General features: G+C 46.4%; 2 protein-coding genes across 3 annotated transcripts in view; both read left to right on the plus strand.

Annotated features, from left to right (window-relative positions):
• The first annotated feature begins 21,632 nt into the window (after window positions 1-21,632).
• On the plus strand, window positions 21,633-120,948 carry LOC123723899 (erythroid membrane-associated protein). Of its 2 annotated transcripts, XM_045711976.1 has the most exons (21): window positions 21,633-21,883; window positions 34,849-35,199; window positions 45,083-45,364; window positions 45,550-45,663; window positions 47,375-47,425; window positions 47,727-47,963; window positions 53,025-53,051; window positions 58,978-59,235; window positions 86,315-86,344; window positions 87,669-87,926; window positions 91,066-91,086; window positions 95,792-95,812; window positions 104,564-104,584; window positions 104,822-104,842; window positions 109,338-109,358; window positions 109,614-109,634; window positions 114,594-114,614; window positions 114,882-114,902; window positions 119,168-119,188; window positions 119,358-119,432; window positions 120,619-120,948. In XM_045711976.1, exons 1-21 carry the CDS (start codon window positions 21,811-21,813, stop codon window positions 120,801-120,803), a joined length of 2,130 nt encoding a protein of 709 aa, XP_045567932.1. In that variant the 5' UTR covers window positions 21,633-21,810; the 3' UTR covers window positions 120,804-120,948. The 2 variants fall into 2 exon arrangements, with proteins under 2 accessions (XP_045567932.1, XP_045567933.1); XM_045711977.1 differs by lacking the exons at window positions 58,978-59,235; window positions 86,315-86,344.
• An 11,883-nt stretch (window positions 120,949-132,831) lies between these two features.
• Window positions 132,832-138,589, plus strand: part of LOC123724023 (low affinity immunoglobulin gamma Fc region receptor II) — a 36,285-nt gene continuing 30,527 nt past the window's right edge. Inside the window, exon 1 of the mRNA XM_045711978.1 lies at window positions 132,832-132,984. Coding sequence (XP_045567934.1) covers window positions 132,960-132,984 — 25 coding nt within the window. The 5' untranslated portion in view covers window positions 132,832-132,959. The remainder of the gene's footprint in view (window positions 132,985-138,589) is intronic.

The following is a 138,589-nucleotide window of genomic DNA, read 5'->3' on the forward strand; positions in this document are numbered from 1 at the left end:
AAGCTAGTGAGGGAGATAAGTGTTTCCAGTTTCAGAGATTTTTGTAGTTCATTCCAGTCATTGGCAGCAGAGAACTGGAAGGAGAGATGGCCAAATGAGGAATTGGCTTTGTGGGTGACCAGAGAGATATAGCTGCTGGAGCACGTGCTATGAGTGGGTGCTGCTATGGTGACCAGTGAGCGGAGATAAGGGGGGGCTTTACCTAGCAGGGTCTTGTAGATGACCTGGAGCCAGTGGGTTTGGCGACGAGTATGAAGCGAGGGCCAGCCAATGAGAGCGTACAGGTCGCAGTGGTGGGTAGTATATAGGGCTTTGGTGACAAAACGGATGGCACTGTGATAGACTGCATCCAGTTTGTTGAGTAGGGTATTGGGGGCTATTTTGTAAATTACATCGCCGAAGTCGAGGATCGGTAGGATGGTCAGTTTTACGAGGGTATGTTTGGCAGCATGAGTGAAGGATGCTTTGTTGCAAAATAGGAAGCCAATTCTAGATTTAACTTTGGATTGGAGATGTTTGATGTGAGTCTGGAAGGAGAGTTTACAGTCTAACCAGACACCTAGGTAGTTGTAGTTGTCCACATATTTTAAGGAGAGGCATGCTTAGCCGAGTGATCAAAGGGTCCAGTGAGAATTAGATAGCTAGCCAAGCCATAGGTAGCAAGATGTTAGAAGATGGAGGGAGGTCTGTTTTTAGACACCTCGTGCGTTTCCGTCTGTAGATTAGTGTGGTTCTGTGTGGTAGGGGGGACCAGTCCAATTGGCAAAATAGTTATAGTTATAGTGGCCCAAGAAAAGTGTATATAACTGATGAATACAGTAATATAACTGATGATGCCACTGGGTGAAAATAGAACAGTAGTGATGAATACAGTAATATAACTGATGAATACAGTAATATAACTGATGAATACAGTAATATAACTGATGAATACAGTAATATAACTGATGAATACAGTAATATAACTGATGAATACAACATGGACACTGCTGGAGGCATCTGGGTCACAGAAAACCATCAGGCCTGCCAAACCACAAGCCACGGAAACACACAATATGGACATATTTTTTGAAATTTTAGTCATCATAGCAGACACTCTTATCCAGAGATACAGTCAGTACATTCATCTTCAGTGGGACAACCACATATCACAGCCATAGTCAGTACATTTTCCTCAGTAATGTAGCTATCAGCAAAGTCAGTGCTTTTAGGATAGTTTGGCCAAAATACCAGCAACAGTGTGTGAAAACCTTGTGAAGACTTACAGAAAACGTTTGACCTGTGTCATTGCCAACAAAGGGTATATAACAAAGTATTGAGATAAACTTTTGTTATTCACCAAATACTTATTTTCCACCATAATTTGCAAATAAATAAATAAAAAATCCTACAATGTGATTTTCTGGATTTTTTTCTCTCATTTTGTCTGTCATAGTTGACGTGTACCTATGATGAAAATTACAGGCCTCTCTCATCTTTTTAAGTGGGAGAACTTGCACAATTGGTGGCTGACTAAATACTTTTTTGCCCCACTGTACATGGACAGACAGGGGGACCTGATCCCAGATCAGCACTCTGAGATGTTTGACAAATACAGGCACTGTACTAACATATCAAACACAATGTAATTACAATTTACTATGAGAGGAGAAAGATGGAGTCAAAAATATGACAGAGAAGAGGAGGCAAATAGGAGGAGGAGGAGGAGAGGAGGAGAGAAATGTTACTATTATAGAACAGGTGATGAATATAGATAAATGTACTCACCTCCACCTTGTCCGAGGCTACAGTATACCAGTGTACTCAACAGCACTGAAACACACAGAGAGAAGTATCACTATGGTACATGATGTAAACACTGAAACACACAGAGAGAACTATCACTATGGTACATGATGTAAACACTGATACACACAGAGAGAACTATCACTATGGTACATGATGTAAACACTGAAACACACAGAGAGAACTATCACTATGGTACATGATGTAAACACTGATACACACAGAGAGAACTATCACTATGGTACATGATGTAAACACTGAAACACACAGAGAGAACTATCACTATGGTACATGATGTAAACACTGATACACACAGAGAGAACTATCACTATGGTACATGATGTAAACACTGAAACACACAGAGAGAACTATCACTATGGTACATGATGTAAACACTGAAACACACAGAGAGAACTATCACTATGGTACATGATGTAAACACTGAAACACACAGAGAGAACTAACACTATGGTACATGATGTAAACACTGAAACACACAGAGAGAACTATCACTATGGTACATGATGTAAACACTGAAACACACAGAGAGAACTATCAATATGGTACATGATGTAAACAGTGAAACACACAGAGAGAACTATCACTATGGTACATGATGTAAACACTGAAACACACAGAGAGAACTATCACTATGGTACATGATGTAAACACTGAAACACACAGAGAGAACTATCACTATGGTACATGATGTAAACACTGAAACACACAGATAACTATCACTATGGTACATGATGTAAACACTGAAACACACAGGAAACTATCACTATGGTACATGATGTTGTAAACACTGAAACACACAGAGAACTATCGCTATGGTACATGATGTTGTAAACACTGAAACACACAGAGAACTATCACTATGGTACATGATGTTGTAAACACTGAAACACACAGAGAACTATCACTATGGTACATGATGTAAACACTGAAACACACAGAGAACTATCACTATGGTACATGATGTAAACACTGAAACACACACAGAGAACTATCACTATGGTACATGATGTAAACACTGAAACACACAGAGAACTATCACTATGGTACATGATGTTGTAAACACTGAAACACACAGAGAACTATCAATATGGTAAATGTAAATGTAATGTACATGATGTTGTAAACACTGAAACACACAGAGAACTATCACTATGGTACATGATGTTGTAAACACTGAAACACACAGAGAACTATCACTATGGTACATGAGCAGAACCACAGATATTATTTGAAGACGTATTTGTGCGTCAATCTAGTTAACATCATACAAAAGTCCCCATGTCAGTTTATCTGTTTTATTGCATTATCTGCATCTCAATACATCACAACTGCCGATGTCGGCCTTCTGCATCTGCAGTGGGAAGTGCGTACAACTGTCAAGGGATTCGTCTGAAGTCAGTACAGCTGATGTGTCAACTTCTGAATCATTTGGGCTACAAGCTAATATGACCCCGCTATGGAAAGAGGAGACTCTCAGCTACAAACTAATATGACCCCACTATGGAAAGGGGATACCAAACAATAAGGGATTTGCTGAACCTATATTATACTGGAAAATAAAGTTATAAAATATTTTGTCTTAGTTGAAAATAAGTTATCCTCCAGTAGACTTTGATTAAATTTCCAATATCCCCGTCCACGTGGAAAATCAATAAGAGTTATGTGAAAGCCAATTAGATGATGATCCGATCGCATTCTGTCTCCTATTAAAACTTTTTTAACCTTTGATGCAAGAGTGAAAGAGACAAGAAAGTAGTCAAGACGACTAGCTTGATTAAGTCTCCTCCATGTACATCTTACTAGGTCGAGGTTTTTTAGTCTCCAAATATCCACTATTTCTAATGTGCCCATAATATTTGTGATTTCCTTAAGGGCACGGTGATAGTTTGTAGAGTGATTACCTTTACGGTCCATTGAGGTACTTAACGGGCGGCAGGTAGCCTAGTGGTTAGAACGTTGGACTAGTAACTGAAATGTTGCAAGATCGAATCCCTGAGCTGACAAGGTAAAAATCTGTTGTTCTGCCCCTGAACAAGGCAGTTAACCCACTGTTCCTAGGCCGTCATTGAAAATAAGAATTTGTTCTTAACTGACTTGCCAAGTTAAATAAAGGTTACATTTAAAACATGTAATACTCTTGGTACTAATAAAACACTGTGTTACAGTAAAGGTAAACAGTCTCCTAGTAGATTAGCTCATTAGATCATTTGTTGCCTGTAAGTTCAATAAATTGCTATAAATGTTTTCGAAGAAGTATGGATCATCCTGATTTAGACCATATAGATTAATGAGTCAAATCTTTTTTTTCATCCACTTTCATACTCAAAAGAATCCACCTTCCTTGCGAATCATTCCTGACTATTTGCACATTCAGATAAAAAATGTTTAGATACTATTCTCAGTCTAAATTGACCATAATTAGTGCTTGTAAAGTTACTGCCATCTATAGAGATATTAAAAATATATAGATATTTAACCATATAGATATTAAACTATACATATATAAAAAATATATAGATATTAAACTATATAGATATTAAACTATATAGATATTAAACCATATAGATATTAAACTATATAGATATTAAACTATATACATAGATATTAAACCATATAGATATTAAACCATATAGATATTAAACTATATAGATATTAAACTATATAGATATTAAACTATATAGATATTAAACTATACAGATATTAAAGCATATAGATATTAAACCATATAGATATTAAACTATATAGATATTAAACCATATAGATATTAAACCATATAGATATTAAACTATATAGATATTAAACTATACAGATATTAAAGCATATAGATATTAAACCATATAGATATTAAACTATATAGATATTAAACTATATAGATATTAAACTATATAGATATTAAACTATACAGATATTAAAGCATATAGATATTAAACCATATAGATATTAAACTATATAGATATTAAACTATATAGATATTAAACTATACAGATATTAAAGCATATAGATATTAAACTATACAGATTTTAAAGCAAATAGATAACATTAAACTCACAGAGTAGAACACAGTGGCGTTCCATCTCAACGTGTCGATTACTAACTCTCTGAACTCTTGTGGCTTGTAGGCTGTCCAACCCCCCTACCCCACCTCTCCTCTCCACCCATCTGTACTTCCTCTCTGCTGAGAAGGACTGAGAGGTGTGAAATATGTGTATGAAAGAAGGAAGGGGCCTAGCGAGAAGAGAGACACAGAGAGAGAAGAGCGATAGAGAAAAAAAAGAAAAAAGAAGAAAAAAAAGAGAAAGATAGTAGTAGAGATAGAGGGAGAGAGACGGAAAGAGAGTGAGAGGGAGGGAGAGAGAGAGAAAAAAAACAGCACAGAAGAATACCAGAAAGGTAACCAAAATATCCAAACACTCTTAGATAACTGTCTGGATACCACATTCACTCACAGTAAAGAAGGCATCAATCTAGCAGTAAAAAACATCAACTATATATTCAGGCAAACGGCAAAAGAAGCACACGTGAAATTGAGAAAAACAAAACAAAAAAGATCACAGATGAAACTGGTTTGATGCAAAATTATAAGGATAAAACTTAGAACACTATCCAACCAAAAGAGACACAAATAATGTGAATTACACCTTCATTTCTGTGAGACTTTAACCTGTCTGGGCTAGGGGGCTGTATTTTCACTTTTGGATGAAAAGCGTGCCCAGAGTAAACGGCCTAATACTTCAAACCCAGAGTCAAATATTTGCAAATAATTAGTAGATTTGGATAGAAAACACAATAAAGTTTACAAAACTGTTTGAATGATGTCTGTGAGTATAACAGAACTCATATGGCAGGCAAAAACCTGAGAGAAATCCAACCAGGAAATGAAAATCTGGTTCCTGTAGTTTTCTCAAGTCCTTGCCTTTCTGACACACAGTGAGTTAGGACTCAAATAGCACTTCCTAAGGCTTCCACTAGATGTCAACAGTCTTAGAAAGTTGTTGAACCTTTTGCGGTAAACACAGACCGAAGGAGAACACTGGTAAGCAGGTTACCAGAAAATCCCTTGAGTTCATAGGGCGCGTTCACGTTAGATGGGACCTGTGTTCCAAAACTTTTTCAAGACAATGCATGGGTCCGGTTGGAATATTACTGAAGTGTCACGTTCTAAAGGCCCTAAAGATTTATGCTATACAATGTTTGTCATGTTTGAACAAACGTAAATAGAACTTTTTTTCAAACTTTTCGTCGTGAAGGTTTCTGCGCGCCCTACATTTTGAGTAGCCTACTGAACGCGCAAACAACATGGAGTAATTTGGACATAAATGATGAACTTTATCGATCAAAACAACATTTATTGTGGACCTGGGATTCCTGGAAGTGCCTTCTGATGAAAATTATTAAAGGTAAGTGAATATTTATAATGCTATTTATGCGTTTAGATGACTCCAAGATGGCCGGTGTCTATAATTGCCTGCTGTTTTTCTGAGCACAGTACTCAGATTATTGCAAAGTGTGCTCTCCCAGTAAAGTTATTTTGAAATCTGTCAACGTGATTGCATTCAGGAGATGTTAATCTATAATTCTTTGAATAACAGTTTAATATTTTATCAAGGTTTATGAATAGTATTTTTAATTTGTTGTGCTGGTTCACCGGCATTTTTAGAGGCAAAATATTCTCTCAACATCACGCGCCACTGTAAAATGCTGTTTTTGGATATAAATATAAACTTGATAGAACAAAAAATGCATGTATTGTCTAACATAATGTCCTAGGAGTGTCATCTGATGAAGATTGTCAAAGGTTAGTGCATAATTTTAGCTGGTTTTCTGCTTTTGGTGACGCCTGTTCTTGCATTGAAAATGGCTGTGTGTAATGTTTTGTCTATGTACTGTCCTAACATAATCTAACTTTATGCTTTCGCCGTAAAGCCTTTTTGAAATCAGACAATGTGGTTGGATTAAGGAGATGTTTATCTATAAAATGGTGTAAAATAGAAGTATGTTTGAGAAATTTGAATTTTGACATTTTGTTGTTTTCAAATTTGGCGCTCTGATGTTTCACTGGCTGTTGATAGTGTGTACCGCAGTTGGGACGCTAGCGTCCCACGTAGCCCATAGAAGTTAAAACTCTATAAACGTACACTCAGAACCAAAAAAGCACAGTACAACAGCAAGCAGCTGATACTAATTGAGGAGTCCATAAACACAGACAAATTCTGGCAAAATTGGAAAAAACTAAAAAAATCTATACAAGAGGAATTAGCGATACAAAATGGTGACATATGGACAACCCATTTTAAAACACTCTATAACACCGTTCAAATTTACACAAACGCAGAATAATGCCAAATTCATGAGAAATTGAATGGATTAGAAAAAGCTATAAAGTACCATCAAAATCCATTGGACTCCCCAATTACTGACCAGTAGCTCTATAAAAAACTTCAGGCTCTCAAATTGAATGCATGCAGACCTGATGGCATCCTAAATGAGATGCTCTAACTCACTAGTGCAAAATTTCAATTGGCTACATTAAAACTGTTTAATTTGATCCTGAGTGTAGGTTATTTCCCTGACATCTGGAATCAAGGACTCATAACCCCAATCTTTAAGAACTGCGACAAATTTGACCCTAACAATTACAGAGGCATTTGTGTGAACAGTAACCTGAGGAAGGTTTTCTGTAGTATTAGAAATGTAAGAGTTCTAAACTTCCAAATTGGATTTATACCAAAACATCGCACAACTGATCATATTTACACCCTACACACCCTGATAGATAAACATGTCCACCAAAATAATACCAAAATATACGCTTGCTTTATCGACTTCCAAAAAGCATTTGATTCTATTTGGCATACAGGACTGTTCTACAAAGTTATTGGGGGTGAAACATATGACATAATTAAATCAATGTGTATGTCACGTCCTGGCCAGTAAAAGGGGTTATTTGTCATTGTAGTTGGTCAGAGCGTGGCATGGGGTTTTTGTTTTGTGTAGTTGGGTATTGTGGGTTTAGGTTCTAGTTTCCGTATTTCTATGTTCATCTAGCTTTTCTAGTTCTATGTGAGTTTTGTCAATGACCTCCAATTAGAGGCAGTTCGTTGTTGTTGTCTCTAATTGGAGGCCATATTTAGTTGTGTTTGTTTTCACTGGGTTTTGTGGGTGGTTGTTTCTAGTATAGTCTATGCACCTTACTGGACTGTTTTCGTCATTTGTTTTGTATTGATCAAGTGTTTTCTGAAATAAACAAGAGGATGAGCACTTTAACCGCTAAGTTTTGGTCCCCCTTCAACGACGCTTGTTACAGAACCACCCACCAAAGAAGGACCAAGCAGCAGAGGAAAGAGCAGCAAGAGAGCTATTTGGAGTCCTGGACATGGGAGGAGATCCTGGATGGTAAAGGACCATGGAGGCAGGCTGGGGAGTACCAGCGCCCGAAGGAGGAGCTGGAGGAAGCTAAGAGAGAACGACGGAGGTATGAGGCATTATATCCTCCATTTCAGGAGGTGAGGAGGCAGCCCCAAAAACATTTTGGGGGGGCATACGGGGAGTTGGGCTGAGTCAGGGGGAGCACTGACCTAACTTCCCGGGCGTACAGGAGAGAGCCGTGGAGCAAAGAGGAGCCAGTCAAGGAATCAAGCGAGGAGCTTGACGTGAGATTCCGGAGAGAGGTACTGGCAGAAAGGGCACGAAGGAGCACCTGTGCTTACTATGGGGAGCAACGGATCAAGCAAGCACCATGTTATGCGGAGATACGCACAGTATCGCCAGTGCGCAGCTACAGCCTGGTGTGCTTGGTAAAAGCTCCTCACAGGTGTCATGCTAGAGCCAGCATCGAGCCAGGACCGGTGATGCAAGTTGTAAGCATCAGACCGCCGGTGAGGGTTCATGGCCCAGTGTATCCTGTTCCTGCTCCTCGTACTCTTCCTCCAGTGCGTCAGCCCAGTCCAGTACGTCCTGTTCTTGCTCTCCGCACTAGCCTTGAGGTGCGTGTCACTAGTCTGGCGCCACCAAAGCCAGTCCCACGCATCAGGCCTCCAGTGCGCCTGCCCAGCCCAGTACATCCTGTTCCTGCTCCTCGCATTAGCCCTGTGGTGCGGGTTACTAGTCTGGCGCCTCCTAAGCCAGCCCCACGCATCAGGCATCCAGTGCGCCTGCCCAGTCCAGAGCCTCCGGCGACAGTTCCCCGTCCAGAGCTTCCGGCAACAGTTCCCCGTCCAGAGCTTCCGGCGACAGTTCCCCGTCCAGAACCTACTGAGACGGCCTACAGCCCGGAGCCTACAGAGACGGCCTACAGTCCGAGCCTACAGAGACGGCCTACAGTCCGGAGCCTATTGAGACGGCCTACAGTCCGGAGCCTACAGAGACGGCCTACAGTCCGGAGCTTACAGAGACTGCCTACAGCCCTGAGCCTTCAGCGACGCTCCTTTGCCCTGAGCCTTCAGCGACGCTCCTCAGCCCTGAGCCTTCAGCGACGCTCCTCAGCCAGGAGCCTCCAGCGACGCTCCCCAGCCCGGAGCCTCCAGCGAAGCTCCTCAGTCAGGAGCCTCCAGCAATGTCCCTCAGCCAGGGGCCTCCAGCGACGCCTCTCAGCCCAGGGCCTCCAGCGACGCCTCTCAGCCGGGGCCTCCAGCGATGCTCCCCAGTCAGGAGCCTCTAGAGACGCTCCCCAGCCCGGAGCCTCCAGCAACGCCCCTCAGCCCGGAGCCTCCAGCAATGTCCCTCAGCCAGGGGCCTCCAGCGACGCCTCTCAGCCCAGGGCCTCCAGCGACGCCTCTCAGCCGGGGCCTCCAGCGATGCTCCCCAGTCAGGAGCCTCCAGAGACGCTCCCCAGCCCGGAGCCTCCAGCAACGCCCCTCGGTGTTTGTTTTGTGTGGTTGGGTATTGTGGGTTTAGGTTCTAGTTTTCTTATTTGTATGTTTATCTAGCTTTTCTAGTTCTATGTGAGTTTTGTCAATGACCTCCAATTAGAGGCAGTTCGTTGTTGTTGTCTCTAATTGGAGGCCATATTTAGTTGTGTTTGTTTTCACTGGGTTTTGTGGGTGGTTGTTTCTAGTATAGTCTGTGCACCTTACTGGACTGTTTTTGTCGTTTGTTTTGTATTGATCAAGTGTTTTCTTTAATAAACAAGAGGATGAGCACTTTACCCACTGCGTTTTGGTCCCTGGCAGTAAACCCCAGAAAGACTAAAATAATGATTTTCCAGAGAAGATCCAGATCTCAGGGAATTAGACCAAAGTTCTCAACTGGTACAAAATATATAGAGTAATCCACACACTACAATTACTGAGGTTTAAAAATAAGCTCAACTGGACACCTTAATGAAGCAGTGAATGAACTGAGAGAGAAAGCACGCAGGGCATTCTACGCCATTAAAAAGCAAATTCAAATTGAAATACCTATTAAAATGTGGCTAAAACGAAATTGAATATGTCATTGAACCAATCGCACTTTATGGCAGCGAGGTGTGGGGTCCACTTTATGGCAGCGAGGTGTGGGGTCCACTTTATGGCAGCATGGTGTGGGGTCCACTTTATGTCAGCGAGGTGTGGGGTCCACTTTATGGCAGCGAGGTGTGGGGTCCACTTTATGGCAGCATGGTGTGGGGTCCACTTTATGGCAGCGTGGTGTGGGGTCCACTTTATGGCAGCGTGGTGTGGGGTCCACTTTATGGCAGCATGGTGCGGGGTCCACTTTATGGCAGCGAGGTGTGGGGTCCACTTTATGGCAGCATGGTGTGGGGTCCACTTTATGGCAGCGAGGTGTGGGGTCCACTTTATGGCAGGCGTGGTGTGGGGTCCACTTTATGGCAGCAAGGTGTGGGGTCCACTTTATGGCAGTGTGGTGTGGGGTCCACTTTATGGCAGCGTGGTGTGGGGTCCACTTTATGGCAGCGTGGTGTGGGGTCCACTTTATGGCAGCGTGGTGTGGGGTCCACTTCATGCCAGCGAGGTGTGGGGTCCACTTGCAAAACAAGATTTCATCAAATGGGACAAACACCCCATTGAAACCCTGCATGCAGAGTTCTGTAAGATTCTCCTTCATGTCCAAAGGAAAACTACAAACAATGCAACCTCAACACCACAATGGGACAGACAACACAGGGCCCACCAACGCAACAGACCCCCTAACAGCCCCCCTGTCAGCTCCCCTGATAAGCCAGAGATTGTGCTCCTCATTGACTCAAATACATTCAAGGGAATAAACTTTTTCCAAAACACAAGGTGTCTAAACTCTGGTGCCCAAACACTAGGCCCCTGGAGCTGTTGTCAGAGGACAGACGAGGGTCCCCCAGCCACATCATAATTTCACATGGGTACAAATGACCTGAGGGCCCAGCAGGAAAGGGTGTCCACAGAACTCAAGGGAGTGATTGAAAAGCTTCTTCCACTTTCCCCAACGCACATGTGGTTATCTCCACCCTGCTACCAAGAAAATACTTTCACCCTGCCACCATACAGCAGGTGAATGCAAGCTTTTCCCTGGACTGTGCTTCAAAACCTAATGTCTACCTGGTCCACCACTCCACCCTGGACTTGAACAGCCTTTACGACCAGGTCCACCTCTACAAGTCAGCAATCCCAACTTTTGCCAGGGCCCTGAAGGACGTCACCCTCAACCGTAGACCCAGCACCTCACACAGGAGCAACAGAGCAACGGACACCCAAGCCAGACCAGCGAGACACCCTCCCAGACCAGCCAGACCCCCTCCTGAAGGACCTGCACTGAGAGAACCCATGCCAAGAGGACCTACAACCAAATCAAAGCATCACCAGCCACACCTGCATGTCAATCTCTGAAAGTGGAGGAGAGATTGACTTCATCACTACTTTTATTTATAAGAGGTATTGACATGTTGAATGCACCGAGCTGTCTGTCTAAACTACTGGCACACAGCTCAGACACCCATGCATACCCCACAAGACATGCCACCAGAGGTCTCTTCACAGTCCCCAAGTCCAGAACAGACTATGGGAGGTGCACAGTACTACATAGAGCCATGACTATATGGAACTCTATTCCACATCAGGTAACTGATGCAGCAGGAGAATCAGATTTTAAAAACAGATAAAAAAACACCTTATGGAACAGCGGGGACTGTGAAGGGACACAAACACACACAGGCACAGACACACCTACACATGGATGCCGTATTTAAATGTGTGATAGAAGAGTAGTGGCCTGAGGAAACACACTAAATGTATTTGGTAAAGTGTTATGAAATGTCATGTAATATTTGAAACTGTTTACAACTGCCTTAATGTTGCTGGACACCATGAAGAGTAGCTGCTGCCTTGGCAGGAACTAATGGGGATCCATAATAAACCCCAGGAAGAGTAGCTGCTGCCTTGGCAGGAACTAACGGGGATCCATAATAAACCCCGGGAAGAGTAGCTGCTGCCTTGGCAGGAACTAATGGGGATCCATAATAAACCCCAGGAAGAGTACGCTGCCTTGGCAGGAACTAATGGGGATCCATAATAAACCCCAGGAAGAGTAGCCGCTGTCTTGGCAGGAACTAATGGGGATCCATAATAAACCCCAGGAAGAGTCGCTGCTGCCTTGGCAGGAACTAATGGGGATCCATAACAAACCCCAGGAAGAGTAGCTGCTGCCTTGGCAGGAACTAATGGGGATCCATAATAAACCCCTAGCAAGAGTAGCTGCTGCCTTGGCAGGAACTAATGGGGATCCATAACAAACCCCAGGAAGAGTAGCTGCTGCCTTGGCAGGAACTAATGGGGATCCATAATAAACCCCAGGAAGAGTAGCTGCTGCCTTGGTAGGAACTAATGGGGATCCATAATAAACCCCAGGAAGAGTAGCTGCTGCCTTGGCAGGAACTAATGGGGATCCATAATAAACCCCAGGAAGAGTAGCTGCTGCCTTGGCAGGAACTAATGGGGATCCATGTGAAACAACACAAACATTGGCACAGACACATGTATACACACGCACACGCACAATAACATACGCACGATACATACACATGGATTTAGTGCTGTAGTGGTGGAGTAGGGGCCCGAGGGCACACAGTGTGTTGTGAATGTATTGTAATGTTTTTAAAATTATATTAACTGCCTTAATTTTGCTGGACCCCACGAAGAGAATATGGCAGCAGCTAATGGCAAATACAAATACAAACATGACAGCAGAACATAAGCCCAGGCCCAACCTCCCCCATCCTGCGATCTGCGATCAGATGCTCAACATGTCACACCCTGATCTGTTTCACCTGTCTTTGTGATTGTCTCCACCCCCTCCAGGTGTCGCCCATCTTCCCCATTATCTCCTGGGTATGTATTCATGTGTTACCTCTTTGTCTGTTGCCAGTTTGTCTTGTCAAGATTTTTCCTTCATCTCTGTTTTTTCTAGTCCTCCAGGTTCTGACCTCGAGCCACCCTGTACCTCCTGGACTCTGAAGCAAACAGCTGGAGGCAAGGCTTTCTCCTATAGAGCTCCATTTTTATGGAATGGTCTGCCTACCCATGTGAGAGACGCAGACTCGGTCTCAACCTTTAAGTCTTTATTGAAGACTCATCTCTTCAGTGGGTCCTATGATTGAATGTAGTCTGGCCCAGGAGTGTGAAGGTGAACGGAAAGGCACTGGAGCAATCCCTCTCTCCACTGGGATTCTCTGCCTCTAACCCTATTACAGGGGCCGAGTCACTGGCTTACTGGTGTTCTTCCATGCCGTCCCTGGGAGGGGTGCGTCACTTGAGTGGGTTGAGTCACTGACGTGGTCTTCCTGTCTGGGTTGGCGCCCCTCCTCGTATTGTGCCATGGCGGAGATCTTCGTGGGCTATACTCGGCCTTGTCTCAGGATGGTAAGTTGGTGGTTGAAGTTATCCCTCTAGTGGTGTGGGGGCTGTGCTTTGGCAAAGTGGGTGGGGTTATATCCTGCCTGTTTGGCCCTGTCCTGGGGTATCGTCGGATGGGGCCAGAGTGTCTCTTGACCCCTCCTGTCTCAGCCTCCAGTGTTTATGCTGCAGTAGTTTATGTGTCGGGGGGCTAGGGTCAGTCTGTTATATCTGGAGTATTTCTCCAGTGTCCTGTGTGAATTTAAGAATACTCTCTCTAATTCTCTCTTTCTCTCGTTCTTTCTCTCTCTTGGGGGACCTGAGCCCTAGGACCATGCCTCAGGACTACCTGGCATGATGACTCCAGTCCACCTGGCCGTGCTGCTGCTCCAGTTTCAACTGTTCTGCCTGCGGCTATGGGACCCTGACCTGTTCACCGGACATGCTACCTGTCCCAGACCTGCTCTTTTCAACTCTCTAGAGGCAGCAGGAGCGGTAGAGATACTCTCAATGATCGGCTATGAAAAGCCAACTGACATTTAGTCCTGAGGTGCTGACCTGTTGCACCCTCTACAACCACTGTGATTATTATTATTTGACCATGCTGGTCATTTATGAACATTTGAACATCTTGGCCATGTTCTGTTATAATCTCCACCCAGCACAGCCAGTAGAGGACTGGCCACCCCTCATAGCCTGGTTCCTCTCTAGGTTTCTTCCTAGGTTTTGGCATTTCTAGGGAGTTTTTCCTAGCCACCCCTCATAGCCTGGTTCCTCTCTAGGTTTCTTCCTAGGTTTTGGCCTTTCTAGGGAGTTTTTCCTAGCCACCCCTCATAGCCTGGTTCCTCTCTAGGTTTCTTCCTAGGTTTTGGCATTTCTAGGGAGTTTTTCCTAGCCACCCCTCATAGCCTGGTTCCTCTCTAGGTTTCTTCCTAGGTTCTGGCCTTTCTAGGGAGTTTTTCCTAGCCACCCCTCATAGCCTGGTTCCTCTCTAGGTTTCTTCCTAGGTTCTGGCCTTTCTAGGGAGTTTTTCCTAGCCACCGTGCTTCTACACCTGCATTGCTTGCTGTTTGGGGTTTTAGGCTGGGTTTCTGTACAGCACTTTGAGATATCAGCTGATGTAAGAAGGGCAATATAAATACATTTGATTTGATTTGAATACTGATTTTGGACATGTGAGTGTCGCACTTGCTTCTTTCGGTCTCAAACATATCTTTCATGGTTTGCAGATAGAGGTCTTGAGTACGGAGCAAGTGATTCAGTGATGAGATTTCCTCCACTTGCTTAGAAATCAATATTTCCATCTTCATCACCTGAGTGCTCTCATCATTCATTTGGTCAGCGATTTCAATTAGTTCTGCTGATCTGTCATCCAACTTAGTCATTGTGTTCATTAACCTGTTATGGCTAGGGGGCAGTATTTTCACGGCTGGATAAAAAACGTACCCGATTTAATCTGGTTACTACTCCTGCCCAGTAACTAGAATATGCATATAATTATTGGCTTTGGATAGAAAACACCCTAATGTTTCTAAAACTGTTTGAATGGTGTTTGTGAGTATAACAGAACTCATATGGCAGGCAAAAACCTGAGAAGATTTCATGCAGGAAGTGGCCTGTCTGACAAGGTGTCGTTCTTCTTGTCTCTGTTTATTGAAGAGTGAGGATCTTAGCTGTCCCGTGACACTTCCTACGGCTGCCATAGGGTCTCAGAAGGCGGCAAAAAGCTGAATCGTGGCTTTGCAGGCTCTGGCTGAAAAAAAAAGTAGCGCGTTTGGGTAGTGGCTGGTTACAGTACTCGTGAGACGCAGGCTCGTGCCCGCGTCGACCGAAAGCTTTGTTTTCTTTCCTCTGTTTAGCTAAATGGACATTCCCGGTCGCAATATTATCGCTTTTTTACGAGAAAAATGGCATAAAAATTGATTTTAAACAGCGGTTGACATGCTTCGAAGTACGGTAATGGAATATTTCGATTTTTGTCATGAATTGCGCCATGCGCGCGACCCTGATTTACCATTTCGGATAGTGTCTGGGACGCACGAACAAAACGCCGCTATTCGGATATAACGATGGATTATTTTGGACCAAACCAACATTTGTTATTGAAGTAGCAGTCCTGGGAGTGCATTCTGACGAAGACAACAAAAGGTAATCAAACTTTTGTAATAGTAAATCTGATATTGGTGAGTGCTAAACTTGCCGGGTGTCTAAATAGCTAGCCCGTGATGGCTGGGCTATGTACTTAGAATATTGCAAGAATATCATCAAAAAGGACATATCGAGTGCATAGAGGAGTTCTGTATCTATAATTCTTAAAATAATTGTTCTGTTTTTTGTGAACGTTTATCGTGAGTAATTTAGTAAATTGTTAGCAAATTCCTCTGAAGTTTGCGGGGGGGTATGCTAGTTCTGAACGTCACATGCTAATGTAAAAAAGCTGTTTTTTGATATAAATATGAACTTGATTGAACAAAACATGCATGTATTGTATAACATAATGTCCTAGGTGTGTCATCTGATGATCATCAAAGGTTAGTGCTGCATTTAGCTGTCTTCTGGGTTTTTGTGACATTATATGCTAGTTTGAAAAATGGGTGTCTGATTATTTCTGGCTTGATACTCTGCTGACATAATCTAATGTTTTGCTTTCGCTGTAAAGCCTTTTTGAAATCGGACAGTGTGGTTAGATAAAGGAGAGTCTTGTCTTTAAAATGCTGTGAAATAGTCATATGTTTGAAAAATTGAAGTTTTTGTATTTTTGAGGAATTCGTAATTCGCGCCACGCCTATCATTGGATATCATTGGATATTGGAGCAGGTGTTCGCTAGCGGAACGTCTAGATGTAAGAGGTTAACTGATCGTCTTTGGTCTGCAGCATTTGGAGTTAAACATTGTTGAGTAACTTTGAGAAACCTTCAACAAAACTGCTTGCATGTTATCAAATTGCCTGTTTATAGACTCGACAGATTTATCTAGTTTGGATTACATCGTATTTAGTTTTGGCAAGTAGAAAATGATTTTGTTGAAGAGTTTGTGCTTGTTCATCGTCATAAGTATTTGCAATTACTTTTAATTGTTCAGATTTCAAACGCAGAATGTTTTCAATTCCTGCTTTTGTCAATAGTTGCTCAGTTCTCTCCACCTGTCCCTTCATTTCAGCCATTTCATGTTTCAGCAATGGTTAGTTATCGCTGCTGAGGTCAGAAATCAATCCTTTTATGGGTGGTGACCACCTCCGCTGATAGCTTGCGCATTATTACAAAACATTTAAAGGAAACATTTTCTTAATTTTTTCAAAGTTTGATTTTGGAAAATGTTGGAAGCTGCAAAGACAATTTTAATCTATTTATAGATGTTAATGAACTATCAGTAATGTGGGAGTTGGACGTGAATGAATTTGCAAAAGCAAATTGATTAATCAATGATAATGATTAATCATACCTGGATAGGCTATGGGATTCCCAAAGCCACATAGGATTCCCGCTGGGTGTTGGAAAAATCCAACCAGGAAATGAAAATCTGGTTCCTGTAGTTTTCTCAAGTCCTTGCCTTTCTGACACACAGTGAGTTAGGACTCAATTAGCACTTCCTAAGGCTTCCACTAGATGTCAACAGTCTTAGAAAGTAGTTTTAGCACTTTGCAGGAAACACAGACCGAAGGAGAACGCTGATATCCAGGTGGCCTGAATATCACATCAGTTCAGGGGGCGCGTTCATTTGGGAACTCCCTTTGTGTTCCAAACCATTTTTCAAGGCAATGCAAACGTCCGGTTCGAATATTACTGAAACTTCACGTTGTCAAGGCTCTAAAGATTGATGCTATACAACGTTTGACATGTTTGAATGAACATAAATAGATTTTTTCCTTGACTTTCGTCGTCACCGTTTCCCTTGCCCGCCGTACATTTTGAGTAGCCTAGTGAGCGCGCAAACAACATGGAGTTATTTGGACATAAATGATTAACTTTATCGAACAAACCAACATTTGTTGTGGACCTGGGATTCCTGGAAGTGTCTCTGATGAAGATTATTAAAGGTAAGTGAATATGTATAATGCTATTTATGCGTTTAGATGACTCCAAGATGGCCGGTGTCTATAATTGCCTGCTGTTTTTTTCTGAGCACAGTACTCAGATTATTGCAAAGTGTGCTCTCTCAGTAAAGTTATTTTGAAATCTGTCAACGCGATTGCATTCAGATGTTAATCTATAATTCTTTGAATAACAGTTTGATAAAATATTAATGTTTATAATGAGTAATTATAAATTTAGAAATGTTGTAATTTGTTGTGCTGATTCACCGGCATTTTTGGAGGCAAAATATTTTCTGAACATCACGCGCTAATGTAAAATGCTGTTTTTGGATATAAATATGAACTTGATAGAACAAAAAAAGCATGTATTGTCTAACATGATGTCATAGGAGTGTCATCTGATGAAGATTGTCAAAGGTTAGTGCATCATTTTAGCTGGTTTTGTGCTTTTGGACGGCTACCGTTGCTTTGAAAATGCTTTGAAAATGGCTGTGTTGTTCTTTGGCTGGGTACTCTCCTAACATAATCTAATATTTTGCTTTCGCTGTAAGGCCTTTTTGAAATCGGACAACGTGGTTGGATTCCGGAGATGTTTATCTATAAAATGGTATAAAATAGTTGTATGTTTGAGAAATTTGAATTATGACATTTTGTTGTTTTCAAATTTGGCGCTCTGATATTTCACTGGCTGTTGAACCGCGGGTGGGACGGTGACGTCCCACGTAGCCCATATTAGTTTTAAAGTGTTAACTGTATCTCTGATTGAACCATGTTATAAAGTGTTGATAACTGTATCTCTGATTGAACCATGTTATAAAGTGTTGATCACTGTAGCTCTGATTGAACCATGTTGTAAAGTGTTGATCACTGTAGCTCTGATTGAACCATGTTGTAAAGTGTTGATAACTGTATCTCTGATTGAACCATGTTGTAAAGTGTTGATAACTGTAGCTCTGATTGAACCATGTTGTAAAGTGTTGATAACTGTAGCTCTGATTGAACCATGTTATAAAGTGTTGATCACTGTAGCTCTGATTGAACCATGTTGTAAAGTGTTGATAACTGTAGCTCTGATTGAACCATGTTGTAAAGTGTTGATAACTGTAGCTCTGATTGAACCATGTTGTAAAGTGTTGATAACTGTAGCTCTGATTGAACATGTTGTAAAGTGTTGATAACTGTAGCTCTGATTGAACCATGTTTAAAGTGTTGATAACTGTAGCTCTGATTGAACCATGTTATAAAGTGTTGATCACTGTAGCTCTGATTGAACCATGTTGTAAAGTGTTGATAACTGTAGCTCTGATTGAACCATGTTGTAAAGTGTTGATAACTGTAGCTCTGATTGAACCATGTTGTAAAGTGTTGATAACTGTAGCTCTGATTGAACATGTTGTAAAGTGTTGATAACTGTAGCTCTGATTGAACCATGTTTAAAGTGTTGATAACTGTCTGTTTAGGGGAAACCAGGGTACCCAGGAAGACCCACCAATACCAATTAGGTGAGTTTCTGCCTTACAACACAACATCTGCAGGGGAACAATATGGTATTCTGAACACAGTGTGTACTATATTATGGTACCTCTTAGTAGAAGTAGAAGTAGGATGGATTAGAGTCAACTACCAAAATACATCACTGATATGAATACATGCATTTAGGAGTAAATATCCCTGGTATTGATAAGGACTAAATAGGCCAGGTATTGATAATTAGTAAATATCTCTGGTATTGATAAGGACGAAATATCCCTGGTATTGATAATTAGTCAATATTGGAGAGCTGGACATAAGCAGGAGCCTCATTGGAAGTAATTTGATAGGATTCTAAGTAGCACAGGATTGACTAGTAAATCATCTGATATGATTTCCATTTCTAAGTGGTTCTGTATTGGATAAGTAAATACATGGCCACACTGATGAACTACTTCTGTGTTGAACAGGTGATCATGTTGAAGAAGAGTGAGGCTGAGATCACCTGATCACCATAACAACCATCAGAATGGAACTCATGGAATTCTAATATAGAACTGTGAGTCACAATGCTGTATGTTGTTACATTGTAGCTCCACCTGCTGGAACAATAGTGGCATTTGATCAAATGTGATCTATTAACTGATACATGTATTATTCTGATTGGAATGTGTTTTAATATAATGTGTGTTGTATTATTCATTCAGCAGCTGTCCTTTAACATCAGTCATATACTGGTCATATACTGTATAGCATTATGGTTGATACATTGTAAATGCCTTAACTTTTCATGTCTATACAGATCAACTGATAGGTGTTGTGGTTCAGGCATTATTGTTACAGGTTCAGTATAATGTTATACCATTACATGTTACAGAGTTAGACAACATACAGGAGAGGAGAATTCAATTATTACAATTATTTACTTTATTTTCCCATTTTGGTCTCTAGAATAGTGCAGCATAATTTTATTTTATTTAAACATGAAACTAATATAGGCCTTTTGTTGTATTGTGGTTGTTTTGTGCAAAACCATTAAAAATCATCTACATTGACAAGAAAAAGTATGTGAATGCTCAGTGAGGTTAAGAAGAATCCTAGAGTGTCAGCTAAAGACTTACAGAAATCTCTGGAACATGCTAACATCTCTGTTGACGAGTCTACAATATGTAAAACACTAAACAAGAATGGTGTTCATGGGAGGGCACCACGGAAAAAGCCTACGCTGATGAGACACCACATTTCTGCATGTCTGAAGTTCACAAAAGAGCATCTGGCTGTTCCAAAGTGCCACTAGCAAAATATTCTGTGGACAGATTAAACAAAACTTTAGTTGTTTGGAAGGAACACACAACACTATGTGTAAAGAAAAAAGGCACAGCACACCAACATCAAAACCTCATCCCAACTGTAAAGTATGGTGGAGGGAGCATCATGGTTTGGGGCTGCTTTGCTGCCTCAGGACCTGGACAGCTTGCTATCATCAACGGAAAAATGTATTCCCAAGTTAATCAAGACATTTTGCAGGAGAATGTAAGGCTATCTGTCCACCAATTGAAGCTCAACAGAAGTTGGATGATGCAACAGGACAACGACCCAAAACACAGAAGTAAATCAATAACAGAATGGCTTCAACAGAAGAAAATACACCTTCTCGAGTGGCCCAGTCAGAGTCCTGACCTCAACCCGATTGAGATGCAGTGGCAGGACCTCAAGAGAGCTGTTCACACCAGACATCCCAAGAACATTGCAAAACTGAAACAGTCTGATCCGTAACAACAGAAAATGTTTGGTTCAGGTTATTGCTGCCAAAGGAGGATCAACCAGTTATTACATCCAAGGGTTCACATACTTTTTCTTGCCATTGTAGGTAGGATATTGCTTTTGTCTTTGTAGCATATAGAATTAAATAAATTATTTTCCTCATTCATGTAGCCTGTTTTATAATCTGTTCTGAATGACATCACAACCACTGTTTTTAATTTAATTCACTTCCCTTTACGTATCTTCTAAATACTCCATTCCAGGTTTCCCCTACAGCCCCCAGGGCCTTGAGTATCTTCTAAATACTCCATTCCAGGTTCCCCTACAGCCCCCAGGGCCTTGAGTATATCTCTAATATTGAATTAATATTGCAGTATCATGCAGCAACATGGTGATAACTCTACCTTCCTCTCTGATTAAATTAGTGTAATTTCTGCCATACTGCTCACACCTGTCTAGCTAGTCAACAACTGACAGTGAAAAGCACATATATTTTATATGATCAATGTTCTTGGGTCATTTCACGTCGCAAGTTGTTACTAGTTGAAATATTTACTACGGCTTACTTGTTATCACATTCTTTTCACGATTCACAATTGTGCGCGTATTTTAGGACATTTTGACATGAAGTTAATGTCCATATCAGAACACTAGATGAAGCTAGATATCGCGAGATGGTATGAAGTTAATGTTCATATCAGAGCACTAGATGGAGCTAGATATCGCGAGATGATATGCAACTAGAAGTACTGTAAGTGAAAGTGAAAGTAAAGTGTGAAACTCCACCGCCCTTTATTTCTGGAACAGACGTCGTGTTACATTCTGTTCGTTGACAAATTAGCCTTTCGACTGTTTTGGTTTATTTTTCTAAACTCCTAATAGTTTTATTCACCAGTTACAAACAGCTTTACCTTGGAGTCAGACTTGTTTTGTAGTGAAATGAAGACCTTTCCGACCTCGGCGGTCTGGTGTTTAGGGATTCTGTTCATCAGTGTTTCATTGATAACGACAGGTAGGACACAACATTATTCCTTCATTATTTATCCTGTAGGCTATTTTATTATCTGAACATAATATTAACAAGAAAGAAACGGGGCGAATTCAAGTGCAGGAAATGTAGATGTATTGTCGTCGCTCTGTTGTCTGATCAGTAGTTTGGGATGTGGTGGTGACATAGGGTGGTGTCCGTGGAAAACACTTATTTTAACGATACTTAGATATGGCAGTGACTTTTTCGTAGCAGGTTATGAGAATTTCCCAAAGTAGGTTAGGATAATTCATTTAAGTTTAGGAAAAGGTTTAGTGAAAATGCTCTCCTAACTTGTTACGAAAATCGTAGCTGTATCGACGTGGCGCATGAAGTAGGAAGTGGCGAACATTGTTAAACTACAGGAAGTGTCGCCATGTTTATGACTAAAAAGAGGAGACGTTTCACAATCTGAGTTGAAGAGATCAGTGGCGACCCGTCATTCAGGGCAGGTGGGGCTCTAGCTAAAAAATATATTAATTTTTTTGTTGTTGCCTGTTTTGCATGTTATTTTGGTATTAATACGTGTCACATATCAGTTGCCTCCCGGCCCTATTTATTTTATTATTATTATGAAAACAACAAATACAAAAAACTGAAATATACAAGAGTACATACAGTGGGGGAAAAAGTATTTGATCCCCTGCTGATTTTGTATGTTTGCCCACTGACAAAGAAAGGATCAGTCTATAATTTAAATGGTAGGTTTATTAGAACAGTGAGAGACAGAATAACAATGAAAATATCCAGAAAAAGGCATGTCAAAAATGTGATAAATTGATTTGCATTTTAATGAGGGAAATAAGTATTTGACCCCCTCTCAATCAGAAAGATTTCTGGCTCCCAGGTGTCTTTTATACAGGTAACGAGCTGAGATTAGGAGCACACTCTTATAGGAAGTGCTCCTAACTGCAGCTTGTTACCTGTAAAAAAGACACCTGTCCACAGAAGCAATCAATCAATCAGATTCCAAACTCTCCAAAAAGTGAAAGTGTTGTGGTCAGATGAGACCAAAATGGAGCTCTTTGACATCAACTCAACTTACCGTGTTTGGAGGAGGAAGAATGCTGCCTATGACCACAAGAACACCATCCCCACCGTCAAACATGGAGGTGGAAACATTATGCTTTGGGGGTGTTTTTCTGCTAAGGGGACAGGACAACTTAACCGCATCAAAGGGACGATGGACGGGGCCATGTACTGTCAAATCTTGGGTGAGAACCTCCTTCCTTCAGCCAGGGCATTGAAAATGGGTCGTGGATGGGTATTCCAGCATGACAATGACCCAAACACACGGCCAAGGCAACAAAGGAGTGGCTCAAGAAGAAGCACATTAAGGTCCTTGAGTGGCCTAGCCAGTCTCCAGACCTTAATCCCCTAGAAAATATGTGGAGGGAGCTGAAGGTTCGAGTTGCCAAACGTCAGCCTCAAAACCTTAATGACTTGGAGAAGATCTGCAAAGAGGAGTGGGACAAAATCCCTCCTGAGATGTGTGCAAACCTGGTGGCCAACTACAAGAAAAGTCTGACCTCTGTGATTGCCAACAAGGGTTTTGCCACCAAGTACTAAGTCATGTTTTGGAGGGGTCAAATACTTATTTCCCTTATTAAAATGCAAATCGTTTTATAACATTTTTGACATGCGTTTTTCTTGATTTTTTTGTTGTTGTTGTTATTCTGTCTCTCACTGTTCAAATAAACCTACCATTAAAATTATAGACTCATAATTTCTTTGTCAGTGGGCAAACATACAAAATCAGCAGGGGATCAAATTATTTTTTCCCTCACTGTAAACAGACAGGGGTATTACATTGCAAACTGATATGTGACACGTATTAATGCCAAAATAACATGCAAAACAGGCACACACAAAAACAACGTCTATACAGTTGAAGTCGGAAGTTAACATACACTTAGGTTGGAGTTAAAACTTGTTTTTCAACCACTCCACACATTTCTTGTTAACAAACTATAGTTTTGGCAAGTCCGTTAGGACATCTACTTTGTGCATGGCACAAGTAATTTTTCCAACAGTTGTTTACAGACAAATTATTTCACATATAATTCACTGTATCACAATTTCAGTCGGTCAGAAGTTTACATACCGTCATTTCCGGACTATTGAGCGCACCTGAATATAAGCCGCACCCACTGAATAAAAAAATATATATATATTTTGAACATAAATAAGCCACACATGTCTATAAGCCGCAGGTGCCTACCGGTACATTGAAACGAATGAACTTTACACAGGCTTTAACGAAACACGGCTTGTAACAAAAATAAATAGGCTTTAACGAAACACGGCTTGTAACAAAAAATTAAAAATTAGCAGTAAACAATAGCCTACCAAGAAAGTCATTGGTCACTATCTTCCTCCTCCTGTGCACTGAAACCACTGAAGTCATCTCCTTCGGTGTCGGAGTTGAATAACCTTGCTTCATCCGATATTGGATCGTTTTCATTGTCGCTCCCGTTACATTTACATTTACATTTAAGTCATTTAGCAGACGCTCTTATCCAGAGCGACTTACAAATTGGTGCATTCACCTTATAATATCCAGTGGAACAACCACTTTACAAAAGTGCATCTAAATCTTTTAAGGGGGGGGGTTAGAAGGATTACTTTATCCTATCCCAGGTATTCCTTGAAGAGGTGGGGTTTCAGGTGTCTCCGGAAGGTGGTGATTGACTCCGCTGTCCTGGCGTCGTGAGGGAGCTTGTTCCACCATTGGGGTGCCAGAGCAGCGAACAGTTTTGACTGGGCTGAGCGGGAACTGTGCTTCCTCAGAGGTAGGGAGGCGAGCAGGCCAGAGGTGGATGAACGGAGTGCCCTTGTTTGGGTGTAGGGCCTGATCAGAGCCTGAAGGTACGGGGGTGCCGTTCCCCTCACAGCTCCGTAGGCAAGCACCATGGTCTTGTAGCGGATGCGAGCTTCGACTGGAAGCCAGTGGAGAGAGCGGAGGAGCGGGGTGACGTGAGAGAACTTGGGAAGGTTGAACACCAGACGGGCTGCGGCATTCTGGATGAGTTGTAGGGGTTTAATGGCACAGGCAGGGAGCCCAGCCAACAGCGAGTTGCAATAATCCAGACTCGTCACTTTCATCCGGAGGCAAATCCCCCGCTGAGCCCTCTTCAACACGCAGCAGTCAAGCCTTTCGAAACCCGTTGATGATAGTGGATTTTTTGACAATGCTCCACTGAAAAAAAAATTGAAAGCGGGAAAAATCCATATATTAGCCGCGTCATTGTTTAAGCTGCGAGGTTCAAAGCGTGGGAAAAAAGTTGCGGCTTATAGTCCGGAAATTACGGTACACTAAGTTGACTGTGCCTGTAAACAGCTTGGAAAATTCCAGAAAATGATGTCATGGCTTCTGATAGGTTAATTGACATAATTTGAGTCAATTGGATGTATTTCAAGGCCTACCTTCAAACGCAGTGCCTCTTTGCTTGACATCATGAGAAAATCTAAGAAATAAACCAAGAACTCAGAAAAAAAATTGTAGACCTCCACAAGTCTGGTTCATCCTTGGGAACAATTTCCAAACGCCTGAAGGTACCACGTTCATCTGTACAAACAATTGTACTCAAGTATAAACACCATGGGACCACGCAGCCGTCATACCGCTCAGGAAGGAGACGCGTTCTGTCTCCTAGAGATGAACGTACTTCGGTGCAAAAAGTGCAAATCAATCCCTGAACAACAGCAAAGGACCTTGTGAAGATTCTGGAGTAAATGGGTACAAAAATATCTATATCCAAAGTAAAACGAGTCCTATATCGACATAACCTGAAAGGCTGCTCAGCAAGGAAGAAGCCACTGCTCCAAAATGCCATTGAAAAAGCCAGACTATGGTTTGCAACAGTACATGGGGACAAAGATCAAACTTTTTTGGAGAAATGTCCTCTGGTCTGATGAAACAAAAATAGCACTGTTTGGCCATAATGACCATCGTTATGTTTGGAGGAAAAAGGGGGAGACTTGCAAGCCGAAGAACACCATCCCAACCGTGAAGCACGGGGGAGGCAGCATCATGTTGTGGGTGTGCTTTGCTGCAGGAGGGACTGGTGCACTTCACAAAATAGATGGCATCATGAGGAAGGGAAATTATGTGGATATATTGAAGCAACATCTCAAGGCATCAGTCAGGAAGTTAAAGCTTGGTCGCAAATGGGTCTTCCAAATGGACAATGACCCCAAGCATACTTCCAAAGTTGTGGCAAAATGGCTTAAGGACAACAAAGTCAAGGTATTGGAGTGGCCATCACAAAGCCCTGACCTCAATCCCATAGAAAATATGTGGGCAGAACTGAAAAAGCGTGTGCGAGTAAGGAGGCCTACAAACCTGACTCAGTTACACCAGCTCTGTCAGGAGGAATGGGCCAAAATTCACCCAACTTATTATGGGAAGCTTGTGGAAGGCTACCCGAAACGTTTGACCCAAGTTAAACCATTTAAAGGCAATGCTACCAAATACTAATTGGGTGTATATTAGAGGTCGACTGATTAATCGGAATGGCCGATTAATTAGGGCCGATTTCAAGTTTTCATATCAATCAGAAATCGATATTTTTGGACGCTGATTGAAAAAAATAAATATATTTATATTATATTTCTGTATAATTTAACTAGGCAAGTAAGTTAAGAACACATTCTTATTTTCAGTGACGGCCTAGGAACGATGGGTTAACTGCCTTGTTCAGGGGCAGAACGACAGATTTTTACCTTGTCAGCTCAGGGATTCAATCTTGCAACCTTACGGTTAACTAGTCCAAAGCTCTAACCACCTGCTTTACATTGCACTCCACGAGGAGCCTGCCTGTTATGCGAATGCAGTAAGAAGCCAAGGTAAGTTGCTAGCTAGCATTAAAAATATCTTATAAAAAACAATCAATCAATCATAATCACTAGTTAACTACACATGGTTGATGATATTACTAGTTTATCTAGCCTGTCCTGCGTTGCATATAATCGCTTAGGTACACGTTGCTCCAACCATAAACATCAATACCTTTCTTAAAATCAATACACAAGTATATATTTTTAAACCTGCATTTTTAGTTAATATTGCCTGCTAACATGAATTTATTTTAACTAGGGAAAATGTGTCACTTCTCTTACAACAGAGTCAGGGTATATGCAGCAGTTTGGGCCGCCTGGCTCGTTGCGAACTGTGTGAAGACTATTTCTTCCTAACAAAGACAGCCAACTTCGCCAAACGGGGGATGATTTAACAAAAGCGCATTTGCGAAAAAAGCACAATCGTTGCACGACTGTACCTAACCATAAACATCAATGCCTTTCTTAAAATCAATACACAGAAGTATATATTTATAAACCTGCATATTTAGTTAAAATAAATCCAGGTTAGCAGACAATATTAACCAGGTGAAATTGTGTCACTTCTCTTGCGTTCATTGCATGCAGAGTCAGGGTATATGCAACAGTTTGGGTCGCCTGGCTTGTTGCGAACTAATTTGACAGAATTTTACGTAATTATGACATAACATTGAAGGTTGTGCAATGTAACAGGAATATTTAGACTTAGGGATGCCACCCGTTAGATAAAATACGGAACTGTTCCGTATTTCACTGAAAGAATAAACGTTTTGTTTTCAAGATGATAGTTTCCAGATTCGACCATATTAATGACCTAAGGCTCGTATTTCTATGTGTTTATTATATTATAATTAAGTCTATGATTTGATATTTGATAGAGCAGTCTGACTGAGCGGTGGTAGGCACCAGCAGGCTCGTAAGCATTCCTTCAAACAGCACTTTCGTGCATTTTGCCAGCAGCTCTTCGCAATGCTTTAAGCATTGCGCTGTTTATGACATCAAGCCTATCAACTCCTGAGATTAGGCTGGTGTAATCGATGTGAAATGGCTAGCTAGTTAGCGGGGTGCGCGCTAATAGCGTTTCAAACGTCACTCGCTCTGAGACTTGGAGTAGATGTTCCCCTTGCTCTGTATGGGTAACGCTGCTTCGAGGGTGGCTGTTGTCGATGTGTTCCTGGTTCGAGCCCAGGTAGGAGCGAGGAGAGGGACGGAAGCAATACTGTTGCACTAGCAATACTAAAGTGCCTATAAGAACATCCAATAGTCAAAGGTATATGAAATACAAATTGTATAGAGAAATAGTCCTATAATTCCTTTAATAACTACAACCTAAAACTTCTTACCTGGGAATATTGAAGACTCATGTTAAAAGGAACCACCAGCTTTCATATGTTCTCATGTTCTGAGCAAGGAACTTAAACGTTAGCTTTTTTACATGGCACATATTGCACTTTTACTTTCTTCTCCAACACTTTGTTTTTGCATTATTTAAACCAAATTGAACATGTTTCATTATTTATTTGAGGCTAAATTAATTTATTGATGTATTATATAAAGTTAAAATAAGTGTTCATTCAGTATTGTTGTAATTGTCATTATTACAAAAAAAAAGAGGCTTTTTTTGTCCTCCAATAATCGGTATCGGCGCCGAAAAATCATAATCGGTCGACCTACTACAGAGGGTAGTGTGTACGGCAGTACATCACTGGGTCTAAGCTTCCTGCCAACCAGGACCTCTACACCAGGCGGTGTCAGAGGAAGGCCCTAAAAATTGTCAAAGACCCCAGCCACCCCAGTCATAGACTGTTCTCTCTACTACAGCATGGCAAGCGGTACCGGAGTACCAAGTCTAGGACAAAAAGGCTTCTCAACAGTTTTTACCCCCAAGCCATAAGACTCCTGAACAGGTAATCAAATGGCTACCCGGACTATCTGCATTGTGTGTCCCCACCCCCAACCCCTCTTTTAAGCTTCTGCTCTTCTCTGTTTATCATATATGCATAGGGACTTTAACTATATCTACATGTACATACTACCTCAATCAGCCTGACTAACCGGTGCCTGTATATAGCCTCTCTACTGTATGTAGCCTCTCTACTGTATATAGCCTCTCTACTGTATATAGCCTCTCTACTGTATATAGCCTCTCTACTGTATATAGCCTCTCTACTGTATATAGCCTCTCTACTGTATATAGCCTCTCTACTGTATGTAGCCTCTCTACTGTATATAGCCTCTCTACTGTATATAGCCTCTCTACTGTATATAGCCTCTCTACTGTATATAGCCTCTCTACTGTATATAGCCTCTACTGTATATAGCCTCTACTGTATATAGCCTCTCTACTGTATATAGCCTCTCTACTGTATATAGCCTCTCTACTGTTATTTTTCACTGTCTTTTAACTGTTGTTTTATTTCTTTACCTACCTATTGTTCACCTAATACCTTTTTTGCACTGTTGTTTAGAGCCTGTAAGTAAGTATTTCACTGTAAGGTCTAAACCTGTTAAAAATAAAATAAACTTTGGTTTGATTTGGTGCTGAAATGAAAGCTCTGCTGTTGGGACAGCTTTATGTTTGTAACAGTTAGTGAGCACCGTTTGTGACCGTTATAGTGCAATTCATGCATTGTTTAGTGTTGTGTAGTGGCTTTGTTGGCATGAATCAACAAAAAAAATGGGGAGTTTTAAATGCTGAAATCGCCACTGGAAGATTGAAGAGATACAAAGAATTCCGATTGTCAAATGTCTTCTCTTTTTAGTCATAAATATGGCTGAAGCCAAGTATGTGTAGACTCACCAGGGCGAACAAGGGTTATGTTACAGTGCCCATTAGAGGACTCATCTTTATATCTGTGCCATAATATTTTCTGGTCAACATACAGAGTGCTGGTGGAAGCCCTAAATGACGCTGCACATGTTAAAACAGCCTATTGGCCACTAGAGGCCTCTGTCATTCTCTATGGTAATGCCTTGTGCCCCCTGTGACTGCTGTGAAGCAGGCAAGAAGAACTTCCGGGTCACATATTTCTGGATTTCTTCAGAATAAGACTCCCATCCTCTATACTTTGTAAAGTAATTATTAGGGTGAAAATGTGCGCAATTATCTATTTGTTTTGTACTAGTTATCATACAAAGAATGATTACAAGTATTTTTGCTAGATATTATGTGATTTTTTTTTATTTGATTATTTCTAAATGGTCAACAGTGTGTTTTGTGTCCTATCATCTATTGCACCATACACAGTTTAATTTTAACCTATAGCAACATCATCCTGAACACTCCATCTACTGAACACTCCATCTACTGAACACAGTGTTTCTTTCCATTGTTCAACCAGTTAGCTTCTCACCTAATCACCTGCTAGTATCTAGCTAGTCCGCCTGGGTTCATTTAACCAAGTTGGAGGCTCACGTTAGCTAACTAGCTAGCTACCACAGCTAGGTTTGACTATTTCTTCTCTCATCTCTCTCTTGCTGTGTTACGCAAGTTAGCAAACTGCCATTTGGACAGATAATTTGGAAAAGGTGTTTTAAGTAACAAACATGACTAATTATCAATTTGATGGTAATTCAGGTTAAATAGGTCCTGTCATACATACATCTGTCAATTACTTTTTTTAAATTTAGATAACTAACTTTGCAAGCTAGCTAAATTAGCTAACATTACCTACCTCAAATCAACCTCTTTCCCTGTCCTCTTGCTTGCTAACGTTAGCTAATGAGCTATTTTATTGTGTTGTGGTAGCTAGCTAGCTATGTTAGCTAGATAACGTTAGCCTTGCTAGCTTACTGGAGCTTATTGTTAACATTGATGTTTTCAAATCAAAATCAAATCAAATGTATTTATATAACCCTTTGTACATCAGCTGATATCTCAAAGTGCTGTACAAAGTGTTTTACATGTGTCATGGAATATAGTGAGCTAAATGTACGTTTTTTTGTCGACGTCTGGCAAGCCAACGTTAACGTTGTTAGCTAGCTGCTATATGTAGTTATGTCAGTGCTTGTAGAAAGGTAGATAATGTTAAGTCTGACTTTTGACTGTTGTAGGACATTTTCAATCAGCTAACTTTAGCTAACTAGCTAGCTACCACAGCTAGGTTTGACTTTTTCTAGCTAGTATCTAGTCCGCCTGGGTTAATTTAACCAAGTTGGAGGCTCACGTTAGCTATGCAAGAGATAGCTACTGTGGTACCTGTTGGTCTACCCATTGTTTTTTTCGCTCTGTGTGTGTGTGTGTGTGTGTGTGTGTGTGTGTGTGTGTGTGTGTGTGTGTGTGTGTGTGTGTGTGTGTGTGTGTGTGTGTGTGTGACTGCTTTTCAAAGCCCCTTCCCTTTCACAGACAAGACAGAGCACTTTCATGATGTGAACCGGTTCTGGAAGTGTGTGTGCAAAGACAAAGGACACAAGTCATACAGTGTGTGAGAAAGTTGGTGACAGTATTGTTGATCTTGATACTTAAAAAAAAAAAAATTCTCTTTAGAGATTCATGGGCAGATTTGTGAAAGAAAAGCTTTTAAGAGTGGAATCTGGAGACTATTCCAGAAGTTTGAAAGTTTATCATTGTGAGGAGGATCCGCTCTCCAACAATAGGCCTGTTTCTGTTTTTCAGATGAGGAAGCTAGATGGCCCCACCTCGCTGTTTCCAAAAACATGTGCTCGTACTTGACTTTTTTTGTTTGCACACATCTATTTTATACATGCGGGAGTAAAATGGTCGCACTGTAGAGCCCTGCATCACAAATATCTGTTAGCTGTAAATGCTCAGTAAATGCATGGTAGATAAGGATGGGGTTTATTTTGGATAACTGTAAAGATCTCTTCACACTTCCAAATGCATTCAACTATCTCAACATGGCTTCCAGTTACTTTCTTATCCTGTCAATATGGCTGTTGTATCATGTAGTTTGACTATATGCAACAGTGACTGATTACTTTTTTATATTCTTTAAGCCACTGTGTCATATACCATCAGAACCTGTTGGACCAACACCAGACTGTTGTTAAAGCACTGTGTCATATACCATCAGAGAAGTGGAGGACGGCCACAAAAAATGAATTGTTGTTCTTGTTCGATTGTGTTCATTTTGTAATTCTATAACCCAGTTAATAAAGACGTGTATACATTGTATTTCTTTACTGATACAAAGTAAATGTTCAACAGTGATTGCGAATTGGACTCTAGGATTACTTACAATATGCAATTTCATCTTTGTAGATATTCTGCATAACAGAATCAAATATAATAACTATTATAAGTATAACATTACTGTTACCTCAAAAAACACCAACTCTTTTCTTATGAGATTATAGGATGGTTAGCTGAATTATCATGCGGTAAAAACTCAACAGTGAGAATACACTTTTTAAAATACAGGAAGGTTATATAGTTTACCACCATCTGATCTAGTCAGAATACAGGAAGGTTATATAGTTTACCACCATCTGATCTAGTCAGAATACAGGAAGGTTATATAGTTTACCACCATCTGATCTAGTCAGAATACAGGAAGGTTATATAGTTTACCACCATCTGATCTAGTCAGAATACAGGAAGGTTATATAGTTTACCACCATCTGATCTAGTCAGAATACAGGAAGGTTATATAGTTTACCACCATCTGATCTAGTCAGAATACAGGAAGGTTATATAGTTTACCACCATCTGATCTAGTCAGAATACAGGAAGGTTATATAGTTTACCACCATCTGATCTAGTCAGAATACAGGAAGGTTATATAGTTTACCACCATCTGATCTAGTCAGAATACAGGAAGGTTATATAGTTTACCACCATCTGATCTAGTCAGAATACAGGAAGGCTATATAGTTTACCACCATCTGATCTAGTTAGTAATTCAAGAAGATCTACATAAACATGTGGCCAAATGTTTTTAATCAGGCTACACTGTCCCATTAATGTCCCACAAAATCATCCTGTTGTCCCGCATTTGGTTATTTTAAATGTGGTCACCCTAGGCATGTCTATACACTTTCCCACTGCTGCGAGCGATAAACGGGATACACCAAAGCAGCGCAATTGAATTCACGGTTGAATTCACCCATGCAAGAGCATCAGGCTGTTATGTCATAAAGTAGATGTGTCACAGGTGTCGTAGAGAATGGACCAAGGCGCAGCGGGTTGCGTGCTCAACATATTATTTTATTAATAACGTGAACACGGAAAAACAAGAAAATAGAGAAACACGACAGGAAACAGTTTTGCAGGCTATAACTACAAGCAATGCAAAAACAACTACCCCCAATCAGACAGGTGAAAACAAGCTCCCTAAGTATGACTCTCAATCAGGAACAACGATGTACAGCTGTTCCTGATTGAGAGCCACACAGGCCAACAAAGAAATACACAACATAGAAAAAACCTAGAACACCAACACAAGAACATATACCAAAAACCCCGGAACACATAAATACAATACCCCTCAACATACACATAACCCCCAAACCATATAAAACAAATACCCTCTGCCACGTCCTGACCAAACTACAATAACAAATAGACCCCTTTACTGGTCAGGACGTGACAAGATGACTCAACTTTTGACTCATTAATACTTCTATTGTCTGCTAGTAGTAAATTATACCTTTGTGAAGCCTTTATTTTATAACATCATGACTGGGATGAGGGGGGTGTGTGTCTGGGATGAGGGGGTGTGTGTCTGGGATGAGGGGGTATGTGTCTGGGATGAGGGGGGTGTGTGTCTGGGATGGGGGGTGTGTCTGGGATGAGGGGGGGTGTCTGGGATGGGGGGTGTGTCTGGGATGCGGGGGGTGTCTGGGATGGGGGGTGTCTGGGATGAGGGGGGGTGTGTCTGGGATGAGGGGGGTGTGTCTGGGATGGGGGGGTGTGTCCGGGATGGGGGGTGTCTGGGATGGGGGGTGTCTGGGATGAGGGGGGGTGTCTGGGATGGGGGGTGTCTGGGATGAGGGGGTGTGTCTGGGATGAGGGGGTGTGTCTGGGATGGGGGGTGTGTCTGGGATGAGGGGGGGTGTCTGGGATGAGGGGGGGTGTCTGGGATGGGGGGGGTGTGTTTGTCAATGCATTGATGTTTGACGTGCAGTACCTGCTGTGAATTATAGTGCAGTGCATTGCGGGTTGTATGGAAGCGGGACAAAATGAATTGACAATCCAAATCATTGTGCTGGCCGATCATAAATGTATCACGGGCCGGGTTCGGCTGGCGGGCCTTGTGTTTGGCTTGTGATCTACACTGATTGAAGTGGATTTAACGAGTGACATCAATAAGGGATCATAGCTTTCACCTGGATTCACCTGGTCAGTCTGTCATGGAAAGAGAAGCTGTTCATAAAGCTTTGTTAATAACTCAGTGTATACTTGCTAATGGCAGCCTGCAGTACCCCGGTTGGCCTTCAACTTCAGGTACTTAATGAGAGGGGGCAGCACTGAGCTAGCCTGCAACGTCACTTCCTGGAGTAGCTCAAACTGCCTGCATGTTATGTCTAATGGCAGCCTGCAGTACCCCGGTTGGCCTTCAACTGGAGTTACTTAATGAGAGGGGGCAGCACTGAGCTAGCCTGCATGTTATGTCTAATGGCAGCCTGCAGTACCCCGGTTGGCCTTCAACTGGAGTTACTTAATGAGAGGGGGCAGCACTGAGCTAGCCTGCATGTTATGTCTAATGGCAGCCTGCAGTACCCCGGTTGGCCTTTAACTTGAGCTACTTAATGAGGGGGGGCAGCACTGAGCTAGCCTGCATGATATGTCTAATGGCAGCCTGCAGTACCCCGGTTGGCCTTTAACTTGAGTTACTTAATGAGAGGGGGCAGCACTGAGCTAGCCTGCATGTTATGTCTAATGGCAGCCTGCAGTACCCCGGTTGGCCTTCAACTTGAGTTACTTAATGAGAGGGGGCAGCACTGAGCTAGCCTGTAACGTCACTTACTTGAGTAGCTAAAACTGTCTCCATAAATCTCCCACATGAGATGCCATCTTAACCATCTTCATTTGGCTTCAATTCACTGTTGAGTCTTCACATATGAATGAATGGGGTCATGTGGACCAGAATCCATGGAACAACAGGAAGTTACCAGGCATCTTTAACTGGGTGTCATCTGTTTTTCTCCAGGGTCGTCTGAGGTTGTTGGACCGGCTGACCCAGTCGTTGCCTTAGCTGGTGATGACATCATTCTACCATGTTCCCTGAAACCCAGTGTCAGTGCTGAGGACATGGTAGTGAAGTGGACAGGATTGTACCTGAAAACGAAAAACGTCCATCTTTACCGTGAAGGTCGAGACTCCAATGTGGACCAGTCTCCATCCTACAGGGGAAGGACATCAATGTTTAATGAAGAACTGAAGAACGGCAACGTCTCCTTAAAGCTGACCAGAGTTACTCTCTCTGATGCTGGAAGCTACAGGTGCTTCATTCCAACACTGACCAGCCAGGTGAAGGAAACCACCGTTCAACTCTTTGTTGGTGAGTCATGAATACTGGATATGTGATCAGAGGTTGTATTGGTAAATCTGGCTAAATGATTGGCTGCTAAAATATCAACATGTCTTCATCCCTCATCATTCCTTCCTCTGTTATAGATCATGTATTCAGCTGCTCAGCACACAGCCTTTACAACACACTCCTCACACATCAAAACCTGTCACACTGCTGTGTCCCAATATTCCTTCTACCTACTGTTGACTCATAGTATTTTATTTAAAAAAATATTTAACCTTTATTTAAATAGGAGTCACATTGAGATGAAATGCTATGTTACATTTACATTACATTTTAGTCATTTAGCAGACGCTCTTATCCAGAGCGACTTACAGTAGTGAATGCATACATTTCATACCATACATTTTTTTTCTTCTCTGTACTGGCCCCCCCGTGGGAATCGAACCCACAACCCTGGCGTTGCAAACACCATGCTGGCATTGCAAACACCATGCTCTACCAACTGAGCCACAGGGAAACCGATGTTACAAGAGAGCCCTGTATACATTACAATAAAAACAGAATATTAAAACATACACGTGTATAAAACAATCAAATTCAGCACAATAAAAATAAAATAAATATTTGTTTTATAAAAGCAATCACATTCAGTTACATAGAGGTCCTCAATCAATCATTTAAACTTCCTGAGTGTCACCAGCACATCTAACTGCAGTGAACTCTGCAGATTGTTCCACAAATTAGGGGAAAGAAATAAAAATAAAAAAATAAAATATATATATATATATATATATATATATATATATATATATATATATATAGGCCATCTTGATAGATATACACAAAAACACAGATTTTCCCAAATCTGTGGAGACTGGAGGCATCTAGTGTTATACATTCCAGTGAATGTATAAACATATACATTATATTATTTATTATATCTTAATTAATGATGTACAGATAGAGGGAGTTTCTGTCAGATTGTAAATAAATACAATAGAAACTTTCTTCTTACAGACAGAGAGGTCCATCACACATTTTATACAGACTACAATGATGAGTCTTAAAATTGTGATAAAACGTATTGCGGAATGGTAGACTGTGTTTTAAAACAGAAGCATGTAAACAATATTACCAAAATCCAATACAGGGAGAAGTGTTGTTTGAACAACTCCTATATTTAATACTAAGGCATGATTTTATTTTGTTATACAAAATTATCTTGGATCTTAGCTTCTTAGTCAGATTGTCTATATACGTTACGAAGGATAACTTGTCATCAATCCAGACATCCAGGTGAGAAAATATTGAGAAATAAGCTCAATTTGGGCTCCATTTATAGCGCAGATATGCAGGTCCTCAGAGTCAACACTCTGACCTAGAAAACAGCATGAGCTTGGTTTTACTTGTATTTAAGACTAATTTAAGATCTGTATGGGATTTCTGAATTGAATCAAAGTCATGCTGAAGTTCACGAATGGCCTGCTGCACTGAGGATACAAAATTGTGTCATCTGCGTAGAGATGAATGTTACAAGTATTAACAGTGTTTCCTATGTTATTAATATACAAAGTGAACAATAATGGACCCAAAATCGAACCCTGAGGAACACCTTTTTGAATCTCAAGAAATTCTGATTTAACCCCATCTATCAAGATGGCCTGAGTTCGGTCACTAAGATAATTCTGAAACCATAAACAGGCTGTATACCCCAGGCCTATTCTTGATAATTTCTTCAGCAAAACAGAATGATCAACAGTGTCGAACGTCTTCGACAGGTCAATAAACAAGGGAGCACAGCTCTTTCTAGCATCCAAGGCATTGACAAGATCATTAACAACTAGCGTGGTTGCTGTGATAGTACTATGCCCAGGCCTAACCCTGATTGGTTTATGGAGTGGCAGCATTTATGCGGATTTCCATGCTTCCTCATAACAATGTTAAATTAAAAATGTGGGCTACTGATTAAGCAATAAGGGGTGCTGCACAGTTAAGCAAACCAGGCTCCAAATGATCAGCCCCTGGGGAATCATCATGTCTAATGTTAACAAAGCAGCAGTGAATTTCTGAAAAGGAACTCCTGAACAGCATTTTCAGTATCTACATCCAAACTACTTTTTTCAAGAGCTGGCTTTGAAATAGTACATTCAAATACACTGCTCAAAAAAATAAAGGGAACACTTAAACAACACAATGCAACTCCAAGTCAATCACACTTCTGTGAAATCAAACTGTCCACTTAGGAAGCAACACTGATTGACAATACATTTCACATGCTGTTGTGCAAATGGAATAGACAACAGGTGGAAATTATAGGCAATAAGCAAGACACCCCCAATAAAGGAGTGGTTCTGCAGGTGGTGACCACAGACCACTTCTCAGTTCTTATGCTTCCTGGCTGATGTTTTGGTCACTTTTGAATGCTGGCGGTGCTTTCACTCTAGTGGTAGCATGAGACGGAGTCTACAACCCACACAAGTGGCTCAGGTAGTGCAGCTCATCCAGGATGGCACATCAATGCGAGCTGTGGCAAGAAGGTTTGCTGTGTCTGTCAGCGTAGTGTCCAAAGCATGGAGGCGCTACCAGGAGACAGGCCAGTACGTCAGGAGACGTGGAGGAGGTGGTAGGAGGGCAACAACCCAGCAGCAGGACCGCTACCTCCGCCTTTGTGCAAGGAGGAGCAGGAGGAGCACTGCCAGAGCCCTGCAAAATGACCTCCAGCAGGCCACAAATGTGCATGTGTCAGCTCAAACGGTCAGAAACAGACTCCATGAGGGTGGTATGAGGGCCCGACGTCCACAGGTGGGGGTTGTGCTTACAGCCCAACACCGTGCAGGACGTTTGGCATTTGCCAGAAAACACCAAGATTGGCAAATTCGCCACTGGCGCCCTGTGCTCTTCACAGATGAAAGCAGGTTCACACTGAGCACGTGACAGACGTGACAGAGTCTGGAGACGCCGTGGAGAACATTCTGCTGCCTGCAATATCCTCCAGCATGACCGGTTTGGCGGTGGGTCAGTCATGGTGTGGGGTGGCATTTCTTTGGGGGGCCGCACAGCCCTCCATGTGCTCGCCAGAGGTAGCCTGACTGCCATTAGGTACCTAGATGAGATCCTCAGACCCCCTGTGAGACCATATGCTGGTGCGGTTGGCCCTGGGTTCCTCCTAATGCAAGACAATGCTAGACCTCATGAGGCTGGAGTGTGTCAGCAGTTCCTGCAAGAGGAAGGCATTGATGCTATGGACTGGCCCGCCCGTTCCCCAGACCTGAATCCAATTGAGCACATCTGGGACATCATGTCTCGCTCCATCCACCAACGCCACGTTGCACCACAGACTGTCCAGGAGTTGGTGGATGCTTTAGTCCAGGTGGATGCTTTAGTCCAGGTCTGGCAGATGGTCAGGAGACCATCCGCCACCTCATCAGGAGCATGCCCAGGCGTTGTAGGGAGGTCATACAGGCACGTGGAGGCCACACACACTACTGAGCCTCATTTTGACTTGTTTTAAGGACATTACATCAAAGTTGGATCAGACGGTAGTGTGGTTTTCAACTTTAACCTCTCTGGGCTAGGCGGGACGAATTCGTCCCACCTACGCAACAGCCAGTTGAATCCCGTGCCGCGATTTTCAAATACCTTAGAAATGCTATTACTTCAATTTCTCAAACATATGACTATTTTACAGCATTTTAAAGACAAGACTCTCATTAATCTAACCACACTGTCCAATTTCAAAAAGGCTTTACAACGAAAGCAAAACATTAGATTATGTCAGCAGAGTACCCAGCCAGAAATAATCAGACACCCATTTTTCAAGCTAGCATATAATGTCACATAAACCCAGAAGACAGCTAAATGCAGCACTAACCTTTGATGATCTTCATCAGATGACAATCCTAGGACATTATGTTATACAATACATGCATGTTTTGTTCAATCAAGTTCATATTTATATCAAAAACCAGCTTTTTACATTAGCATGTGACGTTCAGAACTAGCATACCCCCCGCAAACTTCCGGTGAATTTACTAACAATTTACTAAATTACTCACGATAAACGTTCACAAAAAACATAACAATTATTTTAAGAATTATAGATACAGAACTCCTTTGTGCAATCGAGGTGTCCGATTTTAAAATAGCTTTTCGGTGAAAGCACATTTTGCAATATTCTCAGTAGATAGCCCAGCCATCACGGCTAGCCATTTAGACACCGACCAAGTTTAGCCCTGACCAAAGTCAGATTTACTATTACAAAAGTTTGATTACCTTTGTTGTCTTCGTCAGAATGCACTCCCAGGACTGCTACTTCAATAACAAATGTTGGTTTGGTCCAAAATAATCCATCGTTATATCCAAATAGCGGCGTTTTGTTCGTATGCTCCAGACACTATCCGAAATGGTAAATCAGAGTTACGAGCATGGCGCAATTTGTGACAAAAAAATTCTAAATATTCCATTACCGTACTTCGAAGTATGTCAACCGCTGTTTAAAATCCATTTTTATGCCATTTTTCTCGTAAAAAAGCGATAATATTCCGACCGGGAATCTCCGTTTAGGTAAACAGAGGAAAGAAAACAAAGCTTTCGGTCGACGCGGGCACGAGCCTGAGTCTCACAGTACTGTAACCAGCCACTACCCAAACGCGCTACTTTTTTTCAGCCAGAGCCTGCAAAGCCACGATTCAGCTTTTTGCCGCCTTCTGAGAGCCTATGGCAGCCGTAGGAAGTGTCACGTAACAGCAGAGATCCTTTGTAATGGTAGATGGCACGAACTGTGCCCACTCCCCTGGCCGGTCCCGGCAATACGACCGCAGGAACCTGCCCACATCCTGGTTAATGCGCTCTACCTGCCCATTACTCTCGGGGTGGAACCCCGAGGTCAGGCTGACCGAGACCCCCAGCCTCTCAATAAACGGGGAGGGGCTGTAATTTCCCTCGAGGTAGGTGCCTAGGAGCCTTACACTGAGCGCACACCGAACAGGAAGAGACATAACGCCGAACATCCTCAGCCAAGGTGGGCCACCAGTACCTTCCCTTCAGGCCCCGCACTGTCCGTTCCACCCCAGGATGACCCGAGGAGGGTAAAGTGTGGGACCATCGGATCAGGCGATCGCGAACACCAAGCGGAACGTATTTCAGGCCCACGGGACACTGCGGTGGAGTGGGTTCTGACCGACCCGCCCTCTCGATGTCCGCATCAGTGAGGTAATGGGAGCTGCCACCTGGCCAAAACCCCGGATAAACCTCCGATAATAATTAGCGAACCCCAAGAACCGCTGCACCTCCTTCACAGTGGTTGGGGTTGGCCAATTACGCACAGCCATCACGCGGTCACACTCCACCTCCACCCCCGAGGTGGAAATGCGATAGCCTAGAAATGAGACGGCTCGTTTGAAGAACTCAGTTTCTCAGCCTTGACGTATAGGTTACGCTCCAGCAGCCGCCCAAGCACTTTACGCACCGGGGACACATGCTCGGCGCATGTGGCGGAGCAGATCAGGATGTCATCGATGTACACCACCACACCCTGCCCGAGCATGTCCCGAAGGACCTTGTCCACAAAGGATTGGAAGACAGCGGGAGCGTTCTTTAACCCATACGGCATGACGAGGTACTCATAATGGCCCGATGTGGTACTAAATGCGGTTTTCCACTCGTCTCCATCTCGGATACGCACCAAGTTATACGCACTCCTGAGATCCAATTTCGTGAATAAGCGCACCCTGTGAAATGACTCCACTGCCGTAGCAATGAGAGGTAGCGGGTAACTGAACCCACTGGGATAGAATTTAGACCTCTATAGTCAATGCACGGGCGCAGACCTCCCTCCTTCTTCTTCACAAAAAAGAAGCTCGAGGAGACGGGGGACTTAGAGGGCTGAATGTATCCCTGTCTCAAGGACTCAGTGACGTATGTATCCATAGCCACTGTCTCCTCCTGAGACAGAGGATACACGTGACTCCTAGGAAGAACCGCATCGGCCTGGAGGTTTATCGCACAATCCCCTCGTCGATGGGGGGGGTAATAGAGTCGCCTTCGTCTTACTGAAAGCGATAGCCAAATCGGCATACTCTGAGGGAATGTGCACGGTGGAGACTTGGTCTGGACTCTCCACCGTAGTCGCACCGATGGAAACTCCTATGCACCTACCTGAGCACTCCCTCGACCACCCCGTAAGAGCCCTCTGCCTCCACGAAATCAGAGGGTTGTGTTGTGGCTAGCCAGGGGATTCCCAGTACCACTGGAAACGCTGGGGAGTCAATGATGAACAGGCTGATACGCTCCTCATGACCCCCCCACGTCGCCATAACCAGTGGCACGGTGACCTCCCCTACTTGGCCGGACCCTAGCGGTCGACTATCTAGGGCGTGCACGGGGAAGGGGTGGTCCAGCTGAACCCGGGGAATCCCTAACCTCTTAGCTAACCCACGGTCCATAAAACTCCCAGCTGCACCTGAATCGACTAGTGCCTTATACTGGAAGTGAGGGGGAAAATTAGGAAAACAAACGGAGGTGTACAAGTGGTCGACAGGGGGCTCTGGGTGTGGCTGGTGCTGACTCACCTGGGGGGTCGAAGTAGTGCTCTGCCTGCTCTGCCTGCCCTCCGAACTCCTGGAGGGACCTTTCCAGCACCGGTCCAGAGTGTGTCCTCTGCGCACACATCGGGTGCAGGAGAGACCCCCCCTCCGGTCCTCCTCGATGCAGCCCCCCCTATCTCCATGGGCTGTGGAGCGGGAGGACTGGGAGGCGGAACGAACAGGCCCCGACTGGAACGTCCCCGGGCAGCCAGCAGGTTGTCCAATCTAATGGAGAGTGGAGGTGTTGTCCCTACACGCCAGCTCCCGGCGGACGTCCTCGCGAAGGCTGCACCTATAGTGGTCTATCAGGGCCCGCTCGTTCCACCCCGATCCAGCGGCGAGAGTCCGGAATTCCAACGCGAAATCCTGAGCGCTCCTCGTCTCCTGTCTCAAATGGAATAGTCGCTCACCCGCCGCCCTGCCCTCCAGGGGATGATCGAAAACCGCCCGGAAGCGGCGGGTGAACTCAGGGTAGTCACCCCGGGCCGAGTCTGGACCATCCCAGACCGCATTGGCACATTCCAGGGCTCGACCCGTGAGACACGAGACGAGGACGCTCACCCTCTCTTCGTCGGAGGGAGGGGGGCGGACGGTCGCCAGGTACAGTTCTAGTTGGAGCAGGAACCCCTTGCACCCAGCGGCCGTCCCATCGAACTCCCTGGGGGGTGAAATCCGGATCCCGCCGGCACCCGCTTCAGTGGGTGTGGGTAGGGGCGCAGGGTGAGGGACCGGAGCTGGTCTGGCTGGGGAGGCACCTCTCTCCCAGCTCTCCAACCGGGCCAACACCTGATCCATGGCCGAGCCTAGGCGGTGGAGGAGGCTGGCACGTTGGGAGACCTGCTCAGCCATGGATGGCGCTTCTGCTCCTGCTGACTCCATAGGTGATGGTGCGGGATTCTGTCACGACTGACTTGGACTAGTGTAGAGGCGGAATCAGATGCAGGAGACAGAGGTGCTGGAGGCGAGTGTCTTTTAATAAATCGACACACACAAAAGGCCGTAAGGCACAGGGCGCTACATACAGTCTGCCTGGGAAAAACACATTCCCATAAAACACTAAAAAATATTATCACACGGCACAAAAAGCAAGGGGCGCAGCCCGGTAAATCTTCTGCCAAAACTGTCAGTGAAAATGTACATCTCACGTCCCACCGTCCTGAGTGGACAATAAACAATCCCGCACAAAACCCCAACTGAAAACACACACTAAATAAGCCCCCACTAATGACAGACACAAAACAGGTGCGGAACAAACAGACAAAACCAAAAGACACAGAACCAACGATCGGTGGCAGCTAATAGGCCGGCGACGACGACCGCCGAGCGCCGCCCGACCGAGGAGGGGCGCCACTTTCGTTGGATCCTGTGACAGTATTGGATCCTTAAAAAATACAACTTTTACATTACCCTGCAGTTTACCTAAAATGGGCTGATGGTGAAGAAGACATACTTGGTATATATATCACAAAATATATAAATAAGCTCTCCACAATGAATTTCAATAGAAAACTTGTAAAAATAGACAAGATCCTGCAACCATGGAGAGGTAAATACCTGTCTATTTATGGAAGAATTGCCCTGATTAACTCCTTAGTCTCAGTTTACTCACTTACTTATGGAGCTGCCTACTCCTGATGATTCGTTTTTCAAATCATATGAGCAAAAAATATAAATGACATCGCCGAAGTCAAGGATCGGTAAGATAGTCAGTTTTACGATGGTATGTTTGGCAGCTTGAGTGAAGGAGGCTTTGTTGTGAAATAGGAAGCCGATTATAGATTTAACTATGAATTGGAGATGCTTAATGTGAGTCTGGAAGGAGAGTTTACAGTCTAACCAGACACCTAGGTATTTGTAGTTGTAGTCAGAACTGTCCAGAGTAGTGATGCTAGTCGGGCTGGTTGGTGCAGGCAGCGATCGTTTGAAAAGGATGCATTTAGTTTTACTTGCATTTAAGAGCAGTTGGAGGCCACGGAAGGAGTGTTGTATGTCGTTGAAGCTCATTTGGAGGTTTGTTAACAGTGTCCAAAGAAGGGCCAGATGTATACAGAATGGTGTTGTCTGCGTAGAGGTGGATCAAAGAATCAACCGCAGCAAGAGCGACATCCTTGATATATACAGAGAAAATAGTCTGCCTGAGAATTGAACCCTGTGGGACTCCCATAGAGACTGCCAGAGGTCCAGACAACAGGTCCTCCGATTTGACACACTGAACTCTATCTGAGAAGTAGTTAGTGAACCAATCGTGGCAGTCATTAGAGAAACCAAGGCTGTTGAGTCTGCCGATAAGAATACGGTGATTGACAGAGTCGAAAGCCTTGGCCAGGTCGATGAAGACTGCTGCACAGTACTGTCTTTTATCGATGGCGGTTAGGATATCGTTTAGGACCTTGAGCGTAGCTGAGGTGCACCCATGACCAGCTCTGAAACCAGATTGCATAGCGGAGAAGGTACGGTGGGATTCAAGATGGTCTGTGATCTGTTTGTTCACTTGGCTTTCGAAGACTTTAGAAAGGCAGGGCAGGATGGATATAGGTCTGTAACAGTTTGGGTCTAGACTGTCTCCCCCTTTGAAGAGGGGGATGACTGCGCCCGCTTTCCAATCTTTAGGAATCTCAGACGATACGGTAAGAGAGGTTGAACAGACTAGTAATAGGGGTTGCAACAATGTCCGCGGTAGTGGTGATAGTGTAATGATTTGATGATGCTTTGCTGCCTCAGGACCTGGACGACTTGCCTAGAAGGAACCATGAATTCTGCTCTCGATCAGAGAATCCTACAGGAGAATGTCAGGCCATCCGTCTGGGAGCTGAAGCTGAAGAGTAGATGGGTCATGCAGCAAGACAGTGATACAAAACACACTCAAGTTTACATGAAAATGGTTAAAAAGCAGAACATTTGATGTTTTGGAATGGCCTAGTCAAAGTGCAGACCTAATCCCAATTGAGATGTTGTGTCAGGTCTTGAAATGAGCAGTCCATAGTTGAAAACCCACAAATGTTACTGAATTAAAGCAGTTCTGCATGGAAGAGTGGGACAAAATTCCTCCACAGAGATGTGAGAGACTGATCAACAACTACAGGAAGTGTTTGGTTGCGGTCATTACAGCTAAAGGTGGCACAACCAGTTGTGTGTAAGGTGGAAATTAGGTGTTGCATAACTTTGTTAATTAAATCAATAAAATAAGTATCCATTTTTTGGTTATTTGTAAACTGAGGTATCTGTTATCTATTTATTTGTTTGAAGATCTGAACATTCAGTATTAAAAATATGCAAAAATAGAGAATCAGAAAGGGGGCAAATTATTTTTAATGTATCTGTAGGTGCTGTATCCCAGCCAGTGATATCTATTATTGGAACCAAAGGCTGGGGGGTGGTCCTGAAGTGTGAGTCTGGAGGCTGGTTTCCTGAACCTGAGATGGAGTGGCTGGACAGTTCTGGAACCATCCTCCCTGCTGATGGACCTCCAGAGAGACACAGGGAGGAGGACCTCTACACTGTGAGACGACATGTCTCCGTGAACCAGACTGACACCAACAGGATCGCCTGTAGAGTTAAACAGCCGGAGATCAACCAACTGAAGGAGACAGAGATTCATATCTCAGGTGAGGTCTTCATTGGTTAACCCAAATACCTGAGACCCCTAGTTAGTTAGACTAGTTAGTGGAGGACGGTTTCCTAGGGGATGACCTGATTGGTCTGTTTTCAGTAGTATTTATAAATGATGCTTTACTTCCTGTACAGTATATATGTAGTGTTGTAATGGTTTGACACGGCTTCTCTGTTACAGATGACGTGTTTCCTAAATCACAAGTAGGGTTGATTGTTGGTCTATCAATAGCAGCAGCTGTTGTAGTTCTTGCAGCTTCAGCTGGTGGTGTCTACTGGTGGAGAAAACATAAAGGTGAGTTTAACCTTGATGTCTGACTGGTCCTTGATGTCTCATCATTAAGAGTCCCTCAGTCAGATATTTCCCTGTCTTATTATGGTACTGTATTCATTAGTGGTATGGAACTGTTTCACGTATAGAGCTGATGATTATCATGGTCATACTAATATTATTCATAATTCTTGAGTCTTTACAGGGCGATATCCAGTTTATCTATATCTATATCTGGAATGAATTTTTTTTAAGATCGTCATACAATAATGATCTTTTAGCTGTTAGATTTAGCATTTTTTTAAGCCTGTAGTTATAAAAAATATATACAGTACAATGAACAAAAATATATACTCAACATGTAAAGTGTTGGTCCCATGTTTCATGAGCTGAAATAAAAGATCCAGAAATGTTTCAAAAAAGCGTAATTCTCTCAATTTCGTTTACATCCGTGTTAGTGAGCTTGTCTCCAAGATAATCTGTCCATCAAGTGTGTCACGAAGCTTGATCATCATTACACAGGTGCACCTTGTGCTGCGGACAATAAAAGGCCTCTGTAAAAATTGCATCTTTGCACAATTCTACAAGTATTGATGGTGCGTGCTATTGTCATGCTGACTTCAGGAATGTCCACTATTGCTGTTGCCAGAGAATTTAATGTTAATTTCCCCATTATAAGTCGATTCCAACGTCGTTTTAGAGAATTTGGTAGTACGTCCAACCGGCCTCACTAGCGCAGACCACGTGTTTGGCGTCATGTGGGCGAGCGGTTTGCTGACGTCAACGTTGTGAACAGAGTGCCCCATGGTGGCGGTGGGGTTATGGTATGGGCAGGCATAAGTTATGGACAACGAACACAATAACATTTTATTGATGGCAATTTTAATGCACAGATATGTGACAAGATCCTGAAGCCCATTGTCCTGCCATTCATCTGGCGCCATCACCTTATGTTTCTGTATGATAATGCACAGCCCTTGTCACAAGGATCTATCTGTACACAATTTCTGGAAGCTGAAAATGTCCGTTCTTCCATGGCCTGCATACTCACCAGACATGTCACCCATTGAGCATGTTTGGGATGCTCTGGATCGACGTGTACGACAGCGTGTTCCAGTTCCCGCCAATATCCAGCAACTTCGCACAGCCATTGAAGAGGAGAGGGACAACATTCCACAGGCCACAATCAACAGCCTGATCAACTCTATGTGAAGGAGATGTGTCGCGCTGCATGAGGCAAATGGTGGTCACACCAGATACCGACTGGTTTTCTGATCCACACCCCTACCTTTATTTAAAAGGTGTTCTTTGACCAACAGATGCTGTACAGATTACCTTAAATGAACTGTAACTCAGTAAAATCTTTGAAATTGTTGAATGTTGCGTTTATATTTTTGTTCAGTATATACAGTGAGGGAAAAAAGTATTTGATCCCCTGCTGATTTTGTACGTTTGCCCACTGATAAAGAAATTATCAGTCTATAATTTTAATGGGAGGTTTATTTGAACAGTGAGAGACAGAATAACAACAACAAAAAAAAACAGAAAAATGCATGTCAAAAATGTTATAAAATGATTTGCATTTGGATGGACGACTCCGGCGGATGTGGTGGATTGCAAAAAAAACAGGAAGTCTTAAAGTCACAGATTTTGTAAAACAGAGATCAAAACATTATGCTAATTAGATTACATTACTTTTTAATGATTATTATTGTTTTCATACATTTTTCTACAGAGAAACGTCATAGGACGATGAAGATGTTTTTTCAACTAATGACAGGACATGGTAATTATTACTATAATACTGATGGGTCAACTGTTAATCACATACCTCATGGTTTATTACTATAATACTGATGGGTCAACTGTTAATCACAGACCTCATGGTTTATTACTATAATACTGATGGGTCAACTGTTAATCACAGACCTCATGGATTTGTCTTGTTCTACAGTATATAACTCTACATCTAACCTGACTAGTAATGTCCTCTTGTTCTACAGTATATAACTCTACATCTAACCTGACTAGTAATGTCCTCTTGTTCTACAGTATATAACTCTACATCTGCTTTCTTTCCTGTCTAGGTGAAGCCTGGTTTGTGGACATAAACAGGGATCACCTCATTCTGAATGTTACCATGGTGATTCCCATAGCATTTTACTTGATCCGTTCTGAGATGTACTCTAAGATCCATGCTGCCAGGACCAGCCAGAAACAGATGAGACTGTTGTACCAGGCCCTAGACTCAGGAGGAGACAAGATGAAAACAGCATTTTACAGGATTCTACTGGATCTGGAACCTGACGTTGTCAAGGACCTGGGTAAGAACCTCTCTACCTCTGGTTACATATCACTGGAATATAAACCTTATCTAGTCTATCACCTGGGTAAGAACCTCTCTACCTCTGGTTACATATCACTGGAATATAAACCTGATCTAGTCTATCACCTGGGTAAGAACCTCTCTACCTCTGGTTACATATCACTGGAATATAAACCTTATCTAGTCTATCACCTGGGTAAGAACCTCTCTACCTCTGGTTACATATCACTGGAATATAAACCTGATCTAGTCTATCACCTGGGTAAGAACCTCTCTACCTCTGGTTACATATCACTGGAATATAAACCTTATCTAGTCTATCACCTGGGTAAGAACCTCTCTACCTCTGGTTACATATCACTGGAATATAAACCTGATCTAGTCTATCACCTGGGTAAGAACCTCTCTACCTCTGGTTACATATCACTGGAATATAAACCTTATCTAGTCTATCACCTGGGTAAGAACCTCTCTACCTCTGGTTACATATCACTGGAATATAAACCTGATCTAGTCTATCACCTGGGTAAGAACCTCTCTACCTCTGGTTACATATCACTGGAATATAAACCTGATCTAGTCAATCACCTAATTGTATGATAGTCTTCAATTAAATTGACCCTTTCTACAAACTACCGTATTTACTTGTATAGTATCTGAATCCATGTAGGTTTACTCTACTATGTAGTTCCTAGCTTAGCAGGTCAATTAATCACATGTATTTTTTTTTTAACATCAGCAGTTGTCACAACGTGTTTTTCAGATACCCTAAAAGTTCAAAGAGCAGTGCAATGCAGAGGCAGAAGCATAGTGGCTATGAAAGACCCCCTAGAAAGGCACCTGCTGGCACCATAATAACATGATGGTTTTAGGTGTCAACATGTCTTCCAACTGACTATCTGTTTTTTACGACCATCCACAGATTCAGACTTTCATGCTGACTACACCACTCGCTCGCTTCGCAAGCGCTGCAAAATAAATGTATAAATCTATATTATTCAATTATTGCACCGACACTGCTCGCAAGTGCCCATGGCGTCTGCGTTGCTAAGTCAGTTCTATTTGTGACGCCGATCGCATCTCCTCATTGGTGGGTGACTGAAAGACGAACGGAGGTCCGGTGGTAATGCACTTTATAAAAGTTAGTCCAAAGATGAAAAGGCCTAGAAGGAGGAGAGATGACTAGAAACAATTTGGTTGACTGTTTTATCTGTGGATTAATTGTCGGAGTAGAGGACCTTGTGCATTTCAGGTAAAATAACAACTCAACGTTTATATTCCTGGACAAAGTAGCTAGCAACAGCAAGCTAGCTAAAAAGGACAAATTAGCTAGCAACTGCATGCTAGCTAAATAGGACAAATTAGCTAGCAAGTGCAAGCTAACTAGCTAAATTGCCATACATGTTTAATGCTTTTCGACCAGTCCCCAAATTAATGTCATTGGTTCAGAGTTTGTTTTGATATTTTAACCTCCGTGTCATGATCGCGTTTGGTGTAGGGGGACAAAATACATTTATGCCCGATGGCGCAGCCGGTTTGGGTTCAGTATTATGATACAATGAATAATAATAATTATAATAATAATAATAATAATATAATTAATAATAATTGAACTAACCATCAAGGGATACGTTACAATTTACAATAATGAATAGCTGTGAAAACCAGTCTAGCAATATTTTAGATTTAAATACATAAACGTTGATATTTTTTTGCTGTGTCAATTAACTTTCCGATTTTTTTGAACGCGTTGGCAGTTTGACATCTTAGAAAAATACTTGTCTCCATTGACAGTCCATGTTAATTTATGGCAGTATTTTATGTCAGGAAGACGTGACTTGGTGAGAGGTATTATTGACCCATAGACACCGATCGACTGATTAAGAACCCTGAGGACCAAACCACATAAGCACGACACGGGCAATTTAAGACTTTTAGAGGATGGAAAGCTGCAGGAATATTTTTTTTATTTAACCTTTATTAAAATATGTATATATATGTAACGGCTGTCTTCTGTAAAAATGGACCAAGGCGCAGCAGGTATGTGAATACTCATCTTTATTTAAAATAAAGGAGTGGAGCATCCACTTAATAATTCAAACAATATATAAGACAGGAACAGTTTTGCAGGCACACAACACGCAGTGCAAAAACAACTACCCACAAAACCAAGTGACAAACATACTCCTACATATATGACTCCCAATCAGGAACAACGATCCCCATTCTGTTCCTGATCAGGAGTCACAAGACCAACACAGAACAATCACACACACAAGACTGCCACGTCCTGACCCCAAAACTACAACAACAGCTCCATCTGCTGGTCAGGACGTGACAGTACCCCCCCCTCAAGGTGCAGACCCCGGAATGCACCTAACAACGAAAAAACACCAACAAACAAAATCCCCAACAAAACCCATAAACAATAACCCCTAAACAATAAGGGAGGGTGGCTGCCGTCAACGACGGCACTGTGCTACACCCTCCCTCCCCAACCCACCTATCCTGGAGGTGGCTCCGGTGCAGGACGTGGACCCTGCTCCACCCTCGGCGTCGCCCACTTCGGTGGAGCCGATAGCTGCGCCAGGCAGACGGACCCCTCGAGCCGGGCCGGAGGACAGGAGGGCCCCTCGGGCTGGGCCGGGGGACAGGAGGGCCCCTCGGGCTGGGCCGGGGAGCAGGAGGGCCCCTCGGGCTGGGCCGGGGAGCAGGAGGGCCCCTCGGGCTGCGCCGGAGAGCATGCGGGCCACTCGGGCTGGGCCGGAAGGCATGCGGGCCACTCGGGCTGGGCCGGAAGGCATGCGGGCCACTCGGGCTGGGCCGGAAGGCATGCGGGCCACTCGGGCTGGGCCGGAAGGCATGCGGGCCACTCGGGCTGGGCCGGAAGGCATGCGGGCCACTCGGGCTGGGCCGGAAGGCATGCGGGCCACTCGGGCTGGGCCGGAAGGCATGCGGGCCACTCGGGCTGGGCCGGAGGGCAGGAGGACCACTCGGGCTGGACCGGAGGGCAGGAGGACCACTCGGGCTGGACCGGAGGGCAGGAGGACCACTCGGGCTGGACCGGAGGGCAGGAGGACCACTCGGGCTGATCCTGACAGGCCGGGCACCCTGGCAGATCAGGGCAGGCGGGCACCTCTGGCAGAACCGGGCAGTCCGGCCACTCCGGCAGTTCAGCGCAGTCCGGCCACTCCGGCAGTTCAGCGCAGTCCGGCCACTCCGGCAGTTCAGCGCAGTCCGGCCACTCCGGCGACTGTTGACTGGCGGGCAGCTCCGACGACTGTTGACTGGCGGGCAGCTCCGACGACTGTTGACTGGCGGGCAGCTCCGACGACTGTTGACTGGCGGGCAGCTCCGACGACTGTTGACTGGCGGGCAGCTCCGACGACTGTTGACTGGCGGGCAGCTCCGACGACTGTTGACTGGCGGGCAGCTCCGACGACTGTTGACTGGCGGGCAGCTCCGACGACTGTTGACTGGCGGGCAGCTCTGACGACTGTTGACTGGCGGGCAACTCTGGCGACTGTTGACTGGCGGGCAGCTCTGGTGACTGTTGACTGGCGGGCAGCTCTGATGACGACTGTTGACTCCTGATGCGTGGGGCAGGTATTGGACGTACCAGCCTGGAGACACGCACCTCCATGCTAGTGTGTCTAGCAGGAAACACCGGACCGAAAGGGCGCACTGGCGGTCTTGAGTGCAGGGTTGGCATCACCCTTTCCGGCTCGATGCTCCCCTTGCCCTGGCACCTGCGGGGCGCTGGTACTGGGCGAAGTGGGCTGTGCGTCCGTATAGGCGAGATGGTGCGCACCTCAGCGTAACATGACGCCCTCCACCTCGCACGCACCTCCCTGTAGTCACGGGTAGCTGGCTTACGGCTCTTCCCTGGCCTGGCCAAACTACCCGTGTGCCCCCCCACAAAAAATCTTGGGGCTGCCTCTCGGGTTTCCTAGCCAACCGTGTTCCAGCGTAACGTTCCCGATGGTTCCTCTGTCCAGCTGCCTCCACTCTCCTGAGTGCCTCCACCTGTTCCCATGGGAGGCGATCCCTTCCGGCCAGGATCTCCTCCCAGGTGTAGGCTCCCTTGCCGTCCAGGACGTCCTCCCATGTCCATTGTTCCCTTTTTCTCTCCTGTGGCTTCCTCCTCTTCTGCTGCTTGGTCCTTTGGTGGTGGGTAGTTCTGTAACGGCTGTCTTCTGTAAAAATGGACCAAGGCGCAGCAGGTATGTGAATACTCATCTTTATTTAAAATAAAGGAGTAGAGCATCCACTTAATAATTCAAACAATATATAAGACAGGAACAGTTTTGCAGGCACACAACACGCAGTGCAAAAACAACTACCCACAAAACCAAGTGACAAACATACTCCTACATATATGACTCCCAATCAGGAACAACGATCCCCAGCTGTTCCTGATCAGGAGTCACAAGACCAACACAGAACAATCACACACACAAGACTGCCACATCCTGACCCCAAAACTACAACAACAGCTCCATCTGCTGGTCAGGACGTGACAATATATTTATTTATTTAGTAGGTAGTGTGTTTGTCTGATGCGCCCGTCTTCCTGTCTGTAGGTAGTGTGTCTGTCTGTCTGTCTGTCTGTCTGTCTGTCTGTCTGTCTGTCTGTCTGTCTGTCTGTCTGTCTGTCTGTCTGTCTGTCTGTCTGTCTGTCTGTCTGTCTATGTTCCTGTCTGTCTGCCTATGTTCCTGTCTGTCTGTCTGTCTGTCTGTCTGTCTGTCTGTCTGTCTGTCTGTCTGTCTGTCTGTCTGTCTGTCTGTCTGTCTGTCTGTCTGTCTGTGTTTCTGTCTGTGTTTCTGTCTGTGTTTCTGTCTGTGTTTCTGTCTGTGTTTCTGTCTGTCTGTGTTTCTGTCTGTGTTTCTGCCTGTCTGTCTGTCTGTCTGTGTTTCTGCCTGTCTGTCTGTCTGTGTTTCTGCCTGTCTGTCTGTCTGTGTTTCTGCCTGTCTGTCTGTCTGTGTTTCTGCCTGTCTGTCTGTCTGTGTTCCTGTCTGTTTTGGTGACAAGATGACTGAATATATTTCTCCCCCCTAGGTGAACAAAACCTGCCTGGACAGCTGGGTAAGTGTTGTCTCTGTGTTTACTATATTCATGTAATTATCAACATTACCAACATTATCAAAGGAAATAGAGGAAATTACCCATAATACATCATGTTTTATCTACTGTCTACAGAGGAGGTCAGAATAGAGAGGATGTAGTCTGTCTCCATGTTCTAGTACCCATAATACATCATGTTGTATCTACTGTCTACAGAGGAGGTCAGAATAGAGAGGATGTAGTCTGTCTTCATGTTCTAGTACCCATAATACATCATGTTGTATCTACTGTCTACAGAGGAGGTCAGAATAGAGAGGGTGTAGTCTGTCTTCATGTTCTAGTACCCATAATACATCATGTTGTATCTACTGTCTACAGAGGAGGTCAGAATAGAGATGGGTGAGTTGTGTGAAAGTCTGTTCTTCTCCAACTTCATGTTATTGTAAAGTCCTCTACTGGCTGTACTGGGTAGAGAGGAACCAGGTTCTGAGGGGTGACCAGTCCTCTACTGGCTGTACTGGGTAGAGAGGAACCAGGTTCTGAGGGGTGACCAGTCCTCTACTGGCTGTACTGGGTAGAGAGGAACCAGGCTCTGAGGGGTGACCAGTCCTCTACTGGCTGTACTGGGTAGACCAGAGGAACCAGGCTCTGAGGGGTGACCAGTCCTCTACTGGCTGTACTGGGTAGAGAGGAACCAGGCTCTGAGGGGTGACCAGTCCTCTACTGGCTGTATTGGGTAGACCAGAGGAACCAGGCTCTGAAGGGTGACCAGTCCTCTACTGGCTGTACTGGGTAGAGAGGAACCAGGTTCTGAGGGGTGACCAGTCCTCTACTGGCTGTACTGGGTAGACCAGAGGAACCAGGCTCTGAGGGGTGACCAGTCCTCTACTGGCTGTACTGGGTAGAGAGGAACCAGGCTCTGAGGGGTGACCAGTCCTCTACTGGCTGTACTGGGTAGACCAGAGGAACCAGGTTCTGAGGGGTGACCAGTCCTCTACTGGCTGTACTGGGTAGACCAGAGGAACCAGGCTCTGAGGGGTGACCAGTCCTCTACTGGCTGTACTGGGTGGAGAGGAACCAGGCTCTGAGGGGTGACCAGTCCTCTACTGGCTGTACTGGGTAGAGAGGAACCAGGCTCTGAGGGGTGACCAGTCCTCTACTGGCTGTACTGGGTAGACCAGAGGAACCAGGCTCTGAGGGGTGACCAGTCCTCTACTGGCTGTACTGGGTAGAGAGGAACCAGGCTCTGAGGGGTTACCAGTCCTCTACTGGCTGTACTGGGTAGACCAGAGGAACCAGGCTCTGAGGGGTGACCAGTCCTCTACTGGCTGTACTGGGTAGAGAGGAACCAGGCTCTGAGGGGTGGCCAGTCCTCTACTGGCTGTACTGGGTAGACCAGAGGAACCAGGCTCTGAGGGGTGACCAGTCCTCTACTGGCTGTACTGGGTAGAGAGGAACCAGGCTCTGAGGGGTGACCAGTCCTCTACTGGCTGTACTGGGTAGAGAGGAACCAGGCTCTGAGGGGTGACCAGTCCTCTACTGACTGTACTGGGTAGACCAGAGGAACCAGGCTCTGAGGGGTGACCAGTCCTCTACTGGCTGTACTGGGTAGAGAGGAACCAGGCTCTGAGGGGTGACCAGTCCTCTACTGGCTGTACTGGGTAGACCAGAGGAACCAGGCTCTGAGGGGTGACCAGTCCTCTACTGGCTGTACTGGGTAGACCAGAGGAACCAGGCTCTGAGGGGTGGCCAGTCCTCTACTGGCTGTACTGGGTAGACCAGAGGAACCAGGCTCTGAGGGGTGACCAGTCCTCTACTGGCTGTACTGGGTAGACCAGAGGAACCAGGCTCTGAGGGGTGACCAGTCCTCTACTGGCTGTACTGGGTAGACCAGAGGAACCAGGCTCTGAGGGGTGACCAGTCCTCTACTGGCTGTACTGGGTAGAGAGGAACCAGGCTCTGAGGGGTGGCCAGTCCTCTACTGGCTGTACTGGGTAGACCAGAGGAACCAGGCTCTGAGGGGTGACCAGTCCTCTACTGGCTGTACTGGGTAGAGAGGAACCAGGCTCTGAGGGGTGACCAGTCCTCTACTGGCTGTACTGGGTAGAGAGGAACCAGGCTCTGAGGGGTGACCAGTCCTCTACTGACTGTACTGGGTAGACCAGAGGATCCAGGCTCTGAGGGGTGACCAGTCCTCTACTGGCTGTACTGGGTAGAGAGGAACCAGGCTCTGAGGGGTGACCAGTCCTCTACTGGCTGTACTGGGTAGACCAGAGGAACCAGGCTCTGAGGGGTGACCAGTCCTCTACTGGCTGTACTGGGTAGACCAGAGGAACCAGGCTCTGAGGGGTGGCCAGTCCTCTACTGGCTGTACTGGGTAGACCAGAGGAACCAGGCTCTGAGGGGTGACCAGTCCTCTACTGGCTGTACTGGGTAGACCAGAGGAACCAGGCTCTGAGGGGTGACCAGTCCTCTACTGGCTGTACTGGGTAGAGAGGAACCAGGCTCTGAGGGGTGACCAGTCCTCTACTGGCTGTACTGGGTAGAGAGGAACCAGGCTCTGAGGGGTGACCAGTCCTCTACTGGCTGTACTGGGTAGAGAGGAACCAGGCTCTGAGGGGTGACCAGTCCTCTACTGGCTGTACTGGGTAGAGAGGAACCAGGCTCTGAGGGGTGACCAGTCCTCTACTGGCTGTACTGGGTAGAGAGGAACCAGGCTCTGAGGGGTGACCAGTCTTCTACTGGCTGTACTGGGTAGAGAGAAACCAGGCTCTGAGGGGTGACCAGTCCTCTACTGGCTGTACTGGGTAGACCAGAGGAACCAGGCTCTGAGGGGTGACCAGTCCTCTACTGGCTGTACTGGGTAGACCAGAGGAACCAGGCTCTGAGGGGTGACCAGTCCTCTACTGGCTGTACTGGGTAGACCAGAGGAACCAGGCTCTGAGGGGTGACCAGTCCTCTACTGGCTGTACTGGGTAGAGAGGAACCAGGCTCTGAGGGGTGGCCAGTCCTCTACTGGCTGTACTGGGTAGACCAGAGGAACCAGGCTCTGAGGGGTGACCAGTCCTCTACTGGCTGTACTGGGTAGAGAGGAACCAGGCTCTGAGGGGTGACCAGTCCTCTACTGGCTGTACTGGGTAGAGAGGAACCAGGCTCTGAGGGGTGACCAGTCCTCTACTGACTGTACTGGGTAGACCAGAGGATCCAGGCTCTGAGGGGTGACCAGTCCTCTACTGGCTGTACTGGGTAGAGAGGAACCAGGCTCTGAGGGGTGACCAGTCCTCTACTGGCTGTACTGGGTAGACCAGAGGAACCAGGCTCTGAGGGGTGACCAGTCCTCTACTGGCTGTACTGGGTAGACCAGAGGAACCAGGCTCTGAGGGGTGGCCAGTCCTCTACTGGCTGTACTGGGTAGACCAGAGGAACCAGGCTCTGAGGGGTGACCAGTCCTCTACTGGCTGTACTGGGTAGACCAGAGGAACCAGGCTCTGAGGGGTGACCAGTCCTCTACTGGCTGTACTGGGTAGAGAGGAACCAGGCTCTGAGGGGTGACCAGTCCTCTACTGGCTGTACTGGGTAGAGAGGAACCAGGCTCTGAGGGGTGACCAGTCCTCTACTGGCTGTACTGGGTAGAGAGGAACCAGGCTCTGAGGGGTGACCAGTCCTCTACTGGCTGTACTGGGTAGAGAGGAACCAGGCTCTGAGGGGTGACCAGTCCTCTACTGGCTGTACTGGGTAGAGAGGAACCAGGCTCTGAGGGGTGACCAGTCTTCTACTGGCTGTACTGGGTAGAGAGAAACCAGGCTCTGAGGGGTGACCAGTCCTCTACTGGCTGTACTGGGTAGACCAGAGGAACCAGGCTCTGAGGGGTGACCAGTCCTCTACTGGCTGTACTGGATAGACCAGAGGAACCAGGCTCTGAGGGGTGACCAGTCCTCTACTGGCTGTACTGGGTAGAGAGGAACCAGGCTCTGAGGGGTGACCAGTCCTCTACTGGCTGTACTGGGTAGACCAGAGGAACCAGGCTCTGAGGGGTGACCAGTCCTCTACTGGCTGTACTGGGTAGAGAGGAACCAGGCTCTGAGGGGTGACCAGTCCTCTACTGGCTGTACTGGGTAGACCAGAGGAACCAGGCTCTGAGGGGTGACCAGTCCTCTACTGGCTGTACTGGGTAGAGAGGAACCAGGCTATGAGGGGTGACCAGTCCTCTACTGGCTGTACTGGGTAGACCAGAGGAACCAGGCTCTGAGGGGTGACCAGTCCTCTACTGGCTGTACTGGGTAGAGAGGAACCAGGCTATGAGGGGTGACCAGTCCTCTACTGGCTGTACTGGGTAGAGAGGAACCAGGCTATGAGGGGTGACCAGTCCTCTACTGGCTGTACTGGGTAGACCAGAGGAACCAGGCTCTGAGGGGTGACCAGTCCTCTACTGGCTGTACTGGGTAGACCTTGAATTCTCATCATTAAGAGTCCCTCAGTCAGAGATATTAAACATACTGAAGGAGAGTTTAACCTGATCTCTGACTGGTCCTTGATGTCTCATCATTAAGAGTCCCTCAGTCAGATATTTCCCTGTCTTATTATGGTACTGTATTCATTAGTGGTATGGAACTGTTTCACATATAGAGCTGATGATTATCATGGTCATACTAATATTATTCATAATTCTTGAGTCTTTACAGGGCGATATCAAGTTTATCTATATCTATATCTGGAATGAATTTTTTTAAGATCGTCATACAATAATGATCTTTTAGCTGTTAGATTTAGCATTTTTTTAAGCCTGTAGTTATAAAAAATATATACAGTACAATGAACAAAAATATAAACTCAACATGTAAATATAAACTCAACAGACCTCATGGTTTATTACTATAATACTGATGGGTCAACTGTTAATCACAGACCTCATGGTTTATTACTATAATACTGATGGGTCAACTGTTAATCACAGACCTCATGGTTTATTACTATAATACTGATGGGTCAACTGTTAATCACATACCTCATGGTTTATTACTATAATACTGATGGGTCAACTGTTAATCACAGACCTCATGGTTTATTACTATAATACTGATGGGTCAACTGTTAATCACAGACCTCATGGTTTATTACTATAATACTGATGGGTCAACTGTTAATCACAGACCTCATGGTTTATTACTATAATACTGATGGGTCAACTGTTAATCACAGACCTCATGGTTTATTACTATAATACTGATGGGTCAACTGTTAATCACAGACCTCATGGTTTATTACTATAATACTGATGGGTCAACTGTTAATCACAGACCTCATGGTTTATTACTATAATACTGATGGGTCAACTGTTAATCACAGACCTCATGGTTTATTACTATAATACTGATGGGTCAACTGTTAATCACAGACCTCATGGTTTATTACTATAATACTGATGGATCAACTGTTAATCACAGACCTCATGGATTTGTCTTGTTCTACAGTATATAACTCTACATCTAACCTGACTAGTAATGTCCTCTTGTTCTACAGTATATAACTCTACATCTAACCTGACTAGTAATGTCCTCTTGTTCTACAGTATATAACTCTACATCTAACCTGACTAGTAATGTCCTCTTGTTCTACAGTATATAACTCTACATCTAACCTGACTAGTAATGTCCTCTTGTTCTACAGTATATAACTCTACATCTAACCTGACTAGTAATGTCCTCTTGTTCTACAGTATATAACTCTACATCTAACCTGACTAGTAATGTCCTCTTGTTCTACAGTATATAACTCTACATCTAACCTGTCTAGTAATGTCCTCTTGTTCTACAGTATATAACTCTACATCTAACCTGTCTAGTAATGTCCTCTTGTTCTACAGTATATAACTCTACATCTAACCTGACTAGTAATGTCCTCTTGTTCTACAGTATATAACTCTACATCTGTTTTCTTTCCTGTCTAGTTGATGCCCGGTTTGTGGACAGACACAAGGATCACCTCATTCAGATGGTTTCCAAGGGGAAATTCATAGCATCTGAGCTGCACAAGAAGGACTTGATCCCTGATGAGATGAACTCTCAGATCAGTGCTGCTGCGACCAGCCAGGACCAGATGAGACTGTTGTTCTTGGCCCTAGAAGAAGCAGAAGACACAACAAGAGTGAAATCAGCATTTTACAGGATTCTACTGGATCTGGAACCTGACATTGTCAAGGACCTGGGTAAGAACCTCTCTACCTCTGGTTACATATCACTGGAATATAAACCTGATCTAGTCTATCACCTGGGTAAGAACCTCTCTACCTCTGGTTACATATCACTGGAATATAAACCTTATCTAGTCTATCACCTGGGTAAGAACCTCTCTACCTCTGGTTACATATCACTGGAATATAAACCTTATCTAGTCTATCACCTGGGTAAGAACCTCTCTACCTCTGGTTACATATCACTGGAATATAAACCTTATCTAGTCTATCACCTGGGTAAGAACCTCTCTACCTCTGGTTACATATCACTGGAATATAAACCTGATCTAGTCTATCACCTGGGTAAGAACCTCTCTACCTCTGGTTACATATCACTGGAATATAAACCTTATCTAGTCTATCACCTGGGTAAGAACCTCTCTACCTCTGGTTACATATCACTGGAATATAAACCTTATCTAGTCTATCACCTGGGTAAGAACCTCTCTACCTCTGGTTACATATCACTGGAATATAAACCTTATCTAGTCTATCACCTGGGTAAGAACCTCTCTACCTCTGGTTACATATCACTGGAATATAAACCTTATCTAGTCTATCACCTGGGTAAGAACCTCTCTACCTCTGGTTACATATCACTGGAATATAAACCTTATCTAGTCTATCACCTGGGTAAGAACCTCTCTACCTCTGGTTACATATCACTGGAATATAAACCTTATCTAGTCTATCACCTGGGTAAGAACCTCTCTACCTCTGGTTACATATCACTGGAATATAAACCTTATCTAGTCTATCACCTGGGTAAGAACCTCTCTACCTCTGGTTACATATCACTGGAATATAAACCTTATCTAGTCTATCACCTGGGTAAGAACCTCTCTACCTCTGGTTACATATCACTGGAATATAAACCTTATCTAGTCTATCACCTGGGTAAGAACCTCTCTACCTCTGGTTACATATCACTGGAATATAAACCTTATCTAGTCTATCACCTGGGTAAGAACCTCTCTACCTCTGGTTACATGTCACTGGAATATAAACCTTATCTAGTCTATCACCTGGGTAAGAACCTCTCTACCTCTGGTTACATATCACTGGAATATAAACCTTATCTAGTCTATCACCTGGGTAAGAACCTCTCTACCTCTGGTTACATATCACTGGAATATAAACCTTATCTAGTCTATCACCTGGGTAAGAACCTCTCTACCTCTGGTTACATATCACTGGAATATAAACCTTATCTAGTCTATCACCTGGGTAAGAACCTCTCTACCTCTGGTTACATATCACTGGAATATAAACATTATCTAGTCTATCACCTGGGTAAGAACCTCTCTACCTCTGGTTACATATCACTGGAATATAAACCTTATCTAGTCTATCACCTGGGTAAGAACCTCTCTACCTCTGGTTACATATCACTGGAATATAAACCTGATCTAGTCTATCACCTGGGTAAGAACCTCTCTACCTCTGGTTACATATCACTGGAATATAAACCTTATCTAGTCTATCACCTGGGTAAGAACCTCTCTACCTCTGGTTACATATCACTGGAATATAAACCTTATCTAGTCTATCACCTGGGTAAGAACCTCTCTACCTCTGGTTACATATCACTGGAATATAAACCTTATCTAGTCTATCACCTGGGTAAGGACCTCTCTACCTCTGGTTACATATCACTGGAATATAAACCTTATCTAGTCTATCACCTGGGTAAGAACCTCTCTACCTCTGGTTACATATCACTGGAATATAAACCTGATCTAGTCTATCACCTGGGTAAGAACCTCTCTACCTCTGGTTACATATCACTGGAATATAAACCTGATCTAGTCTATCACCTGGGTAAGAACCTCTACTGGCTGTACTGGGTAGACCAGAGGAACCAGGCTCTGAGGGGTGACCAGTCCTCTACTGGCTGTACTGGGTAGAGTGGATCCAGGCTCTGAGGGGTGTCCAGTCCTCTACTGGCTGTACTGGGTAGACCAGAGGAACCAGGCTCTGAGGGGTGACCAGTCCTCTACTGGCTGTACTGGGTAGACCAGAGGAACCAGGCTCTGAGGGGTGACCAGTCCTCTACTGTCTGTACTGGATAGACCAGAGGAACCAGGCTCTGAGGGGTGACCAGTCCTCTACTGGCTGTACTGGGTAGACCAGAGGAACCAGGTTCTGAGGGGTGACCAGTCCTCTATTGGCTGTACTGGTTAGACCAGAGGAACCAGGCTCTGAGGGGTGACCAGTCCTCTACTGGCTGTACTGGGTAGACCAGAGGAACCAGGCTCTGAGGGGTGACCAGTCCTCTACTGTCTGTACTGGATAGACCAGAGGAACCAGGCTCTGAGGGGTGACCAGTCCTCTACTGGCTGTACTGGGTAGACCAGAGGAACCAGGTTCTGAGGGGTGACCAGTCCTCTATTGGCTGTACTGGTTAGACCAGAGGAACCAGGCTCTGAGGGGTGACCAGTCCTCTACTGGCTGTACTGGGTAGACCAGAGGAACCAGGCTCTGAGGGGTGACCAGTCCTCTTCTGGCTGTACTGGGTAGAGAGGAACCAGGCTCTGAGGGGTGACCAGTCCTCTACTGGCTAAACTGGGTAGAGAGGAACCAGGCTCTGAGGGGTGACCAGTCCTCTACTGGCTGTACTGGGTAGAGAGGAACCAGGCTCTGAGGGGTGACCAGTCCTCTACTGGCTGTACTGGGTAGACCAGAGGAACCAGGCTCTGAGGGGTGACCAGTCCTCTACTGGCTGTACTGGGTAGACCAGAGGAACCAGGCTCTGAGGGGTGACCAGTCCTCTACTGGCTGTACTGGGTAGACCAGAGGAACCAGGCTCTGAGGGGTGACCAGTCCTCTACTGGCTGTACTGGGTAGAGAGGAACCAGGCTCTGAGGGGTGACCAGTCCTCTACTGGCTGTACTGGGTAGACCAGAGGAACCAGGCTCTGAGGGGTGTCCAGTCCTCTACTGGCTGTACTGGGTAGACCAGAGGAACCAGGCTCTGAGGGGTGACCAGTCCTCTACTGGCTGTACTGGGTAGACCAGAGGAACCAGGCTCTGAGGGGTGACCAGTCCTCTGCTGGCTGTACTGGGTAGACCAGAGGAACCAGGCTCTGAGGGGTGACCAGTCCTCTACTGGCTGTACTGGGCAGACCAGAGGAACCAGGCTCTGAGGGGTGACCAGTCCTCTACTGGCTGTACTGGGTAGACAGAAACCAGGCTCTGAGGGGTGACCAGTCCTCTACTGGCTGTACTGGGTAGACCAGAGGAACCAGGCTCTGAGGGGTGACCAGTCCTCTACTGGCTGTACTGGTTAGACCAGAGGAACCAGGCTCTGAGGGGTGACCAGTCCTCTACTGGCTGTACTGGGTAGAGGGGAACCAGGCTCTGAGGGGTGACCAGTCCTCTACTGGCTGTACTGGGTAGACCAGAGGAACCAGGCTCTGCGGGGTGACCAGTCCTCTACTGGCTGTACTGGGTAGAGAGGAACCAGGCTCTGAGGGGTGACCAGTCCTCTACTGGCTGTACTGGGTAGACCAGAGGAACCAGGCTCTGAGGGGTGACCAGTCCTCTACTGGCTGTACTGGGTAGACCAGAGGAACCAGGCTCTGAGGGGTGGCCAGTCCTCTACTTGCTGTACTGGGTAGAGAGGAACCAGGCTCTGAGGGGTGACCAGTCCTCTACTGGCTGTACTGGGTAGACCAGAGGAACCAGGCTCTGAGGGGTGACCAGTCCTCTACTGGCTGTACTGGGTAGACCAGAGGAACCAGGCTCTGAGGGGTGACCAGTCCTCTACTGGCTGTACTGGGTAGACCAGAGGAACCAGGCTCTGAGGGGTGACCAGTCCTCTGCTGGCTGTACTGGGTAGACCAGAGGAACCAGGCTCTGAGGGGTGACCAGTCCTCTACTGGCTGTACTGGTTAGACCAGAGGAACCAGGCTCTGAGGGGTGACCAGTCCTCTACTGGCTGTACTGGGTAGACCAGAGGAACCAGGCTCTGAGGGGTGACCAGTCCTCTACTGGCTGTACTGGGTAGACCAGAGGAACCAGGCTCTGAGGGGTGACCAGTCCTCTACTGGCTGTACTGGGTAGAGAGGAACCAAGCTCTGAGGGGTGACCAGTACTCTACTGGCTGTACTGGGTAGAGAGGAACCAGGCTCTGAGGGGTGACCAGTCCTCTACTGGCTGTACTGGGTAGACCAGAGGAACCAGGCTCTGAGGGGTGACCAGTCCTCTACTGGCTGTACTGGGTAGACCAGAGGAACCAGGCTCTGAGGGGTGACCAGTCCTCTACTGGCTGTACTGGGTAGAGAGGAACCAGGCTCTTAGGGGTGACCAGTCCTCTACTGGCTGTACTGGGTAGAGAGGAACCAGGCTCTGAGGGGTGACCAGTCCTCTACTGGCTGTACTGGGTAGACCAGAGGAACCAGGTTCTGAGGGGTGACCAGTCCTCTACTGGCTGTACTGGGTAGAGAGGAACCAGGCTCTGAGGGGTGACCAGTCCTCTACTGGCTGTACTGGGTAGACCAGAGGAACCAGGCTCTGAGGGGTGACCAGTACTCTACTGGCTGTACTGGGTAGACCAGATGAACCAGGCTCTGAGGGGTGACCAGTCCTCTACTCTTTGTACTGGGTAGACCAGAGGAACCAGGTTCTGAGGGGTGACCAGTCCTCTACTGGCTGTACTGGGTAGACCAGAGGAACCAGGCTCTGAGGGGTGACCAGTCCTCTACTGGCTGTACTGGGTAGACCAGAGGAACCAGGCTCTGAGGGGTGACCAGTCCTCTACTGGCTGTACTGGGTAGACCAGAGGAACCAGGCTCTGAGGGGTGACCAGTCCTCTATTGGCTGTACTGGTTAGACCAGAGGAACCAGGCTCTGAGGGGTGACCAGTCCTCTACTGGCTGTACTGGGTAGAGAGGAACCAGGCTCTGAGGGGTGACCAGTACTCTACTGGCTGTACTGGGTAGAGAGGAACCAGGCTCTGAGGGGTGACCAGTCCTCTACTGGCTGTACTGGGTAGAGAGGAACCAGGCTCTGAGGGGTGACCAGTACTCTACTGGCTGTACTGGGTAGAGAGGAACCAGGCTCTGAGGGGTGACCAGTCCTCTACTGGCTTTACTGGGTAGACCAGAGGAACCAGGCTCTGAGGGGTGACCAGTCCTCTACTGGCTGTACTGGGTAGAGAGGAACCAGGCTCTGAGGGGTGACCAGTCCTCTACTGGCTGTACTGGGTAGACCAGAGGAACCAGGCTCTGAGGGGTGTCCAGTCCTCTACTGGCTGTACTGGGTAGAGAGGAACCAGGCTCTGAGGGGTGACCAGTACTCTACTGGGTGTACTGGGTAGACCAGAGGAACCAGGCTCTGAGGGGTGACCAGTCCTCTACTGGCTGTACTGGGTAGACCAGAGGAACCAGGCTCTGAGGGGTGACCAGTCCTCTGCTGGCTGTACTGGGTAGACCAGAGGAACCAGGCTCTGAGTGGTGACCAGTCCTCTACTGGCTGTACTGGGTAGACCAGAGGAACCAGGCTCTGAGGGGTGAACAGTCCTCTACTGGCTGTACTGGGTAGACCAGAGGAACCAGGTTCTGAGGGGTGACCAGTCCTCTACTGGCTGTACTGGGTAGACCAGAGGAACCAGGCTCTGTGGGGTGACCAGTCCTCTACTGGCTGTACTGGGTAGACCAGAGGAACCAGGCTCTGAGGGGTGACCAGTCCTCTACTGGCTGTACTGGGTAGAGAGGAACCAGGCTCTGAGGGGTGACCAGTCCTCTACTGGCTGTACTGGGTAGAGAGGAACCAGGCTCTGAGGGGTGACCAGTCCTCCACTGGCTGTACTGGGTAGAGAGGAACCAGGCTCTGAGGGGTGACCAGTCCTCTACTGGCTGTACTGGGTAGACCAGAGGAACCAGGCTCTGAGGGGTGACCAGTCCTCTACTGGCTGTACTGGGTAGAGAGGAACCAGGCTCTGAGGGGTTACCAGTCCTCTACTGGCTGTACTGGGTAGACCAGAGGAACCAGGCTCTGAGGGGTGACCAGTCCTCTACTGGCTGTACTGGGTAGAGAGGAACCAGGCTCTGAGGGGTGACCAGTACTCTACTGGCTGTACTGGGTAGACCAGAGGAACCAGGCTCTGAGGGGTGACCAGTCCTCTACTGGCTGTACTGGGTAGACCAGAGGAACCAGGCTTTGAGGGGTGACCAGTCCTCTACTGGCTGTACTGGGTAGACCAGAGGAACCAGGCTCTGAGGGGTGACCAGTCCTCTACTGGCTGTACTGGGTAGACCAGAGGAACCAGGCTCTGAGGGATGACCAGTCCTCTGCTGGCTGTACTGGGTAGACCAGAGGAACCAGGCTCTGAGGGGTGACCAGTCCTCTACTGGCTGTACTGGGTAGACCAGAGGAACCAGGCTCTGAGGGGTGACCAGTCCTCTACTGGCTGTACTGGGCAGACCAGAGGAACCAGGCTCTGAGGGGTGACCAGTCCTCTACTGGCTGTACTGGGTAGACAGAAACCAGGCTCTGAGGGGTGACCAGTCCTCTACTGGCTGTACTGGGTAGACCAGAGGAACCAGGCTCTGAGGGGTGACCAGTCCTCTACTGGCTGTACTGGTTAGACCAGAGGAACCAGGCTCTGAGGGGTGACCAGTCCTCTACTGGCTGTACTGGGTAGAGGGGAACCAGGCTCTGAGGGGTGACCAGTCCTCTACTGGCTGTACTGGGTAGACCAGAGGAACCAGGCTCTGCGGGGTGACCAGTCCTCTACTGGCTGTACTGGGTAGAGAGGAACCAGGCTCTGAGGGGTGACCAGTCCTCTACTGGCTGTACTGGGTAGACCAGAGGAACCAGGCTCTGAGGGGTGACCAGTCCTCTACTGGCTGTACTGGGTAGACCAGAGGAACCAGGCTCTGAGGGGTGGCCAGTCCTCTACTGGCTGTACTGGGTAGAGAGGAACCAGGCTCTGAGGGGTGACCAGTCCTCTACTGGCTGTACTGGGTAGACCAGAGGAACCAGGCTCTGAGGGGTGACCAGTCCTCTACTGGCTGTACTGGGTAGACCAGAGGAACCAGGCTCTGAGGGGTGACCAGTCCTCTACTGGCTGTACTGGGTAGACCAGAGGAACCAGGCTCTGAGGGGTGACCAGTCCTCTGCTGGCTGTACTGGGTAGACCAGAGGAACCAGGCTCTGAGGGGTGACCAGTCCTCTACTGGCTGTACTGGTTAGACCAGAGGAACCAGGCTCTGAGGGGTGACCAGTCCTCTACTGGCTGTACTGGGTAGACCAGAGGAACCAGGCTCTGAGGGGTGACCAGTCCTCTACTGGCTGTACTGGGTAGAGAGGAACCAAGCTCTGAGGGGTGACCAGTACTCTACTGGCTGTACTGGGTAGAGAGGAACCAGGCTCTGAGGGGTGACCAGTCCTCTACTGGCTGTACTGGGTAGACCAGAGGAACCAGGCTCTGAGGGGTGACCAGTCCTCTACTGGCTGTACTGGGTAGACCAGAGGAACCAGGCTCTGAGGGGTGACCAGTCCTCTACTGGATGTACTGGGTAGTGAGGAACCAGGCTCTGAGGGGTGACCAGTCCTCTACTGGCTGTACTGGGTAGACCAGAGGAACCAGGCACTGAGGGGTGACCAGTCCTCTACTGGCTGTACTGGGTAGACCAGAGGAACCAGGCTCTGAGGGGTGACCAGTCCTCTACTGGCTGTACTGGGTAGAGAGGAACCAGGCTCTGAGGGGTGACCAGTCCTCTACTGGCTGTACTAGGTAGACCAGAGGAACCAGGCTCTGAGGGGTGACCAGTCCTCTACTGGCTGTACTGGGTAGAGAGGAACCAGGCTCTGAGGGGTGACCAGTCCTCTACTGGCTGTACTGGGTAGACCAGAGGAACCAGGCTCTGAGGGGTGACCAGTCCTCTACTGGCTGTACTGGGTAGAGAGGAACCAAGCTCTGAGGGGTGACCAGTACTCTACTGGCTGTACTGGGTAGACCAGAGGAACCAGGCTCTGAGGGGTGACCAGTCCTCTACTGGCTGTACTGGGTAGAGAGGAACCAAGCTCTGAGGGGTGACCAGTACTCTACTGGCTGTACTGGGTAGACCAGAGTAACCAGGCTCTGAGGGGTGACCAGTCCTCTACTGGCTGTACTGGGTAGACCAGAGGAACCAGGTTCTGAGGGGTGACCAGTCCTCTACTGGCTGTACTGGGTAGAGAGGAACCAGGCTCTGAGGGGTGACCAGTCCTCTACTGGCTGTACTGGGTAGACCAGAGGAACCAGGCTCTGAGGGGTGAACAGTCCTCTACTGGCTGTACTGGGTAGACCAGAGGAACCAGGTTCTGAGGGGTGACCAGTCCTCTACTGGCTGTACTGGGTAGACCAGAGGAACCAGGCTCTGTGGGGTGACCAGTCCTCTACTGGCTGTACTGGGTAGACCAGAGGAACCAGGCTCTGAGGGGTGACCAGTCCTCTACTGGCTGTACTGGGTAGAGAGGAACCAGGCTCTGAGGGGTGACCAGTCCTCTACTGGCTGTACTGGGTAGAGAGGAACCAGGCTATGAGGGGTGACCAGTCCTCTACTGGCTGTACTGGGTAGACCAGAGGAACCATGCTCTGAGGGGTGACCAGTCCTCTACTGGCTGTACTGGGTAGACCAGAGGAACCAGGCTCTGAGGGGTGACCAGTCCTCTACTGGCTGTACTGGGTAGAGAGGAACCAGGCTCTGAGGGGTGACCAGTCCTCTACTGGCTGTACTGGGTAGAGAGGAACCAGGCTCTGAGGGGTGACCAGTCCTCCACTGGCTGTACTGGGTAGAGAGGAACCAGGCTCTGAGGGGTGACCAGTCCTCTACTGGCTGTACTGGGTAGACCAGAGGAACCAGGCTCTGAGGGGTGACCAGTCCTCTACTGGCTGTACTGGGTAGAGAGGAACCAGGCTCTGAGGGGTTACCAGTCCTCTACTGGCTGTACTGGGTAGACCAGAGGAACCAGGCTCTGAGGGGTGACCAGTCCTCTACTGGCTGTACTGGGTAGAGAGGAACCAGGCTCTGAGGGGTGACCAGTACTCTACTGGCTGTACTGGGTAGACCAGAGGAACCAGGCTCTGAGGGGTGACCAGTCCTCTACTGGCTGTACTGGGTAGACCAGAGGAACCAGGCTTTGAGGGGTGACCAGTCCTCTACTGGCTGTACTGGGTAGACCAGAGGAACCAGGCTCTGAGGGGTGACCAGTCCTCTACTGGCTGTACTGGGTAGACCAGAGGAACCAGGCTCTGAGGGATGACCAGTCCTCTGCTGGCTGTACTGGGTAGACCAGAGGAACCAGGCTCTGAGGGGTGACCAGTCCTCTACTGGCTGTACTGGGTAGACCAGAGGAACCAGGCTCTGAGGGGTGTCCAGTCCTCTACTGGCTGTACTGGGTAGAGAGGAACCAGGCTCTGAGGGGTGACCAGTACTCTACTGGGTGTACTGGGTAGACCAGAGGAACCAGGCTCTGAGGGGTGACCAGTCCTCTACTGGCTGTACTGGGTAGACCAGAGGAACCAGGCTCTGAGGGGTGACCAGTCCTCTGCTGGCTGTACTGGGTAGACCAGAGGAACCAGGCTCTGAGTGGTGACCAGTCCTCTACTGGCTGTACTGGGTAGACCAGAGGAACCAGGCTCTGAGGGGTGAACAGTCCTCTACTGGCTGTACTGGGTAGACCAGAGGAACCAGGTTCTGAGGGGTGACCAGTCCTCTACTGGCTGTACTGGGTAGACCAGAGGAACCAGGCTCTGTGGGGTGACCAGTCCTCTACTGGCTGTACTGGGTAGACCAGAGGAACCAGGCTCTGAGGGGTGACCAGTCCTCTACTGGCTGTACTGGGTAGAGAGGAACCAGGCTCTGAGGGGTGACCAGTCCTCTACTGGCTGTACTGGGTAGAGAGGAACCAGGCTCTGAGGGGTGACCAGTCCTCCACTGGCTGTACTGGGTAGAGAGGAACCAGGCTCTGAGGGGTGACCAGTCCTCTACTGGCTGTACTGGGTAGACCAGAGGAACCAGGCTCTGAGGGGTGACCAGTCCTCTACTGGCTGTACTGGGTAGAGAGGAACCAGGCTCTGAGGGGTTACCAGTCCTCTACTGGCTGTACTGGGTAGACCAGAGGAACCAGGCTCTGAGGGGTGACCAGTCCTCTACTGGCTGTACTGGGTAGAGAGGAACCAGGCTCTGAGGGGTGACCAGTACTCTACTGGCTGTACTGGGTAGACCAGAGGAACCAGGCTCTGAGGGGTGACCAGTCCTCTACTGGCTGTACTGGGTAGACCAGAGGAACCAGGCTTTGAGGGGTGACCAGTCCTCTACTGGCTGTACTGGGTAGACCAGAGGAACCAGGCTCTGAGGGGTGACCAGTCCTCTACTGGCTGTACTGGGTAGACCAGAGGAACCAGGCTCTGAGGGATGACCAGTCCTCTGCTGGCTGTACTGGGTAGACCAGAGGAACCAGGCTCTGAGGGGTGACCAGTCCTCTACTGGCTGTACTGGGCAGACCAGAGGAACCAGGCTCTGAGGGGTGACCAGTCCTCTACTGGCTGTACTGGGTAGACAGAAACCAGGCTCTGAGGGGTGACCAGTCCTCTACTGGCTGTACTGGGTAGACCAGAGGAACCAGGCTCTGAGGGGTGACCAGTCCTCTACTGGCTGTACTGGTTAGACCAGAGGAACCAGGCTCTGAGGGGTGACCAGTCCTCTACTGGCTGTACTGGGTAGAGGGGAACCAGGCTCTGAGGGGTGACCAGTCCTCTACTGGCTGTACTGGGTAGACCAGAGGAACCAGGCTCTGCGGGGTGACCAGTCCTCTACTGGCTGTACTGGGTAGAGAGGAACCAGGCTCTGAGGGGTGACCAGTCCTCTACTGGCTGTACTGGGTAGACCAGAGGAACCAGGCTCTGAGGGGTGACCAGTCCTCTACTGGCTGTACTGGGTAGACCAGAGGAACCAGGCTCTGAGGGGTGGTCAGTCCTCTACTGGCTGTACTGGGTAGAGAGGAACCAGGCTCTGAGGGGTGACCAGTCCTCTACTGGCTGTACTGGGTAGACCAGAGGAACCAGGCTCTGAGGGGTGACCAGTCCTCTACTGGCTGTACTGGGTAGACCAGAGGAACCAGGCTCTGAGGGGTGACCAGTCCTCTACTGGCTGTACTGGGTAGACCAGAGGAACCAGGCTCTGAGGGGTGACCAGTCCTCTGCTGGCTGTACTGGGTAGACCAGAGGAACCAGGCTCTGAGGGGTGACCAGTCCTCTACTGGCTGTACTGGGTAGACCAGAGGAACCAGGCTCTGAGGGGTGACCAGTCCTCTACTGGATGTACTGGGTAGTGAGGAACCAGGCTCTGAGGGGTGACCAGTCCTCTACTGGCTGTACTGGGTAGACCAGAGGAACCAGGCACTGAGGGGTGACCAGTCCTCTACTGGCTGTACTGGGTAGACCAGAGGAACCAGGCTCTGAGGGGTGACCAGTCCTCTACTGGCTGTACTGGGTAGAGAGGAACCAGGCTCTGAGGGGTGACCAGTCCTCCACTGGCTGTACTGGGTAGAGAGGAACCAGGCTCTGAGGGGTGACCAGTCCTCTACTGGCTGTACTGGGTAGACCAGAGGAACCAGGCTCTGAGGGGTGACCAGTCCTCTACTGGCTGTACTGGGTAGAGAGGAACCAGGCTCTGAGGGGTTACCAGTCCTCTACTGGCTGTACTGGGTAGACCAGAGGAACCAGGCTCTGAGGGGTGACCAGTCCTCTACTGGCTGTACTGGGTAGAGAGGAACCAGGCTCTGAGGGGTGACCAGTACTCTACTGGCTGTACTGGGTAGACCAGAGGAACCAGGCTCTGAGGGGTGACCAGTCCTCTACTGGCTGTACTGGGTAGACCAGAGGAACCAGGCTTTGAGGGGTGACCAGTCCTCTACTGGCTGTACTGGGTAGACCAGAGGAACCAGGCTCTGAGGGGTGACCAGTCCTCTACTGGCTGTACTGGGTAGACCAGAGGAACCAGGCTCTGAGGGATGACCAGTCCTCTGCTGGCTGTACTGGGTAGACCAGAGGAACCAGGCTCTGAGGGGTGACCAGTCCTCTACTGGCTGTACTGGGCAGACCAGAGGAACCAGGCTCTGAGGGGTGACCAGTCCTCTACTGGCTGTACTGGGTAGACAGAAACCAGGCTCTGAGGGGTGACCAGTCCTCTACTGGCTGTACTGGGTAGACCAGAGGAACCAGGCTCTGAGGGGTGACCAGTCCTCTACTGGCTGTACTGGTTAGACCAGAGGAACCAGGCTCTGAGGGGTGACCAGTCCTCTACTGGCTGTACTGGGTAGAGGGGAACCAGGCTCTGAGGGGTGACCAGTCCTCTACTGGCTGTACTGGGTAGACCAGAGGAACCAGGCTCTGCGGGGTGACCAGTCCTCTACTGGCTGTACTGGGTAGAGAGGAACCAGGCTCTGAGGGGTGACCAGTCCTCTACTGGCTGTACTGGGTAGACCAGAGGAACCAGGCTCTGAGGGGTGACCAGTCCTCTACTGGCTGTACTGGGTAGACCAGAGGAACCAGGCTCTGAGGGGTGGTCAGTCCTCTACTGGCTGTACTGGGTAGAGAGGAACCAGGCTCTGAGGGGTGACCAGTCCTCTACTGGCTGTACTGGGTAGACCAGAGGAACCAGGCTCTGAGGGGTGACCAGTCCTCTACTGGCTGTACTGGGTAGACCAGAGGAACCAGGCTCTGAGGGGTGACCAGTCCTCTACTGGCTGTACTGGGTAGACCAGAGGAACCAGGCTCTGAGGGGTGACCAGTCCTCTGCTGGCTGTACTGGGTAGACCAGAGGAACCAGGCTCTGAGGGGTGACCAGTCCTCTACTGGCTGTACTGGGTAGACCAGAGGAACCAGGCTCTGAGGGGTGACCAGTCCTCTACTGGATGTACTGGGTAGTGAGGAACCAGGCTCTGAGGGGTGACCAGTCCTCTACTGGCTGTACTGGGTAGACCAGAGGAACCAGGCACTGAGGGGTGACCAGTCCTCTACTGGCTGTACTGGGTAGACCAGAGGAACCAGGCTCTGAGGGGTGACCAGTCCTCTACTGGCTGTACTGGGTAGAGAGGAACCAGGCTCTGAGGGGTGACCAGTCCTCTACTGGCTGTACTAGGTAGACCAGAGGAACCAGGCTCTGAGGGGTGACCAGTCCTCTACTGGCTGTACTGGGTAGAGAGGAACCAGGCTCTGAGGGGTGACCAGTCCTCTACTGGCTGTACTGGGTAGACCAGAGGAACCAGGCTCTGAGGGGTGACCAGTCCTCTACTGGCTGTACTGGGTAGAGAGGAACCAAGCTCTGAGGGGTGACCAGTACTCTACTGGCTGTACTGGGTAGACCAGAGGAACCAGGCTCTGAGGGGTGACCAGTCCTCTACTGGCTGTACTGGGTAGAGAGGAACCAAGCTCTGAGGGGTGACCAGTACTCTACTGGCTGTACTGGGTAGACCAGAGGAACCAGGCTCTGAGGGGTGACCAGTCCTCTACTGGCTGTACTGGGTAGACCAGAGGAACCAGGTTCTGAGGGGTGACCAGTCCTCTACTGGCTGTACTGGGTAGAGAGGAACCAGGCTCTGAGGGGTGACCAGTCCTCTACTGGCTGTACTGGGTAGACCAGAGGAACCAGGCTCTGAGGGGTGAACAGTCCTCTACTGGCTGTACTGGGTAGACCAGAGGAACCAGGTTCTGAGGGGTGACCAGTCCTCTACTGGCTGTACTGGGTAGACCAGAGGAACCAGGCTCTGTGGGGTGACCAGTCCTCTACTGGCTGTACTGGGTAGACCAGAGGAACCAGGCTCTGAGGGGTGACCAGTCCTCTACTGGCTGTACTGGGTAGAGAGGAACCAGGCTCTGAGGGGTGACCAGTCCTCTACTGGCTGTACTGGGTAGAGAGGAACCAGGCTATGAGGGGTGACCAGTCCTCTACTGGCTGTACTGGGTAGACCAGAGGAACCATGCTCTGAGGGGTGACCAGTCCTCTACTGGCTGTACTGGGTAGACCAGAGGAACCAGGCTCTGAAGGGTGACCAGTCCTCTACTGGCTGTACTGGGTAGAGAGGAACCAGGCTCTGAGGGGTGACCAGTCCTCTACTGGCTGTACTGGGTAGAGAGGAACCAGGCTCTGAGGGGTGACCAGTCCTCCACTGGCTGTACTGGGTAGAGAGGAACCAGGCTCTGAGGGGTGACCAGTCCTCTACTGGCTGTACTGGGTAGACCAGAGGAACCAGGCTCTGAGGGGTGACCAGTCCTCTACTGGCTGTACTGGGTAGAGAGGAACCAGGCTCTGAGGGGTTACCAGTCCTCTACTGGCTGTACTGGGTAGACCAGAGGAACCAGGCTCTGAGGGGTGACCAGTCCTCTACTGGCTGTACTGGGTAGAGAGGAACCAGGCTCTGAGGGGTGACCAGTACTCTACTGGCTGTACTGGGTAGACCAGAGGAACCAGGCTCTGAGGGGTGACCAGTACTCTACTGGCTGTACTGGGTAGACCAGAGGAACCAGGCTCTGAGGGGTGACCAGTCCTCTACTGGCTGTACTGGGTAGACCAGAGGAACCAGGCTTTGAGGGGTGACCAGTCCTCTACTGGCTGTACTGGGTAGACCAGAGGAACCAGGCTCTGAGGGGTGACCAGTCCTCTACTGGCTGTACTGGGTAGACCAGAGGAACCAGGCTCTGAGGGATGACCAGTCCTCTGCTGGCTGTACTGGGTAGACCAGAGGAACCAGGCTCTGAGGGGTGACCAGTCCTCTACTGGCTGTACTGGGCAGACCAGAGGAACCAGGCTCTGAGGGGTGACCAGTCCTCTACTGGCTGTACTGGGTAGACAGAAACCAGGCTCTGAGGGGTGACCAGTCCTCTACTGGCTGTACTGGGTAGACCAGAGGAACCAGGCTCTGAGGGGTGACCAGTCCTCTACTGGCTGTACTGGTTAGACCAGAGGAACCAGGCTCTGAGGGGTGACCAGTCCTCTACTGGCTGTACTGGGTAGAGGGGAACCAGGCTCTGAGGGGTGACCAGTCCTCTACTGGCTGTACTGGGTAGACCAGAGGAACCAGGCTCTGAGGGGTGACCAGTCCTCTACTGGCTGTACTGGGTAGACCAGAGGAACCAGGCTCTGAGGGGTGACCAGTCCTCTACTGGCTGTACTGGGTAGACCAGAGGAACCAGGCTCTGAGGGGTGACCAGTCCTCTGCTGGCTGTACTGGGTAGACCAGAGGAACCAGGCTCTGAGGGGTGACCAGTCCTCTACTGGCTGTACTGGTTAGACCAGAGGAACCAGGCTCTGAGGGGTGACCAGTCCTCTACTGGCTGTACTGGGTAGACCAGAGGAACCAGGCTCTGAGGGGTGACCAGTCCTCTACTGGCTGTACTGGGTAGAGAGGAACCAAGCTCTGAGGGGTGACCAGTACTCTACTGGCTGTACTGGGTAGAGAGGAACCAGGCTCTGAGGGGTGACCAGTCCTCTACTGGCTGTACTGGGTAGACCAGAGGAACCAGGCTCTGAGGGGTGACCAGTCCTCTACTGGCTGTACTGGGTAGACCAGAGGAACCAGGCTCTGAGGGGTGACCAGTCCTCTACTGGATGTACTGGGTAGTGAGGAACCAGGCTCTGAGGGGTGACCAGTCCTCTACTGGCTGTACTGGGTAGACCAGAGGAACCAGGCACTGAGGGGTGACCAGTCCTCTACTGGCTGTACTGGGTAGACCAGAGGAACCAGGCTCTGAGGGGTGACCAGTCCTCTACTGGCTGTACTGGGTAGAGAGGAACCAGGCTCTGAGGGGTGACCAGTCCTCTACTGGCTGTACTAGGTAGACCAGAGGAACCAGGCTCTGAGGGGTGACCAGTCCTCTACTGGCTGTACTGGGTAGAGAGGAACCAGGCTCTGAGGGGTGACCAGTCCTCTACTGGCTGTACTGGGTAGACCAGAGGAACCAGGCTCTGAGGGGTGACCAGTCCTCTACTGGCTGTACTGGGTAGAGAGGAACCAAGCTCTGAGGGGTGACCAGTACTCTACTGGCTGTACTGGGTAGACCAGAGGAACCAGGCTCTGAGGGGTGACCAGTCCTCTACTGGCTGTACTGGGTAGAGAGGAACCAAGCTCTGAGGGGTGACCAGTACTCTACTGGCTGTACTGGGTAGACCAGAGGAACCAGGCTCTGAGGGGTGACCAGTCCTCTACTGGCTGTACTGGGTAGACCAGAGGAACCAGGTTCTGAGGGGTGACCAGTCCTCTACTGGCTGTACTGGGTAGAGAGGAACCAGGCTCTGAGGGGTGACCAGTCCTCTACTGGCTGTACTGGGTAGACCAGAGGAACCAGGCTCTGAGGGGTGACCAGTACTCTACTGGCTGTACTGGGTAGACCAGATGAACCAGGCTCTGAGGGGTGACCAGTCCTCTACTGGCTGTACTGGGTAGACCAGAGGAACCAGGTTCTGAGGGGTGACCAGTCCTCTACTGGCTGTACTGGGTAGACCAGAGGAACCAGGCTCTGAGGGGTGACCAGTCCTCTACTGGCTGTACTGGGTAGACCAGAGGAACCAGGCTCTGAGGGGTGACCAGTCCTCTACTGGCTGTACTGGGTAGACCAGAGGAACCAGGCTCTGAGGGGTGACCAGTCCTCTATTGGCTGTACTGGTTAGACCAGAGGAACCAGGCTCTGAGGGGTGACCAGTCCTCTACTGGCTGTACTGGGTAGAGAGGAACCAGGCTCTGAGGGGTGACCAGTACTCTACTGGCTGTACTGGGTAGAGAGGAACCAGGCTCTGAGGGGTGACCAGTCCTCTACTGGCTGTACTGGGTAGACCAGAGGAACCAGACTCTGAGGGGTGACCAGTCCTCTACTGGCTGTACTGGGCAGAGAGGAACCAGGCTCTGAGGGGTGACCAGTCCTCTACTGGCTTTACTGGGTAGACCAGAGGAACCAGGCTCTGAGGGGTGACCAGTCCTCTACTGGCTGTACTGGGTAGAGAGGAACCAGGCTCTGAGGGGTGACCAGTCCTCTACTGGCTGTACTGGGTATACCAGAGGAACCAGGCTCTGAGGGGTGACCAGTCCTCTACTGGCTGTACTGGGTAGACCAGAGGAACCAGGCTATGAGGGGTGACCAGTCATCTACTGGCTGTACTGGGTAGACCAGAGGAACCAGGCTCTGAGGGGTGACCAGTCCTCTACTGGCTGTACTGGGTAGACCAGAGGAACCAGGCTCTGAGGGGTGTCCAGTCCTCTACTGGCTGTACTGGGTAGAGAGGAACCAGGCTCTGAGGGGTGACCAGTACTCTACTGGCTGTACTGGGTAGAGATGAACCAGGCTCTGAGGGGTGACCAGTCCTCTACTGGCTGTACTGGGTAGACCAGAGGAACCAGGTTCTGAGGGGTGACCAGTCCTCTATTGGCTGTACTGGGTAGAGAGGAACCAGGCTCTGAGGGGTGACCAGTCCTCTACTGGCTGTACTGGGTAGAGAGGAACCAGGCTCTGAGGGGTGACCAGTCCTCTACTGACTGTACTGGGTAGAGAGGAACCAGGCTCTGAGGGGTGACCAGTCCTCTACTGGCTGTACTGGGTAGAGAGGAACCAGGCTCTGAGGGGTGACCAGTCCTCTACTGGCTGTACTAGGTAGACCAGAGGAACCAGGCTCTGAGGGGTGACCAGTCCTCTACTGGCTGTACTGGGTAGAGAGGAACCAGGCTCTGAGGGGTGACCAGTCCTCTACTGGCTGTACTGGGTAGACCAGAGGAACCAGGCTCTGAGGGGTGACCAGTCCTCTACTGGCTGTACTGGGTAGAGAGGAACCAAGCTCTGAGGGGTGACCAGTACTCTACTGGCTGTACTGGGTAGACCAGAGGAACCAGTCTCTGAGGGGTGACCAGTCCTCTACTGGCTGTACTGGGTAGAGAGGAACCAAGCTCTGAGGGGTGACCAGTCCTCTACTGGCTGTACTGGGTAGACCAGAGGAACCAGGCTCTGAGGGGTGACCAGTCCTCTACTGGCTGTACTGGGTAGACCAGAGGAACCAGGTTCTGAGGGGTGACCAGTCCTCTACTGGCTGTACTGGGTAGAGAGGAACCAGGCTCTGAGGGGTGACCAGTCCTCTACTGGCTGTACTGGGTAGACCAGAGGAACCAGGTTCTGAGGGGTGACCAGTCCTCTACTGGCTGTACTGGGTAGACCAGAGGAACCAGGCTCTGAGGGGTGACCAGTCCTCTACTGGCTGTACTGGGTAGACCAGAGGAACCAGGCTCTGAGGGGTGACCAGTCCTCTACTGGCTGTACTGGGTAGACCAGAGGAACCAGGCTCTGAGGGGTGACCAGTCCTCTATTGGCTGTACTGGTTAGACCAGAGGAACCAGGCTCTGAGGGGTGACCAGTCCTCTACTGGCTGTACTGGGTAGAGAGGAACCAGGCTCTGAGGGGTGACCAGTACTCTACTGGCTGTACTGGGTAGAGAGGAACCAGGCTCTGAGGGGTGACCAGTCCTCTACTGGCTGTACTGGGTAGACCAGAGGAACCAGGCTCTGAGGGGTGACCAGTCCTCTACTGGCTGTACTGGGCAGAGAGGAACCAGGCTCTGAGGGGTGACCAGTCCTCTACTGGCTTTACTGGGTAGACCAGAGGAACCAGGCTCTGAGGGGTGACCAGTCCTCTACTGGCTGTACTGGGTAGAGAGGAACCAGGCTCTGAGGGGTGACCAGTCCTCTACTGGCTGTACTGGGTAGACCAGAGGAACCAGGCTCTGAGGGGTGACCAGTCCTCTACTGGCTGTACTGGGTAGACCAGAGGAACCAGGCTATGAGGGGTGACCAGTCCTCTACTGGCTGTACTGGGTAGACCAGAGGAACCAGGTTCTGAGGGGTGACCAGTCCTCTACTGGCTGTACTGGGTAGAGAGGAACCAGGCTCTGAGGGGTGACCAGTCCTCTACTGGCTGTACTGGGTAGACCAGAGGAACCAGGCTCTGAGGGGTGAACAGTCCTCTACTGGCTGTACTGGGTAGACCAGAGGAACCAGGTTCTGAGGGGTGACCAGTCCTCTACTGGCTGTACTGGGTAGACCAGAGGAACCAGGCTCTGTGGGGTGACCAGTCCTCTACTGGCTGTACTGGGTAGACCAGAGGAACCAGGCTCTGAGGGGTGACCAGTCCTCTACTGGCTGTACTGGGTAGAGAGGAACCAGGCTCTGAGGGGTGACCAGTCCTCTACTGGCTGTACTGGGTAGAGAGGAACCAGGCTATGAGGGGTGACCAGTCCTCTACTGGCTGTACTGGGTAGACCAGAGGAACCATGCTCTGAGGGGTGACCAGTCCTCTACTGGCTGTACTGGGTAGACCAGAGGAACCAGGCTCTGAGGGGTGACCAGTCCTCTACTGGCTGTACTGGGTAGAGAGGAACCAGGCTCTGAGGGGTGACCAGTCCTCTACTGGCTGTACTGGGTAGAGAGGAACCAGGCTCTGAGGGGTGACCAGTCCTCCACTGGCTGTACTGGGTAGAGAGGAACCAGGCTCTGAGGGGTGACCAGTCCTCTACTGGCTGTACTGGGTAGACCAGAGGAACCAGGCTCTGAGGGGTGACCAGTCCTCTACTGGCTGTACTGGGTAGAGAGGAACCAGGCTCTGAGGGGTTACCAGTCCTCTACTGGCTGTACTGGGTAGAGAGGAACCAGGCTATGAGGGTGACCAGTCCTCTACTGGCTGTACTGGGTAGACCAGAGGAACCATGCTCTGAGGGGTGACCAGTCCTCTACTGGCTGTACTGGGTAGACCAGAGGAACCAGGCTCTGAGGGGTGACCAGTCCTCTACTGGCTGTACTGGGTAGAGAGGAACCAGGCTCTGAGGGGTGACCAGTCCTCTACTGGCTGTACTGGGTAGAGAGGAACCAGGCTCTGAGGGGTGACCAGTCCTCCACTGGCTGTACTGGGTAGAGAGGAACCAGGCTCTGAGGGGTGACCAGTACTCTACTGGCTGTACTGGGTAGAGAGGAACCAGGCTCTGAGGGGTGACCAGTCCTCTACTGGCTGTACTGGGTAGACCAGAGGAACCAGGCTCTGAGGGGTGACCAGTCCTCTACTGGCTGTACTGGGTAGAGAAGAACCAGGCTCTGAGGGGTTACCAGTCCTCTACTGGCTGTACTGGGTAGACCAGAGGAACCAGGCTCTGAGGGGTGACCAGTCCTCTACTGGCTGTACTGGGTAGAGAGGAACCAGGCTCTGAGGGGTGACCAGTACTCTACTGGCTGTACTGGGTAGACCAGAGGAACCAGGCTCTGAGGGGTGACCAGTCCTCTACTGGCTGTACTGGGTAGACCAGAGGAACCAGGCTCTGAGGGGTGACCAGTCCTCTACTGGCTGTACTGGGTAGACCAGAGGAACCAGGCTCTGAGGGATGACCAGTCCTCTGCTGGCTGTACTGGGTAGACCAGAGGAACCAGGCTCTGAGGGGTGACCAGTCCTCTACTGGCTGTACTGGGCAGACCAGAGGAACCAGGCTCTGAGGGGTGACCAGTCCTCTACTGGCTGTACTGGGTAGACAGAAACCAGGCTCTGAGGGGTGACCAGTCCTCTACTGGCTGTACTGGTTAGACCAGAGGAACCAGGCTCTGAGGGGTGACCAGTCCTCTACTGGCTGTACTGGGTAGACCAGAGGAACCAGGCTCTGAGGGGTGACCAGTCCTCTACTGGCTGTACTGGGTAGAGAGGAACCAGGCTATGAGGGGTGACCAGTCCTCTACTGGCTGTACTGGGTAGACCAGAGGAACCATGCTCTGAGGGGTGACCAGTCCTCTACTGGCTGTACTGGGTAGACCAGAGGAACCAGGCTCTGAGGGGTGACCAGTCCTCTACTGGCTGTACTGGGTAGAGAGGAACCAGGCTCTGAGGGGTGACCAGTCCTCTACTGGCTGTACTGGGTAGAGAGGAACCAGGCTCTGAGGGGTGACCAGTCCTCCACTGGCTGTACTGGGTAGAGAGGAACCAGGCTCTGAGGGGTGACCAGTCCTCTACTGGCTGTACTGGGTAGACCAGAGGAACCAGGCTCTGAGGGGTGACCAGTCCTCTACTGGCTGTACTGGGTAGAGAGGAACCAGGCTCTGAGGGGTTACCAGTCCTCTACTGGCTGTACTGGGTAGAGAGGAACCAGGCTATGAGGGGTGACCAGTCCTCTACTGGCTGTACTGGGTAGACCAGAGGAACCATGCTCTGAGGGGTGACCAGTCCTCTACTGGCTGTACTGGGTAGACCAGAGGAACCAGGCTCTGAGGGGTGACCAGTCCTCTACTGGCTGTACTGGGTAGAGAGGAACCAGGCTCTGAGGGGTGACCAGTCCTCTACTGGCTGTACTGGGTAGAGAGGAACCAGGCTCTGAGGGGTGACCAGTCCTCCACTGGCTGTACTGGGTAGAGAGGAACCAGGCTCTGAGGGGTGACCAGTCCTCTACTGGCTGTACTGGGTAGACCAGAGGAACCAGGCTCTGAGGGGTGACCAGTCCTCTACTGGCTGTACTGGGTAGAGAGGAACCAGGCTCTGAGGGGTTACCAGTCCTCTACTGGCTGTACTGGGTAGACCAGAGGAACCAGGCTCTGAGGGGTGACCAGTCCTCTACTGGCTGTACTGGGTAGAGAGGAACCAGGCTCTGAGGGGTGACCAGTACTCTACTGGCTGTACTGGGTAGACCAGAGGAACCAGGCTCTGAGGGGTGACCAGTCCTCTACTGGCTGTACTGGGTAGACCAGAGGAACCAGGCTCTGAGGGGTGACCAGTCCTCTACTGGCTGTACTGGGTAGACCAGAGGAACCAGGCTCTGAGGGATGACCAGTCCTCTGCTGGCTGTACTGGGTAGACCAGAGGAACCAGGCTCTGAGGGGTGACCAGTCCTCTACTGGCTGTACTGGGCAGACCAGAGGAACCAGGCTCTGAGGGGTGACCAGTCCTCTACTGGCTGTACTGGGTAGACAGAAACCAGGCTCTGAGGGGTGACCAGTCCTCTACTGGCTGTACTGGTTAGACCAGAGGAACCAGGCTCTGAGGGGTGACCAGTCCTCTACTGGCTGTACTGGGTAGAGGGGAACCAGGCTCTGAGGGGTGACCAGTCCTCTACTGGCTGTACTGGGTAGACCAGAGGAACCAGGCTCTGAGGGGTGACCAGTCCTCTACTGGCTGTACTGGGTAGACCAGAGGAACCAGGCTCTGAGGGGTGACCAGTCCTCTACTGGCTGTACTGGGTAGACCAGAGGAACCAGGCTCTGAGGGGTGACCAGTCCTCTGCTGGCTGTACTGGGTAGACCAGAGGAACCAGGCTCTGAGGGGTGACCAGTCCTCTACTGGCTGTACTGGTTAGACCAGAGGAACCAGGCTCTGAGGGGTGACCAGTCCTCTACTGGCTGTACTGGGTAGACCAGAGGAACCAGGCTCTGAGGGGTGACCAGTCCTCTACTGGCTGTACTGGGTAGAGAGGAACCAAGCTCTGAGGGGTGACCAGTACTCTACTGGCTGTACTGGGTAGAGAGGAACCAGGCTCTGAGGGGTGACCAGTCCTCTACTGGCTGTACTGGGTAGACCAGAGGAACCAGGCTCTGAGGGGTGACCAGTCCTCTACTGGCTGTACTGGGTAGACCAGAGGAACCAGGCTCTGAGGGGTGACCAGTCCTCTACTGGATGTACTGGGTAGTGAGGAACCAGGCTCTGAGGGGTGACCAGTCCTCTACTGGCTGTACTGGGTAGACCAGAGGAACCAGGCACTGAGGGGTGACCAGTCCTCTACTGGCTGTACTGGGTAGACCAGAGGAACCAGGCTCTGAGGGGTGACCAGTCCTCTACTGGCTGTACTGGGTAGAGAGGAACCAGGCTCTGAGGGGTGACCAGTCCTCTACTGGCTGTACTAGGTAGACCAGAGGAACCAGGCTCTGAGGGGTGACCAGTCCTCTACTGGCTGTACTGGGTAGAGAGGAACCAGGCTCTGAGGGGTGACCAGTCCTCTACTGGCTGTACTGGGTAGACCAGAGGAACCAGGCTCTGAGGGGTGACCAGTCCTCTACTGGCTGTACTGGGTAGAGAGGAACCAGGCTCTGAGGGGTGACCAGTCCTCTACTGGCTGTACTGGGTAGACCAGAGGAACCAGGCTCTGAGGGGTGACCAGTCCTCTACTGGCTGTACTGGGTAGACCAGAGGAACCAGGCTCTGAGGGGTGACCAGTCCTCTACTGGCTGTACTGGGTAGAGAGGAACCAGGCTCTGAGGGGTGGCCAGTCCTCTACTGGCTGTACTGGGTAGAGAGGAACCAGGCTCTGAGGGGTGACCAGTCCTCTATTGGCTGTACTGGGTAGAGAGGAACCAGGCTCTGAGGGGTGACCAGTCCTCTACTGGCTGTACTGGGTAGACCAGAGGAACCAGGTTCTGAGGGGTGACCAGTCCTCTACTGGCTGTACTGGGTAGAGAGGAACCAGGCTCTGAGGGGTGACCAGTCCTCTACTGGCTGTACTGGGTAGACCAGAGGAACCAGGCTCTGAGGGGTGACCAGTACTCTACTGGCTGTACTGGGTAGACCAGATGAACCAGGCTCTGAGGGGTGACCAGTCCTCTACTGGCTGTACTGGGTAGACCAGAGGAACCAGGTTCTGAGGGGTGACCAGTCCTCTACTGGCTGTACTGGGTAGACCAGAGGAACCAGGCTCTGAGGGGTGACCAGTCCTCTACTGGCTGTACTGGGTAGACCAGAGGAACCAGGCTCTGAGGGGTGACCAGTCCTCTACTGGCTGTACTGGGTAGACCAGAGGAACCAGGCTCTGAGGGGTGACCAGTCCTCTATTGGCTGTACTGGTTAGACCAGAGGAACCAGGCTCTGAGGGGTGACCAGTCCTCTACTGGCTGTACTGGGTAGAGAGGAACCAGGCTCTGAGGGGTGACCAGTACTCTACTGGCTGTACTGGGTAGAGAGGAACCAGGCTCTGAGGGGTGACCAGTCCTCTACTGGCTGTACTGGGTAGACCAGAGGAACCAGGCTCTGAGGGGTGACCAGTCCTCTACTGGCTGTACTGGGCAGAGAGGAACCAGGCTCTGAGGGGTGACCAGTCCTCTACTGGCTTTACTGGGTAGACCAGAGGAACCAGGCTCTGAGGGGTGACCAGTCCTCTACTGGCTGTACTGGGTAGAGAGGAACCAGGCTCTGAGGGGTGACCAGTCCTCTACTGGCTGTACTGGGTATACCAGAGGAACCAGGCTCTGAGGGGTGACCAGTCCTCTACTGGCTGTACTGGGTAGACCAGAGGAACCAGGCTATGAGGGGTGACCAGTCATCTACTGGCTGTACTGGGTAGACCAGAGGAACCAGGCTCTGAGGGGTGACCAGTCCTCTACTGGCTGTACTCGGTAGACCAGAGGAACCAGGCTCTGAGGGGTGTCCAGTCCTCTACTGGCTGTACTGGGTAGAGAGGAACCAGGCTCTGAGGGGTGACCAGTACTCTACTGGCTGTACTGGGTAGAGATGAACCAGGCTCTGAGGGGTGACCAGTCCTCTACTGGCTGTACTGGGTAGACCAGAGGAACCAGGTTCTGAGGGGTGACCAGTCCTCTATTGGCTGTACTGGGTAGAGAGGAACCAGGCTCTGAGGGGTGACCAGTCCTCTACTGGCTGTACTGGGTAGAGAGGAACCAGGCTCTGAGGGGTGACCAGTCCTCTACTGACTGTACTGGGTAGAGAGGAACCAGGCTCTGAGGGGTGACCAGTCCTCTACTGGCTGTACTGGGTAGAGAGGAACCAGGCTCTGAGGGGTGACCAGTCCTCTACTGGCTGTACTAGGTAGACCAGAGGAACCAGGCTCTGAGGGGTGACCAGTCCTCTACTGGTTGTACTGGATAGACCAGAGGAACCAGGCTCTGAGGGGTGACCAGTCCTCTACTGGCTGTACTGGGTAGAGAGGAACCAAGCTCTGAGGGGTGACCAGTACTCTACTGGCTGTACTGGGTAGACCAGAGGAACCAGTCTCTGAGGGGTGACCAGTCCTCTACTGGCTGTACTGGGTAGAGAGGAACCAAGCTCTGAGGGGTGACCAGTCCTCTACTGGCTGTACTGGGTAGACCAGAGGAACCAGGCTCTGAGGGGTGACCAGTCCTCTACTGGCTGTACTGGGTAGACCAGAGGAACCAGGTTCTGAGGGGTGACCAGTCCTCTACTGGCTGTACTGGGTAGAGAGGAACCAGGCTCTGAGGGGTGACCAGTCCTCTACTGGCTGTACTGGGTAGACCAGAGGAACCAGGTTCTGAGGGGTGACCAGTCCTCTACTGGCTGTACTGGGTAGACCAGAGGAACCAGGCTCTGAGGGGTGACCAGTCCTCTACTGGCTGTACTGGGTAGACCAGAGGAACCAGGCTCTGAGGGGTGACCAGTCCTCTACTGGCTGTACTGGGTAGACCAGAGGAACCAGGCTCTGAGGGGTGACCAGTCCTCTATTGGCTGTACTGGTTAGACCAGAGGAACCAGGCTCTGAGGGGTGACCAGTCCTCTACTGGCTGTACTGGGTAGAGAGGAACCAGGCTCTGAGGGGTGACCAGTACTCTACTGGCTGTACTGGGTAGAGAGGAACAAGGCTCTGAGGGGTGACCAGTCCTCTACTGGCTGTACTGGGTAGACCAGAGGAACCAGGCTCTGAGGGGTGACCAGTCCTCTACTGGCTGTACTGGGCAGAGAGGAACCAGGCTCTGAGGGGTGACCAGTCCTCTACTGGCTTTACTGGGTAGACCAGAGGAACCAGGCTCTGAGGGGTGACCAGTCCTCTACTGGCTGTACTGGGTAGAGAGGAACCAGGCTCTGAGGGGTGACCAGTCCTCTACTGGCTGTACTGGGTAGACCAGAGGAACCAGGCTCTGAGGGGTGACCAGTCCTCTACTGGCTGTACTGGGTAGACCAGAGGAACCAGGCTATGAGGGGTGACCAGTCATCTACTGGCTGTACTGGGTAGACCAGAGGAACCAGGCTCTGAGGGGTGACCAGTCCTCTACTGGCTGTACTGGGTAGACCAGAGGAACCAGGCTCTGAGGGGTGTCCAGTCCTCTACTGGCTGTACTGGGTAGAGAGGAACCAGGCTCTGAGGGGTGACCAGTACTCTACTGGCTGTACTGGGTAGAGATGAACCAGGCTCTGAGGGGTGACCAGTCCTCTACTGGCTGTACTGGGTAGACCAGAGGAACCAGGTTCTGAGGGGTGACCAGTCCTCTATTGGCTGTACTGGGTAGAGAGGAACCAGGCTCTGAGGGGTGACCAGTCCTCTACTGGCTGTACTGGGTAGAGAGGAACCAGGCTCTGAGGGGTGACCAGTCCTCTACTGACTGTACTGGGTAGAAAGGAACCAGGCTCTGAGGGGTGACCAGTCCTCTACTGGCTGTACTGGGTAGAGAGGAACCAGGCTCTGAGGGGTGACCAGGATATAACTAGGAATGACCCATATCCTGTCCATTAGACTCTATTCATTTATACCAGGTTACCTTCAGACCAGTCCTGTATTAGATCAGGATATAACTAGGAATGATCCATATCCTGTCCATTAGACTCTATTCATTTATACCAGGTTACCTTCAGTCCTGTATTGGATCAGGATATAACTAGGAATGACCCATATCCTGTCCATTAGACTCTATTCATTTATACCAGGTTACCTTCAGTCCTGTATTAGATCAGGATATAACTAGGAATGATCCATATCCTGTCCATTAGACTCTATTCATTTATACCAGGTTACCTTCAGTCCTGTATTGGATCAGGATATAACTAGGAATGATCCATATCCTGTCCATTAGACTCTATTCATTTATACCAGGTTACCTTCAGTCCTGTATTGGATCAGGATATAACTATATATAGGTACCAGTGTGAAGCTTGTAGAGCAAAACGGGTGAATTACCTTTTTAGACCCCCAGACACTAAAGTCAGAGTTTAGTTTAGCATTATGCTAATTAGATTACCGAGTGGAACAGACATCCAGGCTTTTAATGATTATTAATTATTATTGTACTTTTTACTATTGTGCTTTTACACATTTGTTGTCTTTTGTCTACAGAGGAGCAAAGACAACGATGGGAAGAACTACGTAAGTGGGCTGTTGTCTTGTTAGAGTTTCACATAAAGAGATTATGATTATTACTATAATACTGATGGGTCAACTGTTAATCACAGACCTCATGGTTTATTACTATAATACTGATGGGTCAACTGTTAATCACAGACCTCATGGTTTATTACTATAATACTGATGGGTCAACTGTTAATCACAGACCTCATGGTTTATTACTATAATACTGATGGGTCAACTGTTAATCACAGACCTCATGGTTTATTACTATAATACTGATGGGTCAACTGTTAATCACAGACCTCATGGTTTATTACTATAATACTGATGGGTCAACTGTTAATCACAGACCTCATGGTTTATTACTATAATACTGATGGGTCAACTGTTAATCACAGACCTCATGGTTTATTACTATAATACTGATGGGTCAACTGTTAATCACAGACCTCATGGTTTATTACTATAATACTGATGGGTCAACTGTTAATCACAGACCTCATGGTTTATTACTATAATACTGATGGGTCAACTGTTAATCACAGACCTCATGGTTTATTACTATAATACTGATGGGTCAACTGTTAATCACAGACCTCATGGTTTATTACTATAATACTGATGGGTCAACTGTTAATCACAGACCTCATGGTTTATTACTATAATACTGATGGGTCAACTGTTAATCACAGACCTCATGGTTTATTACTATAATACTGATGGGTCAACTGTTAATCACAGACCTCATGGTTTATTACTATAATACTGATGGGTCAACTGTTAATCACAGACCTCATGGTTTATTACTATAATACTGATGGGTCAACTGTTAATCACAGACCTCATGGTTTATTACTATAATACTGATGGGTCAACTGTTAATCACAGACCTCATGGTTTATTACTATAATACTGATGGGTCAACTGTTAATCACAGACCTCATGGTTTATTACTATAATACTGATGGGTCAACTGTTAATCACAGACCTCATGGTTTATTACTATAATACTGATGGATCAACTGTTAATCACAGACCTCATGGATTTGTCTTGTTCTACAGTATATAACTCTACATCTAACCTGACTAGTAATGTCCTCTTGTTCTACAGTATATAACTCTACATCTAACCTGACTAGTAATGTCCTCTTGTTCTACAGTATATAACTCTACATCTAACCTGACTAGTAATGTCCTCTTGTTCTACAGTATATAACTCTACATCTAACCTGACTAGTAATGTCCTCTTGTTCTACAGTATATAACTCTACATCTAACCTGACTAGTAATGTCCTCTTGTTCTACAGTATATAACTCTACATCTGTTTTCTTTCCTGTCTAGTTGATGCCCTGTTTGTGGACAGACACAAGGATGACCTCATTCAGAAGGTTTCCAAGGGGAAATCTATAGCATCTGAGCTGCACCAGAAGGACTTGATCCCTGATGAGATGAACTCTCAGATCAGTGCTGCCAGGACCAGCCAGGACCAGATGAGACTGTTGTTCTTGGCCCTAGAAGAAGCAGAAGACACAACAAGAGTGAAATCAGCATTTTACAGGATTCTACTGGATCTGGAACCTGACATTGTCAAGGACCTGAGTAAGAACCTCTCTACCTCTGGTTACATATCACTGGAATATAAACCTGATCTAGTCTATCACCTGGGTAAGAACCTCTCTACCTCTGGTTACATATCACTGGAATATAAACCTTATCTAGTCTATCACCTGGGTAAGAACCTCTCTACCTCTGGTTACATATCACTGGAATATAAACCTTATCTAGTCTATCACCTGGGTAAGAACCTCTCTACCTCTGGTTACATATCACTGGAATATAAACCTGATCTAGTCTATCACCTGGGTAAGAACCTCTCTACCTCTGGTTACATATCACTGGAATATAAACCTGATCTAGTCTATCACCTGGGTAAGAACCTCTCTACCTCTGGTTACATATCACTGGAATATAAACCTTATCTAGTCTATCACCTGGGTAAGAACCTCTCTACCTCTGGTTACATATCACTGGAATATAAACCTTATCTAGTCTATCACCTGGGTAAGAACCTCTCTACCTCTGGTTACATATCACTGGAATATAAACCTGATCTAGTCTATCACCTGGGTAAGAACCTCTCTACCTCTGGTTACATATCACTGGAATATAAACCTGATCTAGTCTATCACCTGGGTAAGAACCTCTCTACCTCTGGTTACATATCACTGGAATATAAACCTTATCTAGTCTATCACCTGGGTAAGAACCTCTCTACCTCTGGTTACATATCACTGGAATATAAACCTTATCTAGTCTATCACCTGGGTGAGAACCTCTCTACCTCTGGTTACATATCACTGGAATATAAACCTTATCTAGTCTATCACCTGGGTAAGAACCTCTCTACCTCTGGTTACATATCACTGGAATATAAACCTGATCTAGTCTATCACCTGGGTAAGAACCTCTCTACCTCTGGTTACATATCACTGGAATATAAACCTTATCTAGTCTATCACCTGGGTAAGAACCTCTCTACCTCTGGTTACATATCACTGGAATATAAACCTTATCTAGTCTATCACCTGGGTAAGAACCTCTCTACCTCTGGTTACATATCACTGGAATATAAACCTTATCTAGTCTATCACCTGGGTAAGAACATCTCTACCTCTGGTTACATATCACTGGAATATAAACCTTATCTAGTCTATCACCTGGGTAAGAACCTCTCTACCTCTGGTTACATATCACTGGAATATAAACCTTATCTAGTCTATCACCTGGGTAAGAACCTCTCTACCTCTGGTTACATATCACTGGAATATAAACCTGATCTAGTCTATCACCTGGGTAAGAACCTCTCTACCTCTGGTTACATATCACTGGAATATAAACCTTATCTAGTCTATCACCTGGGTAAGAACCTCTCTACCTCTGGTTACATATCACTGGAATATAAACCTTATCTAGTCTATCACCTGGGTAAGAACCTCTCTACCTCTGGTTACATATCACTGGAATATAAACCTTATCTAGTCTATCACCTGGGTAAGAACCTCTCTACCTCTGGTTACATATCACTGGAATATAAACCTTATCTAGTCTATCACCTGGGTAAGAACCTCTCTACCTCTGGTTACATATCACTGGAATATAAACCTTATCTAGTCTATCACCTGGGTAAGAACCTCTCTACCTCTGGTTACATATCACTGGAATATAAACCTGATCTAGTCTATCACCTGGGTAAGAACCTCTCTACCTCTGGTTACATATCACTGGAATATAAACCTTATCTAGTCTATCACCTGGGTAAGAACCTCTCTACCTCTGGTTACATATCACTGGAATATAAACCTTATCTAGTCTATCACCTGGGTAAGAACCTCGCTACCTCTGGTTACATATCACTGGAATATAAACCTGATCTAGTCTATCACCTGGGTAAGAACCTCTCTACCTCTGGTTACATATCACTGCAATATAAACCTTATCTAGTCTATCACCTGGGTAAGAACCTCTCTACCTCTGGTTACATATCACTGGAATATAAACCTTATCTAGTCTATCACCTGGGTAAGAACCTCTCTACCTCTGGTTACATATCACTGGAATATAAACCTTATCTAGTCTATCACCTGGGTAAGAACCTCTCTACCTCTGGTTACATATAACTGGAATATAAACCTTATCTAGTCTATCACCTGGGTAAGAACCTCTCTACCTCTGGTTACATATCACTGGAATATAAACCTGATCTAGTCTATCACCTGGGTAAGAACCTCTCTACCTCTGGTTACATATCACTGGAATATAAACCTTATCTAGTCTATCACCTGGGTAAGAACCTCTCTACCTCTGGTTACATATCACTGGAATATAAACCTTATCTAGTCTATCACCTGGGTGAGAACCTCTCTACCTCTGGTTACATATCACTGGAATATAAACCTTATCTAGTCTATCACCTGGGTAAGAACCTCTCTACCTCTGGTTACATATCACTGGAATATAAACCTGATCTAGTCTATCACCTGGGTAAGAACCTCTCTACCTCTGGTTACATATCACTGGAATATAAACCTGATCTAGTCTATCACCTGGGTAAGAACCTCTCTACCTCTGGTTACATATCACTGGAATATAAACCTTATCTAGTCTATCACCTGGGTAAGAACCTCTACTGGCTGTACTGGGTAGACCAGAGGAACCAGGCTCTGAGGGGTGACCAGTCCTCTACTGGCTGTACTGGGTAGAGAGGAACCAGGCTCTGAGGGTTGACCAGTCCTCTACTGGCTGTACTGGGTAGAGAGGAACCAGGCTCTGAGGGGTGACCAGTCCTCTACTGGCTGTACTGGGTAGAGAGGAACCAGGCTCTGAGGGGTGACCAGTCCTCTACTGGCTGTACTGGGTAGAGAGGAACCAGGCTCTGAGGGGTGACCAGTCCTCTACTGGCTGTACTGGGTAGAGAGGAACCAGGCTCTGAGGGGTGACCAGTCCTCTACTGGCTGTACTGGGTAGAGAGGAACCAGGCTCTGAGGGGTGACCAGTCCTCTACTGGCTGTACTGGGTAGACCAGAGGAACCAGGCTCTGAGGGGTGACCAGTCCTCTACTGGCTGTACTGGGTAGAGGGGAACCAGGCTCTGAGGAGGTACCAGCAGGGTTTGATAATAACATGATGTTTTTATGTGTCAACATGTCTTCTAACTGACTGTTTTTTCTTATCATCCACAGGTGGATCTGATGACGACATTAGTAAGTAGTGTGTTTGTGTCTAATGTTCCTACCTGTCTGTCTTTGTTCCTGTCCATCTGTTCTGGTTGCAAGATGAATTTATATCCCCCCCCCCATCCCTAAATATATACTGTATATTTTATATTCATATATTTAACCTTTTTTAACTAGGAAAGTCAGTTCAGAATAAATTGTTATTGACATAGACGTCCTACCAAAAGGCTAAAGGACTCCTGCTGGGACGGGGCTGGGATTAAAAATACAAAACAAATATAGGACAAAACACACATCACGACAAGAGAGACAACACAACACTACATACAGAGATACCTAAGACAACAACACAGCATGGTAGCAACACATGACAACACAGCATGGTAGCAACACAGCATGGTAGAAACACATAACACAGCATGGTAGAAACACATGACAACACAGCATGGTAGCAACACATGACAACACAGCATGGTAGAAACACAGCATGGTAGAAACACATAACACAGCATGGTAGAAACACATAACACAGCATGGTAGCAACACATGACAACACAGCATGGTAGAAACACAGCATGGTAGAAACACATAACACAGCATGGTAGAAACACATAACACAGCATGGTAGGACCACATGTCAACACAGCATGGTAGCAACACAGCATGGTAGCAACACATGACAACACAGCATGGTAGCAACACAGCATGGTAGAAACACAGCATGGTAGCAACACAGGACAACACAGCATGGTAGCAACACATGACAACACAGCATGGTAGCAACACAGCATGGTAGAAACACATAACACAGCATGGTAGCAACACATGACAACACAGCATGGTAGCAACACATGACAACACAGCATGGTAGCAACACAGCATGGTAGCAACACATAACACAGCATGGTAGCAACACATAACAACACAGCATGGTAGCAACACATGACAACACAGCATGGTAGCAACACAACATGGTAGCTACCCCAGCATGGTAGCAACGCAGCATGGTAGCATCACATGACAACACAGCATGGTAGCAACACATGACAACACAGCATGGTAGCAACACAGCATGGTAGAAACACATAACACAGCATGGTAGCAACACAGCATGGTAGCAACGCAGCATGGTAGAAACACATAACACAGCATGGTAGCAACACAGCATGGTAGCAACGCAGCATGGTAGCAACGCAGGACAACACAGCATGGTAGCAACACAGCATGGTAACAACACAGCATGGTAGCAACACATAACAACACAGCATGGTAGTAACACAGCATGGTAGAAACGCATGACAGCACAGCATGGCAGCAACACATGACAACACAGCATGGTAGCAACACATGACAACACAGCATGGTAGCAACACATAACAACACAGCATGGTAGCAACACATGACAACACAGCATGGTAGCAACACATGACAACACAGCATGGTAGCAACGCATAACAACACAGCATGGTAGCAACACATGACAACACAGCATGGTAGCAACACAGCATGGTAGAAACACATAACACAGCATGGTAGCAACACATGACAACACAGCATGGTAGCAACACATGACAACACAGCATGGTAGCAACACATGACAACACAGCATGGTAGCAACACAACATGACAACACAGCATGGTAGCAACACATGACAACACAGCATGGTAGCAACACAACATGACAACACAGCATGGTAGCAACACATGACAACACAGCATGGTAGCAACACATGACAACACAGCATGGTAGCAACACATGACAACACAGCATGGTAGCAACACATGACAACACAGCATGGTAGAAACACAACATGACAACACAGCATGGTAGCAACACATGACAACACAGCATGGTAGCAACACAGCATGGTAGCAACACATAATAACACAGAATGGTAGCAACACAGCATGGTAGCAACACATAACAACACAGAATGGTAGCAACACAGCATGGTAGCAACACATAACAACACAGAATGGTAGCAACACATGACAACACAGCATGGTAGCAAGACATGACAACACAGCATGGTAGCAACACATGACAACACAGCATGGTAGCAACACATGACAACACAGCATGGTAGCAACACATGACAACACAGCATGGTAGCAACACATGACAACACAGCATGGTAGCAACACATGACAACACAGCATGGCAGCAACACAGCATGGTAGCAACACATGCATGGTAGCAACACATGACAATACAGCATGGTAGCAACACATGACAACACAGCATGGTAGCAACACAACATGGTAGAAACACATAACAACACAGCATGGTAGAAACATTATTGGGCACAGACAACAGCACAAAGGTCAAGAAGGTAGAGACACCAATACATCACACAAAGCATTCAATGATTATTTCATGGGTAGACCAGAGGAACCAGGCTCTGAGTGGTGACCAGTCCTCTACTGGCTGTACTGGGTAGACCAGAGGAACCAGGCTCTGAGGGGTGACCAGTCCTCTACTGGCTGTACTGGATAGACCAGAGGAACCAGGCTCTGAGGGGTGACCAGTCCTCTACTGGCTGTACTGGGTAGAGAGGAACCAGGCTCTGAGGGGTGACCAGTCCTCTACTGGCTGTACTGGGTAGACCAGAGGAACCAGGCTCTGAGGGGTGACCAGTCCTCTACTGGCTGTACTGGGTAGAGAGGAACCAGGCTCTGAGGGGTGACCAGTCCTCTACTGGCTGTACTGGGTAGACCAGAGGAACCAGGCTATGAGGGGTGACCAGTCCTCTACTGGCTGTACTGGGTAGACCAGAGGAACCAGGCTCTGAGGGGTGACCAGTCCTCTACTGGCTGTACTGGGTAGACCAGAGGAACCAGGTTCTGAGGGGTGACCAGTCCTCTACTGGCTGTACTGGGTAGACCAGAGGAACCAGGCTCTGAGGGGTGACCAGTACTCTACTGGCTGTACTGGGTAGACCAGAGGAACCAGGCTCTGAGGGGTGACCAGTCCTCTACTGGCTGTACTGGGTAGACCAGAGGAACCAGGCTATGAGGGGTGACCAGTCCTCTACTGGCTGTACTGGTTAGAGAGGAACCAGGCTCTGAGGGGTGACCAGTCCTCTACTGGCTGTACTGGGTAGACCAGAGGAACCAGGCTCTGAGGGGTGACCAGTCCTCTACTGGCTGTACTGGGTAGACCAGAGGAACCAGGCTCTGAGGGGTGACCAGTCCTCTACTGGCTGTACTGGGTAGAGAGGAACCAGGCTCTGAGGGGTGACCAGTCCTCTACTGGCTGTACTGGGTAGAAAGGAACCAGGCTCTGAGGGGTGACCAGTCCTCTACTGGCTGTACTGGATAGAGAGGAACCAGGATCTGAGGGGTGGCCAGTCCTCTACTGGCTGTACTGGGTAGAGAGGAACCAGGCTCTGAGGGGTGACCAGTCCTCTACTGGCTGTACTGGGTAGAGAGGAACCAGGCTCTGAGGGGTGACCAGTCCTCTACTGGCTGTACTGGGTAGAGAGGAACCAGGCTCTGAGGGGTGACCAGTCCTCTGCTGGCTGTACTGGGTAGACCAGAGGAACCAGGCTCTGAGGGGTGACCAGTCCTCTACTGGCTGTACTGGGTAGAGAGGAACCAGGCTCTGAGGGGTGACCAGTCCTCTACTGGCTGTACTGGGTAGACCAGAGGAACCAGGCTCTGAGGGGTGACCAGTCCTCTACTGGCTGTACTGGGTAGACCAGAGGAACCAGGTTCTGAGGGGTGACCAGTCCTCTACTGGCTGTACTGGGTAGACCAGAGGAACCAGGCTCTGTGGGGTGACCAGTCCTCTACTGGCTGTACTGGGTAGACCAGAGGAACCAGGCTCTGAGGGGTGACCAGTCCTCTACTGGCTGTACTGGGTAGAGAGGAACCAGGCTCTGAGGGGTGACCAGTCCTCTACTGGCTGTACTGGGTAGAGAGGAACCAGGCTCTGAGGGGTGACCAGTCCTCTACTGGCTGTACTGGGTAGAGAGGAACCAGGCTCTGAGGGGTGACCAGTCCTCTACTGGCTGTACTGGGTAGAGAGGAACCAGGCTCTGAGGGGTGACCAGTCCTCTACTGGCTGTACTGGGTAGAGAGGAACCAGGCTCTGAGGGGTGACCAGTCCTCTACTGGCTGTACTGGGTAGACCAGAGGAACCAGGCTCTGAGGGGTGACCAGTCCTCTACTGGCTGTACTGGGTAGACCAGAGGAACCAGGCTCTGAGGGGTGACCAGTCCTCTACTGGCTGTACTGGGTAGAGAGGAACCAGGCTCTGAGGGGTGACCAGTACTCTACTGGCTGTACTGGGTAGAGAGGAACCAGGCTCTGAGGGGTGACCAGTCCTCTACTGGCTGTACTGGGTAGACCAGAGGAACCAGGCTCTGAGGGGTGACCAGTCCTCTACTGACTGTACTGGGTAGACCAGATGAACCAGGCTCTGAGGGGTGACCAGTCCTCTACTGGCTGTACTGGGTAGACCAGAGGAACCAGGCTCTGAGGGGTGACCAGTCCTCTACTGGCTGTACTGGGTAGACCAGAGGAACCAGGCTCTGAGGGGTGACCAGTCCTCTACTGGCTGTACTGGGTAGAGAGGAACCAGGCTCTGAGGGGTGACCAGTCCTCTACTCGCTGTACTGGGTAGAGAGGAACCAGTCTCTGAGGAGGTACCAGCAGGGTTTGATAATAACATGATGGTTTTATGTGTCAACATGTCTTCTAACTGACTGTTTTTTCTTATCATCCACAGGTGGATCTGATGACGACATTGGTAAGTAGTGTGTTTGTGTCTGATGTTCCTACCTGTCTGTCTTTGTTCCTGTCCATCTGTTCTGGTTGCAAGATGAATTTATATCCCCCCCCCCATCCCTAAATATATACTGTATATTTTATATTCATATATTTAACCTTTTTTAACTAGGAAAGTCAGTTCAGAATAAATTGTTATTGACATAGACGTCCTACCAAAAGGCTAAAGGACTCCTGCTGGGACGGGGCTGGGATTAAAAATACAAAACAAATATAGGACAAAACACACATCACGACAAGAGAGACAACACAACACTACATACAGAGATACCTAAGACAACAACACAGCATGGTAGCAACACATGACAGCACAGCATGGTAGCAACACAGCATGGTAGAAACACATGACAACACAGCATGGTAGCAACACATGACAGCACAGCATGGTAGCAACACAGCATGGTAGCAACACATGACAACACAGCATGGTAGCAACACAGCATGGTAGCAACACATGACAACACAGCATGGTAGCAACACAGCATGGTAGAAACACAGCATGGTAGCAACACATGACAACACAGCATGGTAGCAACACAGCATGGTAGAAACACAGCATGGTAGCAACACAGGACAACACAGCATGGTAGCAACACATGACAACACAGCATGGTAGCAACACATGACAACACAGCATGGTAGCAACACAGCATGGTAGAAACACATAACACAGCATGGTAGCAACACATGACAACACAGCATGGTAGCAACACAGCATGGTAGAAACACATAACACAGCATGGTAGCAACACATGACAACACAGCATGGTAGAAGCACATGACAACACAGCATGGTAGAAACACAGCATGGTAGAAACACATAACACAGCATGGTAGCAACACATGACAACACAGCATGGTAGCAACACAGCATGGTAGCAACACAGGACAACACAGCATGGTAGCAACACAGCATGGTAGAAACACATAACACAGCATGGTAGCAACACATGACAACACAGCATGGTAGCAACACAGCATGGTAGCAACACATGACAACACAGCATGGTAGCAACACAGCATGGTAGAAACACATAACACAGCATGGTAGAAACACATGACAACACAGCATGGTAGCAACACAGCATGGTAGCAACACAGGACAACACAGCATGGTAGAAACACAGCATGGTAGAAACACATAACACAGCATGGTAGCAACACAGCATGGTAGCAACACATAACAACTCAGCATGGTAGCAACACAGCATGGTAGCAACATATGACAACACAGCATGGTAGCAACACATGACAACACAGCATGGTAGCAACACATAACAACACAGCATGGTAGAAACACAGCATGGTAGCAACACAGCATGGTAGCAACACATGACAACACAGCATGGTAGCAACACAGCATGGTAGCAACACAGCATGGTAGCAACACAGCATGGTAGCAACACATAACACAGCATGGTAGCAACACATAACAACACAGCATGGTAGCAACACAGCATGGTAGCAACACAGCATGGTAGCAACACATGACAACACAGCATGGTAGCAACACATGACAACACAGCATGGTAGCAACACATAACAACACAGCATGGTAGCAACACAGCATGGTAGCAACACATGACAGCACAGCATGGTAGCAACACAGCATGGTAGAAACACATAACAACACAGCATGGTAGCAACACAGCATGGTAGAAACACATGACAACACAGCATGGTAGCAACACAGCATGGTAGCAACACATAACAACACAGCATGGTAGCAACACAGCATGGTAGAAACACATGACAGCACAGCATGGTAGCAACACAGCATGGTAGCAACACATAACAACACAGCATGGTAGAAACACATGACAACACAGCATGGTGGCAACACATGACAACACAGCATGGTAGCAACACATGACAACACAGCATGGTAGCAACACAGCATGGTAGCAACACATGACAACACAGCATGGTAGCAACACAGCATGGTAGAAACACATGACAACACAGCATGGTAGCAACACAGCATGACAACACAGCATGGTAGAAACACATGACAACACAGCATGGTAGCAACACATGACAACACAGCATGGTAGCAACACAACATGACAACACAGCATGGTAGCAACACATGACAACACAGCATGGTAGCAACACATGACAACACAGCATGGTAGCAACACATGACAACACAGCATGGTAGCAACACATGACAACACAGCATGGTAGCAACACAACATGACAACACAGCATGGTAGCAACACATGACAACACAGCATGGTGGCAACACATGACAACACAGCATGGTAGCAACACATGACAACACAGCATGGTAGCAACACAACATGACAACACAGCATGGTAGCAACACATGACAACACAGCATGGTGGCAACACATGACAACACAGCATGGTAGCAACACATGACAACACAGCATGGTAGCAACACATAACAACACAGAATGGTAGCAACACAGCATGGTAGCAACACATAACAACACAGAATGGTAGCAACACAGCATGGTAGCAACACATAACAACACAGCATGGTAGAAACACAGCATGGTAGCAACACATAACAACACAGAATGGTAGCAACAAAGCATGGTAGCAACACATGACAACACAGCATGGTAGCAACACAGCATGGTAGCAACATGACAACACAGCATGGTAGCAACACAGCATGGTAGCAACACATAACAACACAGCATGGTAGCAACACATGACAACACAGCATGGTAGCAACACATGACAACACAGCATGGCAGCAACACAGCATGGTAGCAACACATGACAGCACAGCATGGTAGCAACACATGACAACACAGCATGGTAGCAACACAGCATGGTAGAAACACGTGACACCACAGCATGGTAACAACACAGCATGGTAACAACACAGCATGGTAGCAACACAGCATGGTAGCAACACATGACAACACAGCATGGTAACAACACAGCATGGTAGAAACACGTGACACCACAGCATGGTAACAACACAGCATGGTAACAACACAGCATGGTAGCAACACAGCATGGTAGAAACACATGACAACACAGCATGGTATCAACACAGCATGGCAGCAACACAGCATGGTAGCAACACATGACAACACAGCATGGTAACAACACAGCATGGTAGAAACACGTGACACCACAGCATGGTAACAACACAGCATGGTAGCAACACAGCATGGTAGCAACACATGACAACACAGCATGGTAGAAACACATGACAACACAGCATGGTAGCAACACATGACAGCACAGCTTGGTAGAAACACAGCATGGTAAAATCACACGACAACACTGCATGGTAGAAAAACAGCAAGGCAGCATCACATGACAACACAGCATGGTAGCAACACAGCATGGTATAATCACATGACAGCACAGCATGGTAGCAACACATGACAACACAGCCTGGTAGCAAAACAGCATGGTAGCAACACATGACAACACAGCATGGTAGCAACACATGACAGCACAACATGGTAGCAACACATGACAACACAGCATGGTAGCAACACAGCATGGCAGCAACACATGATATCACTGCATGATAGCAACACAGCATGGTAGCAACACATGACAGCACAGCATGGTAGAAACACAGCATGGTAGCAGCACATGACAACACAGCATGGTAGAAACACAGCATGGTGTCATCACAACATTGTAGCAACACATGACAACACAGCCTGGTAGCAACACAGCATGGCAGCAACACATGACAACACAGCATGGTAGAAACACATGACAACACAGCCTGGTAGCAACACAGCATGGTAGCAACACATGACAACACAGCCTGGTAGCAACACAGCATGGTAGCAACACATGACAACACAGCATGGTAGCAACACATGACAACACAGCCTGGTAGCAACACAGCCTGGTAGCAACAAAGCATGGTAGCAACACATGACAACACAACATGGTAGAAACACAGCATGGTAGTAACACATGACAACACAGCATGGTAGCAGAACACATGACAACACAGCATGGTAGCAACACAGCATGGCAGCAACACATGATAACACTGCATGGTAGCAACACAGCATGGTAGCAACACATGACAGCACAGCATGGTAGAAACACAGCATTGTAGCAACACATAACAACACAGCATGGTAGCAACACATAACAACACAGCATGGTAGCAACACATAACAACACAGCATGGTAGCAACACATAACAACACAGCATGGTAGCAACACAGCATGGTAGCAACACATGACAACACAGCATGGTAGCAACACAGCATGGTAGAAACACATAACAACACAGCATGGTAGCAACACAGCATGGTAGCAACACATAACAACACAGCATGGTAGCAACACAGCATGGTAGCAACACATGACAGCACAGCATGGTAGCAACACATAACAACACAGCATGGTAGCAACACAGCATGGTAGAAACACAGCATGGTAGCAACACATGACTACACAGCATGGTAGAAACACAGCATGGTAGCAACACATAACAACACAGAATGGTAGCAACACAGCATGGCAGCAACACATGACAACACAGCATGGTAGCAACACATGACAACACAGCATGGTAGCAACACATGACAACACAGCATGGTAGCAACACATGACAACACAGCATGGTAGCAACACATGACAACACAGCATGGTAGCAACACAGCATGGTAGAAACACATAACAACACAGAATGGTAGCAACACAGCATGGTAGAAACACATAACAACACAGCATGGTAGTAACACAGCATGGTAGCAACACATGACAACACAACATGGCAGCAACACAGCATGGTAGCAACATGACAACACAGCATGGTAGCAACACAGCATGGTAGCAACACATAACAACACAGCATGGCAGCAACACAGCATGGTAGAAACACAGCATGGTAGAAACACATGACAACACAGCATGGTAGCAACACATGACAACACAGCATGGTAGCAACACTTGACAACACAGCATGGCAGCAACACATGACAATACAGCATGGTAGCAACACAGCATGGTAGAAACATGACAACACAGCATGGTAGCAACACAGCATGGTAGCAACACATAACAACACAGCATGGTAGCAACACAGCATGGCAGCAACACAGCATGGTAGAAACACAGCATGGTAGAAACACATGACAACACAGCATGGTAGCAACACATGACAACACAGCATGGTAGCAACACTTGACAACACAGCATGGCAGCAACACATGACAATACAGCATGGTAGCAACACAGCATGGTAGAAACACATGACAACACAGCATGGTAGCAACACATGACAACACAGCATGGTAGAAACACAGCATGGTAGAAACACAGCATGGTAGCAACACAGCATGGTATAAACACAGCATGGTAGCAACATTATTGGGCACAGACAACAGCACAAAGGTCAAGAAGGTAGAGACACCAATACATCACACAAAGCATTCAATGATTATTTCATGGGTAGACCAGAGGAACCAGGTTCTGAGGGGTGACCAGTCCTCTACTGGCTGTACTGGGTAGAGAGGAACCAGGCTCTGAGGGGTGACCAGTCCTCTACTGGCTGTACTGGGTAGAGAGGAACCAGGCTCTGAGGGGTGACCAGTCCTCTACTGGCTGTACTGGTTAGAGAGGAACCAGGCTCTGAGGGGTGACCAGTCCTCTACTGGCTGTACTGGGTAGACCAGAGGAACCAGGCTCTGAGGGGTGACCAGTCCTCTACTGGCTGTACTGGGTAGAGAGGAACCAGGCTCTGAGGGGTGACCAGTCCTCTACTGGCTGTACTGGGTAGACCAGAGGAACCAGGCTCTGAGGGGTGACCAGTCCTCTACTGGCTGTACTGGGTAGACCAGAGGAACCAGGCTATGAGGGGTGACCAGTCCTCTACTGGCTGTACTGGTTAGAGAGGAACCAGGCTCTGAGGGGTGACCAGTCCTCTACTGGCTGTACTGGGTAGACCAGAGGAAACAGGCTCTGAGGGGTGACCAGTCCTCTACTGGCTGTACTGGGTAGACCAGAGGAACCAGGCTATGAGGGGTGACCAGTCCTCTACTGGCTGTACTGGGTAGAGAGGAAGCAGGCTCTGAGGGGTGACCAGTCCTCTACTGGCTGTACTGGGTAGACCAGAGGAACCAGGCTCTGAGGGGTGACCAGTACTCTACTGGCTGTACTGGGTAGAGAGGAAGCAGGCTCTGAGGGGTGACCAGTCCTCTACTGGCTGTACTGGGTAGACCAGAGGAACCAGGCTCTGAGGGGTGACCAGTACTCTACTGGCTGTACTGGGTAGAGAGGAACCAGGCTCTGAGGGGTGACCAGTCCTCTACTGGCTGTACTGGGTAGAAAGGAACCAGGCTCTGAGGGGTGACCAGTCCTCTACTGGCTGTACTGGGTAGAGAGGAACCAGGATCTGAGGGGTGGCCAGTCCTCTACTGGCTGTACTGGGTAGACCAGAGGAACCAGGCTCTGAGGGGTGACCAGTCCTCTACTGGCTGTACTGGGTAGAGAGGAAGCAGGCTCTGAGGGGTGACCAGTCCTCTACTGGCTGTACTGGGTAGAAAGGAACCAGGCTCTGAGGGGTGACCAGTCCTCTACTGGCTGTACTGGGTAGACCAGAGGAACCAGGCTCTGAGGGGTGACCAGTCCTCTACTGGCTGTACTGGGTAGAGAGGAACCAGGCTCTGAGGGGTGACCAGTCCTCTACTGGCTGTACTGGGTAGACCAGAGGAACCAGGCTCTGAGGGGTGGCCAGTCCTCTACTGGCTGTACTGGGTAGAGGGGAACCAGGCTCTGAGGGGTGACCAGTCCTCTACTGGCTTTACCGGGTAGACCAGAGGAACCAGGCTCTGAGGGGTGACCAGTCCTCTACTGACTGTACTGGGTAGAGAGGAACCAGGCTCTGAGGGGTGACCAGTCCTCTACTGGCTGTACTGGGTAGACCAGAGGAACCAGGCTCTGAGGGGTGACCAGTCCTCTACTGGCTGTACTGGGTAGACCAGAGGAACCAGGCTATGAGGGGTGACCAGTCCTCTACTGACTGTACTGGGTAGACCAGAGGAACCAGGTTATGAGGGGTGGCCAGTCCTCTTCTGGCTGTACTGGGTGGAGATTTAAACAGAACATGGCCAAGATGTTCAAATGTTCATAGATGACCAGCAGGGTCAAATAATAATAATCACAGTGGTTGTAGATGATGCAACAGGTCAGCACCTCAGGAGTAAATGTCAGTTGGCTTTTCATAGCCGATCATTCAGAGTTAGAGACAGCAGGTGCAGTAGAGAGAGAGAAGGAGAGTTGAAAACAGCAGGTCTGGGACAGGTAGCACGTCCGGTGAGCAGGTCAGGGTTCCATAGCCGCAGGCAGAACAGTTGAAACTGGAGCAGCAGCACAACCAGGTGGACTGGGGGCCAGCAAGGAGTCATCAGGCCAGATAGTCCTGAGGCATGGTCCTAGGGCTCATGTCCTCTGAGAGAAGAGAGAGAGGGAGACCTCACTAATGCTCTTGTGGCTGAATGGAAGCAAGTCCCCACAGCAATGTTCCATCTTCTAGTGGAAAGCCTTCCCTGAAGAGTGGAGGCTGTTATAGCAGCAAAGGGGGGGACCAACTCCATATCAATGCCTTCCCTGAAGAGTGGAGGCTGTTATAGCAGCAAAGGGGGGGACCAACTCCATATTAATGCCATTGATTTTGGAATGAGATGTTCAATGAGCAGGTGTCCACATACTTCTGGTCATGTAGTGTATAAATCTCATGATTCAATGATTATTTAATTACACTATCCCACTATCTTTATTTAATTTTTACACCAGATGAACAGCTGAGTAAATAGTTTGTGTCTGTCTATGTTCCTGTCTGCCTATGTGTCTATGTACTTGTCTTCATGTTCTTGTACCCATAATGCATCATGTTTTATCTACTGTCTACAGAGGTCAGAAAGGGAGAGGATGTAGTCTGTCTTCATTTACGTCATTTAGCAGACGCTCTTATCTAGAGCGACTTACAGTAATGAATGAATACATTTCATTTCATACATTTATTTTCTTCTGTGCTGGCCCCCGTGGGAATCGAACCCACAAGCCTGGCGTTGCAAACACCATGCTCCACCAACTGAGCTACAGAGAAGGCTGTCTGTCTATGTACCTGTCTCCATGTTCTAGTACCCATAATACATCATGTTTTATCTACTGTCTACAGAGGAGGTCAGAATAGAGAGGATGTAGTCTGTCTCCATGTTCTAGTACCCATAATACATCATGTTTTATCTACTGTCTACAGAGGAGGTCAGAATAGAGAGGATGTAGTCTGTCTTCATGTTCTAGTACCCATAATACATCATGTTTTATCTTCTGTCTACAGAGGAGGTCAGAATAGAGAGGATGTAGTCTGTCTTCATGTTCTAGTACCCATAATACATCATGTTTTATCTACTGTCTACAGAGGAGGTCAGAATAGAGAGGATGTAGTCTGTCTTCATGTTCTAGTACCCATAATACATCATGTTTTATCTACTGTCTACAGAGGAGGTCAGAATAGAGAGGATGTAGTCTGTCTTCATGTTCTAGTACCCATAATACATCATGTTTTATCTACTGTCTACAGAGGAGGTCAGAATAGAGAGGATGTAGTCTGTCTTCATGTTCTAGTACCCATAATACATCATGTTTTATCTACTGTCTACAGAGGAGGTCAGAATAGAGAGGATGTAGTCTGTCTTCATGTTCTAGTACCCATAATACATCATGTTTTATCTTCTGTCTACAGAGAAGCTCAAAAAAGAGAACGGTAAGTTGTGTGTGAAAGTCTGTGTGCTTCCACAACTGCATGCATGTATTTCATTAATGTAAGTGAAAACTGTGTTCCTGTCTGTCTGTCTGTCTGTCTGTCTGTCTGTCTGTGTTCCTGTCTGTCTGTCTGTGTTCCTTTCTGTCTGTCTGTCTGTCTGTCTGTCTGTCTGTCTGTCTGTCTGTCTGTCTGTTCTAGTACCCATAATACATCATGTTTTATCTTCTCTGTCTACAGAGGTCGTCACAAGAGAGAGGGGTGAGTTGCACAACTGCATGTATTTCATTGATTTAAGTGAAAACATTTTCCTTAAAAAATATATACACTATATATTATACTGATTAACTACACTATATATTACACTATATATTACACTATATATTATACTGATTAACTACACTATATATTACACTATATATTACACTGATTAACTACACTATATATTACACTATATATTACACTGATTAACTACACTATATATTACACTGATTAACTACACTATATATTACACTGATTAACTACACTATATATTACACTGATTAACTACACTATATTACACTGATTAACTACGCTATATATTACACTATATATTACACTGATTAACTACGCTATATATTGCACTATATATTACACTGATTAACTACGCTATATATTACACTATATATTACACTGATTAACTACGCTATATATTACACTATATATTACACTGATTAACTACACTATATATTACACTATATATTACACTGATTAACTACACTATATATTACACTGATTAACTACACTATATATTACACTATATATTACACTGATTAACTACACTATATATTACACTGATTAACTACACTATATATTACACTGATTAACTACACTATATATTACACTGGTTAACTACACTATATATTACACTATATATTACACTGATTAACTACGCTATATATTACACTATATATTACACTGATTAACTACACTATATATTACACTATATATTACACTGATTAACTACACTATATATTACACTGATTAACTACACTATATATTACACTATATATTACACTGATTAACTGCACTATATATACTAAAGTATGTGGACAACTCTTTAAATTAGTGGATTCTATTTCAGCCACACCTGTTGCTGACAGGTGTATAAAATCAAGCACACCGCCATGCAATCTCCATAGACAAACATTGTCAGTAGAATGGCCTTACTGAAGAGCTCAGTGACTTTCAACGTGGCACCGTCTTAGGATGCCACCTTTCCAACAAGTCAGTTGGTCAAGTTTCTGCCCTGCTAGAGCTGCCCCGGTCAAGTGTAAGTGCTGTTATTGTGGAGTGGAAACATCTAGGAGAAAAATGTGTCAGCCGTTTAGTGGTAGGCCACAGAATCTCACAGAATGGGACCGCCAAGTTTTGAAGCGCGTAAAAATCGTCTGTCCTCGGTTGCAACTCTCACTACCGAGTTCCCAACTGCCTCTGGATGCAACGTCAACACAATAACTGTTTGTCTGGAGCTTCATGAAATGGGTTTCCATGGCCGAGCAGCCGCACACAAGCCTAAGATCACCATGCTCAATGCCAAGCGTCGGCTGGAGTGGTGTAAAGCTCGCCGCCATTGGACTCTGAACTAGTGGAAATATGTTCTCTGGAGTATAGAATAACGCTTCACCATCTGGCAGTCTGACAGATGAATCTGGGTTTGGCGGATGCCAGGAGAACGCTACCTGCCCCAATGCATAGTGCCAACTGTAAAGTTTGGTGGAGGAGGAATAATGGTCTGGGGTTGTTTTTCATGGCCCCTTAGTTCCAGTGAAGGGAAATCTTAACACTACATCATACAATGACGTTCTAGACGATTCTGTGCTTCCAACTTTGTGGCAACAGTTTGGGGAAAGCCCTTCGCTGTTTTAGTAGGACAATGTCCCCGCGCACAAAGCCAGGTCCATACAGAAATGTTTTGTTGAGATCGGTGTGGAAGAACTTGACTGGCCTGCATAGAGCCCTGACCTCAACCCCATCGAACACCTTTGGTATGAATTGGAACGCCGACTGCGAGCCAGGCCTAATCGCCCAGCATCAATCGATCAATCAAATATATTTATGAAACCCTTTTACGTCAGCCGATGTCACAAAGTGATGTGCAGAAACCCAGCCTAAAACCCCAAACAGCAAGCAATGCAGATGTAGAAGCACAGTGGCTAGGAAAAACTCCCTAGAAAGGCAGGAACCCAGGAAGAAACCTAGAGAGGAACCAGGCTCTGAGGATTGACCAGTCCTCTACTGACTGTACTGGGTAGGACAGAGGAACCAGGCTCTGAGGGGTGACCAGTCCTCTACTGGCTGTACTGGGTAGACCAGAGGAACCAGGCTCTGAGGGGTGACCAGTCCTCTACTGACTGTACTGGGTAGGACAGAGGAACCAGGCTCTGAGGGGTGACCAGTCCTCTACTGGCTGTACTGGGTAGAGAGGAACCAGGCTCTGAGGGGTGACCAGTCCTCTACTGGCTGTACTGGGTAGAGAGGAACCAGGCTCTGAGGGGTGACCAGTCCTCTACTGGCTGTACTGGGTAGGACAGAGGAACCAGGCTCTGAGGGGTGACCAGTCCTCTACTGGCTGTACTGGGTAGACCAGAGGAACCAGGCTCTGAGGGGTGACCAGTCCTCTACTGACTGTACTGGGTAGAGAGGAACCAGGCTCTGAGGGGTGACCAGTCCTCTACTGGCTGTACTGGGTAGACCAGAGGAACCAGGCTCTGAGGGGTGACCAGTCCTCTTCTGGCTGTACTGGGTAGAGAGGAACCAGGCTCTGAGGGGTGACCAGTCCTCTACTGGCTGTACTGGGTAGAGAGGAACCAGGCTCTAAGGGGTGACCAGTCCTCTACTGGCTGTACTGGGTAGAGAGGAACCAGGCTCTAAGGGGTGACCAGTCCTCTACTGGCTGTACTGGGTAGAGAGGAACCAGGCTCTGAGTGGTGACCAGTCCTCTACTGGCTGTACTGGGTAGACCAGAGGAACCAGGCTCTGAGGGGTGACCAGTCCTCTACTGGCTGTACTGGGTAGAGAGGAACCAGGCTCTGAGGGGTGACCAGTCCTCTTCTGGCTGTACTGGGTAGGACACAGGAACCAGGCTCTGAGGGGTGACCAGTCCTCTTCTGGCTGTGCCGGGTGGAGATTTAAACAGAACATGGCCAAGATGTTCAAATGTTCATAAATAACCAGCATGGTCAAATAATAATAATCACAGTGGTTGTAGATGATGCAACAGGTCAGCACCTCAGGAGTAAAGGTCAGTTGGCTTTTCATAGCCGATCATTCAGAGTTAGAGACAGCAGGTGCAGTAGAGAGAGAGAAGGAGAGTTGAAAACAGCAGGTCTGGGACAGGTAGCACGTCCGGTGAGCAGGTCAGGGTTCCATAGCCGCAGGCAGAACAGTTGAAACTGGAGCAGCAGCACAACCAGGTGGACTGGGGGACAGCAAGGAGTCATCAGGCCAGATAGTCCTGAGGCATGGTCCTAGGGCTCATGTCCTCTGAGAGAAGAGAGAGAGGGAGACCTCACTAATGCTCTTGTGGCTGAATGGAAGCAAGTCCCCACAGCAATGTTCCATCATCTAGTGGAAAGCCTTCCCAGAAGAGTGGAGGCTGTTATAGCAGCAAAGGGGGACCAACTCCATATTAATGACTTCCCTGAAGAGTGGAGGCTGTTATAGCAGCAAAGGGGGGACCAACTCCATATTAATGCCTTCCCTGAAGAGTGGAGGCTGTTATAGCAGCAAAGGGGGGACCAACTCCATATTAATGACTTCCCAGAAGAGTGGAGGCTGTTATAGCAGCAAAGGGGGGACCAACTCCATATTAATGACTTCCCTGAAGAGTGGAGGCTGTTATAGCAGCAAAGGGGGGACCAACTCCATATTAATGCCATTGATTTTGGAATGAGATGTTCAATGAGCAGGTGTCCACATACTTCTGGTCATGTAGTGTATAAATCTCATGATTCAATGATTATTTAATTACACTATCCCACTATCTTTATTTAATTTTTACACCAGATGAACAGCTGAGTAAATAGTTTGTGTCTGTCTATGTTCCTGTCTGCCTATGTGTCTATGTACTTGTCTTCATGTTCTTGTACCCATAATGCATCATGTTTTATCTACTGTCTACAGAGGTCAGAAAGGAGAGGATGTAGTCTGTCTTCATTTACGTCATTTAGCAGACGCTCTTATCTAGAGCGACTTACAGTAATGAATGAATGCATTTCATTTCATACATTTATTTTCTTCTGTGCTGGCCCCCCGTGGGAATCGAACCCACAAGCCTGGCGTTGCAAACACCATGCTCCACCAACTGAGCTACAGAGAAGGCTGTCTGTCTATGTACCTGTCTCCATGTTCTAGTACCCATAATACATCATGTTTTATCTTCTGTCTACAGAGGAGGTCAGAATAGAGAGGATGTAGTCTGTCTTCATGTTCTAGTACCCATAATACATCATGTTTTATCTACTGTCTACAGAGGAGGTCAGAATAGAGAGGATGTAGTCTGTCTCCATGTTCTAGTACCCATAATACATCATGTTTTATCTACTGTCTACAGAGGAGGTCAGAATAGAGAGGATGTAGTCTGTCTTCATGTTCTAGTACCCATAATACATCATGTTTTATCTACTGTCTACAGAGGAGGTCAGAATAGAGAGGATGTAGTCTGTCTTCATGTTCTAGTACCCATAATACATCATGTTTTATCTTCTGTCTACAGAGAAGCTCAAAAAAGAGAACGGTAAGTTGTGTGTGAAAGTCTGTGTGCTTCCACAACTGCATGCATGTATTTCATTAATGTAAGTGAAAACTGTGTTCCTGTCTGTCTGTCTGTGTTCCTGTCTGTCTGTCTGTGTTCCTTTCTGTCTGTCTGTCTGTCTGTCTGTCTGTCTGTCTGTCTGTCTGTCTGTCTGTCTGTCTGTCTGTCTGTCTGTCTGTCTGTGTCTGTCTGTTCTAGTACCCATAATACATCATGTTTTATCTTCTCTGTCTACAGAGGTCGTCACAAGAGAGAGGGGTGAGTTGCACAACTGCATGTATTTCATTGATTTAAGTGAAAACACTTTCCTTAAAAATATATACACTATATATTATACTGATTAACTACACTATATATTACACTATATATTACACTATATATTATACTGATTAACTACACTATATATTACACTATATATTACACTATATATTATACTGATTAACTACACTATATATTACACTATATATTACACTGATTAACTACACTATATATTACACTATATATTACACTGATTAACTACACTATATATTACACTGATTAACTACACTATATATTACACTGATTAACTACACTATATATTACACTGATTAACTACACTATATTACACTGATTAACTACGCTATATATTACACTATATATTACACTGATTAACTACACTATATATTACACTGATTAACTACACTATATATTACACTGATTAACTACACTATATATTACACTATATATTACACTGATTAACTACACTATATGTTACACTATATATTACACTGATTAACTACACTATATGTTACACTATATATTACACTGATTAACTACGCTATATATTACACTATATATTACACTGATTAACTACGCTATATATTACACTATATATTACACTGATTAACTACACTATATGTTACACTATATATTACACTGATTAACTACACTATATATTACACTATATATTACACTGATTAACTACACTATATATTACACTATATATTACACTGGTTAACTACACTATATATTACACTGATTAACTACACTATATATTACACTATATATTACACTGATTAACTACACTATATATTACACTGATTAACTACGCTATATATTACACTATATATTACACTGATTAACTACGCTATATATTACACTATATATTACACTGATTAACTACACTATATATTACACTATATATTACACTGATTAACTACACTATATATTACACTGATTAACTACACTATATATTACACTGATTAAATATTACACTGATTAACTACACTATATATTACACTGGTTAACTACACTATATATTACACTATATATTACACTGATTAACTACACTATATATTACACTGGTTAACTACACTATATATTACACTATATATTACACTGATTAACTACGCTATATATTACACTATATATTACACTGATTAACTACACTATATATTACACTATATATTACACTGATTAACTACACTATATATTACACTGATTAACTACACTATATATTACACTATATATTACACTGATTAACTGCACTATATATACTAAAGTATGTGGACAACTCTTTAAATTAGTGGATTCTATTTCAGCCACACCTGTTGCTGACAGGTGTATAAAATCAAGCACACCGCCATGCAATCTCCATAGACAAACATTGTCAGTAGAATGGCCTTACTGAAGAGCTCAGTGACTTTCAACGTGGCACCGTCTTAGGATGCCACCTTTCCAACAAGTCAGTTCATCAAGTTTCTGCCCTGCTAGAGCTGCCCCGTTCAAGTGTAAGTGCTGTTATTGTGGAGTGGAAACATCTAGGAGAAAAATGTGTCAGCCGTTTAGTGGTAGGCCACAGAATCTCACAGAATGGGACCGCCAAGTTTTGAAGCGCGTAAAAATCGTCTGTCCTCGGTTGCAACTCTCACTACCGAGTTCCCAACTGCCTCTGGATGCAACGTCAACACAATAACTGTTTGTCTGGAGCTTCATGAAATGGGTTTCCATGGCCGAGCAGCCGCACACAAGCCTAAGATCACCATGCTCAATGCCAAGCGTCGGCTGGAGTGGTGTAAAGCTCGCCGCCATTGGACTCTGAACTAGTGGAAATATGTTCTCTGGAGTATAGAATAACGCTTCACCATCTGGCAGTCTGACAGATGAATCTGGGTTTGGCGGATGCCAGGAGAACGCCTACCTGCCCCAATGCATAGTGCCAACTGTAAAGTTTGGTGGAGGAGGAATAATGGTCTGGGGTTGTTTTTCATGGCCCCTTAGTTCCAGTGAAGGGAAATCTTAACACTACATCATACAATGACGTTCTAGACGATTCTGTGCTTCCAACTTTGTGGCAACAGTTTGGGGAAAGCCCTTCGCTGTTTTAGTAGGACAATGTCCCCGCGCACAAAGCCAGGTCCATACAGAAATGTTTTGTTGAGATCGGTGTGGAAGAACTTGACTGGCCTGCATAGAGCCCTGACCTCAACCCCATCGAACACCTTTGGTATGAATTGGAACGCCGACTGCGAGCCAGGCCTAATCGCCCAGCATCAATCGATCAATCAAATATATTTATGAAACCCTTTTTACGTCAGCCGATGTCACAAAGTGATGTGCAGAAACCCAGCCTAAAACCCCAAACAGCAAGCAATGCAGATGTAGAAGCACAGTGGCTAGGAAAAACTCCCTAGAAAGGCAGGAACCCAGGAAGAAACCTAGAGAGGAACCAGGCTCTGAGGATTGACCAGTCCTCTACTGACTGTACTGGGTAGGACAGAGGAACCAGGCTCTGAGGGGTGACCAGTCCTCTACTGGCTGTACTGGGTAGACCAGAGGAACCAGGCTCTGAGGGGTGACCAGTCCTCTACTGACTGTACTGGGTAGGACAGAGGAACCAGGCTCTGAGGGGTGACCAGTCCTCTACTGGCTGTACTGGGTAGAGAGGAACCAGGCTCTGAGGGGTGACCAGTCCTCTACTGGCTGTACTGGGTAGAGAGGAACCAGGCTCTGAGGGGTGACCAGTCCTCTACTGGCTGTACTGGGTAGGACAGAGGAACCAGGCTCTGAGGGGTGACCAGTCCTCTACTGGCTGTACTGGGTAGACCAGAGGAACCAGGCTCTGAGGGGTGACCAGTCCTCTACTGACTGTACTGGGTAGAGAGGAACCAGGCTCTGAGGGGTGACCAGTCCTCTACTGGCTGTACTGGGTAGACCAGAGGAACCAGGCTCTGAGGGGTGACCAGTCCTCTTCTGGCTGTACTGGGTAGAGAGGAACCAGGCTCTGAGGGGTGACCAGTCCTCTACTGGCTGTACTGGGTAGAGAGGAACCAGGCTCTAAGGGGTGACCAGTCCTCTACTGGCTGTACTGGGTAGAGAGGAACCAGGCTCTAAGGGGTGACCAGTCCTCTACTGGCTGTACTGGGTAGAGAGGAACCAGGCTCTGAGTGGTGACCAGTCCTCTACTGGCTGTACTGGGTAGACCAGAGGAACCAGGCTCTGAGGGGTGACCAGTCCTCTACTGGCTGTACTGGGTAGAGAGGAACCAGGCTCTGAGGGGTGACCAGTCCTCTTCTGGCTGTACTGGGTAGGACACAGGAACCAGGCTCTGAGGGGTGACCAGTCCTCTTCTGGCTGTGCCGGGTGGAGATTTAAACAGAACATGGCCAAGATGTTCAAATGTTCATAAATAACCAGCATGGTCAAATAATAATAATCACAGTGGTTGTAGATGATGCAACAGGTCAGCACCTCAGGAGTAAAGGTCAGTTGGCTTTTCATAGCCGATCATTCAGAGTTAGAGACAGCAGGTGCAGTAGAGAGAGAGAAGGAGAGTTGAAAACAGCAGGTCTGGGACAGGTAGCACGTCCGGTGAGCAGGTCAGGGTTCCATAGCCGCAGGCAGAACAGTTGAAACTGGAGCAGCAGCACAACCAGGTGGACTGGGGGGACAGCAAGGAGTCATCAGGCCAGATAGTCCTGAGGCATGGTCCTAGGGCTCATGTCCTCTGAGAGAAGAGAGAGAGGGAGACCTCACTAATGCTCTTGTGGCTGAATGGAAGCAAGTCCCCACAGCAATGTTCCATCATCTAGTGGAAAGCCTTCCCAGAAGAGTGGAGGCTGTTATAGCAGCAAAGGGGGACCAACTCCATATTAATGACTTCCCTGAAGAGTGGAGGCTGTTATAGCAGCAAAGGGGGGACCAACTCCATATTAATGCCTTCCCTGAAGAGTGGAGGCTGTTATAGCAGCAAAGGGGGGACCAACTCCATATTAATGACTTCCCAGAAGAGTGGAGGCTGTTATAGCAGCAAAGGGGGGACCAACTCCATATTAATGACTTCCCTGAAGAGTGGAGGCTGTTATAGCAGCAAAGGGGGGGACCAACTCCATATTAATGCCATTGATTTTGGAATGAGATGTTCAATGAGCAGGTGTCCACATACTTCTGGTCATGTAGTGTATAAATCTCATGATTCAATGATTATTTAATTACACTATCCCACTATCTTTATTTAATTTTTACACCAGATGAACAGCTGAGTAAATAGTTTGTGTCTGTCTATGTTCCTGTCTGCCTATGTGTCTATGTACTTGTCTTCATGTTCTTGTACCCATAATGCATCATGTTTTATCTACTGTCTACAGAGGTCAGAAAGGAGAGGATGTAGTCTGTCTTCATTTACGTCATTTAGCAGACGCTCTTATCTAGAGCGACTTACAGTAATGAATGAATGCATTTCATTTCATACATTTATTTTCTTCTGTGCTGGCCCCCCGTGGGAATCGAACCCACAAGCCTGGCGTTGCAAACACCATGCTCCACCAACTGAGCTACAGAGAAGGCTGTCTGTCTATGTACCTGTCTCCATGTTCTAGTACCCATAATACATCATGTTTTATCTTCTGTCTACAGAGGAGGTCAGAATAGAGAGGATGTAGTCTGTCTTCATGTTCTAGTACCCATAATACATCATGTTTTATCTACTGTCTACAGAGGAGGTCAGAATAGAGAGGATGTAGTCTGTCTCCATGTTCTAGTACCCATAATACATCATGTTTTATCTACTGTCTACAGAGGAGGTCAGAATAGAGAGGATGTAGTCTGTCTTCATGTTCTAGTACCCATAATACATCATGTTTTATCTACTGTCTACAGAGGAGGTCAGAATAGAGAGGATGTAGTCTGTCTTCATGTTCTAGTACCCATAATACATCATGTTTTATCTTCTGTCTACAGAGAAGCTCAAAAAAGAGAACGGTAAGTTGTGTGTGAAAGTCTGTGTGCTTCCACAACTGCATGCATGTATTTCATTAATGTAAGTGAAAACTGTGTTCCTGTCTGTCTGTCTGTGTTCCTGTCTGTCTGTCTGTGTTCCTTTCTGTCTGTCTGTCTGTCTGTCTGTCTGTCTGTCTGTCTGTCTGTCTGTCTGTCTGTCTGTCTGTCTGTCTGTCTGTCTGTCTGTCTGTCTGTGTCTGTCTGTTCTAGTACCCATAATACATCATGTTTTATCTTCTCTGTCTACAGAGGTCGTCACAAGAGAGAGGGGTGAGTTGCACAACTGCATGTATTTCATTGATTTAAGTGAAAACACTTTCCTTAAAAAATATATACACTATATATTATACTGATTAACTACACTATATATTACACTATATATTACACTATATATTATACTGATTAACTACACTATATATTACACTATATATTACACTATATATTATACTGATTAACTACACTATATATTACACTATATATTACACTGATTAACTACACTATATATTACACTATATATTACACTGATTAACTACACTATATATTACACTGATTAACTACACTATATATTACACTGATTAACTACACTATATATTACACTGATTAACTACACTATATTACACTGATTAACTACGCTATATATTACACTATATATTACACTGATTAACTACACTATATATTACACTGATTAACTACACTATATATTACACTGATTAACTACACTATATATTACACTATATATTACACTGATTAACTACACTATATGTTACACTATATATTACACTGATTAACTACACTATATGTTACACTATATATTACACTGATTAACTACGCTATATATTACACTATATATTACACTGATTAACTACGCTATATATTACACTATATATTACACTGATTAACTACACTATATGTTACACTATATATTACACTGATTAACTACACTATATATTACACTATATATTACACTGATTAACTACACTATATATTACACTATATATTACACTGGTTAACTACACTATATATTACACTGATTAACTACACTATATATTACACTATATATTACACTGATTAACTACACTATATATTACACTGATTAACTACGCTATATATTACACTATATATTACACTGATTAACTACGCTATATATTACACTATATATTACACTGATTAACTACACTATATATTACACTATATATTACACTGATTAACTACACTATATATTACACTGATTAACTACACTATATATTACACTGATTAAATATTACACTGATTAACTACACTATATATTACACTGGTTAACTACACTATATATTACACTATATATTACACTGATTAACTACACTATATATTACACTGGTTAACTACACTATATATTACACTATATATTACACTGATTAACTACGCTATATATTACACTATATATTACACTGATTAACTACACTATATATTACACTATATATTACACTGATTAACTACACTATATATTACACTGATTAACTACACTATATATTACACTATATATTACACTGATTAACTGCACTATATATACTAAAGTATGTGGACAACTCTTTAAATTAGTGGATTCTATTTCAGCCACACCTGTTGCTGACAGGTGTATAAAATCAAGCACACCGCCATGCAATCTCCATAGACAAACATTGTCAGTAGAATGGCCTTACTGAAGAGCTCAGTGACTTTCAACGTGGCACCGTCTTAGGATGCCACCTTTCCAACAAGTCAGTTCATCAAGTTTCTGCCCTGCTAGAGCTGCCCCGTTCAAGTGTAAGTGCTGTTATTGTGGAGTGGAAACATCTAGGAGAAAAATGTGTCAGCCGTTTAGTGGTAGGCCACAGAATCTCACAGAATGGGACCGCCAAGTTTTGAAGCGCGTAAAAATCGTCTGTCCTCGGTTGCAACTCTCACTACCGAGTTCCCAACTGCCTCTGGATGCAACGTCAACACAATAACTGTTTGTCTGGAGCTTCATGAAATGGGTTTCCATGGCCGAGCAGCCGCACACAAGCCTAAGATCACCATGCTCAATGCCAAGCGTCGGCTGGAGTGGTGTAAAGCTCGCCGCCATTGGACTCTGGACTAGTGGAAATATGTTCTCTGGAGTATAGAATAACGCTTCACCATCTGGCAGTCTGACAGATGAATCTGGGTTTGGCGGATGCCAGGAGAACGCTACCTGCCCCAATGCATAGTGCCAACTGTAAAGTTTGGTGGAGGAGGAATAATGGTCTGGGGCTGTTTTTCATGGCCCCTTAGTTCCAGTGAAGGGAAATCTTAACACTACATCATACAATGACATTCTAGACGATTCTGTGCTTCCAACTTTGTGGCAACAGTTTGGGGAAGGCCCTTCGCTGTTTTAGTATGACAATGTCCCCGTGCACAAAGCCAGGTCCATACAGAAATGTTTTGTTGAGATCGGTGTGGAAGAACTTGACTGGCCTGCATAGAGCCCTGACCTCAACCCCATCGAACACCTTTGGTATGAATTGGAACGCCGACTGCGAGCCAGGCCTAATCGCCCAGCATCAATCGATCAATCAAATATATTTATGAAACCCTTTTTACATCAGCCGATGTCACAAAGTGCTGTACAGAAACCCAGCCTAAAACCCCAAACAGCAAGCAATGCAGATGTAGAAGCACAGTGGCTAGGAAAAACTCCCTAGAAAGGCAGGAACCCAGGAAGAAACCTAGAGAGGAACCAGGCTCTGAGGATTGACCAGTCCTCTACTGGCTGTACTGGGTAGAGAGGAACCAGGCTCTGAGGGGTGACCAGTCCTCTACTGGCTGTACTGGGTAGACCAGAGGAACCAGGCTCTGAGGGGTGACCAGTCCTCTACTGGCTGTACTGGGTAGAGAGGAACCAGGCTCTGAGGGATGACCAGTCCTCTACTGGCTGTACTGGGTAGACCAGAGGAACCAGGCTCTGAGGGGTGACCAGTCCTCTACTGGCTGTACTGGGTAGAGAGGAACCAGGCTCTGAGGGGTGACCAGTCCTCTACTGGCTGTACTGGGTAGAGAGGAACCAGGCTCTGAGGGGTGACCAGTCCTCTACTGGCTGTACTGGGTAGACCAGGGGAACCAGGCTCTGAGGGGTGACCAGTCCTCTACTGGCTGTACTGGGTAGACCAGAGGAACCAGGCTCTGAGGGGTGACCAGTCCTCTACTGGCTGTACTGGGTAGAGAGGAACCAGGCTCTGAGGGGTGACCAGTCCTCTACTGGCTGTACTGGGTAGACCAGAGGAACCAGGCTCTGAGGGGTGACCAGTCCTCTTCTGGCTGTACTGGGTAGAGAGGAACCAGGCTCTGAGGGGTGACCAGTCCTCTACTGGCTGTACTGGGTAGAGAGGAACCAGGCTCTAAGGGGTGACCAGTCCTCTACTGGCTGTACTGGGTAGAGAGGAACCAGGCTCTAAGGGGTGACCAGTCCTCTACTGGCTGTACTGGGTAGAGAGGAACCAGGCTCTGAGTGGTGACCAGTCCTCTACTGGCTGTACTGGGTAGACCAGAGGAACCAGGCTCTGAGGGGTGACCAGTCCTCTACTGGCTGTACTGGGTAGAGAGGAACCAGGCTCTGAGGGGTGACCAGTCCTCTTCTGGCTGTACTGGGTAGAGAGGAACCAGGCTCTGAGGGGTGACCAGTCCTCTTCTGGCTGTACTGGGTAGGACACAGGAACCAGGCTCTGAGGGGTGACCAGTCCTCTTCTGGCTGTACTTGGTAGACCAGAGGAACCAGGCTCTGAGGGGTGACCAGTCCTCTTCTGGCTGTACTGGGTAGAGAGGAACCAGGCTCTGAGGGGTGACCAGTTCTCCTCTGGCTGTGCCAGGTGAAGATTATAACAGAACATGGCCAAGATGTTCAAATGTTCATAGATGACCAGCAGGGTCAAATAATAATAATCACAGTGGTTGTCGAGGGTGCAACAGGTCAGCACCTCAGGAGTAAATGTCAGTTGGCTTTTCATAGCCAATCATTCAGAGTATCTCTACCGCTCCTGCTGTCTCTAGAGAGTTGAAAACAGCAGGTCTGGGACAGGTAGCACGTCCGGTGAGCAGGTCAGGGTTCCATAGCCGCAGGCAGAACAGTTGAAACTGGAGCAGCAGCACAACCAGGTGGACTGGGGGACAGCAAGGAGTCATCAGGCCAGATAGACCTGAGGCATGGTCCTAGGGCTCATGTCCTCTGAGAGAAGAGAGAGAGGGAGACCTCACTAATGCTCTTGTGGCTGAATGGAAGCAAGTCCCCACAGCAATGTTCCATCTTCTAGTGGAAAGCCTTCCCAGAATAGTGGAGGCTGTTATAGCAGCAAAGGGGGACCAACTCCGTATTAATGACCATGATTTTGGAATGAGATGTTCAATGAGCAGGTGTCCACATACTTTTGGTCATGTAGTGTTTCTACCTAATGTTAGATAATAGCAGGTGTCCACATACTTTTGGTCATGTAGTGTATAAATCTCATGATTCAATGATTATTTAATTATCACTATCTCACTATCTTTATTTAATTTTACAGATGAACTCAAAGAAGAGCTGAGTAAGTTGTGTGTGTGTGTGTGTGTGTGTGTGTGTGTGTGTGTGTGTGTGTGTGTGTGTGTGTGTGTGTGTGTGTGTGTGTGTGTTCACATGCGTCTGTGTGTGCATTGTCATGTTTTTAAGGTTTGCTCACCAACATGTGGGTTCTGACTATCTGTTCTTGTCCTCAGGGGAAGCTAAAGAAACCATCCAATCCCTCTCCACCTCTCCAGATGGTCAACAGAAAACACAGACTCCTTCCCAAAGTAATCAGTCTTTATGATTCTAATGTTTCCTAGAATTACTGGTCAGTTTATTATCTCTATCTGTCTCTCTCTCTGTCTGGTCAGTTTATTATCTCTATCTGTCTCTCTCTCTGTCTGGTCAGTTTATTATCTCTATCTGTCTCTCTGTCTGGTCAGTTTATTATCTCTATCTGTCTCTCTCTCTCTCTGGTCAGTTTATTATCTCTATCTGTCTCTCTCTCTGTCTGGTCAGTTTATTATCTCTATCTGTCTCTCTCTCTCTGTCTGGTCAGTTTATTATCTCTATCTGTCTCTCTCTCTGTCTGGTCAGTTTATTATCTCTATCTGTCTCTCTCTCTTTCTGGTCAGTTTATTATCTCTATCTGTCTCTCTCTCTGTCTGGTCAGTTTATTATCTCTATCTGTCTCTCTCTCTGTCTGGTCAGTTTATTATCTCTATCTGTCTCTCTCTCTCTCTGGTCAGTTTATTATCTCTATCTCTCTCTCTCTGTCTGGTCAGTTTATTATCTCTATCTGTTCTCTCTCTGTCTGGTCAGTTTATTATCTCTATCTGTCTCTCTCTCTCTCTGGTCAGTTTATTATCTCTATCTGTCTCTCTCTCTGTCTGGTCAGTTTATTATCTCTATCTGTCTCTCTCTCTGTCTGGTCAGTTTATTATCTCTATCTGTCTCTCTCTCTGTCTGGTCAGTTTATTATCTCTATCTGTCTCTCTCTCTGTCTGGTCAGTTTATTATCTCTATCTGTCTCTCTCTCTCTGTCTGGTCAGTTTATTATCTCTATCTGTCTCTCTCTCTGTCTGGTCAGTTTATTATCTCTATCTGTCTCTCTCTGTCTGGTCAGTTTATTATCTCTATCTGTCTCTCTCTCTGTCTGGTCAGTTTATTATCTCTATCTGTCTCTCTCTCTGTCTGGTCAGTTTATTATCTCTATCTGTCTCTCTCTCTCTCTGTCTGGTCAGTTTATTATCTCTATCTGTCTCTCTCTCTGTCTGGTCAGTTTATTATCTCTATCTGTCTCTCTCTCTGTCTGGTCAGTTTATTATCTCTATCTGTCTCTCTCTCTGTCTGGTCAGTTTATTATCTCTATCTGTCTCTCTCTCTGTCTGGTCAGTTTATTATCTCTATCTGTCTCTCTATCTGTCTGGTCAGTTTATTATCTCTATCTGTCTCTCTCTCTGTCTTTAATAGAGTCTGAGGGGATTGAAGGGATGGAGATGGAGTCTTTACCAGGGAGGAAGTCTGGTCCTGGTCCAGGGAGGGAGTCTGCTCCTGAGATGAAGCCTTTACTGGGTCCTGCTGGACCACAGAAGGATGATCTGGATGAGCTGGAGAGGGGAGGAAGAGTTACTACAGAATTTAACTGTGTGCTATAGGGTTACTATAGAGAGACTATAACTATAGAGCTGAGTTACTATAGAGAGACTATAACTATAGAGCTGAGTTACTATAGAGAGACTATAACTATAGAGCTGAGTTACTATAGAGAGACAGTAACTATAGAGCTGAGTTACTATAGAGAGACTATAACTATAGAGCTGAGTTACTATAGAGAGACTATAACTATAGAGCTGAGTTACTATAGAGAGACTATAACTATAGAGCTGAGTTACTATAGAGAGACTATAACTATAGAGCTGAGTTACTATAGAGAGACTATAACTATAGAGCTGAGTTACTATAGAGAGACTATAACTATAGAGCTGAGTTACTATAGAGACTATAACTATAGAGCTGAGTTACTATAGAGAGACTATAACTATAGAGCTGAGTTACTATAGAGAGACTATAACTATAGAGCTGAGTTACTATAAGAGACTATAACTATAGAGCTGAGTTACTATAGAGAGACTATAACTATAGAGCTGAGTTACTATAGAGAGACTATAACTATAGAGCTGAGTTACTATAGAGAGACTATAACTATAGAGCTGAGTTACTATAGAGAGACTATAACTATAGAGCTGAGTTACTATAGAGAGACTGTAACTATAGAGCTGAGTTACTATAGAGAGACTATAACTATAGAGCTGAGTTACTATAGAGAGACTATAACTATAGAGCTGAGTTACTATAGAGAGACTATAACTATAGAGCTGAGTTACTATAGAGAGACTATAACTATAGAGCTGAGTTACTATAGAGAGACTATAACTATAGAGCTGAGTTACTATAGAGAGACTATAACTATAGAGCTGAGTTACTATAGAGAGACTATAACTATAGAGCTGAGTTACTATAGAGAGACAGTAACTTTCTATAGAGACCTATCCCTCCTAACAAAGCTGAGTTTCTGAGTATATAACTGAGTGATATGAATCTTGGTGAGACAGAGTCCTCTGATCAACGTGTTAGTCACTCCTCTATAATCCACTTCCAGTAGTTAGTTCTTTACTTTTTGAAGTTTTACTACCCATGTTTGTGTTATGGGTTTATATCCATTTCCTGGTTATTCTATATATGTGTTCCCCATAAACAATGTCTTTCTAATCCCCCTCAGGTATTGATAGTGTTGAATTGAATGGAACGATGGACTAAGGTCTCCTGTTAGAATCTGTTACAGACCCTCTTATGTCCAGTACCTGATAATCACAGGTATATCAACAGGACCACAGGAGGCTGGTGGCACCTTAATTAGGGAGGAGGGGCTCGTGGTAATGGCTGAAGAGGAATCAGTGGAATGGTATCAAATACATCAAACATGTGGTTTCCATGGTTTCCATGTTTGATGCCGTTCCATTGGCTCTGTTCCAGACGTTATAATGAGGCTCCTCCCCTCACCAGCCTCCTGTGAACAAGACTGATAAAAACATTTGTTGAAATGTTTATATTTTAGCTTCACGTCAATGTGCCTGTTTTTATTTAACTTTTAAAGTGTTTATTTTGTCTCTACTTTTTTTTGTATTCACCTTGAATATACAGAGGGGTCAGAAATTATTGACATCCTTGTTAAAGATTAGCAATAATGACTATATTAAATAAAATAGTGACCGATTCTATGCTCAAAATAAATGGTAAAATATATTATTTTAAACTAATACAATTGCTCAGAAATATACATTTTTTGTAATGTTTCTTTAAAAAAAAAGTACACCCCTAAAGCTTCAGAATCTAAATGTAGTCATTGCATGAATGGGACCAAATACTTTTGACTACTTTAATTATTAGAATCTTTAGGGTGGTCAATAATTTAGACCCCTACCTTTTTGGGAAAATAAATATTACGTGTTAAACAAAACATTTTTCTCAGCTCAATTGTATTGGTATAAAATAATACACTGCTCAAAAAATAAAGGGAACACTTAAACAACACAATGTAACTCCAAGTCAATCACACTGTGAAATCAAACTGTCCACTTAGGAAGCAACACTGATTGACAATAAATTTCACATGCTGTTGTGCAAATGGAATAGACAACAGGTGGAAATTATAGGCAATTAGCAAGACACCCCCAATAAAGGAGTGGTTCAGCAGGTGGGAACCACAGACCACTTCTCAGTTCCTATGCTTCCTGGCTGATGTTTTGGTCACTTTTGAATGCTGGCGGTGCTTTCACTCTAATGGTAGCATGAGACAGAGTCTACAACCCACACAAGTGGCTCAGGTAGTGCAGCTCATCCAGGCTGGCACATCAATGCGAGCTGTGGCAAGAAGGTTTGCTGTGTCTGTCAGCGTAGTGTCCAAAGCATGGAGGCGCTACCAGGAGACAGGCCAGTACATCAGGAGACGTGGAGGAGGCCGTAGGAGGGCAACAACCCAGCAGCAGGACCGCTACCTCCGCCTTTGTGCAAGGAGGAGCAGGAGGAGCACTGCCAGAGCCCTGCAAAAGACCTCCAGCAGGCCACAAATGTGCATGTGTCTGCTCAAACGGTCAGAAACAGACTCCATGAGGGTGGTATGAGGGCCCGACGTCCACAGGTGGGGGTTGTGCTTACAGCCCAACACCGTGCAGGACATTTGGCATTTACCAGAGAACACCAAGATTGGCAAATTCGCCACTGGCATTCTGTGCTCTTCACAGATGAAGCAGGTTCACACTGAGCACATGTGACAGACGTGACAGAGTCTGGAGACGCCGTGGAGAACGTTCTGCTGCCTGCAACATCCTCCAGCATGACCGGTTTGGCGGTGGGTCAGTCATGGTGTGGGGTGGCATTTCTTTGGGGGGCCGCACAGCCCTCCATGTGCTCGCCAGAGGTAGCCTGACTGCCATTAGGTACCGAGATGAGATCCTCAGACCCCTTGTGAGACCATATGCTGGTGCGGTTGGCCCTGGGTTCCTCCTAATGCAAGACAATGCTAGACCTCATGTGGCTGGACTGTGTCAGCAGTTCCTGCAAGAGGAAGGCATTGATGCTATGGACTGGCCCGCCCGTTCCCCAGACCTGAATCCAATTGAGCACATCTGGGACATCATGTCTCGCTCCATGCAGATGCTTTAGTCCAGGTCTGGGAGGAGATCCCTCAGGAGACCATCCGCCACCTCATCAGGAGCATGCCCAGGCGTTGTAGGGAGGTCATACAGGCACGTGGAGGCCACACACACTACTGAGCCTCATTTTGACTTGTTTTAAGGACATTACATCAAAGTTGGATCAGCCTGTAGTGTGGTTTTCCACTTTAATTTTGAGTGTGACTCCAAATCCAGACCTCCATGGGTTGATAAATTGGATTTCCATTGATTATTTTTGTGTGATTTTGTTGTCAGCACATTCAACTATGTAAAGAAAAAAAGTATTTAATAAGATTTTTTCATCAATTCAGATCTAGGATGTGTTATTTTAGTGTTCCCTTTATTTTTTTTGAGCAGTATATATATATATCAAATCAAATGTATTTATATAGCCCTTCTTACATCAGCTGATATCTCAAAGTGCTGTACAGAAACCCAGCCTAAAACCCCAAACAGCAAGCAATGCAGGTGTAGAAGCATGGTGGCTAGGAAAAACTCCCTAGAAAGGCCAAGAAAGGCTTTATTACTGCCACTTTGAGTGAGTTTGGTACACATCCGGTGGATAGAGAGCTGTTTATTATGTTCAACATAGGAGGGCCAAGCACAGGAAGCAGCTCTTTCAGTAGTTTAGTTGGAATAGGGTCCAGTATGCAGCTTGAAGGTTTAGAGGCCATGATTATTTTCATCATTATACACAGCTATAACCTCAAGCAGACACAGATCTACTGCTCTGATAAGTATCTATGTGTGGGGTGGAGACAGCCTCTATTTTTACTAATGCTTTCAGTTGTAAGGACATTTGGCTTGATGATTTTGGGTATTTTGAGCATCATGTTATACTGTATAAATGTCAGCCACCAGACCAGAGCATCATGTTATACTGTTTAAATGTCAGCCACCAGACCAGAGCATCATGTTATAATGTTTAAATGTCAGCCACCAGAGCATCATGTTATACTGTTTAAATGTCAGCCACCAGACCAGAGCATCATGTTATACTGTTTAAATGTCAGCCACCAGACCAGAGCATCATGTTATACTGTTTAAATGTCAGCCACCAGTGCTGGCCATAACCCTGTATAGGCCACCAAACCACTGCCCCACTTTCTTTACTGATTTCTCTGAACAATTGTCTGTTGTCCTTGAGTACTATGATATAATCATTGTGTTGGGTGATTTTAATATTCATGTTGACAAAGAGACTGACTCCAAAGCCATTGAAATTCTGAATCATTTTAGATCTATGGACATTATCCAACATGTTGCTGGGCCCACCCATAACCACAGCCATACTCTGGACCTGGTTATTACCAAGGGGCTTTCTACTGGGCCCACCCATAACCACAGCCATACCCTCGACCTGGTTATTACCAAGGGGCTTTCTACTGGGCCCACCCATAACCACAGCCATACTCTGGACCTGGTTATTACCAAGGGGCTTTCTACTGTGCCCACCCATAACCACAGCCATACTCTGGACCTGGTTATTACCAAGGGGCTTTCTACTGGGCCCACCCATAACCACAGCCATACCCTCGACCTGGTTATTACCAAGGGGCTTTCTACTGGGTCCACCCATAACCACAGCCATACTCTGGACCTGGTTATTACCAAGGGGCTTTCAACTGGGCCCACCCATAACCACAGCCATACTCTGGACCTGGTTATTACCAAGGGGCTTTCTACTGTACCCACCCATAACCACAGCGGCACTAGAGACCTGGTTATTACCAAGGGGCTTTCTACTGGGTCCCCATGTCACCACAGCCAAACTATAGACCTGATTATTACCAAGGGGCTTTATACTGGGCCCACCCAGAACCGCAGCCATACTCTGGACCTGGTTATTGCCAAGGGGCTTTCTACTGTACCCACCCATAACCAAACCAATACTCTGGGCCTGGTTATTACCAAGGGGCTTTCAACTGGGCCCACCCATAACCACAGCCATACTTTGGACCTGGTTTTTACCAAGGGGCTTTCTACTGGGCCCAACCACAACCACAGCCATACTATGGACCTGGTTATTACCAGAGGGGCTTTCTACTGGGCCCACCCATAACCACAGCCATACTCTGGACCTGGTTATTGCCAAGGGGCTTTCTACTGGGCCCACCCATAACCACAGCCATACTCTGGACTGGTTATTACCAAGGGGCTTTCTACTGGCCCACCCATAACCACAGCCGTACTCTGGACCTGGTTATTACCAAGGGGCTTTCTACTGGGCCCACCCATAACCACAGCCATACTCTGGACTGGTTATTACCAAGGGGCTTTCTACTGGCCCACCCATAACCACAGCCGTACTCTGGACCTGGTTATTACCAAGGGGCTTTCTACTGGGCCCACCCATAACCACAGCCATACTCTGGACCTGGTTATTACCAAGGGGCTTTCTACTGGCCCACCCATAACCAAGGGGCTTTCTACTGGGTCCACTATAGACCTGATTTCTACTGGGCCCACCCATAACCACAGCCATACTCTGGACTGGTTATTACCAAGGGGCTTTCTACTGGCCCACCCATAACCACAGCCATACTCTGGACTGGTTATTACCAAGGGGCTTTCTACTGGGTCCACTATAGACCTGATTTCTACTGGGCCCACCCATAACCACAGCCATACTCTGGACCTGGTTATTACCAAGGGGCTTTCTACTGGGCCCACCCATAACCACAGCCATACTCTGGACTGGTTATTACCAAGGGGCTTTCTACTGGGCCCACCCATAACCACAGCCATACTCTGGACCTGGTTATTACCAAGGGGCTTTCTACTGGGCCCACCCATAACCACAGCCATACTCTGGACTGGTTATTACCAAGGGGATTTCTACTGGGCCCACCCATAACCACAGCCATACTCTGGACTGGTTATTACCAAGGGGCTTTCTACTGGTCCCACCCATAACCACAGCCATACTCTGGACTGGTTATTACCAAGGGGCTTTCTACTGACATATCCTGTATTGTTGTTGCTTTATCTGATCACCACTGGGGATTTATACTACCTTGTTGCCCATAGAACAGGGTAATACTGAACACATTATTAAGAAACACTATCTGACCTCTGAAGTTGCTACAGATTTTATTGAGTTAATGAACACCACCTATATTCCACCACCTGTTCTGCCTTCCTCTTGTGGTGATTTAGTTGATAACTTTAATAGCAAATTAAGGGCAACCATTGATGCCATAGATCCAGTAACGTTGAAAAAGGACACATCCAAACGGAGAGGCCCTTGGATGACTGAGGAAACTAATAAATTAAAGAGAAATTGCAGAAAGACGGAGTGGAATTGGATGAAGTCAAAGTTGCAGGTCCATTATGATATTCTGAGAGAGCATCATATATAACAAGGCCATTAGAAATGAGAGAGCATCATATATAACAAGGCCATTAGAAATGAGAGAGCATCATATATAACAAGGCCATTAGAAATGAGAGAGCATCATATATAACAAGGCCATTAGAAATGAGAGAGCATCATATATAACAAGGCCATTAGAAATGAGAGAGCATCATATATAACAAGGCCATTAGAAATGAGAGAGCATCATATATAACAAGGCCATTAGAAATGAGAGAGCATCATATATAACAAGGCCATTAGAAATGAGAGAGCATCATATATTACAAGGCCATTAGAAATGAGAGAGCATCATATATAACAAGGCCATTAGAAATGAGAGAGCATCATATATAACAAGGCCATTAGAAATGAGAGAGCATCATATATTACAAGGCCATTAGAAATGAGAGAGCATCATATATAACAAGGCCATTAGAAATGAGAGAGCATCATATATAACAAGGCCATTAGAAATGAGAGAGCATCATATATAACAAGGCCATTAGAAATGAGAGAGCATCATATATTACAAGGCCATTAGAAATGAGAGAGCATCATATATTACAAGGCCATTAGAAATGCCAGATGGGCTCATTTTACTAACTTGATCACCAATAATCAGAATAATTAGAGAGTGCTCTTCTCCACCATTGATGGCCTGATAAATCCTACCTCCGCAAACCTATGTGAACTTTCCTCTACATGTAAATGTGATGAGTTTACAGCATATTTCAGAGATAAGATATCCAACATTAGACTGGGTATCAGTCAAGACCTGATGAGAAGTCTGATGATATGTGCACTAGCCTACCACACAAAGGCACTATGGATTTATTTTCCCTGGTTGACACAGACATGGTCAGGAAAGTGACATCACAACTTGACCTTCCACCTGCCTTCTCCATCCTATCCCCACCACCTTCTTCAAAACAGTTTTTAATGGCATATCTGAAGAAGTGCAAGCTATTGTTAATCACTCCCTGTTTATGGGAACTTTCCCCACTGCACTAAAAACTGATATGGTGAAACCCCTTCTGAAGAAAAGGATTCTAGATTCTTCAGCTCTTAGAAGTTATCAGTCTCCAACCTCTTAAGCAGAATTCTATTAGTTGGTGTTCCAACAGCTAAATTAGATTCTAGATTCCTCAGCTCTTAGAAGTTATCAGTCTCCAACCTCTTAAGCAGAATTCTATTAGTTGGTGTTCCAACAGCTAAATTAGATTCTAGATTCCTCAGCTCTTAGAAGTTATCAGTCTCCAACCTCTTAAGCAGAATTCTATTAGTTGGTGTTCCAACAGCTAAATTATTACCTCAAATGAAGTTAGAGCACTGATTATGCTTTTGAATCCCAAGGAGCACCATTTTGTTTCTCTCCGTCACCCACGCTCACTTTAAACATTTGGATGATAGTTATATAAAAGACATAATTATATCACAGACCCGATTTGCCCTAACGGAAAATGACATGAAAAGCACACATTTGTAAATCCCAAACTCTAAAAGTAATTGTAAAGGTAGATGCAAATGATTTGTGACATTGTGGTTTCAATAAAGAATGTAAACAAGATGCTGTGTTTTTATTTACAGTAATGATGGACAACTGGAGTCATTTTGAAAAGTTTTTCACAAGTGTACTGTAGTACTGCAGCAGGTGTAGTACTGTAGTACTGTAATACTGTAGCAGGTGTAGTACTGTAGTACTGTAGCAGGTGTAGTACTGTAGCAGGTGTAGTACTGTAGTACTGTAGCAAGTGTAGTACTGTAGTACTGTAGCAGGTGTAGTACTGTAGTACTGTAGCAGGTGTAGTACTGTAGTACTGTAGCAGGTGTAGTACTGTAGTACTGTGGTACTGTAGCAGGTGTAGTGCTGTAGTACTGTAGCAGGTGTAGTACTGTAGTACTGTAGCAGGTGTAGTATTGTAGTACTGTAGCAGGTGTAGTACTGTAGTACTGTAGTACTGTAGCAGGTGTAGTACTGTAGTACTGTAGCAGGTGTAGTACTGTAGTATGTGTAGTACTGTAGCAGGTGTAGTGCTGTAGTACTGTAGCATGTGTGGGACTGTAGTACTGTAGCAGGTGTAGTACTGTAGTATGTGTAGTACTGTAGCAGGTGTAGTGCTGTAGTACCGTAGCAGGAATAGTACTGTAGTAGGTGTAGAACTGTAGTGCTGTAGTACTGTAGCTGGTGTAGTGCTGTAGTACTGTAGCAGGTGTAGTACTGTAGTACTGTAGCAGGTGTAGTACTGTGGTACTGTAGCAGGTGTAGTACTGTAGCAGGTGTAGTACTGTGGTACTGTAGCAGGTGTAGTACTGTAGCAGGTGTAGTACTGTAGCAGGTGTAGTACTGTAGCAGGTGTAGTCCATCAAACAATGTTTCCTATTAGCAGGACAATAGACTCTTCATAGCCCAACTGTTGTAATTGTGAAAATCCCCAAATTTGCAAAGTATTCAATGCTTAAGTACTCTAAAGTGTTACATTTCTATCTCAAAACCTCATGCAACCTAAAAATGTCGGATAAAGCATACTGTGCAGTATTTCTTCATCAACATCTTTATGCTTTCGTTAATAAAATAATGATAAAAATACTCTTTCAAAATGCTGAATTATTATTTTGCTCTTAGTACTGTAGCCTACTCCCAACCAGTCGCGTTGTACAGCATCAAATTTTCTTAACGGAAACGCTGAGGGTTTCGGTTTTCATTTTTCTTGGAATAGAAACACCATAATATTAATCAAATTAATTAAGCTACATTTCTTAACCTCTCTAGGGTATGTGGGACGAAATCGTCCCACCTACTCAACAGCCAGTGGAATCCCGTGGCGCGATATTCAAATACCTTAGAAATGCTATTATTTCAATTTCTCAAACATATGACTATTTTACACCATTTTAAAGACAAGACTCTCGTTAACCTGTTGGGGATAGGGGGCAGTATTTGCACGGCCGGATAAAAAACGTACCCGATTTAATCTGGTTATTACTACTGTCCAGAAACTAGAATATGCATATAGTAGCTTTGGATAGAAAACACCCTAAAGTTTCTAAAACTGTTTGAATGGTGTCTGTGAGTATAACAGAACTCATATGTCAGGCCAAAACCTGAGAAGATTCCATACAGGAAGTGCCCTCTCAGACCATTTCTTGGCCTTCTTTAGCCTCTTTATTGAAAACTGAGGATCTCTGCTGTAACGTGACACTTCCTACGGCTCCCATAGGCTCTCAGAAGGCGGCAGAACGTTGAATGATGACTTTGCAGGCCATGGCTGAAAAACAGTAGCGCATTTGGTAAGTGGTCGATCTGAGAACAATGACACGGGGGCGCGCGTGCACGTGAAGAGTCCATTTTAGATTTTTAGTCTTTGAACGAAAACAGGGTTTCCGGTCGGAATATTATCGCTTTTTACGAGAAAAAAATTGATTTTAAACAGCGTTTGACATGCTTCGAAGTACGGTAATGGAATATTTAGAATTTTTTTGTCACAAAACGCGTCGGGCGCGTCACCCTTCTATACCCTTCCGATAGTGTCTTGAACGCACGAACAAAACAGAGGATATTTGAACATAACTATGGATTATTTTGGACCAAACCAACATTCTATAATTCTTAAAATAATTGTTATGTTTTTTGTGAACGTTTATCGTGAGTAATTTAGTAAATTCACCGGAAGTTTGCGGTGGGTATGCTAATTCTGAAAGTCACATGCTTGTAAAATGGGTGTCTGATTATTTCTTTCTGGCTTATATGCATATTCTAGTCCTCTAGTTCTGGGCAGTAGTAATAACCAGATTAAATCGGGTACGTTTTTTATCCGGCCGTGCAAATACTGCCCCCAACCCTAGAGAGGTTAATAGTAGCTTCAGACTAAACATGACTCACTTAGTTCCAGGTTGGACTACAGACTGAACATGACTCACTCAGTTCCAGGTTGGACTACAGACTGAACATGACTCACTCAGTTCCAGGTTGGACTACAGACTGAACATGACTCACTCAGTTCCAGGTTGGACTACAGACTGAACATGACTCACTCAGTTCCAGGTTGGACTACAGACTGAACATGACTCACTCAGTTCCAGGTTGGACTACAGACTGAACATGACTCACTCAGTTCCAGGTTGGACTACAGACTGAACATGACTCACTCAGTTCCAGGTTGGACTACAGACTGAACATGACTCACTCAGTTCCAGGTTGGACTACAGACTGAACATGACTCACTCAGTTCCAGGTTGGACTACAGACTGAACATGACTCACTCAGTTCCAGGTTGGACTACAGACTGAACATGACTCACTCAGTTCCAGGTTGGACTACAGACTGAACATGACTCACTCAGTTCCAGGTTGGACTACAGACTGAACATGACTCATTCAGTTCCAGGTTGGACTACAGACTGAACATGACTCACTCAGTTCCAGGTTGGACTACAGACTGAACATGACTCACTCAGTTCCAGATTGGACTACAGACTGAACATGACTCACTCAGTTCCAGGTTGGACTACAGACTGAACATGACTCACTCAGTTCCAGGTTGGACTACAGACTGAACATGACTCACTCAGTTCCAGGTTGGACTACAGACTGAACATGACTCACTCAGTTCCAGGTTGGACTACAGACTGAACATGACTCACTCAGTTCCTGGTTGGACTACAGACTGAACATGACTCACTCAGTTCCAGGTTGGACTACAGACTGAACATGACTCACTCAGTTCCAGGTTGGACTACAGACTGAACATGACTCACTCAGTTCCAGGTTGGACTACAGACTGAACATGACTCACTCAGTTCCAGGTTGGACTACAGACTAAACATGACTCACTCAGTTCCAGGTTGGATGGTGCTTCAGGTTTCTGTTGTTTGTTTGCCAGACCATTTGCTGTAAATCTTGGAAATAATAATCTTTGGTAGTAGGAATCCTTCTGGGTAGTTTTGTCCAAAATCAGGTGGTAGGTTTTGATTTTGATTGAAGGTTATGTTGGGGAGGGTAGTATCCTGTTTAATCTCCTTTTTGGAAAAATCCAAGTTCATCTAACTCTTTTTGTAAAAACATGCTGAAAATGTGGGAGCTCACGTGTTTCTATCTCTCTCTCTCCCTCGTGCTCGTTCTCTCTGTCTCTCTCTCTCTTTCTCCACTCTCTCTCTGTATGTATCTATCTCTCTCTGTATGTCTCCCCTCTCTGTATCTATGCCCCTCACTCTCTCTCTCCCCTCTCTCTCTCTCTCTCTCTCTCTCTCTCTCTCTCTCTCTCTCTCTCTCTCTCTCTCTCTCTCTCTCTTCTATGTAGGTTATGTTGTGGAGGGTAGTGTCTGTCTGTCTGTCTGTCTGTCTGTCTGTCTGTCTGTCTGTCTGTCTGTCTGTCTGTCTGTCTCTCTCTCTCTCTCTATCGCTCTCTGTCTCTCTTCTCTCTGTCCCTCTCTTCTATATATATCTCTCTCTATTTATTTATTTCTCTCTGTCTCTCTATCTCTCTCTGTGTCTCTCTTCTCTCTCTATCTGTGTTCTCTCTCTCTCTCTCTCTCTCTCTCTCTCTCTCTCTCTTTCTGTGTCTCTCTTCTCTCTAGGGCCCCTCATTCTGTCACACACATCTTTCACACCTCTCAGTCCTTCTCAAGAGGAAGTATAGATGGGTAGAGAGGAGAGGTGGGTGGGGGGATGGACAGGCTACAAGTCACTAGAGTTTAGATACAGTTAGTGATCGACACGTTGAGATGGAATGCACCTGTCTTCTACTCTGTGAGTTTAATATTATCTAAATGGTTTAATGTCTAGATATATGTTAATATCTATAGAGTTTAATATCTATATGGTTTAATATCTATATGGTTTAATATCTATATGGTTTAATATCTGTAAGGTTTAATATCTGGGTTTAATATCTGTATAGTTTAATGTCTATATCGTTTAATATCTGTATGGTTTAATATCTATATGGTTCAATGACTAGATATAATTTTAATATCTATATTGTTTAAAATCTGTATAAATTAATATCTCTATATATATATCGTTCAATATTTAAAATGTTTAAAATCTGTATGGTTTATTATCTATATGGTTTAAAATCTGAAAAGTTTAATATCTATATTGTTGTTTAATATCTATAATGTTTAATATATGTATAGTTTAATATCTATATGGTTAAATATCTATGTGATTTAATATCTGTATAGTTTAATATCTGTATAGTTAAATATTAAAACAGTTTTTAATATCTATATTGTTTAATATCTATATGGTTAAATATCTGTATGCTTTAATATCTATATAGTTTTAATATCTATATAGTTTTAATATCTATATAGTTTAATATATCTATGTGGTTTAATATCTGTATGGTTTAATATCTGTATAGTTTAATATCTGTATAGTTTAAAATCTATATGGTTTAATATCTGTATGGTTTAATATCTATATAATTTAATATCTATACAGTTCAATGACTAGATATAATTTTAATATCTATATTGTTTAAAATCTGTACAAATTAATATCTCTATATATATATCGTTCAATATTTAAAATGTTTAAAATCTGTATGGTTTATTATCTATATGGTTTAAAATCTGAAAAGTTTAATATCTATATTGTTGTTTAATATCTATAATGTTTAATATATGTATAGTTTAATATCTATATGGTTAAATATCTATGTGGTTTAATATCTATATGGTTTAATATCTGTATAGTTAAATATTGTCTTCCCTGTGGCTCAGTTGGTAGAGCATGGTGTTTGCAACGCCAGCATGGTGTTTGCAACGCCAGGGTTGTGGGTTCGATTCCCACGGGGGGCCAGTACAAAAACAAAACAAAAAAATGTATGCATTCACTACTGTAAGTCGCTCTGGATAAGAGCGTCTGCTAAATGACTAAAATGTAAAATATTAAAACAGTTTAATATCTATATTGTTTAATATCTATATGGTTAAATATCTGTATGCTTTAATATCTATATAGTTTAATATCTATATGGTTTAATATCTATATGGTTTAATATCTATATAGTTTAATATCTATATGGTTTAATATCTATATGGTTTAATATCTATATGGTTTAATATCTGTATAGTTAAATATTAAAACAGTTTAATATCTATATTGTTTAATATCTATATGGTTAAATATCTGTATGCTTTAATATCTATATAGTTTAATATCTATATAGTTTTAAAATCTATGTAGTTTAATATCTACATCATGTAATATCTGTATAGTTTAATATCTATATAGTTGAATATCTATATAATTTAATATCTGTATAGTTTAATATCTATATGGTTTAATATCTATACAGTTTAATATCTATACAGTTTAATATCTATATAGTTTAATATCTGTATGGTTTAATATCTATATAGTTTAATATATTTATAGTTTAATATCTGTATAGTTTAATATCTGTATAGTTTAATATCTGTATAGTTTAATATCTATATAGTTTAATATCTATATGGTTTAACATTTACATTTTACATTTTAGTCATTTAGCAGACGCTCTTATCCAGAGCGACTTACAGTAGTGAATGCATACATTTCATTTCATGCATTTTTTTGTACTGGCCACCCGTGGGAATCGAACCCACAACCCTGGCATTGCACACACCATGCTGGCGTTACAAACAGCATGCTCTACCAACTGAGCCACAGGGAAGGCATATCTGGGAAGGTTTAATATCTGTATAGTTTAATATCTATATAGTTTAATATCTATATAGTTTAATATCTATATAGTTTAATATCTATATGGTTTAATATCTATATAGTTTAATATCTATATAGTTTAATATCTATATAGTTTAATATCTATATGGTTTAATATCTATATGGTTTAATATCTATATGGTTTAATATCTATATGGTTTAATGTCTGTATGGTTTAATATGTATATAGTTTAATGTCTGTATAGTTTCATATCTGTATAGTTTAATATCTATATGGTTTAATATCTATATGGTTTAATATCTATATAGTTTAATATCTATATGGTTTAATATCTGTATGGTTTAATATCTATATGGTTTAATATCTATATAGTTTAATATCTATATAGTTTAATATCTGTATAGTTTAATATCTATATGGTTTAATATCTATATAGTTTAATATCAAGGTATTGGTATGCAGAGATGTGTAATTACAGAAGCATCTGATGAGTGCAGATCTAATCCATTCTAGACAATCTTACGAGAACTTGAAAACAACATGTATTTAGTTTTGCCCTAAATCAGTAAGGACTTCCTGCACAACTGCTAAATGGGACTGTAGTCTGTCTCAGCCAGGTCAGCAGGGGGGGGGGATAATGGGACTGTAGTCTGTCTCAGCCAGGTCAGCAGGGGGAGGGGGGGGTAATGGGACTGTAGTCTTGTCTCAGCCAGGTCAGCAGGGGGGGGGTAATGGGACTGTAGTCTGTCTCAGCCAGGTCAGCAGGGGAGGGGGGGGTAATGGGACTGTAGTCTTGTCTCAGCCAGGTCAGCAGGGGGGGGTAATGGGACTGTAGTCTGTCTCAGCCAGGTCAGCAGGGGGGTAATGGGACTGTAGTCTTGTCTCAGCCAGGTCAGCAGGGGGGGTAATGGGACTGTAGTCTTGTCTCAGCCAGGTCAGCAGGGGGGTAATGGGACTGTAGTCTGTCTCAGCCAGGTCAGCAGGGGAGGAGGGGGGGTAATGGGACTGTAGTCTTGTCTCAGCCAGGTCAGCAGGGGAGGAGGGGGGGTAATGGGACTGTAGCCTTGTCTCAGCCAGGTCAGCAGGGGAGGAGGGGGGGGGTAATGGGACTGTAGTCTTGTCTCAGCCAGGTCAGCAGGGGAGGAAGGGGGGGGTAATGGGACTGTAGCCTTGTCTCAGCCAGGTCAGCAGGGGGGTAATGGGACTGTAGTCTTGTCTCAGCCAGGTCAGCAGGGGGGTAATGGGACTGTAGTCTTGTCTCAGCCAGGTCAGCAGGGGGGTAATGGGACTGTAGTCTGTCTCAGCCAGGTCAGCAGGGGAGGGGGGGTAATGGGACTGTAGTCTGTCTCAGCCAGATCAGCAGGGGGGGTAATGGGACTGTAGTCTTGTCTCAGCTAGGTCAGCAGGGGGGGTAATGGGAGTGTAGTCTTGTCTCAGCCAGGTCAGCAGGGGAGGAGGGGGGGGTAATGGGACTGTAGTCTTGTCTCAGCCAGGTCAGCAGGGGAGGAGGGGGGGTAATGGGACTGTAGCCTTGTCTCAGCCAGGTCAGCAGGGGAGGAGGGGGGGGTAATGGGACTGTAGTCTTGTCTCAGCCAGGTCAGCAGGGGAGGAGGGGGGGGTAATGGGACTGTAGCCTTGTCTCAGCCAGGTCAGCAGGGGAGGAGGGGGGGGGTAATGGGACTGTAGTCTTGTCTCAGCCAGGTCAGCAGGGGAGGAAGGGGGGGTAATGGGACTGTAGTCTGTCTCAGCCAGGTCAGCAGGGGAGGAAGGGGGGGGTAATGGGACTGTAGCCTTGTCTCAGCCAGGTCAGGAGGGGGGGGGTAATGGGACTGTAGTCTTGTCTCAGCCAGGTCAGCAGGGGGGTAATGGGACTGTAGCCTTGTCTCAGCCAGGTCAGCAGGGGGGTAATGGGACTGTAGTCTTGTCTCAGCCAGGTCAGCAGGGGGGGTAATGGGACTGTAGTCTTGTCTCAGCCAGGTCAACAGGGGGGGGGTAATGGGACTGTAGTCTTGTCTCAGCCAGGTCAGCAGGGGGGGGTAATGGGACTGTAGTCTTGTCTCAGCCAGGTCAGCAGGGTGGTAATGGGACTGTAGTCTTGTCTCAGCCAGGTCAGCAGGGGGGATAATGGGACTGTAGTCTTGTCTCAGCCAGGTCAGCAGGGGGGGTAATGGGACTGTAGTCTTGTCTCAGCCAGGTCAACAGGGGGGGGGTAATGGGACTGTAGTCTTGTCTCAGCCAGGTCAGCAGGGGGGTAATGGGACTGTAGTCTTGTCTCAGCCAGGTCAACAGGGGGGGGGTAATGGGACTGTAGTCTTGTCTCAGCCAGGTCAGCAGGGGGGGTAATGGGACTGTAGTCTTGTCTCAGCCAGGTCAACAGGGGGGGGGTAATGGGACTGTAGTCTGTCTCAGCCAGGTCAGCAGGGGGGGGTAATGGGACTGTAGTCTTGTCTCAGCCAGGTCAGCAGGGGGGGTAATGGGACTGTAGTCTTGTCTCAGCCAGGTCAGCAGGGGGGATAATGGGACTGTAGTCTTGTCTCAGCCAGGTCAGCAGGGGGGGGTAATGGGACTGTAGTCTTGTCTCAGCCAGGTCAACAGGGGGGGGTAATGGGACTGTAGTCTTGTCTCAGCCAGGTCAGCAGGGGGGGGTAATGGGACTGTAGTCTTGTCTCAGCCAGGTCAGCAGGGGGGGTAATGGGACTGTAGTCTTGTCTCAGCCAGGTCAATAGGGGGGGTAATGGCGTACATGACAGTGTGGTCCTCATGTACACTACATGGCCAAAAGTATCTGGACATCCTTTCAAATTAGTGGATTTAGCTATTTCAGCCACGCCCGTTGCTGAAAGGTGTGTAAATCGAGCACATGGCCATGCAATCTCCATAGACAGTAAACAGCTGGCCCAGAACAGAGCAGCACGTCTTTCTCTTCATTGTAATCAGAGGGCTGATATAAATACTATGCTGCCAGTCTCTCTTGGCTGAGAGTTGAGGAAAGACTGACTGCATCACTTCTTCTTTTTATAAGAAACATTAATGTGTTGAAAATCCCAAAAAGTTTGCATAGTCAACTAACACACAGCTCTGACACACACACTTACCCCACCAGACATGCCACCAGGGGTCTTTTCACAGTTCCCAAATCCAGAGCAAATTCAAGGCAATCGTACGGTATTATAGAGAGCCATGAGGACATGGAACTCCCTTCCATCTTATATAGCGTAAGTGAACAGCAAACCTGGTTTCAAAAAACAAAAATGCCAAGGCAAATGGTGGCTCAACTAATTTGCGTCTCACAAAAATCTCAAATTTGGACTCATCAGACCAAAGGACAGATTTTCACTGGTCTAATTGCTCGTGTTTTTTGGTCCAAGCAAGCCTCTTCCTTTTATTGGTGTCCTTTAGTAGTGGTTTCTCTGCAGAAATTCGACCATGAAGGCCTGTTTCACTCTGTCTCCTCTGAACAGTTGATGTTGAGATGTGTCTGTTACTTGACCTCTGTGAAGCATTTATTTGGGATGCAATCTGAGGTGCAGTTAATTGTCAATTTCTGAGGCTGGTAACTAATGAACTCATCCTCTGCAGCAAAGGAAACTCTGTCTTTCTTTCCTGTGGCGGTCCTCATGAGAGCCAGTTTCAGTTTTACTACCGGTCAAAGGTTCCAGGTTACTACCTCATGAAGCT

This window comes from Salmo salar, unplaced genomic scaffold (assembly GCF_905237065.1).
Source record: "Salmo salar unplaced genomic scaffold, Ssal_v3.1, whole genome shotgun sequence".
Taxonomy (NCBI): domain Eukaryota; kingdom Metazoa; phylum Chordata; class Actinopteri; order Salmoniformes; family Salmonidae; genus Salmo; species Salmo salar.

What these genes read in the sequence shown, in the direction of transcription:
- LOC123723899 (XM_045711976.1), top strand. Translation starts at nt 21,811, where the DNA reads ATGAAGACCTTTCCGACCTCGGCGGTCTGGTGTTTAGGGATTCTGTTC. An exon ending in GACAGAGATTCATATCTCAG is followed by an intron (nt 45,365 to 45,549) that starts GTGAGGTCTTCA and finishes TCTCTGTTACAG; the next exon opens with ATGACGTGTTTCCTAAATCA. An exon ending in TGACATTGTCAAGGACCTGA is followed by an intron (nt 87,927 to 91,065) that starts GTAAGAACCTCT and finishes TATCATCCACAG; the next exon opens with GTGGATCTGATGACGACATT.